At 40.7% G+C, this 121896-nt stretch overlaps 2 protein-coding genes and 1 pseudogene across 5 annotated transcripts; 2 read left to right on the top strand and 1 right to left on the bottom strand.

Annotated features, from left to right (window-relative positions):
• Positions 1-24371: 24371 nt before the first annotated feature.
• Uso1 (USO1 vesicle transport factor) lies at positions 24372-102331 on the top strand. Of its 4 annotated transcripts, none has more exons than XM_042678043.1 (25): positions 24372-24589; positions 37527-37613; positions 37698-37762; positions 41342-41418; positions 44879-44979; positions 45586-45688; positions 45838-45893; positions 49442-49562; positions 57148-57326; positions 64218-64358; positions 71660-71748; positions 72885-73039; positions 74736-74947; positions 76552-76572; positions 81999-82109; positions 82426-82544; positions 82885-83066; positions 83393-83514; positions 86472-86610; positions 89144-89307; positions 90916-90999; positions 95797-95895; positions 98368-98475; positions 100336-100554; positions 101379-102331. In XM_042678043.1, exons 1-25 carry the CDS (start codon positions 24524-24526, stop codon positions 101463-101465), a joined length of 2907 nt encoding a protein of 968 aa, XP_042533977.1. In that variant the 5' UTR covers positions 24372-24523; the 3' UTR covers positions 101466-102331. The 4 variants fall into 4 exon arrangements, with proteins under 4 accessions (XP_042533977.1, XP_042533978.1, XP_042533979.1 ...); XM_042678044.1 differs by having other exon boundaries at positions 100336-100551; XM_042678045.1 differs by lacking the exon at positions 76552-76572.
• LOC122106637 (60S ribosomal protein L19-like) lies at positions 40139-40800 on the bottom strand. Its single transcript, XM_042678048.1, has one exon. The coding sequence runs from the start codon at positions 40798-40800 to the stop codon at positions 40213-40215; it is 588 nt and encodes a 195-aa protein (XP_042533982.1). The 3' UTR covers positions 40139-40212.
• Positions 51254-55177, top strand: LOC122106806 (annotated as a pseudogene).
• Positions 102332-121896: the final 19565 nt, after the last annotated feature.

Here is a 121896-nt window from a genome sequence, read left to right on the forward strand (position 1 = left end):
TTGAGGATCATGAAGCCAACCTAGACAGGAAAGTCCAAGAGTGGTAGAGTGCTAGCCTTGAATGAAAAAGCTCAGGGACAGTACCTAGGCCCTTGAGTTCAAGCCCCACAATTGACCACCACCCCCTACCCCCAAAAATAGGAAGGAAGAAAGAAAAAGCCTGCCTAAACTGCCTTCTAACCACTATTCTCAGATCTCAGTCTCCTGAGTAGCTAGGATTACAGGTGTTGAGTCTCCAGTGCCCAACTTGCTGAACTTTAAATTTTCATATGAATCTTACAGATACCATATATGGTTAAGCTTATATCACTAGAACATAAGCTATACCAAGGCAATATCGGCCTAGATGCCCTTGTTTATTTCCTAACCCTGCAGTGTAGAAATGTCTGTATCAAAAATTAGAACTTTAGCAAAGGATCCAGAAGAAATTTCCAAGTACTCCCACAAGGTCAACATGAAGCACTACTAGATTAGAGATAAAACTGTCTACAAGAATTAGAACAACTGGTCAACCTTGAAAAGGTAAAAGTAGAGTCCAGGGTATCATTCTGTGATGATTCCTGCATTATCTAGTCATAAGGCCACTGGGCTACTAATCCTGGAACAGTATCCATAGAAGGAAAGAGGAGCATCTTTTTTTTTTTTCCTGTTGGTCATGAGGCCTGAACTCTGGGCCTGGGCTCTGTCCCTGAGCTCTTCAGCTCAGACTAGCCCTCTACTGCTTGAGCCACTGTGCTACTTCCAGCTTTTTTTCCTGCTTATGTGGTGCTGAGGAATCAAACCCAGAGCCTTGTGCATGCAAGGCAAACACTCTACCACTGAGCCACCTTCCCAGCCCACCCTCCCCCCCACCCCAGCCCCGCTTTTTTTTTTTTTTTTTGTCAGTTGTAGGGCTTGAACTCTGGGCCTGGGCACTGTCCCTGAGCTCTTCAGCTCAAGGTGAGTACTCTACCACTTAAGCCACAGTACTGGTGGTTCATTGGAGGTAAGAGTCTCATGGACTTTCCTGCCTGTGCTGGCTTTGAACTAAGATCTTCAGATCTTAGCCTCCTGTGTAGCTAGGATTATAGGCATAAGCCACAGCTGAGGAGCATCTTTCTAAGTTCCCTTAGCTGAAGAGATTCTGTAGACTGTGGACATTCTTTTGTTGACACACTGAGTAGGCCCTCAGTAAATGCTACTGAAAAAGGAAGGAAGCTTAATATCTGAGTTGCTATTCACTGGCAGATAGTTCCTCTTATTATCCGGTCTTAGTCCTTCCTGCTGTTGGAAATATACTCTCTACCCTGAGCCCCCTCCCTTTCCCTTGGAAAAGAAGGATAGCCATGAGAACTAAACGGTACAATCAGAAAACAGAACAAAATGATTGATAAAGGGCAAAACATCTTGGTAAAGGAAACACCCCAGACAAAGGCTGACCAGTAGTCAGCCTTTGCCTCTTTTCCATCCTTGCTAAAGAGCAAGAGAACATCTCTCCCTGACTCAAGTTTACCAAGCTGGCAGCTTTGCAGAAGGCTACTGACAACCTTGAGGCTTATCACCAGCTGCACTGAGTTGCTGTATTAGTCAGAAGCTAATAATAAAAATCACTTCTGTAGTAGTGTCAATAGCATTGATAGTATTGGTCATGCTGACCAAGTGAAGCTTCTGTTTTGCCTATGCTCCTGTGACTCAAGGCTATGTTTTTGCTATGTGTTGCTTTGTAGCCTTGCTTGCTTGCCTCAGTAACAGGTCCTTAAGCTCATCAATTAATTTAAAGGTCATATAACCACAACCAATGAAAATGTGCCAAACCTGCCTTGCATGGCTTGTCTATGCAACTCTATGTAACCTACCCCTATAAAAACCCATCCTATCCTGAGCTCAGGGCCATTCTACTTTCTTGGTAGTAGGAAGCGGACCTGTGCAGCTGTAATAACGTTCTTTTAACTGGATGTCTTGAAGTCTCTTTTGGATCCAGGATATAATAGAAGGAGGATCCCACAGGCAATCTTTTGATTGTAATCTGGCTCTCCTGTAACTTCCTGTGGGAAGAAAAAGTGCTAATAGGAGTCTCTTCTTCCAAGAGTTAATATTTCTTCTTTCATATTAACAAGAGAGTAAATTTGAGTGTGGTACAAAGTTTATTTGGCAGAAGCCAGCTTCACAGGGTTTTTAAAAAAATATAATTTATTGTTATTATTAAGATGTTGTACAGAGGGGTTATTACCATTTCTTTATTTTTTACATTTATTATTATCTTTAAATAGTTGTACAAAGAAGTTTCCATTCTACAAAACAGTATATGAGTACAAGGTGTCTGACAACATTATCACCCATCACTCCTAACCCATTCCTTTGCTCATTATTACCTTTTTTCTTTTTTGGGGGGGGGTCCGGTCATGGGGCCTGAACTCTGGGCCTGGGCGCTGTCCCTCAGCTCTTCAGCTCAAGGATAGTGCTCTACCACTTGAGCCACAGCGCCACTTCCGGCTTTTTTTCTTTTTGCTTATGTGGTGCTGAGGAATCGAACCCAGGATCTCATGCATGCAAGGCAAGTGCTCTACCACTGAGCCCCCTTCCCAGCCCCATTTTCGTTTTTTTTGTTTGTTTTTTTTTGTCGGTCGTGGGGCTTGAACTCTGGGCCTGGGCGCTGTCCCTCAGCTCTTCAGCTCAAGGTGAGCGCTCTACCACTTGAGCTACAGCACCACTTCTGGTTTTCTGGTGGTTTATTGGAGATAGGAGTCTCACGGTCTCTCCTGCCTGGGCTGGCTTTGAACCGCGATCCTCAGATCTCAGCCTCCTGAGTAGCTAGGATTACAGGCGTGAGCCACCAGCGCCCGGCTGTTCGTTTGTTTTTTGTGGGTCATGGGGCTTGCATTCTGGGTCTGGACACTGTTCCTCAGCTCTTTAGCTCAAGGCAAGCACTCTACCACTTGAGCCACAGTGCCACTTCAGGTTTTCTGGTGGTTAATTGGAGATAAGAGTCTAACAGACTTTCTTGCCCAGGCTGGCTTTAAACCTTGATCCTCAGATCTCAGTCTTTTGAGTAGCTAAGATTACAGGCATGAGCCACCAGTGCCTGGCACATAGTTCATTTTCTATATAGCATATACTGACTATCATGATTCATAGGGTTTTAAACAGTTCTGGACTAGTCTCTATCACCAAGCAGCACTCAGTGATGTGACAGGACATGGTTTGCGTCACCAGTGCCCACAGGCTTCCACTTTTCAGCCAAAAGCACTTTACACATGGCCCATTATGCAATGTCTGCTGATCTTCCTCCCCAAACCTTTCATTCAGTATTTGCAAAGTATCAGGTTAGGGCCAAGAACCAAACTACATGGGACTGAGAAATAGTGTTTTTAGCCTCATAAAGACAGAAAACTGAGGTGGGGTGCTGGTGGTTTATGCCTATAATCCTAGCATCTTTTTCCCACTCAGGAAATAGATCTGAGAATTTCCATTGGAAGCCCATTCAGCTTTGAGCTGAAAAAGCTAAGGAAAAGCATCTTGGCCCTCTCAGTTCAAGCCCAAGTACACACACAGACACACAGGTTTGCCTTTCTAGGAATAGGGATAGAAAATAGGCAGAGTTTAACAGAGTAAGTGAAAAGCGAAGATAGAGACATGGGGACATGCTATTCTGTTGGGGTGGAGAAGAAGATTCAGTCTTCTAAACTAAAGAAGGAATAGAACCAATTTTGAGGATGGAAATGGTCTGGGGGGAGGATACAGCAGAAGCAAATCTTGGACAACAGAACATTCAGAAACTGAAGACTGTTCAGTCAGGATGGAGTTTAAAATGTGCAGTACAAGTTCAGTCGCTAGTGGCTCATACCTATAACGTTAGCTACTCAGGATGCTGAGATCTAAGGATGGGATTCAAGCCAGCCTAGCCAGGAAAGCCCATGAGATTCTAACTACCAAAACAGCCCCAAGTGGAGCTGTGGCTCAAGTAGTAGAGCACTGGCCTTCAGCACAAAAGCTCAGGAACAGTGTCAGGCCCTGAGTTCAAATCTCAGGACCAGCACAAAAAACTGGGGTGGGGTGGGGGTGGGGAGGTGAGGGTAAGGTAGATAGGGAGGGATGCAGTAAGGAAAGTTAAGAAAGGTAAAAGATCATTGTAAGCGTAATTTTTTTTTCTCTTCTGTGAGCCACTTGAGATCAAACCCAGGTCCTCTTCCACTAAGCTACATCCCCAGTTTTAAGTCAAAAATCTTAAATTTGGCTTTGCAACGTGGCTCAGCGGTACAGTGCTTGCGAAGCATGCATGAAGCCCTGGGTTCGATTCCCCATCACCACATACACAGGAAAAGTCAGAAATGGCACTGTGGCTCAAGTGGTAGAGTGCTAGCCTTGAGCAAAAGAAGCTCAGGGTCAGTTCCCAGGCCCTGAGTTCAAGCTCCAGGACTGGCAACAACAACAAAATCTTGTTTTATCTTGCAGACAATGGGCACTACAGAGGCAGATAGCATAAGGTTTTCTTCTTCCTTTCCTGTGCTAATTGTTTGATTCATAAGAGCTTTCCAGTGAGGGCCATTTCATTTTTATTATTTTCTTGCTAGGTAAGTTCAATTAAAGGGTTCAAGTTAAATACAATTCTGTTTTGTGACAATAATTCTGTCTTTCAACATGTTTCTCTTGATGAATTTCAGATCTTCAGACAGTTGGGATAATTTTCTGTAAATATAGTAAAGATTTATTTACTTATTTGACCTTTGGGCCTGTCTTGATATTTACTCCCAGATCTGAGAGGGTATAGGGTGAAAATGCACATCTGATCTGGGTGTTGGTGGCTCATTTTATCTACTCAGGAGGGTGAGTTCTAAGGATAATGGTTCGAAGGCAACCTGGTAGGAAAGTCTGAGATTCTTATCTCTAATTAAGCACCCAAAAAAGCCAGAATTGTGACTTCTGTGGTACAATGCTAGCCTTGAACAAAAAAAGCCTAGGGAGAGTGCCCAGGCCCTTAGTTCAAGCCCCTTAACCACCACCACCACCAAAACAGCCATCTGGGACAAAGTTCGCTACAACTACCTGACACTCCTTTCCACTAGCGCTTCTTTAGAGATGCAAATTGCTCACTACCAGAAAGAGAATACCAACAAAAGCCCTAGTGGTGTCTTCCGACTCCCTGGGAGGTCAGGGCCAGGAAGAGAAACAAAATAGTAAATTCCTCTGTTTTTCCATTTCAACAGAAATCAAGAATATAGGCCAGAGCAAATTAAGTCCCCTTTGTACTTTCCCAGGGGATTTTCCGTTCTATTGTCTCCAGTCTGCTTTCAGCAGTGGTCAGAGCCCGATAGCTTATTTTTACAAATACAAATAGAAAGGGCTATTACAAGTGGAAGCAGTCAGGTTTGGATTTTGAGCAACAGCTGGGCAACTGAGGCCTGGGGAAGGGTGGGGGAGATTGGAAGTTCAGGCAGGGGGAGGGGGAGGCAGGTAGGGGAAATAGAGGGGGCTCAGGAGTGGTGGTTGGCTGGTGAGGGACAGTGGGGGGGGGGGGGTCAGAGAAGGCCTGAAATTAGAAATAGGAAGACCTTCCAGAAACCTTCCCATCCCAGTCCTTCTAAGGGAGCTGAGCAAGACCCTTAACATCAAGAGGCAGTAAAAAAGTTCTGAAAAAAGGGATAGGAAGAAGTTTAAACTTTTCTTGTATCTATAGACCAGGGATTTTAAACAGTGCTATTGTTCTTAAAACTCATGGATAATGGCAATAACAGCTATCAGCAATTGAGCATAGGCAGAGATTTGGAATAAAGATGACTCGCTATATGCCAGCAAGTAATCTGTATCTCTTTTAATTCTCACAACAATCCCACAGAGGTACAATCTACAATTATTTCCGTTATATTAGGATTATATTAGATAAAAGAGCCCTTAATCTTAGCTACATAGGAGGCTGAGATCTGAGGATCATGGTTCAAAGCCAGCCCAGGCAGGAAAGTCTGTGAGACTCTTATTTCCAATTAACAACCAAAAAACCTTAACTGGAGTTGTGGCTCAAGTTGTAGAGTACTAGTCTTGAGCATAAAAGCTCAGAGACAGCACCCAGGCCCCGAGTTCAAGCCCCAGGACCCTCACCAAGAAAAACAAAACAAAACAAAACCAAGTCTGGAACACAACTAAAGTTGTTGGCTATTGTTAAAGTTCCATATGACATCGCAATAATCGAATTGCAGTGGAAACGACTGAAGGGTCCCACACATCCATCCCAGGGGCAGGCAGGCACAGGAGAAATATTATTATAAGGTTTATTAGAGGAGCCATATTTCCCCCAAGAGGGAGCACATGGCCTCTTCACCATCCAGGTAGCAGGAGGGTCTGAAGGGAAAGGAAGTGAGGTGGATGGGATCCCAGGTGGATCTGGGCGGAGAGAGGGAGGGTCCAGCTGTCTGGCAGGAACTCCTGGGCAGGGAGGGGCTCAGGGTTGGGTGGAGCTGAGGACCAATGGTGGGCATAATGCTTAAAAGGACTATTAGGCATTATCACTGGGACTAAAAGCTAAGTATTTTAGTAGCAAGAAAATAATTATTAATGCATAATCAACTGCCAAAGTACAAATATGTTTAGTGCGATAAGAATAACTATAAGTCAGTGCTGGTGGCTCATGCCTGTAATTCTAGCTACTGAGGAGGCTGAGATCTGAGGATCATAGTTTGACGCACCCCAAGCAGGAAAAGAGACTCTTACATCCAACTAACCACCAAAAAGCTGGAAATGGAGGTATGGCTCAAGTGGTAGAGTGCTAGATTTGAGCACAAAAGCTCAGGAACAGCATCCAAGTCCTGAGTTCAAGCCACAGGATAGGCAGGCGCGCACGCACACACTCACACTCACACAAGAATGTAATGAGAGGCTGGAAAGGTGGCTCAGTGGTAGAGTGCTTGCCTTGCATGCATAAGGCCCTGGGTTCGATTTCTCAACACCACATAAACAGAAAAAGCTGAAAGTGGCGCTGTGGTTCAAGTGGTAGAGTGCTAGCCTTGAGCTGAAGAGCTGAGGGACAGCACCCAGGCGCAGAGTTCAAGCCTTACGATCGACAAAAAAAAAAAAAAGAGTGTAATGAAAGGTAGGTACAGCTATGGTGAAGAAGATAATTCTGAAGTTGATCAATGCAGATGTCTAACATTTTTTCAAAAAGGATAATTAAAAATTGGTTTAGTTATAACTGTATACTTTTTTTTTTTTTGGCCAGTTCTGAGGCTTGAACTCAAGGCCTGGGCACTGTCCCTGAGCTTCTTTTGCTCAAGGCTAGCCTAGCATTCTACCACTTGAGCTACACAACCAACCACTTCTGCCACTTCCAGCTTTCCTGTTTATGTGGTACTGAGGAATCGAATCCAGGATTTCGTGTATGCTAGGCAAGCACTCTACTACTAAGCCACATTCCCAGCCCCATAATTCTATACTTAATAAGTCAATTCTTTTTTTGGGTCCAGTCGTGGGGCCTAAACTCTGGGCCTGGGTGCAGTCCCTCAGCTCTTCAGCTCAAGGCTAGCCCCTACCACTTGAGCCACAGTGCCACTTCTGGCTTTTTTCTTTTTGCTTATGTGGTGCTGAGGAATCGAACCCAGGGCCTCAGGCATGCAAGGCAAGTGCTCTACCACTGAGCCACCTTCCCAGCCCAATAAGTCAATTCTTTAAAATTTATTAAATATTGTCTGTTAAATATGTTTATGAACTTGTATTTTTCATGTTCTTTTTTTTTGTTGGTTGTGGGGCTTGAACTCTGGGCCTGGGCGCTGTCCCTCAGCTCTTCAGCTCAAGGCCAGTGCTCTACCACTTAGGCCACAATGCCACTTCCAGTTTTCTAGTGGTTTATTGGAGTTAAGAGTCTCATGGAGGGCGGGGAAGGTGGCTCAGTGGTAGAGTGCTTGCTTTGCATGCATGAGGCCCTGGGTTCGATTCCTCAGCACCACATAAGCAGAAAAAGCCGTTAGTGGTGCTATGGCTCAAGTGATAGAGCGCTAGCCTTGAGCTGAATTGCTGAGGGCCAGTGCCCAGGCCCAGAGTTCAGGCCCCATGACCAACAACAACAACAAAAAGAGTCTCATGGACTTTCTTGCCCGAGCTGGCTTTGAACAGCGATCCTCAGATCTCAACTCCTGAGTAGCTAGGATTATAGGCGTGAGCCACCAGCACCCAGCTTCATGTTCTTTTATAGCATTTATTCAGAGCAGAATTAGGTTTAGTGAAATCAGAGTAAGTCAGTATTAAACTTGAGAATGAAAACAAACATTTTAACTTAATTATGTATATATATATTAATTTTAATTTTAATTTTTTATTTTTGGCCATTCCTGGGCACTGTTTCTGAGCTCTTTTGCTCAAGGCTAGCACTCTATTTTTTTTTTTTTTTTGGTCATGGGGCTTGAACTCTGGGCCTAGGCGCTGTTCCTGCGCTCTTCAGCTCAAGGCTAGCGCTCTACCACTTGAGCTACAGCGCCACTTCCAGGCTAGCACTCTATTACTTGAGCTACAGCGCCACTTCTGGCTTTTCCTTTTTATATGGTACTGAAGAATCAAATACAGGGCTTCATGTGTGCTAGGCAAGCGCTCTTCCACTAAGCCACATTCGCAGCCCGCTAATTTGTTTTTGCTGCCTACTGTTGTTGCTACCTACTGTCTGGGGAAACAGAAATTTATTTCACAGTAAATTCAAATGTGTGTATAACAAGCTATTATCAATCAGAGGATGCCTTTTGCTGAAATGCTGCCCCCGGCTGGTGGAGACGTACTGCCTGAAGGGAAGAATGCATCTTTCTCAATTTCAAACCTGAAAGTTTAGGGACTCTGTGAGTGTTGGGAATGCTATTATTAGTCTTTTTTTTTTTTTTTTGCCTTGTATTGAAGAGTTTAACTGATTACCTTCTCCCTCTCTAAACTTGGATCAAAGAAGAGATCTGCATGTTGTGTTTTACTGCAGTCCTTAAAACCAGGTCTGAATTTTATTTATGCATGCTGAGAGAAAAAAAGAGCCCAGTCAGCAGGCATAAAGTCCAAGATCAGGAAGATAGGATACTGAATGAGCCACAGCTGAAAGTAAATACACTCTGTACGAGCCAGATTATCTAGATTGGCATCACTGCGGTATACACCTCCTAGCAGCTAGAAGCCAGTGCAGCTGTTCACCAACCAACCAATCCACAGACTTACAAAGGAGGTGGTGCCTCCCAGAGGCCAAGGTGCTGCTACAGCACAACTTGTGAGAGACCTGAGAAGAGGATATATACAACATCCTGAGGGACAGAATTATTATGGCCTAGTTCATCATCTCTACTGGGAATTCTCTATATCTGAAGTGTCTGAGGTTAACTTTATTTTAAAAGTTCAGGTTTTATTTTTATATTTATTTATTTATTTTTGTCGGTCGTGGGGCTTGAACTCTGGGCCTGGGCACTGTCCCTCAGCTCTTCAGCTCAAGGTGAGCGCTCTACCACTTGAGCTACAGTGCCACTTCCTGTTTTCTGGTGGTTTTTATTGGAGATAGGAGTCTCACAGTCTTTCCTGTCCGGGCTGGCTTTGTACTGCGATCCTCAGATCTCAGCCTCCTGAGTAGCTAGGATTACAGGTGTGAGCCACCGGCGCCCGGCTAAAGTTCAGGTTTTAAAAATAATTTATTTATTTTTTGTGCTGGTCTTGGGGCTTGAACTTAGGGACTGGGTGCTGTCTCTAAGCTTTTTTTGCTCAAGGGTAGTGTTCTACCACTTGAGCCACCAGCTCCACTTCTGGCTTTTTTGGTGATTAATTGCACAGACTTCCTTGTCTGGGCTATTTAAATTTCAGCCTCCTGAGTAGCTCCATTATAGGTATGAGCCACTGTGCCTGGCTTCTAGCCCTTTTTGAGATGGGGCCTTTTGTTTGTTTGTTTGTTTGTCTTTCTTTCTTTCTTTCTTTTTGGTGCTGGTACTGGGATTTGAATTTAGGGCTCCTCATTCTTGCTTAGCTTTTTTTGCTCAAGCAATAGTCTTGAGCCACACTTCTATGTCCAACTTTTTGCTGGTAAATTGGAGATAAGAGTCTCAAGGACTTTTCTGCCTGGTCTGGCTTTGAACCAGGATCCTCAGATCTCAACCTCCTGAGTGACAGGACTTGCAGCATGAGCCACTAGATCTCAGCACTATGTAAATTTTTGCAGTTTTGAAATTAGTTCATATGAAAAGTTAAAAATGGGCTAAGAATGTGGTTTGATGGTTGAATGCTTGCCTAGCATGCATGAAGCCCTGGATTTGATTCCTTAGTACCACATAAACATAAGGCAGAAGTAGCGCTGTGGCTTCAGTAGTAGAGTGCTAGCCTTGAACAAAAGGAGCTCAGGGTCAGTGCGTAGGCCCTGAGTTCAAGCCCCAGGACTGGCAAACAAAACAAAACAAAAAGAAAGAAAGAAGGAAATGTTGAAAGAATGGTAGGCTGCTTCAGGTGGTAGATGCTTTTTTTGTCCTTCAAGGTTACCTTTCCTCCTGCCCATAGTAAGAATATAATGTTGGAGATGGAGGAGCTGCTTTATAACCACAAAGAAAGCTGAATGGCAAGCCTGGCTTGTGCAGATTGTATTTTAGAGCCTCTCAACTAGTCCTGTGCAGTTACCTCCTCATTTATTTATAGCAGTCTTTGGTTTTTTGTTGCAGTGCTTGGCAATCACAAGAGAGACAGCAAAATTAAGTAATTTGCTCAAAGCCATACAGTCCAAAACTGATGGGAGACTAAAATGAAAACCTAGGTCTAGGTTTATAAAGAAAATGTGACTTTCTGGCCTATGTTGTACTGAAGCCAGGCTTCCATTCTCTGTGAAACAAATGAGAATTTATAGCAGTTCTGAATGAGATACGTACAGGAGAGACCTATGGCAGAGGTTGGCACCAAGAACAGAGACTCAAATGTTGGCTGAATCAATAATTCAAGAAACTAAGCACATCTGTTTTCAGTATTCTGGTACACTGAGCTATTTTAAGTATTGAAAGAAAAAAACCCACCCCATATTTATGTGGGTGTAATACTCTAGCTGCAGATATTAGTCAGCAATTTCATTCAGTTTCTTGCATATCACTTACCACTGTATCCCTTTCCTTTACTCCTCTCTCTCTTTTTCCTTCTTCTCTTTATCAATCAGCCCCTGCCTGTAACTCCTCCTCTAGAGGAGAGAAAGGCTGCATAAGATCCAGTGGGAACAGTGGCTCAATCAAGGGTTTAGAGCACAGGACCATCCTTCCCAGGTTGGCAGAAAACGAAACTGCTGCAGCAGCTACCCAGAGGATGAGACTCAGAAAGCTGTAGGCAAAAGAGCTAAAGCTGCAGCAAGGCACTAATTTCTGGCCAGATGAATCCATCAGACATGTCCAGCTCTTTTAAAGTGGATAAAGTGGTTAGTATATGCGCACATGAAATGCACTCAATATGACATTGCAGAAATTTGTTTTAAATCTTTGTTTTTCTTTAAAACGAAAGTACTGATATTTATCAAGTAAAGACCAAAATACCCTTGTCATCCTTTTGCTCTGACCCAGATTCTAGAAGTAGACATAGATAGCAGCATCCTCACAGGAAGGAGACTGGTTACAGCAATGATTTAATGAACTCTTAGAATCTCAGCTACTTAGGAGTCAGTACACATGCTTGAGAAAGAGAGAGAACCTCTAGGAATTGAGTCTGGGTCATACCAGGTCTCACAGACTTTGTAGCCCTGCCCTGTGGAAAGGTCTTGTGTGGGTACTGTAGATGGGCTGGGCAATTGGAGATCTAGCTCTTTATACTATCCACAAGTATGGTACTTGTGAGGCTCTGGGCAAGGCAGCTTCCAAGGACAGAAGCTGCCAAGGGAAGAAGTCTCTTTGCTTTTCTCTGCTGCTGATCTTCTCACCTTCTTATCTTCCATTCCACTGTCACTGGATTCCTGAGCTGCAGGCAGACAAAAATGTCCACATTTAATTCTTCAATCCACCTGCCTCTGCAGGTTCTATGCCTTCTACCTTAGCATCTGCAAGTTACTCAGTTGAGCCTATCTAGGTGGTGTATTTGCTAATCACAGACCACTGACAACTCATAATCAACTTCATTAAAGAACTGGAATTAGGGGCACAGTAGAGGGCATGCTTAGCATGCTTGATTTTCAGTAATACACACACACACACACACACACACACACACACACACACACTAAATCAAAGTGGGGAAACCTTAAAGGTGTGAGATGGCACTTTGGTCTAGGTCAGCTACCATTTACTGGCCTGGAGGCCCAATCTACCTTGACAGATGGTATTCTCACCTCAAGTGATAAACATTTAGCTAATTAGGAGGCTGAAATTGGAACTGAAGGCACAGCTCAAATGGTATGGCGCCAGCCATGCTCAAAAAAGCCGAGAGAGAATATGAGACTCTGAGTTTAAACCCCAGTACCAGCATCAAACAAAACAAAACAAGAACAAAAGAACCATACACATAGGAGAATGAAACTCAGAGGATAGAAGTAGAAGTCCAGCCAGGACAAAAAAGTCTTGAAGACTCCAAAGAGACCTTCTGCTGGGTATCAGTGCCTTATATCTGTAATCCGGGCTATGCAAGAGGCTGAGATCCAGAGAACAGTGATTCAAGTCAGCCTGGGGAAAAAATGTCTAAGAGACTGCATTTCCAAAATAACCAGCAAAAATATCAGGGTTATTAGGGTTATCAGCTCAAGTTGTAGACTGCCAGCCAATCAACAAGCTGAGCAAGTCCAAGGCTCTGAGTTCAAAACTCAGTACTGAGAGGAAAAAAAAAAGAGACAGAGAGACAGAGAGAGACAGAGACAGAGAGACAGTCCTGCTAGCCAATCTCTTATATATCCTCACATAAAAGCCTCACATAAACTCTAGCTGGGTACCAGTGGCTCATGCCTATAATCCTAGCTACTCACGGCTGAGATCTGAGGATTGTGGTTCTAAGCCAGCCCAGGCAGGAAAGTCCCTAAGATTCTCTTATCTCTAATAAACTACTCAGAAAAAGCCGGAAGTGGAGCTGTGGCTCAAGTGGTAGAGCACTAGCCTTGAGCACAAAGAGGCTCAGGGACAGAGCCCAGACCCAGAGTTCAAGCTCCAGGACCAAAAAGAAAAAAAGCTACAGACTCAGGCAAATAAGATTGATCAGCTGTTCTGGGCTCATGGCTTGCTGGCGAAGGCAAAAGTGACTCCATCATAAATCATCTTGCACTTCCATGGAATTTTGGCATCAGTCAGTAATGTGAACTGCAAATGCTTTAGTCTAGCTGTAGAATGGGACAATTATCTCACTATTCAGGACCTGCCTGTACAGCTAGCTTAGAGAAAAGGAGAAGACTATAGATGTACACAGGGAAATGACAAATTCTCCACAGGAAGCAAGAGTGCCAACACTTGGCATTCCATAGTTTCATAAAAAATCTTTTGGACTGAAAATAGGATTTCCTAACTTGAATGTTTCATAAGCAAGTAATGTTTATTGATGTTTTAAAAAGGGAGCCAAGGGCTGAGGCTGTGGCTTAGTGGTAGAGTGCTTGCCTAGCATGCACGAAGTCCTGGGTTCGGTTTCACAGTACCACATACATAGAAAAAGCCAGAAGTGGTGCTGTGGCTCAAAGGGTAGAGTGCTAGCCTTGAGCAAAAGAAGCTCAGGGACAGTGCCTAGGACCTGAGTTCAAGTCCCAGGACTGGCAAAAAAAAAAAAAAAGTGGGGCTGGGAAGGTGGCTCAGTGGTAGAGCGCTTGCCTTGCATACCTGAGGCCCTGGGTTCGATTCCTCAGCACCACATAAGCAAAAAGAAAAAAGCCGGAAGTGGCGCTGTGGCTCAAATGGTAGAGCACTAATCTTGAGCTGAAGAGCTGAGGGACAGCGCCCAGCACAGAGTTCAGGCCCCACGACCGGACCCAAAAAAAACAAAAAAGTGGAGCCAAGTGCCAGTGGCTCACACCTGTAATCCTAGCTACTAAGGAGGCTGAGATCCGAGGATCAAGGTTCAAAGCCAGCTCAAGTAGTAAAGTCTATCAGACTCTTGGCTTCAATTAACCACTAAAAAGCCAGAAGTGGAGTGGTAGCTTAAATGGGAGAGTGCCAGACTTCCAAAAAAAAAAAAACCCAAAGGATAGTCTGAGTTCAAACAGGAGGAGGAGTGTGTGTGTGTGGGGGGGAATGATAGGGGAGAGGGGAGGGGTGGAGGGGAGGAGGAAGAGGCAACGGTGGCCAATGAGAAGAACAGGATCTAGAAAGAGTAAAAACCTAGATTTCACTACTAGGGTACTGGGGTATGAGCTGGGCCTTACTAAGCAAGCACTCAACACTCTTATCACCTGAGCCATGCATCCAGCCTAGGAAAATACCTTGCTGTTCCAGATTAAGCTACATTTATAGTAATGTATTTCTTGGTAACGTGAAGCAGCATGGTTGAGTTGGTCCTATGACAGGGTTATAGCTTTAAATGTTCAGTGTTAAGAAATTGATTATGCAAACCCCAGAGATGTCTTGGTTCTGCATTTTAACATTTATTGAGTACTTGTTGTATTTTCAGTACCAATCTTATAATAAAATCTAAAGGCAACCACATGTCATGATTACTGATCCTTTTAGAACAAGTGGACCTGGAAGCCTAGATTCAATAGCATGTACAGCATCTCAACTAGAGTAAGCCATTGCCTTGGTCATGGTTCACATCTCTAGGAACGGAGTCTGTGCATTTTGGCCTCCGGGACTTTTTGTTCAAATAAACAGGAAATATAAAAAAAATGAAATCAAACAGGTAGAGTAGGATGAGGGACCAGAACCTTCTTTGTGGGACCTTCCTCTCCCAAGGAATGTGCTTCGTAATGTATTTCGTAGACCACATTAAGAAAGGATGAAAGCCAGGTACCAGTGGCTCACGCCTGTAATTTTAGCTACCCAGGAGGCTGAGATCTGAGTTGATCAAGGTTTGAAGCCAGCTCGGGAAAGTCTGTGAGACTCTTATCTCTAATTAACCACCAGAAAACCATAACTGGTGTTGTGGCTCAAAGTGGTAGAGTCCTAGCCTAAGCCTAGTCCCTAAGCAAAAGGAGCTTAGGGACAAAGCCTACACCCTGAGTTCAAGCCCCACATCTGACAAAAAAGTAAAAAAATTAAAAGGAGGGCTGGAAAGGTGGCTCAGGGGTAGAGTGTTTGACTTGCATGCATGAGGCTGGGTTCGATTTCTCAGCACCACATAAGCAGAAAAAGCTAGAAGTGGTGATGTGGCTCAAGTGGTAGAGCGCTAGCTTTGAGCTGAAGAGCTCAGGGACAGCGCCCAGGCCCAGAGTTCAGGCCCCACAACCAACCAAAAAAAAAAAAAAAGGAAAGGATGAAGCCAGGTGTGGGTGGCTGATAATGCCTATAATCTAGCTACTTAGGAGGCTAAGCTCTGAGGATCACAGTTTGAACCAGCCCTGGGCAGAAAAGTCTGTGAGACCCTTTTTTTTTCTGGGGGGAGGGGGGTCAGTTTTGGGGCTTGAACTCTGGGTCTGGGTGCTGTTTCTGAGCTCTTCAGCTCAAGGCAAGCATTCTACCACTTGAACCAGAGCGACACTTATGGTTTTCTGGTGGCTAATTGGAGATAAGAATCTCATGCCATGAACTTTCCTTGCCCGGGCTGGCTTTCAACAATGATCCTCATATTTCAGCCTCCTGAGTAGCTAGGATATAGGGATGAGCCACTGGTATCCAGTTTGTGAGATTCTTAGCTCCAATTAACCACTAAAATGCCAGAAATGAAGCTATAGTTCAAGTGGTAAAACACCAGCAAGCTAAGACAGAGTTTAGGCCCTGAATTCAAGGCCATTAGGCACGCATACACACATGATAAAAAAAAAACCCACTTCTAAATATTGATATGGAACAATCTCCAAGATGTGCTAAGTAAAAAGGTAGAGCTGGTAGCTGGTGGCTCATAACTGTAATCCTAGCTACTCAGAAGGCTGATAGCTGAGGACTGAGGTGAGGTTCAAAGTCAGAGTGGGCAGAAGAGTCTGATTCTCCAATTAGCCAGCACAATTCCAGACTGGAGGTGTGGCTAAAGTGGGGTAGTACCAGCCATGATGGAAAAATCTAGGTAACAACATAAAGCCCCTACACACACAAAAGAAAAAAAGAAAAGAAAAAGGAGAACTGGGAAAAGAAGGGAATATTGGTAGAATAGCCCTTGGCTAGAACGTCCAGTTTGTTCCCTACCCCCTGAAAAAAAAAAGAAAAAAAGAAAAGGTACTGAGGCTCGAATGTGTAATACTACCTATTTTGAAGGAGGAGATCAGGAGATTATAGTTCAAGGCCAGCTCAAGTTAAAACAAAAATTGAGAGACTCTATCTCAACCAATGGACAGTTAAAATGGTCCATGCCTCTCATTCCAGAAACTTGGTGAAGCACAAAGAAGAATAGCAGTCCAGGCGAGCCCAGGCATAAAGTGAGACCCTATCTTAAAAAAAAGGAGGGGGAGGGGCTGGGAAGGTGGCTCAATGGTAGAGCGCTTGCCTTGCATGCCTGAGGCCCTGGGTTCGATTCCTCAGCACCACATAAGCAAAAAGAAAAAAGCCGGAAGTGGCGCTGTGGCTCAAGTGGTAGAGTGCTAGCCTTGAGCTGAAGAGCTGAGGGACAGCGCCCAGGCCCAGAGTTCAGGCCCCACAACCAGACCCAGAAAAAAAAAAAGTGGGGGGGGGGGGAGGTAATACAACACATTTGTGATTTGTTTATCTAAACAGATGTACAGAATTGTTCACCTAGGACAAGGTGAACAAGGAGTGGCAGGAAAGGTTTTCATACATATGGTTTTGCACTTTATAGTTCAGTTGTATGTGATGACTGGTGACAATGTATGTGATGTAATTTTGACTGTGAACTTGTTTGGATTGAGAAGTGCCTAGGAGATTAGTAAAGCACAGCTCTGGATGAGTCTGAGATGAATTTCTAGAGAGGGTTAGCTGGGGGGGTGGGTGGGCAGGAGGGGAGTAAGACTTGCCTTGAATTTTGGGTGTCATCATCCTCTGGGCTGGGGCCTAAACAAATAGAAGGAGCTAAAGGAGAAAGCCAGCAGAACACAGGCCTTCTCCCCACTCATATTCTGTCTGTGCTTCCCCCCTTCCCCACCTCCTCCTTCATGATGACAACTGTTCTACTCTGCAACGTACTACCCACCACAATGAACAGAAACCTTCAAAATGGCAAAATGAAACTTTTCCTCCCTTAAGCTGTTTCAGTTTTTGCCATAGCCATGGAAGTCTGACTAGATACCATATAGGTGTAGTGCCAGTTTTAAAGAAAAAAGCAGCCAGTAAAGAAAAAAGCTGCCACTACCTCATGCCTGTAAGCCTAGTTACTCAGGGGGCTGAGATCTGAGGATCATGTTTCAAAGCCAACCCAGGCAAGGAAAGTCCATGAGACTCATCTCCAATTAGCCACTCAGAAAATCGGAAGTGGTGCTGTGGCTCAAGTGATAGAGCACTAGCCTTGAGCTGAAAAACTTAGGGACAGCACCCAGGCCCAGAGTTCAAGCCCCACAACCAACAAAAAAAGGAAGAAAAGAAAAGAAAAAAGCCATTGCATTAGTGTGGTATTCTCAAAGCAAGCTGGCTAAGGGAAGAGGTATTTTTTTTTTTTTGGGGGGGGGGTCCAGTCGTGGGGTCTGAACTCTGGGCCTGGGTGCTGTTCCTCAGCTCTTCAGCTTCTACCACTTGAGCCACAGCGCCACTTCCAGCTTTTTTTCTTTTTGCTTATGTGGTGCTGGGGAATCGAACCCAGGGCCTCATGCATGCAAGGCAAGTGCTCGACCACTGAGCCACAGGAAGAGGTATTTTTTTCAATAGGTTGTGATGTGAACTTAAAAATGTAAGTCCTTTACTACACAGATGTTTATTTATAATGATGATAAAAGTCAAGTGTTGGTTATGAAAGGCCGCTAAAATATGTATAAGCTAAAATTAGTATGCTAATAACATTTTCTGATCTGACTTTCTGAGGAACTCTGGCCATCAGGCTTTGCTTAACAACACATGCAGAATTTCAACTCCTATGCACATAAAGCCCACAATGGGAATTTTCTCACTCAGGGAAACCACTCATCCATTAGTACCTATTCTATGTCAGATACTGTGCTACAGGAAGAAACCAAACAATTTACAAAAGAATTAAAATCTTTGCTCTCATGGTGTTAGAATTCTGGTGAGGGGAAACAGATAACAAGATAAACACATAAAACATATTGTATTTCATTAATCCTACAATTCACATCATTCTTTACTTTTTAAAATCTGAACATAGGATTTTTTGGGGGCCTGGGCTATGTTCTTTTCTTTTTTTCTTTTTCTTTTTGGGTCCGTCGTGGGGCCTGAACTCTGGGCCTGGGCACTGTCCCTCAGCTCTTCAGCTCAAAGCTAGTGCTCTACTACTTAAGCCACAGCACCACTTCTGGCTTTTTTTCTTTTTGCTTATGTGGTGCTGAGGAATCGAACCCAGGGCCTCATGCATTCAAGGCAAGCGCTCTACCACTGAGCCACCTTCCCAGCCCGTTGGCTATGTTCTTGAGCTTCTTTTTGCTCAAGGCTAGTGCTTTACTACTTGAGCCATAGCTTCACTTCTGGACTTTTTGGTAGTTTATTGGAGATAAGACTCACACCCGAATGATTACAAACAAGACCATACTAAAGCTACCAGCACAACTATGTTTATTGCAGCATTTTTTTTTTTTTTTTTTGGGTGTCCGGTCGTGGGGCCTGAACTCTGGGCCTGGGCGCTGTCCCTCAGCTCTTCAGCTCAAGGCTAGCACTCTACCACTTGAGCCACAGCACCACTTCCGGCTTTTTTCTTTTTGCTTATGTGGTACTGAGAAATCGAACCCAGGGCCTCAGGCATGCAAGGCAAATGCTCTACCACTGAGCCACCTTCCCAGCCCCTATTGCAGCATTATTTACCATAGCTAAGATATGGAACCAATCCAGATGCCCCTCAGTAGATGAATGGATCAAGAAAATGTCCTGTCCAGGCTGGCTTCAAATCATGATCCTCAGATCTCAGCCCAGTAGCTAGGATTACAGGCATGAGCCACCCAGTACTGGAATGATTTATCTTTAAAAAAAAAAAAATTTTTTTTTTTGGTCCTGTCGTGGGGCCTGAACACTGTGCCTAGGCGCTGTCCCTCAGCTCTTCAGCTCAAGGCTAGCGTTCTACCACTTGAGCCACAGCGCCACTTCCGGCTTTTTCTTTTTGCTTATGTGGTGTTGAGGAATCAAACCCAGGGCTTCAGGCAAGCAAGGCAAGCGCTCTACCACAGAGCCACCATCCCAGCCCATGATTTATCTTTTAATAGACTATACCTTACAATTGCCAGGATGTTGTTTTGTTGTACCTTTAAAAAAACAAAAAACAAAAAAACAACCCACCAATCCTGACTCAGGGCTTATCCCTGAGCTTTTTCTGCTCAAGGCTAGTGCTCTACTACTTGAACCAAGCTTTTTTTTTTTTTTTTTTTGTCAGTCATGGGGCTTGAACTCAGCCTGGATGCTGTCCCTCTGCTCTTCAGCTCAAGGAAAGTGCTCTACCATTTGAGCCACAGCGCCACTTCCTGTTTTCTGATGGTTAATTGGAGATAAGAGTCTCATAGACTTTCCTGCCTGGGCTGGCTCTGAACCTCAATCCTCAGATCTCAGCCTCCTGAGTAGCTAGGATTACAGGTGTGAGCCACCTCCCCCCATGATGTTTTTTATTTACTTTGTCTAAGGTACACTTTATAGTGTAGTAATTTCAGTTAAATATAGGATAAATTGTACATAGAATGATGTACCAGCCAGTGTGCCCACACTGGCTCATACACAAAAGAAAAAAAAAAAAGAAAAAAGAAAAAGGAGAACAGGGAAAATAAGGGAATAATAGTAGTATAGCCCTTGGCTAGAATAGGTCGTGTTTGTTCCCTAGCACCTGAAAAAAAGAAAAAAGAAAAATGAAAAGGTACTGTGGCTCAAATTTGTAATACTATTTCCAAGGAGGAGATCATCAGGAGGCTGAGATCTGAGGATCACGATTAGAAGCCAGCCTGGGCTGGAAAGAATACAAGACTCCTATGTCCAATTAATCACAGAAAAAGCCAGAAGTGGCACTGTGGCTCAAATGGTAGAGCACTTTCCTTGAGCTGAAGAGCTGAGGGACAGCATCTAACCTTGAGCAAAAAGTCGTTCAGAGACAGCAAGTACTCAACTCCCAACTCAGAGTTGGAACCCCAGGACAGGCAAAAAAAAAAAAAAAAGATGTACCAGTCTGATGGGAGTAACACATTATTTTATGTACTATTTTGTGATTATAAGGAAAAAAGAACAATCGGGAGAGACCTATCTAACATTTAAGCCAATTTAAAGCAGGTGAGGGCCTGATCCAAAGCTCTGTGTAGACAGAGTAGCAAGCACCCAAACTCAGGAAAGAACAAGTGCAAAAGCCCAAAGGCAGCAGGGCAAGATTATGCAGGGACTGCACAATATTGCAGAGTGGAAGGACAATGTGGTATTTGAGAACACAGACTCTGGACCCAGTCTACCAGTTCATGCTCAGCTCTGCCACTTCCTAGCAGTTCCTTCACTGACCAAGTTAACTCGACCCATTTCTCCATCTTCAAACAGATCTAATAACATTATCTCAATGAGTTGTGAGTATTAAATCAATTACTACTACTATTATTATTGTAGGACCTCACAAATCCTATCAAGCACTGTAGCATCAAGTGTCACCTCCATGTTTATGACATTGTTATTTTGATTAGTCAAAAATTTTGATTGCACCTTACCATTATCTATTTGTATGTTGTGTGGTTAATGGATAGTAATGCACAGATATATTAACAATGTTTTGGAATACTGATTTTTTTTCCCATTAACTTGTCTTTAAAACCCCTTACGTGCTGCATTTCAAATACAAATTATCATTTCTCCTCATTCCCTATGTGCCAACCACCACTTCCCAACTAAACAACAATTTTGTATGATGACATTTCATTGTTTTTGTTGAGTTTCCCCACTGGAAAGTAAGAAAGGATGGGAAGTGTGATACTGAAAGAAGCAACTTAATAAGCTGGATTTCAAACCAATCAATTTTGTTAGATGCTTTATTGTCAGATTTAGTTTAGGAAAAGAAAAAACATTTTTATTTACTCAAAATTTTAGATTATGTGTATTTTAAATGATTTACAGCACTCTTATCCTGATGCTTGGAATTATCCAAGTCAGAAGTATAACAAGTCAAGTAGTCACAAGTTTTTCCATGTTTCTTTCTTCCTTTATTTAGCAAATAATTTTTAAGCATTTCCCATGTTAAAGAATTATGCCAGATGATAAAATAGTACAACGAGGAATAAGATATACTGTAATCGCTAACTTTTTTGTTTTTTGCTAATCCTAGGACTTGAACTCTAGCCCTGGGTACTGTCCTTGAGCTTTGGTGCTTAAGGCTGACTCTCTACCATTTGAGCAACAGCTCCACTTCTGGCTTTTTTGAGGTTGACTGGAGATAAGAGCCTCAGGGGCTTTCCTGCCAGGGCTGACTGTGAACCTAGATCCTCAGATCTCAGTCCCCTATGTAGCTAGAATTACAGGTGTGAGCCACCACCCAGCTTTTCTTTCTTTTTGTTTTGGAGTTTTTTTTTTTGGTCTCTAAGTTTTCTCTAAATCACTATCAGTGGATTAATTTGTAACTATCTTCTTTCATAAGTAGGTCATGGTAAGACTGAAAGCTCAGGGAACTTGTGGCTCCACCCTTATTACCTAGGTACACAACAATCCATCCCTGCCCATAGTCCCTCCTTCCCAGGAAATTCTGTCACAGAAGAATGCAGCTAAAATGAGAAATTCTTCACCAGCTGTTATTATTATATGTGCTCCCCTCCCCGGGCTAAAACAGAAAAGAATATTTTGACACAGCTGGCACATTAAAGCATACTTGCTCAAATATCAAGGTACTGTCTCCTTACTGAATATTATGAAGACTCGAGCCCTTGTCAAACTCAGTACCTTACCACTGACAATGGGGTAGAAGGCTCAGGAAGGCTCTGAGTGAGGCTAAGTGACTGGGTGAGGCTCTTTACACAGACAAGCTGGTTTTAAAAATTCTGAATATTTATTGGCTACTTTTTTTAGACTGCAACAAAATGCCCCCATGGAAAATGTCTTATGCAAAATGTCAAGTGTCTAGTTTTTAAAGCACAGGACAATGTGAAGCTCATGGCACTCTTGGCAGTATTATCATCATTTTCTTACAACCTTGGTACTGAAAACATGAACTTTCACAAAAGCCTTTATGATATGTGTTCTCAATGATTTAACCTCACAAATGAAACAAGGTCCTTCTTCCTGAGTATAATATTTGCAAATCCTTTCAATGATTTATTCACTTATTCACAAATAACACTTTTTATAAGACAGTGGTAAACAGCAGAGATAGAAAAATGGACAACATGGTCCTGGTTGTTAAGTTTGGCTTAACTGTCTTAATTACATGCCCATCATACATGAATATCTTCAAAGTGTTAGCATGTAGATATGTACCTAGCTTTCAAGGAGGATTTCAGGAGGTGATGCCATTGTTGAAGCTTAAGGATCTAGCAGGAATTTATTGTGTGTGTGAGTCCTGGGAACTGAATTCAGGGCCTGAGTGCTGTCCCTAAGCTTTTCTGCTCAAGGCTAGCTCTCCACAACCTCATGCTTTTGGGGTAGTTAATTAGAGTTAATTAGAGACAACAGTCTCACAGGCTTTTCTGCCTGAGCTGGCTTTGAACCACAGTCCTCTGATCTCAATCTCCTGAGTAGTTAGAATTACAGGCATAAGTCATTGGCACCTAGCAGTAGGAATTTGCCCAATGAAGAAAAGGGAAGGGCAAACTTTGGGGCAAGAGAAAAATGCCAGAGTTATGTGGCAGAGGCAAAACCTGGTAAGTAGGCAAGAACCAGATCACAGCAAGCAAACTAAAGAATCTGGACTTTTATTAAGGGGAACCAGTGGATGATTTTAAGAAGGGAAATAACATGGACAGGTATTTTCTTATTGGGGAGGGGCTTATCCATGGGTGAACTGAGCAATGCATTGGAGGGAAGCCAGTGTTAAATGCAGAGAGACTAGTAAGGAGGCTATTCTTGTAATCTCAGTGAGAAATGATGAGAAGAATATAAGCCATGTCACAGGCAGAGAGGATGGAGAGCAAAGGAAATATCCTATAAATAGACATCATACATTGGACTTGCTTGTACATGAGGAGGTGGAACGTCACAGTCTTTCTTCCCAGATTCCTCCTTCTGGGCTTAGGCAAGTGGTATTATTGAGACAGGGCACACAGAAGATGCATATATATGTATATGTGCATCTTCTATGTGCCATATATATATATATATATATATGTGTATGTAAAGGAGGCTGGGGAAAATGATGAGCTCAATTTTAAACAGGGTATCTTGAGACCTACAGTGAATTAGATGGCAAGGTACATGAGTCATTTAGTTAGCTGTGCTTTTCAGGCTCAAGAAATTTATAAGACTCTTCCAGAAACATGTGGACCTGTCAGTCTCATTTCGAAAGCAATAGGCATCACTGACTGGGGAACATGACATTTTGCCTGTTTAAAAGAGAAACAATGAAAATGCAGGAGTTGAGAGTTAAAAACAAAACATTACGCTACTCACTACCAAATATGACACGTTGGAGCACATTATTTCTAATTTCGACTTGCTCACTGCAGTAAGCTAAAGGCAGGCATCCGTTTGATGGGTTTACTTCTTCAAAACACGTGAAAATTAGCAGTGTACCTGGTGGTGTTTGGATCTAGGAATTCCTCTGAGCAGGTTTGAAGAGCAAGAGCTGAGAAGCGCGCCCTCCAATGGCAGTGGAATGAAGGGTCTCTAGCACCCTTTTTTTTTTTAACCATCAAAGCCCTGTGAAGAAATACAATTTTCGGGGATCAGAAGGCCACAAAGATCGTCCTGCTAACCCAAAGAATCCCCCAGAGCCCGCCCTGGGGACACGACCCCCTTACCTGTCACGTTGTCCCAAAGCAAATTTCACTTTCGACACACAAAAAAAATAAGAACCCAGACTTGACAGCTTGCAGTAAGTGCCTCGGGGAGACTGTCATAACATCCTACAAGCCAAAATGCGTAGTCTACACCGATCCTCCCAGCCGGCTGGGCAGGGCTTCGACCACGTGGGTGTCTGCGGCCAGCTGGAGCGCACTGCGAAGGGAGGGAGGAGGCGTGTCCTTGCGGCGGGAGGCGGGGCCCAACCAGTGGGCGTGGCCCAGAGGATCCCGACTGTCCCCTCTCGCCTTTTGCCTTCGCCCTTCGAGCCGCCACGTAACGCCACGTCCTCGCGCATGCGCACGTCGGCCAGCGGCGGCGGCTGTTTCCGGGGTTGGGGGACTGGAGCGGCTGCGGCGGAGTCAGCAGCAGCGGCGGTGGCCGCGACCGGGCCGTGCAGAGTGCGGACTTGGGGGCGAGGCCCTGCCGGAGGGCCTGGGAAGTTCTCTTTTCTTTCCCGAAGAGGCTGATACAGCCGGTGACTGAGCTGCAAGATGAATTTCCTCCGCGGGGTGATGGGGGGTCAGAGTGCCGGACCCCAGCATACCGAAGCCGAGACGGTGAGAGGAGCAGCGGGGCCGGGGCTTGGGAAGGGGTCCGGAGGACGCAGGGGCCTGGCGGCCACCGCCCGAGCCTCACCGCAGGCCTGGGGGGGGGGGTCACTGGCCCTCTGTCCGCTTTTGCCTATTCTCCCCCTTCCTGGGTCCCCCGAGTTATTCTCCCATTGCGGCGGCTCGGCCCGGCCGGCTGCTGTCAGCCGCGCCCCACCGCTCCCCCGACCCCGCGAGGCCCGCCGTGGGACCTGGCCCCGGACCGATCCGATCCGGGGCAGAGGTGCTCGGGACCGGCATCCCACGCCCCCGGGACCGCGGGCCCCTCCCTCCTTCCCTTCAGCCCTGTGACTCCATTGGCCCGGGAATCCTCAAGTCCTGTTCTCATTCTCGCGGTCTTCAGATGTTGGCTTTGGGGAGGACTGGAAAGGGGGTTTTAAAGACCCAGCTGTTGATTGGTAGAGAGCTTGTGGCTAAGAATAAAACGATATTCTTTGGGGGCACCTGCTCCTGGCCCATCAACTGCAAGGACGGGCTTTTTGCCTACATTTCAGGTTCGCCCAAATGTATGTCATTTGGCAGATCACTCGCTTGGGTGGTTGTAGAAATCTTTTACGCCCAAGTCACTTTGGGGGACATATCTTAGTTTTTTTTTTTAAGGGCACCATAAAAATGTCCAGCCATCAAAAAGCAGTATTTGATGGTTGAAATTTGGTTAGTCTACTGGAAAAGATAATATATGACAGTTTCTACGATTAAGCCTTGAGAGTAGTAATTATTATTATTATTTAATGGTAAGAAAACTTGGCAGAGATTGATTGAGTAAATAGGAAGCAAGCAAGCAGACAAGCACAAAGGAAGGGGCACACTCTGGGTGCTCTTGAGGAGAGACAGAGATACTGAGAATAATAACCAGATCTACAGAAAAGTGCTGACATTGTGAACTTTGGATAGTTGCCATAGAAAAACTTGTACTGAGATCCTGAAAAGGTAATAATAATAGTTTTCATTTGTCAAGATCATACACCTGTGTTAGATATTATGCTGAATTCTTTATATTGCACATTCTCCTGTAATCTTTAACTACCCTGTATCTACATGATAATACCTTCACTTTACAAAGAAAGTAATGAGGCTTAGGGAGGTGATGGAACTTGAAGAAAATATTTTTTTTTTAATTTTATTTTTTGTCGGTCGTGGGGGCTGAACTCTGGGCCTGGGCGCTGGCCCTCAGCTCAAGGCTAGCACTCTACCACTTGAGCCACAGCACCACTTCCAGCTTTTTTCTGCTTATGGGGTGCTTGAGAAATCGAACTCAGGGCCTCATGCATGCAAGGCAAGCACTCTTACCACTTAGCCACCTTCCCAGCCAACTTGGGGAAAATTTTAGAGCTAGGATTCCAGGCTATACCTGCCTATATCTCAGTTTCTATCTGCGAACTTTTGGAAATTTATGTAGCAATGTTAAAATTAACTGTCTTAAGCCTGAGTTAGAAATTTATTTTGAGGAGGGGTGCACTGAGGATTGAACCAGAGGCCTTGCACATGGCCAGGCATTCTCTCTTATCTCTGAGCCAGACCCTCAATCCCCAGCACCAGGATAGAACTGTTGAAAACAGAAGCTGAAACGTGATGAATCTTTTTGCCTCATTTGAAAACCTGATCTCCCTCTTCTTTTTCTTAGTCCTCCTTGTCTGTCTCCTCCTCCTTCGTTATGTATATACACACATGACATTTGGCTTCACATACCATTCCCATTTGGTACTAGGACAGTAGGCTACTCTTAGTAGAAGACCACGTTTTCTCCAGGTTACCACATTTCACCTCTGCTTTGTTTTGTTTTTGTGTCTGAGACACATGCTTTGAATTGTATCTTTTAAAAAAATTATAGAGGTGATGTTCAGAGGGGTTGCAGTTACATAAAGGAGGGAATGAGTACATTTCTTTTTGAACGGTCTTTACCCCTCCCCCCCAATTCTGTGTTGCATCTTATTAGAGCTTGCAATTGAAATTGGACCTTGATTTGAGTCCTGACGCTCTACTTTTGATTGAAAAGGTGAGAGATGGCAAATACCTTTTTTTGGTGATCATGGGGCTTGAACTCTGGGCTTGGGCACTGTCCCTCAGCTCTTCAGCTCAAGGCTAGCCCTCTACCATTTGAGCCACAGTGCCACTTCTGGTTTTTTCTGCTTATGTGGTGCTGAGCAATCAAACCCAGGGCCCCATGCATGCAAGGCAAACATTCTACCACTGAGCCACCTTCCCAGCCCAGCAAATACCTTTCTAAGTAAAACTGTGACTCCTGCTTTTTTTTTTTTTTTCTGTCGATTGTGGGGCTTGAACTCTGAGCCTTGGTACTGTCCCTATACTCTCAGCTCAAGGCAAGCACTCTACCATTTGAGCCACAGAACCACTTCCAGTTTTCTGGTGGCTTTGAACCACGATCCTCAAATCTCAGCCTCCTGAGTAGCTAGGATTACAGCTACCAGTATCCAGCTTGCTTTTTTTTTTTTTTTTTGGTGTTGGTTCTGAGACCTGAACTCAATGTCTGGGTACTGTCCCTAAGCTTTTTTGCTCAAGACTGTAAGGCTCTATCACTTGAGCAACAGGCCTACTTTCTGTGTTTTGGTGGTTAGTTGGAGATAAGAGTCCTGCCCTGGCTGGTTTTGAACTGCTATCTTCACATCTCAGCCTCCTGAGTGCCTAAGATTACAGGTGTGAGCCACCAGTGTCGGGCTGGAGTACAGATTTTAAATCAAGAAGGCTCCCTACAGACCACCCAGATCAAGCCTCCTTTTACAGTCACCAAAGCAATTTGCAGCGTATTTTATAGCTAGTACTAGAACACTTTGAGCTTGTCACTAAACATAGTTTTTACATCATGATTTCAAAATGATGCTCAAGTGTCACTTTGTTTTTTTGGTTGATTGTGAGGCTTGAACTCAGGGCCTGGGCTTTGTCCTTGAGCCTCTTGGTGCTCAAGGCTAATGCTCAACCACTTTTGGCCTTTTCTGTTTAAGTGGTAATGAAGAATCAAACTCGGAGCTTCATGCATGCTAAGCAAACACTCTACCACTAAACCACATTCCCAGCCTCAAGTGTCACTTTTGTATATTGTATATATAAATTAAAAGGAAAGTGAGCCTGTTACTGTTTAACTTTTGAGTGTGTACACTTAAAATTTAAAAAAGCACTTTGACTTCTGAAGAGAATCAGTACACTCTGAGTTACAGTATAAATAAAATTTATTTTTCCATCACATTCTAACAGGAAGTACAATAAGGAGTCATAGGTCATTAATTTAGAATTTATAGAGCTTCAAAGATGATGCTTTGATCTGACCTGGGTATTTGACTTATCAAAGCTTGGGATCTTTTAATTTCTATATCATCCTTTAGTATACTAAAGAAGTAGGGTTTGAACTCAGGGCCTTAAGCATGCTCAACACACCTACAGTCTTGCTTTTTACTGGCTATTTGGAGATGGAGTCTCATGAACTTTTCTGTTTGGGTTGGCCTCAAATTGTGATCCTCCAGATTTTAGCCAATTATAGGCATGAGCTGTGGCACTTGGCTAGCATTCTACCATTTATATACCTAACCCTTATAATCTCCCCTCTTCCTAGTAGAGAGTGAACCCAGGGCCTTGGACATTCCAGGTGAGCATATTCAACTACTAGATGATCAGTAAGGTGGTTGTTTTAAAAATAAACTAGATCTGGTGTTTAAACCCTGGGCTTTGCACTTGCTAAGTAGGCATTCTAGCCTATTTTTCCTTTGGTTACTTTTGAGATGAGGTGTTACTTTTCCCACCAGGCTAGACTGGATTTTAGTCCTCCTATCTATACTTGCTACCATAGCTGGATGATAGATGCATAGGTTCCACCGTGCCCAGCTTATTTTATTGAGAAGAAGGTCTCAAACTTTAAATTGTTTTTTACTTGATTGTAAAGATGACGTACAGAAGGGTTATGGTTACATAAGTGAAGTAATGAATATATTTCTTTTCCAACATTGTTTCCCCCTCCTGTGTTTTTCTCCCAGTTTCCCAATCCTACTGGCCTCAAACTATGATCCTCCTGATTTCACCCTGCCAAGTAGCTAGGATTATAGGCATGAATCTCTGCAGTAATTTTTTTTTAAAGTTACAGTCTTAAAAGAAGTGACGGATCTATAATCATAGCAACTTACAAATACTAGTTTACTAAAATAGTACTTTTTTTTTCTGGTATGGGGTTTGAACTCTATGTCTTCAGCTGATACTTTTATTGAACTTAGGTATTGTTTGAGAAAGTTATATTGTTGTTATGATAGTAATAGTGTGGAAAGTTATATTGTTGTTGTTATTATTATTATTGTTTTTTGCCAATCCTGGGACTGGAACTCTGGGCCTGTGCACTATCACTGACCTTCTTTAGCTCAAGGTTAGCATTCTACCATTTGAGCCACAGCTCCACTTCCAGCTTTTTCTGGAGCTAAGAGTGTCACTGACTCTTCTACCTGGGCTGGCTTCAAATCATGATCCTCAGATCTCAGCCTTCTGAGTAGCTAGGATTACAGGTGTGAGTTACCAGCACCTAGTGAAAGTTACATTATTGATTGCACTGTACCTCTCTTTTCATAATCTTAGTTAAGAGTAACTGGGCTGGTATAAAGATGTTGTTTAGGCAATGACTCCTTTTTTTTTTTTTTTTGTGGGTCCAACAGCTTCAACTCTGGACCTGAGCAATGTCCCTGAGCTCCTTTGGCTCAAAGCTAGTGCTCTACCATTTGAACCACAGTTTCATTTCTGGCTTTTTCTGTGATTAATTCAGTATAAGACTATCATGGCTGGGTGCCGGTGGCTCATGCCTGTAATCCTAGATACTTAGGAGGCTGAAGTCTGAGGTTAGGAGGCTGAAGTCTGAGGTTCACAGCCAGCCCTGGCAGGAAAATCTGTGAGACTCTTATCTCCAATTTACTACCAGAAAACCAGAAGTGGCGCTGTGGCTCAAGTGGTAGAGTTCTTGCCTTGAGCTGAAGAGCTCAGGGATAGTGCCCAGGCCCAGAGTTCAAACCCCATGACAATAAATAAATAAGCTAAATTACTATATAGTCTAAAATTGGTTCTTCTTTCCCACCCCACTTTCCATCACCAGAATTTTTTTTTTTCTAATCGTGGGGTCTACCACTTAAGCCACAGCGCCACTTCCGGCTTTTTCTGCTTATGTGGTACTGAGGAATGGAACCCAGGGCCTCATGCATGCTAGGCAAGCACTCTACCACTGAGCCACCTTCCGAGCCCCAGAATTTTTTTAAAATGAAGTTTAGTATTTATCTTTCTAATGTTTTGTTTTTGTTTTTTGTTTTCTTTTGTGCTGGTCCTAGAGCTTGAATTCAGAGTTTTCACTCTTACTAGGCCTTATAACTCAGAGCTGATGCTCTACCACTTGAGTCACACACTCTAGTTTAACTATTTGATGGTGAATTGGAGATTTATTTTATTTTATTTTGAACTCAGGGCCTGGGCACTGTCCCTGAGCCACTCTGTGCTCAAAGCTAGCACTCTACCACTTGAGCCACAGCACCACTCTGGCTTTTTCTGTTTATGTGGTACTGAGGAATGGAATTCTGGGCTTCATACATGCTGGGCAAGCTGTCTACCACTAAGCCATGTTCCCAGCCTAATTGGAGATTTGTAAGCTTTATTGCCCCAGCTAGCTTCAAACCCTGATCCTCAGATCTCAACTTCCTAAGTAAATAGGCTTATAGGGATAAACCACCTAGCTAATTTTTTAAAATTCAGCTATATATATATATATATATATATATATATATATATATACATGTATATATATATATATACATATATATATATGTATATATATATATATACATGTATATATACACACACACACACATATACACACAAATATATTTCTTTTAAGTGAATATGTATCTGATACCAGCTTTTAAAAAATATAATTTATTGGTAACTGATTTTTTTTTTTGCGTTTAGAGTAAAGGTTTCAGTTTTATTTTCAAAATAATTTAAGAAAAGAAACAAACTTAAAATACCTCAATTTGCTGGGTGCCAGTGACTCAAGCCTGTAATCCTAGCTACTCAGGAGGTTGAGATGTGAGGATTGAGGTTTGAAGCCAATCCAGGCAGGAAAATCCATCTTCAATTAAGCACAAAAAACACAGAAGTGGAACTGTGGCTCAAGTGGTAGAGCACTAGCCTTGAGCAAAGCAGCGGTGGTACTCACTAGATACTGTGTTGAAAATAAACTGTACAACTTGTGGGTGGGGACAGAAGGGGAAACCAGAGCAAGGAAAAGGGTGACACTGTTCAAAAAGAAATACACTCTTTTTTTGGTGGGGCAGTCCTGGGGCTTGAACTCAGGGCCTGGGGTCTGTACTTGAGCCTCTCTGTGCTCTACCACTTGAGCTATGGCACGATTTCTGGCCTGTTCTGTTTATGTGGTTCTGAGGAGGCAAGTACTCCACCATGAAGCTGCATTCCCAGCCCAGAAAAGCACTTTTTATCTGACTTGTAATTCTTTGTATATCACCTTTATAATAACAATAAGAAATGGATAAAAAAGTTAAAAAAATAAAAAGCTCAGTCCCCAAGGCTTTGAGTTTAAGCCCCAGAACAGGCAAAAAACTAAAAAAGCAAAAAAAAAAAAAAAATCCCAAAAGACAAAACCCCTACATTTTTGCTCCTATGTTTAAAATTTTTTATTTAAGTTTAAATAGAGCTAAGCTATATATCCTATCAGAAAATTACAAGATAAAATCTCATCCCAGTTTTTTAAGTCATATATGAAAATAAATTCGAAAGGGAATAAGATATATCCTGTTACTAAAATATATTTATACAATTTGAATCAGATTGCTAGACCAGAAGGAAAGGCACACAATGGTCTATATTCAATTTATCTTATCATCTGAAGCTGACATTTTTGTACATTGAAAAAAAAGATAATCTTTAACAATTTGAAAATATTTAGGACCTTTTCTTTCCTGAAAACATCTTTTTTTTTTTTTTTTTTTGGTCGGTTGTGGGGCTTGAACTCTGGGCCTGGGTGCTCTCCCTCAGCTCTTCAGCTCAAGGCGAGCGCTCTACCACTTGAGCTACAGCACCACTTCCGGTTTTCTGGTGGTTTATTGGAGATAGGAGTCTGGGTCTCTCCTGCCTGGGCTGGCTTTGAACCGCGATCCTCAGATCTCAGCCTCCTGAGTAGCTAGGATTACAGGCGTGAGCCACCAGCGCCCGGCTCTTTTTTTTTTTTTTAAATTCTCCCCCCCCCCCCCCCCCCCTTCTAAGGCTTGAACTCTAGGCTTGGGAGCTATCCCTGAGCTTCTTTGGCTTAAGGCTAATGCTCTATCGCTTGAGCCACAACACCACTTCCAGCTTTTTCTGGGCAGAGCTAAGAGTCCCTTGGACTTTCCTGTCTGGGAGGCTTTCAAACACGATCTTCAGATCTCAGCCTCAGCAAAAGAAGATCAGGGACAAGTGCCCAGGCCCTCAGTTCAAATCCCAGAACTGGGAAAAGCAAAACAAAACAATATGCAAGGTTAACTTGTTAACCAAGTATCTTTCCTAGTAAGTTCAAAGTATCTTCAACAGACAGGGTTTTTTTTTTCCACAGTTGTAAAATGTGCTATAAAATTACTCGCTATTTTAACCAGGCACCAATGTTTCATGCCTATAATTCTGGCTACTCAGGAGGCTGAGGAACACAGTTTGAAGACAGCCAGTAGGGAGTTGAGTGGAGATGGACTCACAAACTTTGTGCCTGTTCTGGCTATAACCATCACCTTCCAGATCTCAGCCTGTTGATTAGCTAGGATTAAAAGCTTGAGCAATTGGCACCCAGCTTGGTGTGTGTGTGTGTGTGTTGTTTTGTTTTTTCCCTTGGTCCTGCGGCTTGAACTCAGGCCGTGTGTGTGTGTGTGTGTGTGTGTGTGTGTGTGTGTGTGTGTGTGTGTGTGTGTGTGTGTGTGTGTGTGTGTGTGTGTGTGTGTGTGTGTGTGTGTGTGTGTGTGTGTGTTGTTTTGTTTGTTTTTTCCCTTGGTCCTGCGGCTTGAACTCAGGCCTGGGCGCAGTCCCTGAGCTTATTTCAACATTAGCGCTCTAGCACTTGAGCCACAGCCCCGCTTCCAGTTCCTTTGGTAGTATCGGACTTAAGAGTCTCAGACTTTTCTTGGCTGACTTTGAACTGAGATAGGATTATAGGTGTGAGTCACCAGCCCCCAGCTTGTTGATGTGTTTTTCTGTATATTTTTTAAAATACAATTTTATTGTTATTACAGTGTTATACAGAGGAGATATATTTCATAAATCATGTAATGAGTACGTCATTTTTAGACAGTGTCACCCGTTCCTTTTCTTTCCCCCAGTTTCTTCCTCCAGACCCTGCCCACAAATTACTTAGTTCATTTTCCACATAATGTATATTAAATAGCATGGACTGCATTTGTTCAGCCTTCCTCCTTCCCTTTCAACATTCCCGATTTGTGTCCCCCCCCAACAAGAAGAAAAAAAAGCAAAAACTAACACCACCACCACAAAAACCCATTTCTACTTCCTAGAATTCCTTTCTGATAAATAATATTTTAGGTGTTCAGAGGATTTACACCTTTGGTTTCCTCCCCTAAGGGTGATGGATGTGTTTGTTGTTGTTGTTTTGAATGTTCTTTTTTTTTTTTTTTTTGTCGGTCGTGGGGCTTGAACTCTGGGCCTGGGTGCTGTCCCTGTGCTCTTCAGCTCAAGGCGAGCACTCTACCACTTGAGCCACAGCGCCACTTCCAGCTTTTTCTGCTTATGTGGTGCTGAGGAATTGAACCCAGAGCCTCACGCATGCAAGGCAAGCGCTCTACCACTGAGCCACTTCCCAGCCCCTGGATTTTTTTTTTTTATTGTAAAGATACTATACAGAGGGTTACAGTTACATGAGTAAGGTAATGAGTACACTTCCTATTGAGCATTGTTACCCCCTCCATTGTTTTCCCCCTACCATCCCTTCCCTCCCTGGATGTTGTTTTTAAAGGCTAAGTTGCTAAAGTAAATATACTTGGCCAAAATGGCCAAAGATTAACATTGCCAGATTGCTACCTGATTAAATTACTTCCCTCTGAAAATATAAGCAGCCTCTTTAATTTATTTTTATTTATTTATTTATTTATTTATTTATTTATTTATTTATGTTGGTCATGGGGCTTGCACTCTGGGCCTGAGCACTGTCCTTCAGCTCTTCAGCTCAAGGCTAGAGCTGTATCACTTGAGCCACAGCGCCACTTCCTAATTTATTTTTTATCTATCCTTTTAGTTTTTTTTTGTTTTATGGTGCTAGGAATCAGACTCTAGCCCTTATGTAAGCAGTGTTATGCCACTGAGCTACTATATCATCAGCCCTATAGAACTACTTGAATCTTTTTTGTTAAAGGATACAGGAGAGGTGGGCGCCAGTGGCTCATGCCTGTAATCCTAGCTACTCAAGAGGCTGAGATCTGAGGATTGTGGTTCAAAGCCAGCCCTGGCAGGAAAGACCATGAGACACTTACGTCCAATTACCCACCGAAGTGGCTTTATGACTCAAAGTGGTAGAGCACTATCATTGAGCTGGAGGGCTTAGGGACAACACCTAGACCCCAGAGTTCAAGCCCCACTACCAAAACCTCAGCATACTTTGTAACCCCTGGTTAATGAACTGGACATCACCTCAGAAGTCCTCTTTGTACCACATTGTCAGTTGTCTCCCACTACCAAGAATAACTATAACATTGGCTTCTATACATACAATTTGGTTTTGTCTATTTTTGTTTTATATTAAAATGGAACTACTTAGTGTGCCACTGTAATTCTTTTTTTCTTTTTTCCTTTTTTTAAATTTTTTTTTATTTTGTCAGTAGTGGGGCTTGAATTAGGGCTAGGGCACTGTCCCAAAATTCTGTTGCTCAAGGTTAGCATTCTACCACTCTGAGCCACAGCACCACTTCTGGTTTTCTGGTGACTAATTGGAGATAAGAGTCTCACAGATTTTCCTTCCCAGGCTGGCTTTGAACCACAATCCTCAGATCTCAGCCTCCTGAGTAGCTAGGAGTACAAGTGTGAACCACTGGCATCTGGTGTCCCTGTAATTCTTACTGTTAATTTTTTTTTTTTGGTCGGCCGTGGGGCTTGAACTCTGGGCCTGGGCCCTGTCCCTCAGCTCTTCAGCTCAAGGTGAGCGCTCTATCACGTGAGCCACAGCGCCACTTGCGGCTTTTTTTTTCTTTTTGCTTATGTGGTGCTGAGGAATCAAACCCAGGGCCTCATGCATGCAAGGCAAGTGCTCTACCACTGAGCCACCTTCCCAGCCCCTAACTTTTCTAATCATAAAGAACTTATTAAGGGACTGGAAGGTATGGTTCATTGGAGAATACCTTCCTACCAAGATTGAGTTCTTCAATTTAAGCCTCATTATTACCCAAAACAAAGCATAGAAGAATCAACCAATCTGGGTGCGGGTGTCTCAATGCCTGTAATCCTAGCTACTCAGGAGGCTGAGATCTGAGGATCGCAGTTCAAAGCCAGCCCGGGCAGGAAAGTCCATGAGACTCTTTTTTTTTTGTTTTTTTTTGGTCAGTCGTGGGTCTGAACTCTGGGCCTGGTCGCTGTCCCTCAGCTCTTCAGCTCAAGGCTGGCGCTCTACCACTTGAGCCACAGCGCCACTTCCGGCTTTTTCTGTGTATGTGGTCCTGAGGAATTGAACCCAGGGCCTCATGCATGGGAGGCAAGCACTCTACTGCTGAGCCACCTTCCCAGCACCCCATGAGACTCTTATCTCCAGTTAACCACCAGAAAACTGGAAATGGCTCTGTGGCTCAGGTGGTAGAGCGCTAGAAGAGCACAGGGACGGTGCCCAGGCCCAGAGTTCAAGCCCAACAACCGACAAAAAAAAAAAAAAAAATCAACCAGCTGCTTAACAGGGATAATTATATCTTTTCTATTTTTAAAACTCAGTACTATTATGAAGGTAAATGCAATTTAAGACAGGATTGATTTCTATGAAGTGAATAAGACAGTAAAGTTAGGTTTGGTTATCATTCTATAAAGCATAGTAGACCCTTAGAAGTCCGTTTCCTAGTCCACAATGCAGAAACCTGTTTAATTTTTCCCATTTGGTCTGTTACCATACAAAACCTATTACTATCTTCTGGAACATGTGAGATGCAAAATGCAATATGGAAATCACTGTATCTTTTTTTTTTTTTTTTCTGTCGGTCATGGGGCTTGAACTCTGGGCCTGGGTGCTGTCTCTCAGCTCTTCAGCTCAAGGTGAGCACTCTACCACTTGAGCTACAGGGTCATTTCCGGTTTTCTGGTGGCTTATTGGAGATAGGAGTCTCACAGTCTTTCCTGCCCGGGCTGCCTTTGAACCTCGAACCTCAGATCTCAGCCTCCTGAGTAGCTAGGATTATAGGCATGAGCCACCATCAGCTGGAAAACACTATAATCTTAAGACCATTAACGCAAGCTGACCGTTGATGGCTAATGCCTGTAATTCTTGCTGCTCAGAAGGATGAGTTCTGAGGATCCCAGTTCAAAGCCAGCCTGAGTAGCAAAGTCTGTGAGATTCTTATGTTCAGCTGCCAAAAAGCCAGAAGTAGAGCTGTAGTTCAAGCGATAGAGTGTTAGCTTTAAGTGAAAAATGCAAGAACAGTGCCCAGGCTTGAGTTCAAGCTCCTGTATGGGCGTCCACAAAAAAGTAAGAAAACATTAATTCAAATATATAAGGTGCAAACATTTGAGTGATATACTAAAATTTTATATCTACAGAATTTTTGTGAGAACTGTCATTAAAGAACATATAATAACATAAAATATTGAACTAAAAAGGACCTGAGCACTAGTTTCTGAAACTATGTTCCCATCAGATGTTTTCAGATACTTGTATCTACCTACTCGGTGCCTTATCACTTTAATCTCTCCAATATATTATTATTATTTTTTTGCCAGTCATGGGGCTTGAACTCAGGGCCTGGGCACTGTCTGTGGGCTTCTTTTGCTTAAGGCTAGCATTCAACCTCTTGAGCCACGGTTCCACTTCCGGCTTTTTCTGTTTTTGTGGTACTGAGGAATTGAACCCAGAGAGAGCTTCATGCATGCTAGGCAAGCATTCTATCACTAAACCACATTTCTAGCCCTTTCCAATAGCTTTGTTAATTTCTTTTTCTTTTATGGCACTGGGGTTTGAACTTAGGGCCTCCTACTTTCTCACCTGGCATTCTACTATTTGAACAATGCCTCCAGCCCTGCTTTTTGCTTGTCATTTTGGTGATGGAGTCTTGTGGACTTTTATACCAGGTTGGCTTCAGACATTAATTCTCTGGATCTCAGTCTCCTGAGTAGCTAGGATTACAGGTGTGAGCCATCAGTGCCCCAGCAGTGATTTCTTTCTTTTTTCTTTTTTTTGGTCGGTTGTGGGGCTTGAACTCTGGGCCTGGGCGCTGTCCCTCAGCTCTTCAGCTCAAGGGTGGCACTCTACCAATTGAGCCACAGCACCACTTCCAGTTTTCTGGTGGTTTATTGGAGATAAGAGTCTCACAGACTTTCCTGCCTGGGCTAGCTTTGAACCGAGATCCTCAGATCTCAGCCTCCTGAGTAGCTAGGATTACAGGTGTGAGCCACTGGTGCCCTGCGGTGATTCCTTTTTAATTTCTCAATTTGTATAACTTACTAGGCTTCTAAAACTTCACCCCCTCTCACTTTTCAAGACTCTGAAACAATTGATCTTGGTAATGAGATAACAAATATTATCAAAATAAATATTTTGATTTGTGAATGACTCCTTTCTCAGTGACTTTCTTTGCTGACTTTCTTTTTCTAAAATTATATAGTATAAGTTTGGGGTAAAACTTCACAGCTGCTTTTATTCTTTTTGTTCCCTTAATGCTGTTTTATTTTCCTATGATAGATTCAAAAGCTTTGTGACCGAGTAGCTTCATCTACTTTATTGGATGATCGAAGAAATGCTGTGCGTGCTCTCAAATCATTATCCAAGGTCTGTAATGCTTTACAAATTACTTCAGTTTCTTAAGCTTAACGTTACTTAACTTTAATAGCCTTTTTTTCCTTTAATGTGCAGAAGTACCGCTTGGAAGTGGGAATCCAGGCTATGGAACATCTTATCCATGTTTTACAAACAGATCGGTAAGTCTCTGTTAAATGTTTTTTCTCCTCTTATTTTTCTTGAAACTTTTATTTTGTTTTAAAATTAGCATCATTATTTTAGAAGATTAAATTATTAAAGCTATTGAAATATTAATACTTTAGTAAATATTAAATTTATGGTAAACAATGTTACTGATAAATATAGTTATTAAATATTAAAGCTATTGTCATTTCAGTAAATATTTATTCAACACTAGGTATAAGCCACTGTGCATTGTGATACACATAAAAACAAAATGAAGCAAAAGCTACTAAAAGCTTAAGATTTGGGGTTTGAATTGATCAAATGGGTGTTTTGATACTCACCTACAGTGTACAATAATATAATTTAGGATGGTATGTCAGTTATCCAGACTTACTTGTGTGTGTGTGTGTGTGTGTGTGTGTGTGTTTGTGTTTGTATTGCCCGTCATAGAGCTTGAACTCAGTCTAGATGCTGTCTCTGAACTCTACTTTATTTTTATTTTACTTCAATTTTTTAATTTATTATTTTTTAATTTTTTTATTGTGAAAATACTGTATTTTATTTTATTTTATTTTTTTTTGCTCAAGTCTAGTGTTCTACCACTTGACCTGCAGCTCCACTTTCAGCATCTATGTTGTTGTTATTGGTGTTTTATTGGAGATAAGAGTCTCATGGACTTTTTTGCCTGAGCTGCCTTTGAACTGTGATCCTCAGATCTTAGCCTCCTGAGTAGCTAGGATCAAAGGCATGGGCAGCCAGCACCCAGTTCAATTCTTAGGTTTTTTTTGTTTGTTATTTGTTTGTTTTTTAATTGGCATTAAATTAGTTGTACAAGGGGGCTTCACTTTTAGCAAGTCCTTTTATGTATACAATGCTCCTCCACCATTCTCCCCCCCCTTTTCCTCCCTTTACAAACCAAATTGCCTTGTTTCACCTTCACGCAAGTATATAAAATACTTTTGTCTATACTCATACTCCTTCCTTCTCCCCTCTCCCCTCTCCTTACTAATGATACACACAAAGAAGAAATGTTTCAACTTCCTAATATTCTTCTTTGTTAAAATGCATGTTCATTGTTCAAAAGGATATCACTGTGTTTTTACACATATGTATCATACTTTAGTCAGATTGATTACATGTTTAGACACACACACATACACACGCACGATCCTGTACATTCTCATGTGTATATGGTTTATATCCAATGTCCACATATGAGAGAAAATTTTTGTCCTTCTGACCCTGGCTTATTTTACTTCTACTTTATGGTTGAATAATATTTCATTGTGTTTATATATTACATCTTCTTGATCCATTCATCAGTTGTAGGGCATCTAGACTATTTCTTGGCTATTGTGGCTAGTGCTACAGTGAACATGGATGTGTAGGTGCCTATATATTTTTTTATATTCCTTGAAATAAGAATGATAGTGCCCAATTGTACAATAGTTCCTTCTGGCCTCCCTCTTCCTCTACAGTCCTGGAGCTTAAAATCAGGGCCTGGGTGCTGTCCCTGAGCTTCTTTTGCTCAAGGCCAGCACTCTACTACTTGAGTCACAGCACCATTTCTGGCTTTTTCTGTTTATGTGATACTGAGGAATCGAACCCAGGGCTTCATGCATGCTAGGCAAAGCACTCTGCCACTAAACTACAATCCCAGCCCTGTACAATAGTTCTATATTTGGTTCCATAGTGATAACACTAAGTTTATAGGCTTACCTGCAGTATATTAGGGTTCTTTTTTTTTTTTTCCAGAGATTTTGTCTAAATCTTTCATTTTATTAGTGTGAATTGATAATTTTAAAATCTTATTGGTTGAATATGCCTTTCAAACTTTAGTTGCTCACTTCTTTTTTTTTTTTTTTTTTTGGGTCTGGTCGTGGGGCCTGAACTCTGGGCCTGGGCACTCAGCTCTCCAGCTCAAGGCTAGCGCTCTACCACTTGAGCCACAGCACCACTTCTGGCTTTTTTTCTTTTTGCTTATGTGGTGCTGAGGAATTGAACCCAGGGCCTCATGCATGCAAGGCAAACGCTCTACCACTGAGCCACCTTCCCAGTCCCAGTAAAGATGTGATCAGGACTATAGTCATCTGAAACCTTGACTGGGACTGAAGGATCTGATTGCAGGTGACTCAATGACATCGCTATTGGCAAGAGGCCTCAGGTTCTCACCATGTAACACTCTGTGGGGCTCTTTTTTTTTTTTTTGGACAGTCATGGGACTTGAACTCAGGGACTGGGTGCTGTCCCTGAGCTTTTTTACTCATGGCTAACACTACCACTTTGAACCACTCTGCCACTTCCAGATTTCTTGGGGTTAATTGGAGATAAGCATTTTAAGGACTTTCCTGCCCGAGCTAATTTTGTTTTTGTTTTTGTTTATTTTTAAGATAAAGGCTTGTTTTATTTCAGTGATTTATCTGTGTAATCAGAGGCCACTATGTACAGATAAGAGAGGGAAGCTTCATTTCTTGGTCTCTTCCTCCTTAGATAGAGTCTTGATGATCTCTTCCTTCTTGGCCTGAAGATGCTCCTCACGCTTGCGAGCTTCCTTGGTCTTAGACCTGCGAGCCTCAACCTGGTCAGCCAGGAGTTTCTTGCAGGCCTTGTCTGCCTTCAGCTTGTGGATGTGTTCCATGAGAATGTGCTTGTTTTTGATCACGTTCCCCTTAACCTTCAGGTATAGGCTGTGATACCTGTGGCAGTCAATCTTCTTAGATTCACGGTATCTCCTCAGCAGCCTTTGCAGAATCCTCATCCTCCTCATCCAGGTCACCTTCTCTGGCATGTAAGCCTTGGCTGTACCCTTTCGCTTTCCTATACCCATATGTCTACCCTTTCGGTGAGCCAAGGTGTTTTTCTGGCATCGAGCCCGGGAATGGACAGTCACAGGCTTGTGAATAATCAACCCATCTTTGATCAGCTTCTGGATCTGCTGACGAGAGTTGGCATTGGCGATTTCATTGGTCTCATTGGGGTCCAACCAGACCTTCTTTTTGCCACAACGGAGGACACTAGAGTTAAGCCTCTTATGCAGCCTGAGCATACTCATGGCTGCGGCCACAGCAGCAAAAGGAAGGCCAGGCTGATTTTGAAGTGCAATCCTCAGATCTCAGCTTCCTGAATAGCCAAGATTATAGGGGTGAGCCATTGGTGCCCAGCTTAAATTTTTTTTTTTTTTTTTGTCGGTCGTGGGGCTTGAACTCTGGGCCTGGGCGCTGTCCCTCAGCTCTTCAGTTCAAGGCGAGCGCTCTACCACTTGAGCTACAGTGCCACTTCCGGTTTTGGGGTGGTTTATTGGAGATAGGAGTCTCACGGTCTCTCCTGCCTGGGCTGGCTTTGAACCGCGATCCTCAGATCTCAGCCTCCTGAGTAGCTAGGATTACAGGCGTGAGCCACCAGCGCCCGGCCCAGCTTAAATTTTTATAAGTAAACCATACACCTCATTTGTAGCTCTAACTTTGTCTACCTTAGAGTATGTTTTTAGAAATGGAATTAATGTTTATAGTTTTACTAAATAACTGTCTAAAACCAGTTATAATAATTTGTATTCTGGCTAGCAGTGTGTAAGTGTAATAATTTCTTTTTTCCAGTTCGGATTCTGAAATAATAGGTTATTCTTTGGATACACTATATAATATAATATCTAATGACGAAGAGGAAGAAGTAGGTAAGTTTCTAGTTATTTTTCTGTTTTTTAAATGTAAGAATTAGCTGAATTGTATCAATTTTGCTGATATTAAAGACAGTGCTATTTTAATACACTTATTCACAAGTGATTTTTTTCATTTTAAGTGATTTTTTAAAAAATCAATAAAGACATAAGCCAAGTCCTTGAAAAATTTAAAAAGTCCTTGAAAATTTCAAAGAAGATTGCTTTGTTGTGATTTAGAAAATTATGAGATAGAATAAGATACTTCTTTTTTTCAAGACAGAATCTTGCTGTGTTATTTAGGCTGACCTCAAAATTCAGATTCTTTTTTTTTTTTTGATTGGTTGTGGGAGCTGAACTTTGGGACTGGGCACTATCCCTCAGCTCTTCAGCTCAAGGCTAGCACCCTACCACTTGAGCTACAGTGCCACTTGTGGCTTTTTTCTGCTTACATGGTGCTGAGGAGTCAAACCCAGGGCCTCATGCATGCAGGCAAGCACTCTATCATTGAGCCACCTTCTCAGCCCCCAAATTCAGACTCTTTTAACCAGCCCCTAAGTGCCAGGATTACAGGCATGTACCATGACATCTATATTAGGTCTTTCTTTTCTTGTTTTAAATTCATGGCCTCCCACCTGCAAGATAGGTTCTCAACCATTGACCCACAGCCCCCAGCCCAGTTTTGATTTAGTTATTTTTCAGAAGCATCATACTTTTTGTATAGGGCTTATCTTACCACAGTCCTCTTACAAATGCCTCCAGGTAGTCCTAGCTTGTTGGTTGAGATAGTCTTGCTAACTGTTTTGCTCAGGCTGCCTCAAATCACAGTCTTCCTGATTTGTGCTTCCAAGTAGCTAGGAAATACTTTAAATGGACATTTTTTTGTTCGAATTATTTGGTTTTAATTAGACAGTATGGATATTAGTCACATCTGGAGTAATTATTTTGCTTATTGATTAAAAACTGAATTACTTTATATATACCTTTTTATATTTATGTATTTATGGTATATATATATGTATACATATACACTCATACAAATCCATACAAACACACACACACACACACACACGTATATTACCTGATGACTAGTATAAAGTTAGAGTATGTTTTTCCTAATAAATACTTAGCCTTTTAAAATAAGACTTATGTAAATGTATAAAGAACAACAATTTATTAACCTTAGAAAGTTTTTAGTTCATTTCCATTAAGTCTGTTTGGTTTGAAATGGCATAAATCACTTTAAAATCCACTCATATCCTTGGTACATTCTTTTTTGCTGGTCCTGGGGCTGGCATTTTGGTAGTTAATTAGAGATTAAGAGCCTGACAGACTTTCTTGTCCAGGCTGGTTTCAAATGGTATTTATCAGATCTCAGCCTCCTGAGGTTTACAGGCCACCAGAGCCTGGCCTTTTAAATGTTATTTCCATTCTAATTCATGTATTAGCCAGCCCAGAACTCTTCCCTGAAATGTATTTCTTGTATTTATTCTGTTTACTTGATAGCTCCATTTGGAGTTTCATAAGGTCTATCAATGATAATGTGTTCAAAAGTCAGCTTTTGGTTTCATATCTCAACTTGCTTCTCCCACAGTACTTGGCATCTCAGTAAATGGCATCTCCATCTTTCCTATTGTTTAGGTCCAAACCATGGATTATTATTTGTTTTTTATTTCTCATAAAATCTCTCTAAGTAGTATTTCACCAATTCTTTTTTTTTTTTTGTCGGTCCTGGGGCTTGAACTCTGGGCCTGGGCGCTGTCCCTCAGCTCTTCATCTCTAGGCGAGCACTAGAGCTACAGCGCCACTTCCGGTTTTCCGGTGGTTTATTGGAGATAGGAGTCTCACGGTCTCTCCTGCCCGGGCTGGCTTTGAACCTTGATCCTCAGATCTCAGCCTCCTGAGTAGCTAGGATTACAGGCGTGAGCCACCAGCGCCCGGCTCGTATTTCACCAATTCTTGTTCCCTCTATTTTTATAAAAATTATGATTGCTAAGGTCTAAGTCACGTTCACTTTTTGTTTTGCCTTTTGCCTCCAGACCTTCCTGATCCCTGAAAATACTCAGCATTGCAGGCAGAGTAATTATTTTAAAACTGAAATATTTTTTGCTTACGGCTGTAGTTTTAAGGCTCAGAAAACAGTAATTCTTTTGTTGATACAGAGATGATCAAAAGAAATGTTTCTTAGAATTTCTGAAGATTACCATATCTAAGTTCATAACCAGTATTGAAAAATATTTTCTTTCTATTTTGGTCTCTTTTTTCCCTCCTTCCTATACAAATAATTTGTATTATCATCATTACTTTTGATTGCTCTGCGTTTCTTGCCATAATCTGGGTTTTATTTTTTCCATTTCTACCCTGTATTAAATTTAAAAATTTTAAAAACAATTTTGTGAAGAATAGTAAACAGTGTGTTCCACTGCCTGGACAATATATGGAAAAGCGTTCTGTTACTCAGCACAGTATTCAGTGAATTAGCTTTGTGTAGTATGAGTGAAGGAAGGGGAGCATATTGAGCAAGTTCAAAGTGATTTTTATAATGGCAGTAGACATTAAATGATCATTTGCTTTGGCAGCTGTTGCTTAGATTTTTTTTTTGTGATTCTTAATATATTAACAACATTGAAATATCAACTAGTTTAAAGCATTTTAAGCATTATAGAAAACTAAGACTGAAGAAGGGATTTTAAGATATAATTTATATACAGTATATTGTATACTTTTTGAAATGGTATAATCTGTGTAGTTGGGGAGTAAAATACAATGCTGAGGGATAGAAGTAGCCCAGTGGTAGAATTAACTAATGTAAGGCTCTGTCAAGAAAAAAAATAACATTTGGGGCAAGGAATGTGGCTTAGTGGTAGAGTGCTTCCCTAGCATGCATGCAGCCCTGTGTTTAATTCCTTGGTACCACATAAACAAAAATAAATAAAGTTAAAAAAATAATAAAAAATAAAGTTAAAAAAGAAAATAACACTATGTTCAACATAGAATATTTTTTTATATCACCTCAAATAATTTTCGTAGCTTAATACAAATTTAACCTTATATGTTTAGAAAATGTGATATTTAAGTGGCATTGAAAGTTATTTTAAGCATTTGGCTTTCAGGTCAGGCAGAATGTTTTATACTCTCATCCCTACTACTCCAGGAAAATCATTTTCTCAAACAGCTAGGGCAAAAAGCCCAATACCCTATCTGAAAGATAACCAAACCAAAAAAGGCTGGAAGCATGGCTTCAGTGGTAGAGAGCTTGCCTAGCTAGCTAAGACCCTAAGTTTAAACTCAAATACCCAAATACTGGTCTCCCAAAGAGGAATGTAGCTTTCCATCATAATTGTAATACAGATGCTAGTCATTCATATTGTTGCAGTGTTAGATTTTTTAAATTATCATTTCTTCTAATTATTAATTGAAAGGATACTTTAAAATAATATATCATTATGTTGAAGTGTTTTATTTTTTAATATTACAGAAGAAAATGCCACAAGACAGAGTGAGGATTTGGGAAGCCAGTTTACAGAAATTTTCATTAAACAGCCAGAAAATGTCACTCTCCTATTATCTTTATTGGAGGTAAATAAGGAACCTTGATATTTTTGTCATCTGAATGAGCTTTTGTTGCCTTTTTGGGTGTTACTGAGGAAGTATGTATATACCATTAAAGATACTGATGTTTATTTTGTTATACTTTCTACGTGCACGTTTCAATTGTATGACCTCTTAAAGTTATTATCTGCATATTTTATTTCTATTTTTATAAATACTGTCTTGTCTCATTACTAATACTTTAGTCAGTTTAATATATTTACATGACCACTTTTCTGTTTATTGCTATTTATGTATTTATTTATTGTCGGTCCTGGGGCTTGAACTCTGGGCCTGAGTGTGTCCCTCAGCTCTTCAGCTGAGGATAATGCTCTACCACTTGAGCCACAGCACCACTTCCGGCTTTTTCTGTTTATGTGGTGCTGAGGAATTGAACCCAGGACTTCATGCATGCGAGGCAAGCACTCTACCACTAAGCCACCTTCCCAGTCCCCTGCTTTTTTATTGCTTAAATTACTTTTCATAAGTTTGTTCAACTTCCATCTTTTCACAGTTTCCATGCCACTATTAGTTGAAAATGTTTTTGTTGAGAATGTCAATTGCAGATTTTAATACTTTAATTCTGTATTTCAGGAGTTTGATTTCCACGTTCGCTGGCCTGGTGTAAAGCTTCTGACTTCTCTTTTAAAACAATTAGGGCCTCAGGTGCAGCAAATTATTTTAGTCAGTCCCATGGGTAAGTGACTTAACTTCCTTATATAATATTGGTTAAAAATGAGGAGCATTTCCTAGAGAAAGCAACTGAAATTTGCTATAAATTTTTTAGTTTAATCAGTATTTGTATTTCTGGTCTGCCAGTATTTTTCTCATGGTTGTGTGTTCTAGGTGTTTCAAGATTGATGGATTTATTAGCAGATTCCAGGGAAGTAATTCGTAATGATGTAAGTTAAATTTGGGGAAAAAAAATCCAAGAACATGCAGTGTTTTTTTTTTTTTTCCTCTGCAATAAACCTGTGTTATAAGATGTTAGACTTGGAAAAGTTGGAGTAATAGTTAATCTTTTAGATTTTTTTTTTTTTGACAGTCAATGGGACTTGAACCTAGGGCCTGGGCACTGTCCCTGAGCTCATTCACTCAACGCTAGCATTCTACCACTTTGAGCAATAGATCCAAATCTGGGTTTTAGTGATTAGTTGGAGATAAGAGTCTCACAGTCTTTCTTGCCTGGGCTGACTTTGAACTGCGATCCTCAGGTCTCAGCTTCCGAGTAGCAGATTACAGGTATGAGCCACCAGCACCCAGCTTCTTTTTTTTTTTTTTTTTGGGTCCGGTTGTGGGTCCTGAACTCTGGGCCTGGGCACTGTCCCTCAGCTCTTCAGCTCAAGGCTAGCACTCTACCACTTGAGCCACAGTGCCACTTCCGGCTTTTTTCCTTTTGCTTATGTGGTGTTGAGGAATCGAACCCAGGGCCTCTGGCATGCAAGGCAAGCGCTTTACCACTGAGCCACTTTCCCAGCCCACATTCAGCTTCTTTTAGACCTTTTAAAGTTATTTACATGGTCGCACAATTTTTGTTGTTTGTTTGCCTGGGCCTGGGCTTGAACTTGCCCTAGGCGCAGTCCATGAGCTCCTTTTGCTCAAAGCTAGCACTCTATCACTTGAGCCATAGCACCACTTAAGGCTTTTTCTGAGTAGTTTATTAGAGATAAGAGTCTCATGGACTTTGCTGCCCAGGCTGACTTCAAACCTCCATCCTCAGATCTCCATCTCCTGAGTTGCTTGGATTACATGCGTGAGCCACCAGCGCCCAGCTAAAGCATTTTTAAATTTTCTGTCTATGTATTTTGAACTAAACAAATCATTTTGCTATTCAATTTTTTTTTTTTTTTTTGCACAGCTTAGGCTTTCTTCCATCCTTTTCTGAAAGGCTGTATTTAATACAGAGCTTTACCTTTGGGGTTCTCTTTTTCTCCTAAAAGTAGAAGAAACATTCTCAGACGTGGAACTATGTAAACCCAGTAAAATAGTGCATTTGGCTTGCTCACTCTGGTTTGATTATGTAGTTCACAAGGTTGTTCTTGGTTATCTGTAACTGTAGAGCATGATATGTTCTTGTTTTATTTTCCATTCTGATCTTATTTTAATATCTGCATACAAGTATTTTATATTAATGCTATATTGTTCTTTGTTCATTGAGCATTTTTCTATATTTTTATGTAAACTTTATCAAAAGTCTATAATTCAAGCTGGACAGCTGGACACTGGTGGTTCATGCCTTTAATCCTAACTACTCAGGAGGCTGAGATTTGAGAATTGTGTTAGAAGCCAGCCTAGGTAGGAAAGTCCATGAGAATCTTTTTTTTGGGTCTGGTCGTGGGGCCTGAACTCTGGGCCTGGGCGCTGTCCCTCAGCTCTTCAGCTCAAGGCTAGCGCTCTACCACTTGAGCCACAGCGCCACTTCCGGCTTTTTTCTTTTTGCTTATATGGTGCTGAGGAATCAAACCCAGGGCCTCAGGCTTGCTAGGCAAGCGCTCTACCACTGAGCCACCTTCTCAGCCCCTCCATGAGAATCTTAATCTCAAATTAACTACCAAAAAGTGAGAAGTAGAGCTCTGGTTCAAATGTTAAAGTGTTAGCCTTAAGAAAAACAGCTCAGGGATAGTGCCCAAGCCCTAAGTTTAAGACCCAGGACTGGTCCCCTCCTCACCCCATACACACACAAAAGATTCTAAAAAAGTAATTTTATCTCCTTCAGTTTTATTTTATTTTATTTTTTTTTGGTCGGTTGTGGGGCTTGAACTCTGGGCTTGGGCCGGGCGCTGGTGGCTCACGCCTGTAATCCTAGCTACTCAGGAGGCTGAGATCTGAGGATCGCGGTTCAAAGCCAGCCCGGGCAGGAGAGACCGTGAGACTCCTATCTCCAGAAAACAGGAAGTGGTGCTGTAGCTCAAGTGGTAGAGCGCTTGCCTTGAGCTGAAGAGCTAGGGACAGCGCCCAGGCCCAGAGTTCAAGCCCCAGGACCGACAAAAAAAAACAAAAAAAAAAAAACTCTGGGCTTGGACACTGTCCTCGCACTCTTCAGCACAAGGCAAGTGCTCTACCCCTTGAGCCACAGCATCACTTCTGGTTTTCTAGTGGTTTATTGGAGATAAGAGTTTCATAGACTTTACTGCCCAGGCTGGCTTTGAATCGAGATTCTCAGATCTCAGCCTCCTGAGTAACTAGGATTACAGGCGTGAGCCACCAGCACCCAGCTCTCCTTCAGTTTTTATTTAAAATATTATTTTTTCTATTTTACACATGAGTATACTGAGACAATTTATGTAATTTGATTAAAGTTGCACAACTAGTATGTAGGACATTTAGGGTTTAAAATTTTTTTTAATTGTTATTATAAAGGTGTTTTACTAAGGATCATCCAGTTTTTGGTTTTGTTTTTCCCTAGACCTGGGGCTTGAACTCAGGGCCTGGGCACTATCCTTAAGCTTCTTTTGCTCAAGAATAGCATTCTACTACTTGAGCCACAGCACCACTTCTGACATTTTCTGTTCATGTGGTTCTGGGGAATTGAACCCAGGGCTTCATGCATGGTAGGCAAGCACTCTACCACTAAGCCACCTTCCTAGCAAGGGCATCCAGTTTTTAAACATACTTTTCAAGCTCAGAGTCCTTGAATTGTTTTTACTGTATTTTTTTTTCATTAGTAGCTAAATTTAGGTTGACAGCATTAAACAGAATTTTATATCTAAAAGTAAGTCCTCTTACCCTTCTCAAGATTTGAGTGGAAGAAGCCCAATTAGACTGAGGGCATTTTGGTTTTGGGTAAACAGGTACCTGCCCAATACTGATAGGACTTTTGGTCTACCAATTTGCTATTACTCTTCTCAGTTGTGCTTTTATATATAATGTGTTTTCTGTCTCTTTAAGCATTATGATCACTTTAGGGGCTCAGAAATTGTTTCTGTTTAATAAAATAAGCAAAAATGAATAAAAAGCAGAAAATAAGAAGCAACTTTAGGGAATTTGGGGCCCAGATTTCTAAGTTTCTAAACTTTTTAGAAGTTCTGCCATAGTATGATAGAATTATTGAGAATCATTTACAATAGGATTCTTGAGAAATATATAATCACACATAACTCCTTAAAACTGTAAGGAAAACTATATAATGATTGATGAATGTGAAAGAATTGTATATTTCATTTATATATGATGAAAAGAGAGCTGAATTAGGAATTGTGAAACGTCGATTCTAGTCAATGCTCTGTCCCTTTGAGACCTGAGGGAGGGCAAATGACTTAACTTCTCTGTACTTAATTCTGTATACATAAAGTGAAGGAGTTGAACTGGTGCTAATCCTGCCTGTTCTAAAATTGTTGTTTTTGAAATTTTTTTTCTACTGGCTAAAGTAATTTAAAATATAATTTTCAAGTAAATTAAATATTTTATAAATGTTGTACTCCATTGAACATTTTCTTTTTTTCTCTATAAGGGTGTCTTACTACTACAAGCACTAACAAGAAGCAATGGAGCAATCCAGAAAATTGTGGCTTTTGAAAATGCTTTTGAGAGACTGCTTGACATTATTACAGAAGAGGGGAACAGTGATGGAGGTATACTATGGAGATATTATTAAAAGAGAGTCCTTGGGACTCACTGACTTGTTAGCTTTTTTTTTTTTTGGCCGTCCTGGGGCTTGAACTCAGGGTCTGGGCACTGTCCCTGAGCTTCTTTTGCTCAAGGCTAGCACTCTACAACATGAACCACAACACTACTTCTGGCTTTTTCTGTTCATGTAGTACTGAGGAATGGAACCCAAGATTTCATGCATGCTAGGCAAGCATTCTACCACTAAGCCACATTCCCAGCCCTAGACTTGTTAGCATTTAGGGAATACATTTGGAAGTAGAAATGGAAACTCATATGTCATGCTTTTTTTTTTTCTGCTGCTCTGTTGAATATGAATTGCTTTTTCTTTATCATGTTTGATATCTCAAAAGGAAAAAAAAATTGGGTTTCTAAAAAGAAAGACATCTATACAATGGGCTTAAAGACTCAGGGAAACCATAGAAAACAGATAAGTTGAGAATACTTGAGTTGGAAAGAGAAGGTTTTAATAAGAGAGTGAAGATTGTTATTGAAGAGAGACCATATACTTGAACTTGCTTTTTTTTTTTTTTTTTTTGCCAGTCGTGGGGTCTGAACTCTGGGCCTGGGTGCTGTCCCTCAGCTCTTCAGCTCAAGGCCCTACCACTTTAGCCACAGTGCCACTTGTGGCTTTTTCTGCTTATGTGGGGCTGAGGAATTGAACCCAGGGCCTCATGCAGGCAAAGCAAGCGCTCTACCACTGAGCCACCTTCCCAGCCCGAAGAGAGACCATATAAACTGAGAGGTCCATGTGTTGATTGAGTTGTCATTGACATTAAAAATCAACAGTAGCCACGCACTGGTGGCTTATGCCTGTAACCCTACCTGAGTAGAAGACTGGGGTCTGAAGAATTGCCATTCAAAACCAATCTAAGCAGAAAAGTCCACAAGGCTCTTATCTCCAAAGTAACTAGCAAAAAGCTAGAGGTATGACTCAAATGGTAGAGCACGAACCCAGCATATATGAAGCTGTGAGTTCAACTCCAAATGCCACCAAAAACTAAATACTTACTTGTAACAAGAATGACATCAAACTGCCACAGAGATTTTCATTCAGCAAAGAGAAGCAACCAGAAATTTGTCACTTAACTGAATTAGGAAGAGTTGGAACAGGCAAATAGCTTTAGCCTCAAGGGAGCAGAAGTTAATTTTATTTATTTAATTTTATTTTTTTGGTCAGTCTTGGGGCTTGAACTCTGGGCTTGGGGGCTGTCCCTGAGCTTTTCAGCTCAAGGCTAGTACTCTACCGCTTGAGCCTCACCACTTCTTGTTTTTGAGTGGTTTATTGGAGATAAGAGTCTCACGGACTTTCCTGCCCTGGACTTTCCTGCCCTGCCCAGGCTGGCTTTGAATCGATCCTCGATCCTCCTCGGTAGAGGATAGCCAGTTGTCAGTGATTCATGCCTGTAATCCTAGCTCATGAGGCTAAGATCTGAGGATCACATTTGAAGCTAGTCCAGGCAACAAGGCCTGTGTGATTCTTTATCTCCAGTTAGAACACCAAAAACTCAGAAGTGGAGCTATAGCTCAAATGGTAAAATGATAACCTTGAGCACAAAAAGCTCAGGGACAGTGGCCAGGCCCTGAGTTCAAGCCCCAGGGCTGACACCTCCCCCCCCCCCCCAAAAAAAAAAAAAAAAGAGAGAGTAGAGGAACCATGGCCTCTGGAAAAGAGATTGGGCTGGAAGGATCAAAGGTTCAGTATTCTTGCAACTGAGAAAGTAAACTGCTTTTACTTGAGAAGTAAGGTTAAGTTTATTAGAGAAAAGGAGCATTTCAAGAAGTAATCAAGGAAGATATAACAGATTTTATTAACTAATACTGAGATTTTTTTTTTTCTGTCGGTCATGGGGCTTAAACTGTGGTCCTGGGCACTGTCCCTAAGCTCTTCAATTCAAGGCCAGTGCTCTATCACTTGAGCCACATTGCCACCTCTGGTTTTCTGGTAGTTAATTGGAGATAAGTGTCTCATGGAATTTCTGCCCAGGCTGGATTTGAACCGTGATCCTCAGATCTCAGCTTCCTGAGTAGCTAGGATTACAGGCATGAGCCCCCAGTGCCTGGCTTGATATTTGAGATTTTGATAAGCATTATGAACAGTGCCTGGCTTGATATTTGAGATTTTGATAAGCATTATGAAAGGTTTTGAAAATATCATTAAATGAGGTACAGAAAATGTTAAGCTTGATACTCTTAAACTAAAACCAAATACTAAAATCACAGTGAACACTCATGAGAACTTGGAAGGTGTTTCAGGTCCACACCCTAATAATCATGATGTAGTCAATGAGTTTTGGTATTGAAGATGAAATAGTTGACATTCAATAAAGAAGAAACCTACTGAAAACTTCTTACAGAGTAAAAGATTACTAAATGGAAATACTGAATCCTCCTCCCAGAAAAGGAAGAAAGCTTTTAGTACTAGATGTTACTTATACGTTATCGGGCTTTAATGCAAAAATATGGGTAGAATTAACAAGGCTGTATCTTCATAAATTTCTACTGCACATGAAGATTATGGCATTGTTATTTGGTCAACAACAAATAAGTGGATTGAAGCTAAAATGAAAGCTCAGGGAGTGATCACAAATGCAGAGTACAAGATTACCTACATGTTAGGACAGTGTTGTTATGATAACAGTACATACACCAAGGAGAGAGTAAATAGATGTAAAGCCTCTTTGTGTGATATGGGGATGTTTTCTGACGCTATTATGTTTAATGAGATATGAAGAAATTTTCTTTTTTTTCCCTTTTTATCCCAGTCCTTTGGCTTTGAACTTAGGGCCTGGGAGCTAACCCTGAGTTTTTATGCTTAAGGTTAGTAGTATGTCAGTGTTCTTGAAGGAAAACTAGGGTACAGCTATCTCATGGTATAAAGAATGGAAAATGTGAGATTGAAGAATACAACTAAAAGCCGGGCGCTGGTGGCTCACACCTGTAATCCTAGCTACTCAGGAAGCTGAGATCTGAGGATCATGGTTCAAATCCAGCCCAGTCAAAGAAAGTCTGAGAGATTCTCATCTCCAATAGACCACTAAAAAACAGAAAGTGGTGCTGTGGCTCAAGCGGTAGAGCGCTTACCTTGAGCTGAAGAGCTGAGGGACAGCGCCCAAGCCCAGAGATCAAGCCCCAGGACCAACCAAAAAAAAAAAAAAAAGAATACAACTAAACAACAAGATATGTTTCTTTTGGTGAATAAATAGAAGCCCAAAACTATTGTCATAAGTAAGTTAAAGGCAATAAATTGGGACATCTGGCTAGTTCAACTCTAAAAACCATGAACAGAGTCTTTATTCTATTTCAGCTATTTTAAATGATGACAGTGTGTATTAGTGAAAATACCTAGCCATAGATTATACATATAAGTGTGCATATATTATATCTATATATGTCTAGAGAGAGAGAGTACATAAATATACTTTGCAATACTTGAGCTTAAAGATATGTAAGGTGATCACTGTTTTGTGTGGACACTATTGCTTTATGCAGTTCTTGTATTTGAAAGGAATGAATCCTATTAAATAAGCATGGTGTATATTGTTTTTATGGAGCTATTTTATGACAAATATTTTCTCTTCATAAAAAATTGAAAACTTGTACTGTGCAGAAAAGGCCAAACTGGTAGAAAATAAGTTGCAAAACTAATATATCTGTAAAAGGATTTATATATGAAAAATGCCAAAAACTCTTAAAACTTAATAAGAAAGCAAGCCAGTTAAAAAATGGGCAAGGGGTGGGCTGGGAAGGTGGTTCAGTGATATAGTGCTTGCCTTGCATGCATAAGGCCCTGGGTTCAATTCTTAAGTACCACATAAGCAGAAAAAGCCAGAAGTGATGTTGTGGCTCAAGTGGTAGAGCGCTAGCCTTGAGGTGAAGAGCTGAGGGACAGCACCCAGGCCCAGAGTTCAGGCCCCAGGACAGACAAAAACAAAAAAAAAAACAAAAAAAAAGGGCAAGGGATCTCAACAGTCTCCTTTCCAAAGAAGTGTGCAAATTTGCTGTTCCCCAATAAGAACAGTAGATTGTTTTATGTATATATTTTTATTGTAAAAATATTGTACAGATGGGTTACAGTTACATGAGTAAGGTAATGAGTATATTTCTTTTTTTTTTTTTTTTGTCGGTCGTGGGGCTTGAACTCTGGGTCTGGGCGCTGTCCCTCAGCTCTTCAGCTCAAGGCGAGCGCTCTACCACTTGAGCTACAGCGCCACTTCCGGTTTTCTGGTGGTTTATTGGAGATAGGAGTCTCACGGTCTCTCCTGCCCGGGCTGGCTTTGAACCGCGATCCTCAGATCTCAGCCTCCTGAGTAGCTAGGATTACAGGCGTGAGCCACCAGCGCCCGGCCGATGAGTATATTTCTTATTGAGCGTTGTTATTTACTTCTTTGTTTTTTCCCCTACCATCCCTCCCTCTCTACCACTACAACTCTACAACTCCTCCCTTGTCCCCCCCCCACCCCTCCCCCAGGAAGAGCAAATTAAAACAGTAAAATAGCACTACATACCTATTAAAATGGTAAATATCCAAAACATTGACAGCACCAAATACTGGATAAGATGTGGGGAACAAAAACCTCACTCATTGCTAGTGGGAATGCAAAATAATATAAGGACTTTGAAAGACATTTTGGAACTTAAAAAAAAAACAAACTAGGTGTATCTTGCCATATGATCATTGGCATTTACCCAAAAGAACTTAAGATTCTTATTTGCACAAAAACCTACCTGTGCTGGGCCCTAGTGTCTCCCGCCTGTAATTCTAGCTACTTAGGAGACTGAGACCTGAGGATTGAGGTTCAGAGCCAGGACTGACAGGAAAATCTATGAGATTTTTGTCTGCTGTTAACTATGGAAAAAGCCAAAAGTGGAGCTGTTATTCACGTGGTAGAGCTTTAGCCTTGACCAAAGCTCAGGGACGGCACCCAGATCCTGAGTTCAAGGCCCCAGGACTGGCACAGAAGAAAACAAACAAAAAAACCTACCTGCACATGAATGTTTATAGTAGCTTTATTCACAATTGCCAGAAACTTGGAAGCAATCACAATGTCTATCAGTTTGTAAGTGATAAACAATCTCTAGTACATCTATAAAATGGGATATTACTTAGCAATGAAAAGACTTAATTCACAAAGAGGCATGTACGATCTGTAAATGTGTATTGCTAGCAATTTCAAATATATGACAGTCTGGGAGGGAAAACCTAAAGAGACATAAGATGTCGCCAGTTAATGGATGATTTGGAGATGAGAAAGTATGAGATAGATAGATGAATTGCAGAGTATTTTCAAGGCAGTAGAACTATTTGTAGTGGTAGATATATGAGCCTATTTGTTTATCAAAACCCATAGAATTTCATAGTACAAAAGGTGAACCCTAATATAAATTATGGACTTAAATAATAGCGTATAACAATTGTGTCACACTAATGAAAGATGTTATTAATGGGAAATTGAGAGGGGAAAAAAATGTGGATCTTTGTCTCAATTTTTCTGTAAACTTGCCTGTTGTGACTATCCAGTATCAGTCAGTCTGCTTTATTGAGAAATTGGGAACCACTGATTGGTCTAGTCCTTGGTAAAGAAAGATTAGTTGGAAAGTTTTACTGTGTTACTAATGGAAGCTATAGTGTGGATGACACTTATCCTGGAGAGGGGCAAGTAGTAAGAAGAGAAGTAAAAAATGGATGAAACATTGGAGGACAGAAAATATGAAAACTAGTCTGAGGAGTGGCCAGAGATCTATCTGTAAGGTAAGAGCAGTGTTTTGGATACAAAAGGACATTTTAGAGACAGAGATAACACTGTCAAATGTTTCCTAGAGATCAATGAAGATATGATTAATTTGCTCAATAAATAACTACTGTGTATATACTTGATGTCTTATTTGTATTTCTTGGAGGAATGTGTTTATGAATTATAACTAGTAGAGAAGAGATACTACCTAATATTAAAAGTAACCACCTAATGTAAAAGCATGTAGATGGTGATCTTAATCTAGTCATTGGATTTTTACCATCATCATTCCTAAAGAAATGATGTTTAGCCGGGCGCTGGTGGCTCACGCCTGTAATCCTAGCTACTCAGGAGGCTGAGATCTGAGGATCACGGTTCAAAGCCAGCCCAGGCAGGAGAGACCGTGAGACTCCTATCTCCAATAAACCACCAGAAAACCGGAAGTGGCACTGTGGCTCAAGTGGTAGAGCGCTCGCCTTGAGCTGAAGAGCTGAGGGACAGCGCCCAGGCCCAGAGTTCAAGTCCCACGACCGACAAAAAAAAAAAAAGAAATGATGTTTAATCTTGATTGTGGATGAAAGATTCGGCACTGTGGTGAATGGATAGGTGGACAGATGTCAAGAGATCACAACTGGTTTGTACCATGTGTGTATCAAGAGTCAGAACAGGGCTCTGGGAAGGTAGCTCAGCGGCAGAGTGCATGTCTTGCAAGCATGAGGCCCTGGGTTCGATTCCTCAGCACCAAATAAACAGAAAAAGCCGGAAGTGGCGCTGTGGCTCCAGTGGTAGAGCACTAGCCTTGAGCTGAAGAGCAGCTGAGGGACAGCGCCCAGACCCAGAGTTCAGGCCTCATGACTGGCAAAAAAAAAAAAAGAGTCAGAACAGGCAGATTGTTTTACTGAATTAAAGAGATGCTGATAATGTATTTATAAGGTACCACGTGATTTTTTTTGTTGCTTTGTATGTCCCTCCTCTACGGTATAACCTCTTGTTTTCACTGTATTTAATGTTGGTATAATTTGGGGAGCGGAAGGGAAAAAACATATTGTTTAAATAGGCATACAGGTTGGCTTATTGCAACAATGAGATGTACAAGATGCTATGTCAAAAAATGAACTTTACAATTTAGGCAGGGGGGCGGAGTGTAGTTATGGAGATGGGAGGGAAGGGATGGTAGGGGAAAAACAAAGGGAGAGGCAACAATTGCTTGGTAAGAAATGTGCTCATTACCTTGCTCGTGTAATTGTAACCCCTCTGTATAGTATTTTCACAATAAAAAACTTACTAAAAAAGAGATGCTGAACATAGAGATTTGTGTTAAAAATGTTTTGTGGGAGACAGCCTAACAACAGCCTAACAAGCCACAAGGCCCTGATTTCAAACACCAGTACCATTAAAAAAAAGTAATAATTTTGGATTGGAATATATCTCAGTGGTAGATCATTTGCCTACCATGTATAAGCCTTAGTTTCAATCCCCAGTTCCAAAACAGAAGAGACAAAAACAAAACAACAACAAAATGTTAGGGGATTGATTTTCTTTCTTTTTTTTTTTTTTGGGTCCGGTCGTGGGGTCTGAACTCTGGGCCTGGGCGCTGTCCCTCAGCTCTTCAGCTCAAGGCTAGTGCTCTACCACTTGAGTCACAGCGCCACTTCCGGGTTTTTTCTTTTTTTGCTTATGTGGTGCTGAGGAATCGAACCCAGGGCCTCAGGCATGCAAGCACTCTACCACTGAGCCACCTTCCCAGCCCAGGGGATTGATTTTCTAAAAAAATTTTTATCAGCCTTAACATTTCTATTTTATGCTCTCTCCTCAGGTATAGTTGTGGAAGATTGTTTGATTTTGCTCCAAAACTTGCTAAAAAACAACAATTCCAATCAAAATTTTTTCAAAGAAGGCTCATATATTCAACGTATGAAACCTTGGTTTGAAGTTGGAGATGAAAATTCAGGCTGGTCTGCACAAAAAGTGACTAATTTACATCTAATGCTACAGGTATGCTATCATTACATGTAAACATGGTAAGAATGTTGTCAGCAATTCCTTCAAAGGAAATGAAGTTGCTTAAATCTAAGATCATCAATTTGTTTCAGATGAGCATTAAAAAATCTTTTTTATTTTGGTGCCAATCTTAGGGCTTGAACTCAGGGCTTGGGCACTGTTCCTGCGTGTTCTTTTTTTTTTCCTTTGGTTCGTAGTGGGGCTTGAATTCTGGGCCTGGGTGCTGTCCCTCAGCTTTTCAGCTCAAGGCTAGCGCTCTAACCACTTGAGCCCAGGATGGCTTTGAATCTCGATCCTCAGATCTCAGCCTCCTGAGAGGTGTGAGCCACCAGTGCCAGGCTTCCCTGAGCTTTTTTGCTCAAGGCTGGCACTCTCCCACATGAGCCACAGCTCCATTTCTGGCTTTTTGGAGGCACTAATTGGAGATTGAGTCTTACAGACTTTCCTTCCAGTGCCAGCTTTGAACTTTGATCCTTAGAATTAGCCTCCTTAGTAACTAAGATTACAGGTGTGAGCTGACTGGCACCAGGATAAAATCTTTTCTTTTCTTTTTTCTGTTGGTCATGGGGCTTGAACTCTGGGCTTGGGTACTGTCCCTCAGCTCTTCAGCTCAAGACGAGCCCTCTACTGTTTGAGCCACAGCTCCACTTCTGGTTTTCAAGTGGTTTATTGGAGATAAGAGTCTTATGGACTTTCCTGCCCGGGGCTGGCTTTGAACCGTGATCCTCAGATCTCAGCTTCCTGAGTAGCTAGGATTACAAGCATGAGCCACTGGCACCCGTCTAAAATCTTTTTTAATGGAAATTTCAAGTCATATTTATTTATTTATTTTGTCGGTCTTGGGGCTTGAACTCTGGGCTTGGGCACTGTCCCTGCACTCTCAGCTCAAGGTGAGTGCTCTACCACTTGAGCCACAGTGCCACTTCCAGTTTTCAAGTGGTTTATTGGAGATAAGAGTGTCATGGACTTTCCTGCCCGGGCTGGCTTTGAACCACAATCCTCAGATCTTAGTCTCCTGTGTAGCAAGAATTACACTGGCTCCCGGCTTCAAGTCATATTTAAAAATAGGCATTCCCTCATCCATCATTCAACTTTGATAATTATTAGATTCTCAGTTTCCTTATTGTATTCTTATTGCTTGCTTTGCTGTATTACTTTAAAATACATTCAGATGTAGTTTCCTGATTGATTTTACATTAGGAAATGCAAGTTTACTTGTTGATTTATATTATTTAATTAGGCTCTAATGGGGTTGGAAGTATGGCTCAAGGTGGTAGGGCTCCTGCCAGTGAGTGTAAGCATCATATACCTACTTTGAGTTCTGGTCTTGAATGAAAAGAAAAAAAAGATATTTAAACAAACAAGTATAAGTAATCTCCAAAATAAAATAAAAAAAGATACAGTATAAGTAAGGCTCTAATACAAATTAAAGTATTCAAAATATGAAGTTCAAATTAATTTGTTCAATAAATATTTTACTCAAAGCCAAGTACTAGAGTGTAGGAAATGAATGATAATGGCCCTGTTTCCCAAGATTTTTTTTTGGGTCCGGTCGTGCGGTCTGAACTCTGGGCCTGGGCGCTGTCCCTCAGCTCTTCAGCACAAGGCTAGCACTCTACCACTTGAGCCACAGCGCCATTTCCGGCTTTTTTCTGCTTATGTGGTGCTGAGGAATCGAACCCAGGGCCTCATGCATACGAGGCAAGCACTCTACCACTGAGCCAACTTCCCAGCCCTCCCAAGATTTTTAATTTGAATCATTAAAGGCACAATGTCTCTGTCCCTTTCATCATATAAAATAATATTTATCTAAATGACCTCCAGGAAATGGAAGCAAGAGGGTTTTTTGTTTGTTTTTATTTCTTTTTGTCTTGCTTATCTGTCTTGGTTTATCTATAACCCCTTTGTACATCACATTTTAATAACAATAAAAATATGTTTAAAAAAATCAAGCTGACAAATCAACTGTTAGTTGATTTTAGTTGGTGTTAGTAAAGTTAAGGAGTAAAAATGACAAAGTAGTATTTTAAATGATTTCTACATCTGAGAAAAAAAATTTTTTTTTTTGAGTCTGGTCATGGGGCCTGAACTCTGGGTCTGGGCGCTGTCCCTCAACTCTTCAGCTCAAGGCTAGTGCTCTACCACTTGAGCCACAGTGCCACTTCCGGCTTTTTTCTTTTTGCTTATGTGGTGCTGAGGAATCGAACCCAGGGCCTCTGGCATGCAAGTCAAGCACTCTACCACTGAGCCACCTTCCCCATCTGAGAAAATTTTGGACTTTTTAAACTTATTTTACTTCATAGCGGAATTTCTCTTCTGTTTTACATAAGTTTATACCGGTTCCTTAATTATGGACTTTAGTGATTCTTGCGGGTCTTTGAATGTTTCTGAGTATACCTGCATTTCTGAAGTTATGGATCTCAGGCTAGATGGTTATACTGTAAGTAGAGTCTGAGTATTATTCATACCCAGAGAGTTGCTTGCATAGGATTGATAATTAGGTTGACCCTATGCCCCAGTTTTGCTAGGACAGGATTCATTATTATAATTACTACTGTTGTCCTCTGTCACTTTAAAAGTGCCCTGGTTTGGGTATAAATAATATCATTACCATTTTTAGGTTATACCTAAAAACAGTTATGAAAGAATTTTACCTGGGAACGTGCTTACAGTGTCAGTTCTCTTTATACTTCCAACTTCTTCATTGTTTTCACATGTCAGTATTACAGATATATTAGTTTTAGAAACCACTTTACCTGCCAGGTGCTGGTAGCTCATGCTGTAATTTTAGCTACTTAGGAGGCTGAGATCCGAGGATCACGGTTCAAAACCAGCTCAGGCAGAAAAAGTCCCTGTGAGACAGTTATCTCCAATTAATCACTCCCAAACTAGAAGTGAAGTTGTGATTCAAAGTGGTAGAGTGCTGTTCTTGAGCAAAAGAGCTCAGGGACAGTGCCCAGGCCCTTAGTATAAGCTCCACAACTGTTAAAAAAAAACAACAACATTTCACCAACTGGTAAATTTGGTAATTTTTGCTTAGAGTGGTAAGCTTGTTATTTCCTCTAGAAAAATAAGTTTGAAGGACTGTTAGTATAACTTAGTGCTAGGCCTTGAGTTCAAGACCCAAGACTGGGTGATTAAAAAAAAAAAGAATTACTGGGACTGGGACAGTACCTCAGTGGTAGAGCGCTTGTCTTGTATGCATGAGGCCCTGGGTTTAATTCCTCAGCACCACATAATCAGAAAAGGCCAGAAGTGGCACTGTGGCTCAAGTGGTAGAGCACTAGCCTTGAGCTGAAGAGCTGAGGGACAGTACCCAGGCCCAGAGTTTAGGCTCCAGGACCGACAAAAAAAAAAAAAATTGTACAAAGCATCACTTTCCAAAAAGTAAAAAAATTCTTTTACAAAAAAGCTAATAAAATACAGCACATAATCAGAAAAATAAAGTATTCTAGATTTTGTTGGTTGTAGGGCTGCAGAGCCTCGACAGTTCCTGAGCCTCTTTGTGCTCAAGGCTAGCACTCTACCACTTGAGCTACAACTGCACTTCCAGGTTTTGAGTGATTAATTGGAGATAAGATTCTCCTGGGGACTTTTCAGCCCAGGCTGGCTTTCAACAGAGATTCTCTAATCTTAGCCTCCTGAGTAGCTAGGATTATAGGTATGAGCCACACACACCTGGCTATTTTAGTTATATAATGAATGGTTCTTTAGGGATTTTTTTTACTTTATCAGAGTGAATAAGCTAACTTGCTTTGCTGAGATTGGTGAAGCCATAAAATGCAAACCAAAGGAGCTAGATTAATCCATTTTGATATAGCCTTCTCTAAGATTGAAGAGCTTATAATTTACATGATCTCACAGACCACAGATCATCTTGTTACTGGCTGTTCTTTATAGCTTTACTTAGAGTTCTCTGTTGTATCCCAAATGAAAATGTAGCATTGTGTTCCTCCTGGAATACATACATTTTAGTTGGAATTATTCATCATCTAACTTATAATTGTAATTGGGTTCTAAGCCACCGAAAACTAAAACTAATCTTAGATTTTTTTTTCCCTTTTGGGACATTGAGTCTCACGTCTTTGCCCAGGTTGACCTTAAACTTTTGGAATCAAGTGATTCTCCTGCCTTAGTCTCTTGAGTAGCTAGGGCTGTAGACATATTTAGGGATTTTTAATTCCTATTTCTCAGATAAAAAATCAGGAAAATAGGGCTGGGAAGGTGGCTCAGTGGTAGAGCACTCGACTTGCATGCATGAGGCCCTGGGTTCGATTCTTTAGCACCACATAAGCAAAAAGAAAAAAGGCCGGAAGTGGCATTGTGTCTCAAGTGGTAGAGCGCTAGCCTTGAGCTGAAGAGCTGAGGGACAGCACCCATGCCCAGAGTTCAGGCCCCACGACCAGACCCAAAAAAAAAAAAAAAAAAATCAGGAAAATATTTCTTGAAATAATTGTTAATCTATAAAGGCAAACTTTTCTTGGTATAACTTCTTTTAGTTTTGCCCTCTGAAGTAATACAAGTCAATTCCTTGTGGGGATAGTTTATATATTTGAATATTATTAGCCCTCTTTCTTCAACCATGCTTTCTATTTCTCTGCCATCTAAGAATTGATCATTACTTTTTCCATCAGTAAAGATACTCAACTGCCATTAAATAACAATAATTATTGTTGATTTTGATTTTGTTATATATAAAAATAGTATGATGATAATGATTTTTAAAAAATCATTATTAGAAAATAATTTGGAGATACATACAAAAATATTTTTGAGAAAAATGCTAACCTCTCACTGGTGGCTTACATCTATAATCTCAGCTACTTAGGAGGATGAACCTGGAGAATTGTGGTTTGAAGCCAGCCTGGGCAGCAGATTAACCAATTAACCAACAAAATGCTTACTCGAAGGTGTGGCTCAAGTAGTAGAGTGCCATTTTCTGTTTTTTGGGGGTTTTTTCCTGGCTGGTTTTGCAGGTAAGCGTCTTGGAAGCCAATCTGCCTGGCCTGGCTTCAAACTTATCAGCTCTTAACTTCCTAAGTAGCTAAGAAAGTATAAGTTACCGGTGCCTAGTTTTATTATTATTATTATTAGCATTATTTTTGCCAGTCCTGGGGCTTGAACTCAGGGCCTGGGTACTGTGCCTGAGCTGCTTTTGCTCAAGGCCAGCACTCTACCACTTGAGCCACAGCGCCACTTCTGGCCTTTTCTGTTTATGTGGTACTGAGGAATCAAACCCAGTGCTTCATGCATGCTAGGCAAGCACTCTTCCACTAAGCCACATTCCTAGACCCATCATTATTTTTTTTTCATCTAAAAAAATTCCTTCTAGGGCTGGGAAGGTGGCTCAGTGGTAGAGCGCTTGCCTTGCATGCCTGAGGCCCTGGGTTTGATTCCTCAGCACCACATAAGCAAAAAGAAAAAAGCTGGAAGTGGCGCTATGGCTCAAGTGGTAGAGCGCTAGCCTTGAGCTGAAGAGCTGAGGGACAGTGCCCAGGCCCAGAGTTCAGGCCCCACGACCGGACCCAAAAAAAAAATTTGCTTCTAATGAAAACATAATTCATTTGCTATATACTGTCTGTGGTAATAAAATTATCTGCTTTGCTATATTATTGTTTACTTTTGTGTAGCTACCTTAAAGTAACAAGTAACATTTGTCTGACACTTCATCATTAAGGAGAATCATAAATATCCTCCTTAGTCTCAATATACAAGAGTTTGTGCATGTATATGCATGCAATTCTAGTTTTTGAATGCATGGTATATTTAAGATTTTGTAAATACGCCTGAGTAGCTGTTTGGGTGACTTTCCTCATGTTTCTAAAATTTCATGTTCAGGGGGTGGGGGTAAAAAAAAAATAAAATTTCATGTTCAAGTTCAGAGTAATTATTGAATCATACAAATTTAAATAGCATTAACAGTTAACAAGCTAGCATCTTAGCTAAGATGCAAATCTTTTACTAAGGTGTTAGAGTTTTTTTGTTTTTTTGTTTGTTTTTTCTGGTCATGAAGCTTGAACTTGGGGCCTGTACATTGTCCCTGAGCTTTTTTTTTGCTCAAGGCTAGCATTCTGCCACTTGAGCACAGCTCAACTTCTGGCTTTTTTGGTAATTTATTGGAGACAAGATACTGGACATCAGTGGCTCATACCTGTAATCCTAGCTATTCAGGTGAGTGAGATGTGAGGATTTCAGTTCAAAGCCAGCCTAGGCAGGAAAGACCATAAGATTCTTATCTCCAATTAACCACCAGAAAATCCAGAAGTGGTGCTGTGGTTCAAGTGGTCGAGTACTAGCTTTGAGCAGGAAAGCTCAGGGACAGCATCCAGACCCTGAATTCAGTCCCCACAACCAACAACAAGAAAAAAAGAGTTTCATAGCATTTCCTGCTGACTCTAAACCATGTTCCTTAGATCTCAGCCTCCAGAGTAATTAGGATTATAGACATGAGCCACTGGCACTTAGTCAGTTGTTAGTTTTAACACCTCTTCAACTATTTCCAGTTTAAGGAAAATTTATCATACCATTTGTTTTTCAGACCTGCTTTTTTACTAAGTAGTTCATCTTTCTTTATCTAAATAACTTAATTTTATTCATCATTGAATATGTATGTTCTAAATGCTGTGCGTGTTGTTTGGGATATAAAAATGGCCAAGGCAGTTGCTATTCTCAGAGTTCACAATCATCTGGAAGAGATAAACTTAAGCAAATAGCATAATGTAATAATGTAGCATAATGTAATAAGTGATGTTACTGTGAATATCCCCTCAATCTAGCTGAACAGGTAAGGAGACTTCATATATATTCTCCTATTTGCATAGATCAGATTTGCCTTAAGCCTTTACAAATCTTTAAAAGCATATTTTCTTTTCTCATATTTCACAGCTTGTTCGAGTACTGGTGTCTCCCACCAACCCTCCTGGTGCTACCAGTAGCTGCCAGAAGGCTATGTTCCAGTGTGGATTATTGCAGCAGCTTTGCACTATCCTAATGGCTACTGGAATTCCTGCTGACATCCTGACTGAGGTATATGAACAAAGGCAAAAACCGTTCTGTGGAAGTCAAAATCAAGAATCCTCAGAGGAATTAGATATTCGCTGAAGGAAAGAGAATAATTAGTCTGGGCGCTGGTGGCTTACTCCTGTAATCCTAGCTACTCAGAAGGCTGAGATTTGAGGATCGTGGTTCAAAGCCAGCCCAGGCAGGAAAGTTGGTGAGACTCTTATCTCTAATTAATCACAGAAAAAGCTGGAAGTGGTTCTGTGGCTTAAGTGGTAGAGTGCTAGCCTTGAGCAAAAGGAGCTCAGGGATAACACCCAGGCCCAGAGTTCAAATCCTAGGACTAGCCAAAAAAAAAAGTGTTTTCATGTGTTAAGTTCCTAACTGACTTTAGTAAATGATAATTATGACATTATTCTAAAAGCTATACTTATTCTTAAAGTTTTGCAATATATAAATAATAATAAAGCTTAACAGGGGCTGGGAAGGTGGCTCAGTGGTAGAGCGCTCGCCTTGCATGCATGAGGCCCTGGGTTTGATTCCTCAGCACCACATAAGCAAAAAGAAAAAAGCCGGAAGTGGCGCTGTAGCTCAAGTGGTAGAGTGCTAGCCTTGAGCTGAAGAGCTGAGGGACAGCGCCCAGGCCCAGAGTTCAGGCCCCATGACTGGACCCCCCCCCCCCCCCCAAAAAAAAAAAAAGCTTAACAGATCCATCCCAGAAACATTTTTTGTTAACTTTATTAATGAAATTTTAGTCATGAAAATTAATTTTTCATTAATTTAATAATGAAGTATTCTGAAAAAAAGTATCCATTATGATTCATAGTTTCACTTGAGGCTGGGAAGGTGGCTCAGTGGTAGTGTTTGTCTTGTACGCATGAGGCCCTAGTTTTGATTCCTTATCACCACATAAGCAGAAAAAGCCAAAAATGGCACTGTGGCTCAAGTGGTAGAGTGCTAGCCTTGAGGCCTTGAGCTGAAGATCTGAAGGACAGCACCCAGGCCCAGAGTTCAGGCCCCACGAACAAAACAAAAAACAACAACAACAAAAAAAACATAGTTTCACTTGAAATAGTTTCACTTTGAAATCAAAATGATTGTCTTACCAAGTTGATTCATAGAATATTAAATTCTTGTACTTTGATTCATGGCATGTTTTGTTCCTTTTTTCTTCTTTTGTGGTGACAGTACTGTGATTTTAAACCAGACTATGTGCTTTCTGTCAGTTTTCCTACTCATACCTAATGTTCAACTATTTGAGCCACACTTACAGTTCCATATTTTGTTTCTTTTTTTGGTGCCTGTGCTGGGGCTAGCACTTAGGCCTGGGCCCTGTCCCTGAGCTCTTTCGCTCAAGGCTAGCACTCCACCACTTGAGCCATATCTCCACTTTTTTTTTCTCCCCATCTTCTTCCTTCCTTCCTTCCTTGCTTCCTTGCTTCCTTCCTTCCTTCCCCCCCTCTCTCTTTTGGTGGTTAATTAGATATTAGAGCCTGGGATGGCTTTGAACTGAGAACCTCAGATCTCAACCTCCTGAGTAGCTAGGATTATAGGCAGGAGCCACTGGCACTTGGCTCTCTGTTTCTTATCTATAAGAAAAAGAAATTAAGTTGGGAGGCTGAGAATAGTAGGGTATTGTTTTGAGACCAACATAGTCGAAAAAGTTCATGAGACCCCTACCCAACAATTCCTGGGCACAGTAACACATGCCTGTCATCCCTGTCATCTCAAGGTATGTCATAGGAGACTAAAAAGTGGGAGTATTACAGTTCCAGGCCAGTTGGACAGAAAAAGTCTCAGACTTTTCCAATTCCACAGAGTGAAGCTGGAGCTTCCCTCCAGCCAGGGAGCCTAAGAGGAGGAGGACCACTGCTCAGATGTGTGCCAGTTGGGAGGTGGAAATACATTCTAAACATAACCAGTGAAAAATAGGGCTAGAGGTATGGCTCAGTCATATTATGTCATACTTGCAATGGAGTGGCCCTGAATCCAAACTTCAATACTGTTATCCCCCATACACCCAAAATCAAAGTTTTTGAAAAGTTTAATATATTTAAATTAGTTTTATTTGTCCCAAATTAGCATGCGCATAGTAAAAGTGCCAACAAAATGTTTTATTACAAAAGCAACCCTCTGACAGGCATTGATGGCCTATACCTGTGATCTCATCTGCTTCAGAGGCTGAGAGCAGAAGATTGCAGTTTGAAGCCAGCCCAGGCAGAAGAGTTTTTAATGAAACTCTTATCTCCAAAATAACCAACAAAAAGTAGGGTTGGAGGCATCACTAGATTGTAGACTACCAGCTGAGAAAGCAGACCCAAAAGAAGTATAAAGACTTGTAATGCAGAAAGGGATGGTAGGGGAAAAACAAAGGAGGGGTTAATAATATTCAATGGGAAATGTACTCATTACCTTATTCATGTAACTGTAACCCCTCTGTACAGTACCTTTACAATAAAAATATATTAAAAAACCAAAATAAAAAATGCAGCTATCATTGGCCTCACTCATTCCTACTTTAAATTCCACTATCTTTTTAATTACAACCCATAATATGTTGTAGAATACACTTATCTATTTATTGCTGGTCTAGGGGCTTGAATTCAGGGCCTGGGCTCTGTCCCTGGGCCTCTGTGATCAAGTCTGTAGTGCTCTACCACTTTGAGCCACAGTGCCAATTCTGGTTTTCTGGTGGTTAATTGGAGGTAAGAGTCTCATGGGGACTTTTCTGCCAGGCTTGCTGTGAACCACGGTCCTCAGATCTCACCCTCTTGAGTAGCTAGCATTATAGGTGTGAGCCACTGACCAGTTTAAGTTCCTCTCTTGCATACACACCTCCAATAAACTTTACTTTTTCTTGTTGCCCAAGTTCTTTAATGGAATTTATACTTAAATCAGTAGGAAATATTAGATGTTTGTGGAATTTATATATAAATCAGTTTTTATTTAGATCATTAAGTGCTTAAAAAAATCGTTTGTTCGGCAGTACTGGAGTTTGAGTTCAGGGCTTTTGTACCACTTGAACCACTTCTCTAGCCTTTTTTTTTTTGTCGGTCATGGGGCCTGAACTCTGGGCCTGGACACTGTCCCTGAGCTCTTCAGCTCAAGGCTAGTGCTCTACGACTTGAGCCACAGTGCCATTTCTGGCTTTTTCTGTTCATGTGGTGCTGAGGAATGGAACCCAGAGCCTCAGGCATGCAAGACAAGCACTCTACCACTGAGCCACTTTCCCAGCCCTGTAGCCTTTTTTTAACTTTGGTTATTTTTTTAGATACGGTCTTACTTATTGCTCAGAGCCAGTCTGCCTTGGACTGCAATTTTCCTACCTATACCTCTGAATAGGTGGGATTGCAGACATTTGCCACCAAACTCAGCCTCGTTCATTTAGATTAGGGTTTCACTAACTTTTTACCTAGCTGGCCTCAAACAGTTCCTGATCTCTGCCTCCCAAGCAATAGGTATTAAAATCATGAATTCTATGCCTAGTCTTAATGACTGTACTAACAGTATGACACTTGCTGCTAAGCCAAATAGAGAATAGAGATTTATATCTTTTTTTTTTCCTTTCGGTTGTGGGGCTTGAACTCTAAGCCTGGGCACTATCCCTCAACTCTTCAGCTCAAGGCTTGTGCTCTACCACTTGAGCCACAGTGCCACTTCTGGTTTTCTGGTGGTTTATTGGAGATCAGTGTCTCATGGATTTTCCTGCCTGGGCTGACTGAGATCCTCAGATCTCAGCCTCCAGAGTAGCTAGGATTATAGGCGTGAGCCACCAACACCCAGCTTTTTATCTTTTTTTTTTTTTTTTGAGTACTGTTTTCTCTTTTGTAAGTTATAGGTGTATTCCTTTTCATTTTACTTTATTTTCAATATGTTTATACACACTAAAACTCTCTTAAATTCATTATTCCCCACCTCAGCCTCTCCCGTAGATTTGATGCTGAGCTTTTCTACTTTCAGAGTTAGTAACAGGCTAGTTATAGAATTTAGCATTGGAAACCACCATTAGTCAACTTTTACAACAGCATTCCAGTGTTATAGTTAAGAAGTATAGCCATTAATTAGATGGTTAAACAATAGAACATGAATCAAGCCAAGAGACTTAGAAAGAGGAGAGGGAAAAGGGAAGGTGAATAACTGTGTAACACATCACAAGTATATATGAGAACAGCACAGAGAAGCTCAATAAAAGTTGATCAATAAAGGAGAGGGAAGAGAAATAGACTGGGGGTTGGTGAGAATAGTGGGAGGGGGGAGAGCCTGGGAAGAGGATAAATAATATTGAAGCTAGGTCCTGACACCACATGCTTGTAATCCTAGCTCCTCAGAATACTGAGTGATGAGGATCAAGGTTCAAAGCCAGCCCAGACAAGAAAATGTGTAAGACTCTTACCTTCAGTTAAGCACCAAAAAGCCCAAGTGGAGCTGTGGTTTAATTGGTAGTGTACTAGCCTTGAGTCAAAAACCTAAGGAACAGTGCCTAGTGCCCTGGGTTCAAGACTCAGTACTGGCACAGAAAAAAGAAAAAGACCAAAAACATTGATTGCACTGTCAAAATAGACTATTCCTATCTATGAAAACAGAACAAGGAGATCTGTTGGGGACACTATTTCTTGGTGGGAATGGTATAGGGAGTGTGATGAAGAGTACGAAATTGATTAGAATACAGTATTAACATGTGTGGATATATAACAGTAAAACCCCACTACCAGAAAAGGGATATAAGCTAATTTAAAAAAAGCTGGGCTGGCCTAGGAGTGTGGCTTAGTGGTAGAGTGCTTGCCTAGCATGCATGAAGCCCTGGGTTCGATTCCTCAGCACCACATTAAAAAACTGAAGAAAATTTAAAAAAAAAAAAAAAGCTGGGCATGATGGCATTCCCTGCTGTGTAGGAAGAAGAAATAGTAAGATTATAATTCTGGGCTGATTCCAGGCAGAAGTACAACACACTATCTGAAGAATAAAGCAGAAAGGGCTACTAGGAGTATGGCTCAAGAGCACTTTTCCCCTAGTTCAAATCCTAGTACCACCAAAATAGTAATAATAATAATAATGAGGAAACTAATGAGAAGGAAGAAGAGGAAATACACATAGGAAGCAGAATGAGAACTCAAACTTCCAGCCTAGGCCTGTATAAAACAATGTCTCAAGGCATTATTTACTTTGAATAACCTTTACACAAAATAGCTACATTCCTATCCTCAGATTACTTGTTTTTGGCATAGCAACTGATTTTTACTGTTTTTTTTTTTTTTATCACCTGTCAGTTCTTGTTACTCTTAAGCATTTATATTTCTCTCAGTCTGTTGGCCACTGCAAATTCCATTCTGTGAAAATTACAACATAAAAAGCCTTTTAAGTAAAAAGAAGACTGTAGCCATTCTGAATTCTTTTTCCTTCCTTCCTTCCTTCCTTCCTTCCTTCCTTCCTTCCTTCCTTCCTTCCTTCCTTCCTTCCTTCCTTCCTTCCTTCCTTCCTTCTTTCCTTCCTTCCTTTCTCTTTCTTTCTTTCTTCCTTTCCTTTCCTTTCCTTTCCTTTTCTTTTCTTTTCAACTTTAGGGATTGAATTCAGGGCATAGAGCTTGCTAGATAGGCTCTACAATTTGAAACATTCACTCAACCCTTTTTGCTTTAGTTATTTTTGGAATAGGATCTCACTTTTATGCCTGGCCTGGCCTGGGCCTCAATCCCCTGTTAAGGCTTCTGGTGTAGCTGTAATGCTTCTGGTGTAGCTGTAATGACTCTGCCTAGCTGATGGTTGAGATGGGGTCTGCCTAACTTAAGCTCTGGCTGGCCTTAAACTACAAGCCTCCATATCATTCCTTCGGAGTAGCTGGAATTATAGGTGTGAGCCACTGCATGTATGGCTCCTATTCCTTATTTAATGTAATCTGTTTTTTCACTTTATTTATTTATTTATTTTTTGGGTCTGGTGGTGGGGCCTGAACTCTGGGCCTGGGCGCTGTCCCTCAGCTCTTCAGCTCAAGGCGAGCGCTCTACCACTTGAGCCACAGCACCACTTCCGGCTTTTTTCTTTTTTGCTTATGTGGTGCTGAGGAATCGAACCCAGGGCCTCAGGCATGCAAGGCAAGCGCTCTACCACTGAGCCAACTTCCCAGCCCTGTTTTTTCACTTTAGAGCTTTTGAGATCTTTTATTTCTGGTGTCCTAGAATTTACTGATGACAATGCTATGTTATAGACCTTTTTCCCATCCCCAATTATTTTGCTACTCACTCTGGGCCCTTTCTGTAATTTTCTGAATAGATTGCTAGACTTTATGGACCTAGTTGTTTCTGGTTTGTTTTGTTTTTAATTATCTTCGAATAGTTGTACAAAGAAGTTTCAATCCCATTCTCTCGTTTCAAGTTCCATCTTCACTTACATGCATTGAATATTATGACTATTTGCCTTCCATTCCTCTGTCTATTTGTTTGTTCCCCTCCACTTAGATCCTACCCTTTCTTTTCTCTTTCTGCAACTCTATTAATAGATTATTAGACTTTTTGGACCTAGTTTTTTTTTTAATTATTTGGTTTGTTTATTTCTAGTTGGTAAAATAGGATATACTTATAAGTAATACAGTATTTGAAATATTTTGTCTCATTCTGTTTTCTTTAAGGTTTTTCAAATTAATTGTGTGTGTATGTGTGTGTGTGCGTGTGCATGTGTGTGTGTGTGCACACATGTGCTGGTACTGGAGTTTGAACTCAGGGCCTGGGTGCTGTCTCAAGACAGGTGCTCTACCACTGGAGTCACAGCTATACTTCCAGCATCTCTTCGACTTTCCTGCCCTGGCTGGCTTCGAACTGCGATCCTCAGATCTCAGCTTCCTGAGTAGCTACAATTACAGTCATGAGCCACTGGTGCTTGAATTTAATTAATTGTTAGATAGAATTTTTAATGCATAACTTTTTTTTCATCACTGGGGCTTATATTGGGATCTCATGACTAGTAGGCAGGTGCTCTACCACTTGAGCCATGTTTCTATACCCATTGTATTGTATTTGAAATCTGTTATTCCATTTTAAGTCATTTTTTTCTATCTATTTGTAAAAATGCTTTTGGTCTCTTAGAGTATATTATTAGTTTCTGTTTTTGAGATTTTAAATGCATGTGGTCAAGTTATTTGTAATTGTAGGCCCATAGTTAATATTTTAAAACTTTAGCTTGGAAAAGTATCACAAGATTATAGTGCTTTAACTAACTTGGAGGCAGGGTCCTCTGAACTTCGGCATTTATAATCAAAAAGTAGGATATAAGATTTTCTTCTTTTGAAAGCAGGTTTTCTTGACTTACTTTCTCTACATGTTCTTTTCCTCTCTTACCAGACCATAAATACAGTATCAGAAGTTATTCGAGGCTGCCAAGTAAACCAAGACTATTTTGCTTCTGTAAATGCACCTTCCAACCCACCAAGGTAGGAAAAGGAGAATACTAGATTGCTCTAAACCCAACTAAGTTAAACACTTAATTGAGTTGTTAAAATATCTCATATAATCATACATCTTACTTTTTTCTTTTGGTGCCGTTACTAGGCTTAGAATTCAGGGCCTAACCATTGTCCCTTAGCTTTTCATTCAAGGCTAGTGCTCTGACACTTGAGCTACAGCTTCAGTTTCAGCTTTTTGGTGGTTAATTGGAAATCAATCTCATGGACTTTCCTGCCCAAGCCATCTTTGATAGCTATCTTGGTCCTTAGATATCAGACTCCTGAGTAGCTAGATTTATAGGTATGAGCCACAAGCATCCAACTACACCTTTAGTTATACATTATAAATCTAGAATTGTTTGGCAATATAAACATATTGATACTTTAAGAGTGCATGTTCTAGTTGAGTGTCAGTGGTAGTTTCATGCGTATAGTCCTAGCTACTCTCAGAAGGCTGAGATCTGAGAATCTTAGTTCAAAGCTGCCCAGGCAGAAAAGTCCATGAGGCTCTTATTTCTAATTAATCTGTAGAAAAGTAGAACTGGAAGTGTGGTTCAGATGGTAGAGCACCAGCCTTGAGCTAAAAAAAACAAGAGCATAAGGCCCTGACTTCAAGTCCCAGAGTGTCTTGGACCTTAGATATTTAGGTTCAGATGGCTCCTTCCCACTTCTCAGATAAGGTAAACAAGTCTCTTTTCTTTTTCTTTTTCTTTTTTTTTTTTTGCCAGTCCTGGGGCTTGAACTCAGGGCCTGGGCACTGTCCCAGAACTCCTTTTGCTCAAGGCTAACACTGTACCACTTGAGCCACAGCACCACTTCTGGCTTTTTCTGTTTTTGTGGTATTGAGGAGTTGAACCCAGAGCTTCATACATACTACGCACACACTTTACCACTAAGCCACATTCCCAGCCCTACAAATCACTTTTCTTAGCTGCATTTTTCCAGATAGATAATGTAAACAAATAACTTTTATAAACTATACTTTCCTTATCTTCAGCTATGGAATTAGAAGCCCTTTACTTGATGGTGTCCTATTCCTCTTCAGTTAACAAAATGACTAGTAATTGATCAATGTATTTGGGTTGTAATGCTTCATTTCATTCTTTTCTTTTTAAATTCCACAGGCCAGCAATTGTAGTACTTCTTATGTCCATGGTTAATGAAAGGCAGCCATTTGTACTGCGATGTGCTGTTCTCTATTGTTTCCAGTGTTTCTTATATAAAAACCAAAAAGGACAAGGAGAAATTGTGGCAACACTTCTACCTTCCACTATTGATGGTAAATAATTTGGTCCTAATGCCTAATACCTATTTTAAAAAGTAAATCATTGCTTTTCAAGCTTTTATTTAAATCTCCGACTCATGCTTTACTTTAAAATATCTTTGTATATTTAGAAAAAAACCCTAAAGATAAATTTATAGAGAGAACATTTGGAGCCATGGCAGAGTTGCATCTTACAATTTCTTTTTCTCTTGCTTTATCAAGTTGTGAAGTGATAATGGTACACATCTATATGTGGGATTCTATTTCATTAGAAATATTTTAAGAATTGGTACAATTATGTATGTTAAGCATTTACACCAATAGCTGACATATAACAGATACCAGTAAACAGAAACTCCATTAATCATGATTGCCATTTTAAAGACTATTAAATTATGCTTAACATTTTGGTTCATTGTCCGATATAGATTAGAGCCATTACCTTTTTTATATATTCTTTTAATACTTCAACTCACCTCAAATGAGTTTATTTATGTCTGCTAACTTTTTAAACTTGGTGCGAGCAGTTTGACATGGATGATTGGAAATATTAGTAGAATTCATTTTAATTACATAAGGTATGAAATATTTTTTTGTCTGTTTAATAATGTTTTAGCCCAGCGCCGTTGGCTCATGCCTGTAATCCTAGCTACTCAGGAGGCTGAGATCTGAGGATTGTGGTTCAAAGCCAGCCTGGGCAAGAAAGTCTGTGAGACTCTGATCTCTAATTAACCACCAGAAAACCAGAAGTGGCACTGTGGCTCAAGTGATAGAGGGCTTGCCTGGAGCTGAATTACTGAGGGACAGCACCCAGGCCCAGAGTTCAAGCCCCAAGACCAACAAAAAAATAAATACACACACACACACACACACAACAAGTTGGTAAAATACTTTACCATAATGAAAATAAGGTTTGGGAGATAATAAAATAACTAAAATATGGCATTATTTTTAGAAAAGTTGTTTTCAATTAAGGTGATGATTTTCTGGACTTAGCCATCATCACTTGTTTTGTTTGTTCTTATTTTTTGTGCCTGTCCTGGGTCTTGAACTCAAAGCCTAAACTTACAGTCCCTGAACTTTTTGCTCAAGGCTTGTACTCTTATCACTTGAGCAACAGCTCCATTTCTGGCTTTTTTGATGGTTAATTGGAGATCAGAGTCTGAAGGGTTTTCCTGCCTGGGCTGGCTTCAGACTGCCTTTCTTGGACCTCAGCCTCATGAGTAGCTAAGATTCCAAGTATGATCCACCACCAGCCTGGCTCATTCATTTGTTTCAAAAAGTAGATTTACTGTTTTGGAAACTGTTTCTTAATATTACTAACAATCATTTAGATCATACTTAGTAGCCAGGTGCCAGTGTCTCACGCCTGTAATCCTAGCTACTCAGGAGGCTGAGATCTGAGATCCCAGTTCAAAGCTAGCCCTGGAAGGAAAGTCTGTGAGATCTTATCGCCAATTAACCACCAGAAAACCAGAAGTGGCACTGTGGCTCAAGTGGTAGAGCTCTCACTTTGAGCTGAAGAGTTCAAGGACAGTGCCCAGGCCCAGAGTTCAAGCCCAAACACAGGCTTTATTTTAAAACAAATGTTTAGATACTATTTGATACTATTTTTGTATGTGTAGAAAACAATTTAAAAATTGTCTTTAAATTTTATTTCCATATAGTCAGTGTCTAATAAACTATCACCTTCTGCTTGTCCTCTTTATAGCAACAGGTAATTCAGTCTCAGCTGGTCAGTTGTTATGTGGAGGTTTGTTTTCTACCGATTCACTTTCAAATTGGTGTGCTGCGGTGGCCCTTGCCCATGCTTTGCAAGAAAATGCTACTCAGAAAGAACAGTTGCTCAGGGTTCAACTTGCTACAAGTATCGGCAACCCTCCAGTTTCTTTACTGCAACAGTGTACCAACATCCTGTCACAGGTAAAACATTCTCTGAGAAGAAGCTTCAGCTATCTATTTTGATGTCAGTGATACAGGACTTAAGGATGTTCTTTGAAGATTCAAATGAAAAGAAAAAAAAAGCACTTATATACTTACTGTTTTATTGTAACTAGAAACGATTTTGTAGAAAGGAACTAATAAAAATTTTTAAATTTATTTTTGCCAGTCCTGGGGCTTGAAATCAGGGCCTGAGCACTGTCCCTGAGCCCCTTTGTGCTCAGTGGCTAGCACTGTACTACTTGAGCCACAGCTCCACTGCGGGCTTCTTCTGGCTATGTGATACTGAGGTATTGCACTCAGGGCTTCATCCATGCTATCACTTCGTGGCTACCACTAAGCCCAGGAATAGTTTTCAAAATAGGTTCAAGATCTACATCATAATGAAAATTCAAGTTATAGATATAAAGATATTTGTTTTATTTTGGTTTCTTTTTTTCATCTTTTAAATCATCCACAGTGCATGCAGTTCTCTCTTCTCAGTAGCTGAATTGAGATCAGTTTATAAGAGTAGAATAAAACAGTTATGAACTGCTTTATCTTCCAGGAATCATAATCTAGAAAGAAAAATGGAATAGCAGTACATTGCATATGTATCATACAGTATAATCCTTAGATGTTTGTGAATTCTCAATCCTAATGCATAAAATTTATTGAGCAAATTGTGGAAAAACAAGAATTTTTTTTTAAAAAACAAGAATTTTTGTGTTCCTTCAGACACGTAAGCAAGAACAATAAAGCTTTATTGAAGTATGGCTGCTAAGGCATTTATGAATGTCACTTCACTATATGACTTGCCTACATGTACTAGCCTTGCTGCTGAACAGTTGAAGAACATACTTTAGCAAAACCATAAAGTCATTGACATTCAAGTACTTGGGGAAGGTTAATGTGTTGGAAAAATCTAAAATTGTTCATTTGTCCTAGCAGTGGAATTATCCTACCCACTCCCTATTATAGTGGGCTATGTCCTTCTTAATTTTAATTTGGTCACACATTGCATTTTTCCTTGTCTTGAACTGCTTTTCCTTTTTGGTACTGGGGATGTTATGCATACCCTCTGCCACTTAGGTACAGCCCCAGTTCTCAGGCCTTATTTGAGCTTCTAGAGAAACATTACTGCCAGCTACAAAGGATACAAATGAAAGCTTTAAGATTAATTACAGTGAAAAGAGTGATATGTGTTTATTCTGGTTTTCCTAGTAATAAAAAAAACTGCATAGTTTTCAAAAATATCTTTATTTATTTAATACTTGGCATTTTCTTGGCGCTAACTGTTCAAAATACTTTTTTTTAAGCCAACAATAACTGAATGCTTTTAACTTTGTTATTGAAGTATGCATAATAGGAAATACTAAAGATAATGGTGTGGTATCCTCCTTCCACTCCAAGTAACACAGTACTATTAAATTAGCCTTTTTTCTCTGAAAAATATATTACCTTTACATGCTAAAAGATTAGACTATTGTCCCAAATTATGGGCTTAAATTATAGAGGAACTTTAAAAAGGATTTAAGGGACTTGTCTAGATTGAGATTTTTCTACAGTAGCAATACTATGAATAATTTTTAATGTATAATTTACAGGGTGATAAGATCGACCGACGGGTATGTATCACTTGATTAAGCCTAGGCATTTTCTTACAACAAGGCTTTTTCTTTGTCTTGGGTTTTGCTGATTGGTTTTTATAACTGCTTGTTTGAAGTTATATTCTACTCACACTTTTACCTGTTAGCAAATTTATCTCTATCACAAGTGGCTCTCCATGTTTTTCTTTGGGACCTCTACTGGTATTACTAAGAACTGTGGTAATGAGAATCTAAACCTGTGTACCTATGCCTCCTCCGGGGATGCTTGCACTTCTGGAATTTCTTGGTTTGGGTTTTTGTGTGTTTTCCCCAAGCTTGCTTCTTTATTTTCCCTAAAACCATTTTATTGGAAGTAAAATTTAGGGTTAAGAATGTTATCTTTAGTAATCAGCATGTGAAGGAATATGTGAGTTTGCTATTCTTTTATTTATGAAGTATAGTAGTAAGTATAATTTTTATAATTTGAGTGGTCTTTAATATTAGGGATTATTCTGCATATAATCCATATGCTACACCCATCATTGGAGATTAGTTTTTGATGTGTTGGGAGAGCATGTTATTTGTATTTGTTTGGTTTGGTTTTCTTTTGAATGTTTAGCACAAAGTGTATATAGCTTAATGTCTATATTTAGGAATCTATCTTTAATTGTACAATGTGGGTAGTAATAACTAAGATCTTGTCAGGAATATTATTTATGATCATAGTTTAACATGTCGTTAAAACATATACACACACATACATACACACACACACAATTTGTAGCTTTAAGCTACAGTTGTGTTGTTTTTTTTTCCCATTGTACTAGGAATTAAATCCCGGGCCTTGTGCATGTTAGGCAAGTACTGTACATATCCAGCCTCAGAATTTTTGCTGTTAAGAAAAATGTCTTATAAGTAACATATCAGTTACTTAAAATGGAATCTTGAGAGGATATTACTTTTTTTCTCTTATTAGTACAAAAGGTTTTTTGTTTTGTTTGTTTTGTTGTTGTTGTTTCTGTTAGTCATGGGGCTTGAACTCAGGGCTTGGGCACTATCCTTGAGATTTGGTTCTCAAGCCCCATGCTCTACTACTTTTGAGCCATAGCTCCACTTCTGGTTTTTGTGGTTAATTGGAGAAGAGTCTCACAGACTTTTCTGCCTGGACTGGCTTCACACCGCGACCCTCAGATCTCAGCCTCCTTAATGCTAGGATTACAGCCATGAGACACCAACACCCAGCTGATTTTATTGTGATATTCCATACATGCATATAATGTGCTTGGGAGGAGATATTAATTTATATAAAGTAAAATACAAAAATGTTGTCAATTGATTTTTGGTATTTGAGTAGACCTTCTAATTTACCACCCATAATATGTTGTAGAATATACCAAATATAGACTAGAATGTACTAAACAAATACATCTATTTGTTTATTGCTGGTCCTGGGGCTTGAACTCAGGAACTGGGTGCTGTCCCTGAGCCACACCTTTACTTCCCAGATGTGGCATGAAGCCATAGCTTCACTTCCCAGCTTTTTCTGTTAATGTACTGAGGAATTGAACCCAGGGCTTCATGCATGCTAGGCGAGCACTTTGTCTACCACTAAGCCACATTCCTAGCCCATTTCCAGCTTTTTCTGAGTAGTTTAATGGAGATAAGAGTCTCACAGACAGGGCTGGGAAGGTGGCTCAGTGGTAGAGCACTTGCCTTGCATGCATGAGGCCCTGGGTTTGATTCCTCAGCACCACATAAGCAAAAAGAAAAAAGCCGGAAGTAGTACTGTGGCTCAAGTGGTAGAGCGCTAGCCTTGAGCTGAAGAGCTGAGGGACAGCGCCCAGGCCCAGAGTTCAGGCCCCATGACCGGACCGCCCCCCCCCCCCCAAAAAAAAAAAAAAAAAAAGAGTCTCACAGACTTTCTGCCTATGCTGGATTTGAACTGCGATCCTTAGATCTCAGCCTGAATAGCTAGAATTACAAGTATGGACCACCAACACTCAGCTATGAAGAATATTTTTACAATCAAAGATATATATATATATATATATATATATATATATATATTTTTTTTTTTTTTTTTTTGGGTGGGTCATGGGGCCTGAACTCTGGGTCTGGGCTCTGTCCTTCAGCTCTTCAGCTCAAGGCTGAAAAAAGTAGAAAAAAACTACACTTGAAATAAATATATAGAGGTATTTTTGTGTGGAAAATTAAATAAACATAATAGCTTATGCTAAAGATTAGATGGGTCAATTTGAAATATTTAGTTTGAAGTTTTCTTTCATCCTGTAAAATCTGATTCTAATAACTAGGCCTTCAGAATATGCTGAAATTACAATTTTAGTCTCTTTATTTTTCTAAATCTCAATAGATCATATACACACATTGCCCATTTTATATAAGAAGTTCAACTTTTTTTTGGTCGGTCATGGAGCTTCACCTCTGGGCCTGGGTGCTGTCCCTCAGCTCTTCAGCTCAAGGTGAGCACTCTACCACCTGAGCCACAGTGCCACTTCTGGTTTTCTGGTGGTTAATTGGAGATAAGAATCTATGAACTTTCCTACCCAAACTGGTTTTGAAGCATGATCCTCAGATCTTAGTCTCTAGAGTAGCTAGGATCATAGGTGTGGGCCACTGGTGCTCAGCCAACTTTTGTTTTTTGAAATCAATTATAGGTATTTTTCCTACAATGTCATTTTTGTTTTGACTTGGTATTTTGTTGGGGATTTGCTTTCCACTCAGTTTTTACTTTTATGGCTTCTATATTTTAAGTCACACTTACCAAGGCACTTAAGACTAAGGAATTTACTCCTATGTTCATCTCATAATTTCTGTGTGTTTTTTTAAATTTAGTCCTTTGTTCCATTTTTCCCAACAAACCATATAAGACATAGATCCACTAACATATTTCTAGATATTCATCTAATTATAACATTATTTATCTTCAGCTTTTAAATTTGGATCATTATAGTATACACAAAAGTTTTTTATGTGATGTGGATATATTTGGTACCCGAAAATGGTTATTCTAAGAATAAATTTATACATAACCATAACATTTAAGTTTGTTACGGGAGTAGTTATAAGTTTTCAATAGCATATGGTTAACGGAGAATGACTGTAATTTTCAACTTTCCAATTTATGTAGTAACATAAAGATATATTGTAAGCACAGTAATGACATATAGGCAAAGAAAACAGAAAAATAATGTATCATATGGAAACCAAATACACATTGGTGTTTACTTGGCAAGTATTTGAAGAAGTCTAATTTGAACTAATTCAACTCAGTGTCAATTATACCTGAGAATAGATTATAGGAAGACCAAGCTACTCACATCAAAGTTTACGATACTAGAATAGTTTGGGCAGGAGGAATTTTTCAGAACATAGTGATTATTTTAAATTTATTCTTTGCTACTATCTTTGAATATTTAGTGATCTATTACTATGATGGTTTTCATTATTTCAGATGTTTTCCTTCTAAAAATACTGCTTATATAGTAATGTAAATATGGGAAGTTGCAATGTCATAAACTAGGAATAATGCACATAGAAGACATAAACATATTGTATTCAAATTTAGAAACCTTTAATTTTCTGGACATGCTAATTTTCAATATTACTTAACTGTATTTGGCAACAGTATAGTACTTAGTGATTCAGGGCACTTAGATAATTTAAATAAACTTTTTCAACCCTTAATTATGTTGTGATTTCTCATGTGACATGTCACTTGTTTGTGTCATTGTCATTGTTACTATTTTCTTATTTGGAAATATGTTCTCATAGAATGTAACTATAAATGGCTCAGATTTTAAAATTAGATTTTTATTATCATTAAGTAGTTGTACAAATGAGCAAATATTTCATCATATTCCCTCAACTCTCCTCACCCCTCCCTCAATTTTCTTTTTTTTCCTTTTGGCAAATCCTGGGGCTTGAACTCGGGGCCTGGGCACTGTCTCAGAGCTTCTTTTGCTCCAGTCTAGTGCTCTACCACTTGAGCCACAGTGCCACTTCTGGCTTTTTCTGTTTATGTGGTACTGAGGAGTAGAACCCAGGGCTTCATGCATGCTAGGCAAGCACTCTATCACTAAGCCACATTCCCAGATTCCCCCTCCCTTCAATTTTCTTATGACTTCATTCTAACCTCCCCCAGAAGATTATTTTGTATTTTTCCTGATTTTAAGAAGGTAGAAATTTTTCCTTTATCGAGAGCTTGTTTTTCACACCTGTAATCTTAGCTAGAGGTTTTAGGATTGGAGGCTAAGATCTGAGGATCGCAGTTTGAAGCCAGCCCATGTAAGAAAGTCTGTGGGGCTCTTATCTCCAATAAACTACTCAAAAAAGTCAGAAATGATGCTATAGCTCAAGTGGCAGAGTAGTAGCCTTGAGCAAAGTTCAAGACCAAGTTTGAGACCCAGACTAGCCAAAAAGAAGGAACTTGTTTATGAAACTGATTGAAGGGGCTGGGAAGGTGGCTCAGTGGTAGAGTGCTTGCCTTGCATGCATGAGACCCTGGGTTGTATTCCTCAGCACCACATAAGCAGAAAAAGCTGGAAGTGGCGCTGTGGCTCAAGTGGTAGAGTGCTAGCCTTGAGCTGAAGAGCTGAGGGACAGCGTCCAGGCCCAGAGTTCAGGCCCACAACCAACCAAAAAAAAAAAAAAAAAAAGAAAGAAACTGATTGAAATACCATTAATTTGTCTGGAAAATTTAGTTTTAGTAGCATGTCTTCACATCAAAATATTTTTTCTCTTTTTTCCTTTTATTGTAAAGATGCTGTACAGAGGGGTTATAGTTACATGAGTAAGGTAATGAATACATTTCTTGTCAAACATTGTTACACACTCCTTTGTTGTCCTTTTCTGCACATAGTATTTAAAATACCCAGTTTGGGGCTGGGAAGGTGGCTCAGTGGTAGAGTACTTGCCTCACATGCATGAGGCCCTGGGTTCGATTCCTCAGCACCACATAAGCAGAAAAAGCCAGAAGTGTGCTGTGGCTCAAGTGGTAGAGCGCTAGCCTTGAGCTGAAGAGCTGAGGGACAGCACTCAGGCCCAGTTCAGGCTCCATGACTGACAAAAATAAAAAATAAAATAACCAGTTTCTGTGTAGGCACATGAATCAATCCAAATTTCTGCACTCTTGTTTATTTTTATTTATTTTTTATCTTTTTAACAATTCTTTTTATTTTTTTTATTGTAAAGATGATGTACAGAAGGGTTGCAGTTACATAAATGAGTGGATTTCTTTTTGAACATGCACTTGTTTATTTTGGAACTTGCGGGCTGTGGTAGACACAGAATTTGTTCTCTTGTTGAATGTTTTCAATGTAGCTTTCTTACAGATCTTTTATATAATGTTTACATTTTTTTATATAAATAGGACCAGATTTTAGGGAAACTTTGCTTGAAAAAAGAAAATGAATGGAAAGAGATTTCTGCTAATTTATCTATTTCAGGGAAGCAAAATACAGACAAGAGTTGGATTACTAATGTTGCTTTGTACCTGGCTAAGCAACTGTCCCATTGCAGTAACACATTTTCTTCACAATTCAGCCAATGTTCCATTTGTATCCTTTATATCTTAGCATCATACATGTAAGTAACTAACTTACATCTTTTAAACTTCTTCTTGATTAGAAGCAGCCCTACACCCAAAATGTTTGAGTCCATTACCCTTTTATTTGTGTTACTACTTTTGAAACTATTATGGCTGTAATGATACACTTGTAAGTTGTGTGTATGTATATCACTGTTTTATAGTGTCTTGAAATACATACAGAATTTCTTGTAGGAAATCTTACATGAAATATATGGTCAATTCAAATTATACAATGAAGTATTCTAGTTATTATAAATCACTAAACTCCTTAACAAAGATTTCAGCTTACAGGACAGATTGCAGAAAATCTTGGAGAAGAAGAGCAGTTGGTCCAAGGCTTATGTGCCCTTCTGTTGGGCATTTCAATTTACTTCAATGATAACTCACTTGAGAACTATGTGAAGTAAGTAAGAATAAAATGACCTTCCTAGGGGCTGGGAAGGTAGCTCAGTGGTAAGAGTGTTTGCACTGTATGCATGAGGTCCTGGGTTTGATTCCTCAGCACCATATAAACAGAAAAAGCCAGAAGTGGCACTGTGGCTCAAGTGGTAGAGCGCTAGCCTTGAGCTGAAGAGCTGAGGGACAACACCCAGGCCCAGAGTTCAGGCCCATGACCCCCCCCCCCCCCCCAAAAAAAAAAGACCTTCTAATGGCAATGAGAAATAAGGAAATAAGGATATATTTTTCACCTAAAGTATAATTGGACCCATTTTTTTAAGCATCTCAATATTTTATCTCTTAAGGGAGAAACTAAAACAACTAATAGAGAAGAGGATTGGCAAAGAGAATTTCATAGAGAAACTAGGATTTATTAGCAAACATGAATTGTACTCCAGAGCATCACAGAAACCTCAGCCAAACTTTCCCAGTCCAGAATACATGATATTTGATCATGAGTTTACAAAGCTGGTAAAAGAACTTGAAGGTAAGGTTTATACTGATATTTAGTAGAAGGTAATGTTGATTATGTTGTGTATGTATTTTCTAGATATATACAGACTATATGATAAATCCCAAAGTTGATCTGTAGCCCATTGAAAGACTTCAGCTTCTGTAATAATGGAAAGATACTACATTTATATCATGAGTTAGGTTTTTTTTTTTAATTGGTAAAGTCATAATAGTACTTATGATGTTTAAAACAGGACTGGTGGCAGAGCATGTGTTTAGCATGTGTGAGGCCCTAGATTTGATACTACCACAAAAGCAAACAAAAGTTTTAACAAATTTTAAATAAGCTCTCTTTTATAGGTGTTATAACTAAAGCTATTTATAAGTCCAGTGAAGAAGATAAAAAAGAAGAAGAGGTAAAGAAAACATTAGAACAGCATGACAACATTGTGACTCACTATAAAAATATGATTCGAGAGCAAGTAAGTACTAACTAGTGAATTGTCCTCTCATTATTGATTAGTACTTTCTTTTTTTTTTTTTTTGGGTCCGGTCATGGGGCCTGAACTCTAGGCCTTGGCGCTGTCCCTCAGCTCTTCAGCTCAAGGCTAGCGCTCTACCACTTGAGCCACAGCGCCACTTCCGGCTTTTTTCTTTTTTCTTATGTGGTGCTGAGGAATCGAACCCAGGGCCTCACACATGCAAGGCAAGTGCTCTACCACTGAGCCACCTTCCCAGCCCTTGATTAGTACTTTCTACTGTAGAGAAGAATTTTCCTGCATTTCAAATGAAAGAGGCTGCAGAAAGTAAAACTCATTATTTTCAAAAGCATCTGAATATTGAACAAATTGAGCCCTTGAATGTGTACTAAGCACACAATGTTGTATATTAAAAATGTGAATCATGGCTGGGAATGTGGCTTAGTGGTAGAGTGCTTGCTTGCTTAGCATGCATGAAACTCTGGGTTTAATTCCTCAGTACCACATAAACAGAAAAAGCCAGCAGTGGCACTGTGGCTCTAGTGGTAGAGTACTAGCCTTGAGTAAAAAGAAGCTCTGGGACAGTGCCCAGGCCCTGAGCTCAAACTCTAGGATGGCAAACAAACAAAAAAATCCCATGAATCAGACATATTCTCATATCAGTCCCAGAGGGATTTGTAAATTAATTACTGTATTGTCTAGTAATAAACCTAGTCTTCGTAATGACAGCAGCAAGAGATACCTAATTTAGTGAAGTAGGAGCAAAGGCTTGCAGAAAATAGAAGTAGAGCTCTAAAAGGATGCACACGGATGAACTACACAAAAAGATAAAGAAGAAAGGCAGAATATGGCAAACAACGTTAAGTTTAACTGTAGTGTTGTTGGCATGTACATAAACATTCTTCCAGCCATGTGAAGAAGAAATTTAAGGGTCAAGGCTAGTGGAAAAGAGCCCACAAGAAGTTTACTGTGGAGGCTGGAAATGTGGCTTAGTGGTAGAGTGCTTGCCTAGTGTGTATGAAGTCCTGAGTTCAATTCCTCAGTACCACATGAACAGAAAAAGCCAGAAGTGGTGCTGTGGCTCAAGTAGTAGAGTGCTAGCTTTGAGCAAAAGATGCTCAGGGACAGTGTCCAGGCCCTGACTTCAAGCCCAGGACTGGCCAAAAAAAAAAAAAAAAGTTTACTTTGGGAGTAGGTTACCCTTTTTGTTAACTGTATTTTACAGACTCATTCAGCATGGTTTTGAGATCTTTTGTTTTCAGTAGTAGTTACTGAACTCAAGGCCTCCTACCTCCAGTGAGGCAGGTTTATCCCCTTCCCTGTCATTTTCTGTCCTATAGTAACATTGAAATTGAAATTGAAATTTTAAGGAAGTGGTAATACTGTAATACAGTTAATATTCAATCTAAGCCTGTCAGTTCAAAGCAAACCAAAAACTAGAATTATCTGATCAAAATTTAAGTCATCACACTACTTTAGCATTAGTAGGATTTTTCATTTACGTGTTGGTACAAATACAGTCATTTCCAGTTGGTAAAGTAATACTTTGGCATAATGAAAACTACTCAGAGGGGCTGGGAAGGTGGCTCAGTGGTAGAGTGCTTGCATTGCATACATGGGGCCCTGGGTTTGATTCCTCAGCACCACATAAGCAGAAAAAGCCAGAAGTAGTGCTGTTGCTCAAGTGGCAGAGCCCTAGTCCTGAGCTGAAGAGCTGTGGGACAGCTCTCAGGCCCAGAGTTCAGGCCCCACGACCGACCAAAAAAAAGAAGAAACTACTTGGAACGTGATGTATAGCCTACATTTGGAAGAAAAAAAGTGATTTGACACAATTACTGTAGTGACTCATTTTAAAATATTTTTTATATTCCACTTACATACACCACTCAGTACTGTTTGGCACTAAATATAGCATATAGAGCTATAAAATGTTTATAGCCTTTGAATCCTAAAGAAATTCTTCAAAATTCAGGAAAATATCAAGAGTAAAGATAGTATTGTAATGTTATTGAGTATTTAAAAAATGGAAAGCAACCTGTCTTAAATGTCTAATATAATTTATATCTTCCAAGTAACCACCAAAAGCCACATGTGGAGTTGTGGCTCAGATAGTTGGGCAAAGCTCAGGGACTGCATCCAGGCTCTGAGTTTAAGCCACAGGACCAGCACACACAAAAAATATGACTGAGAAACTGTGTGGCAATGTGGTAAAATTATGGGACAAATAGTAAGTTAACTAAATATGTATGAACTGATTATAAGAAATTTAAAAACATGCACTGGAAATCAAAAGAAAATAAAGAAATTATCAAATTCCCACTGTAGTAAAATTATGATGGCAAGAGTTGAAAGCTCTTTTTTTCCCCACCTTTAAATGGTCTATGAGTAATATAGATTTACATGTATATCTGAATTAACTAAGTTTAATAGGTATATAGTTCTGAAATGGCTTGATGAACCATAAAATGGAGTTTTTCATTTGAATTTTCTCCATAATTGCAGCAAGACTGCATGTTGTGCCATAGTGTTTGTTAATGAGGCCCTGCTTGAAATCTTGGATTTCTGTTGCATGCTAATTGACTTTGCCTTGGGGCATATATTCATGTATTAATGTTTAATTATTAAATGACTTTGACAGTGTTGGTACTTTGAACTGTTGACCACAAAAACCCTCTACTTTTTTTTTTTTTTTTTTCTGTGAGTCCTGGAGCTTCAACTCAGGGCCTGGGCACTGTCCCTGAGCTTCTTTTGCTCAAGGCTAGCACTCTGTCATTTGAGCCAAAGTGCTACTTCTGGCTTTTCTGTTTATGTGGTACTGAAGAATCTTAACCCAGGGCTTCCTGCACGCTAGGCAAGCACTCTATCACTAAGCCACATTCCCAGCCCCTTCTATATTTTTTAATTGTTCATTTGCTTAATACTATTAAGTTAAAACACTTGAATTACATTTTGTTTTATAGGATCTACAGCTAGAGGATTTAAAACAGCAGGTTTCTACATTAAAATGTCAAAATGAACAGCTCCAGACAGCAGTCACACAGCAAGTATCTCAAATTCAGCAGCATAAAGATCAGTATAATCTTCTTAAAATACAGCTAGGTAAGTAGAGCTAGTCATCAGCACTGTAGTGTCCAGGTAACATTCTTTTTTTTTTCCTGTCTCTTTAGTCATTGTGGCTAACATATGTCAAAAACAGTTTAAAGCAAAATGGCTTGGTAATTTTTTTTTTTTTTTAAGCTGCCTTTAATCCTAGCTACACAGGAGGCTGAGTTCTGAGGCTTATGGTTCAAAGTCAGCCTGGGCAGGAAAGTCCATGAGACTCATTTTCAGTTAACCACCAAAAAACCAGAAGTGAGGTATGGCTAAAGTGGCTGAGTGCTAGCTTTAAGCAAAAAAAAAAAAAAACTCAGGAGTAGTATCCAGGCCCTCAGTTCAAGCCCTGGGATCAGCATACACACACAAAATAATAATTAAGATTGAATCTTTAAAAATGAAGTTTAAGCTCCTGGCTGCTTTATTGATCATGTGACCCAGTCATTTTTGTTAATCCTGGCTTGGCTACACATTAGACTCTTGTGATATACTTTGTAAAAATATACCAATACAAAGCTAGATCTGAAGTATACTGGGACATGATAAATTATGCAAGGCTAGCCATTCACACATTGGGAAACTAAAGGAGGATACTCTTAGGATACTCATAGGGTACTAAAGGAGTATACTCTTAAGAACCCAAAGGCATAACACTTCTGAACATTTAAAATACTGTTTATTGAAACAAGTTGTGGGAAATGAAGCATATTTTTGTTGTTGGGGGTGATGGTGGTGGTGTGGTGTGTGTTTTTTCTGTTGGAGGGGTCAAGAGGGAACACAGAATTGGAGGGAGGAAGAACAAACAGTGGCAGTTCACAGCAGACACTGTGGAAAAAGAACTGTGCAACTTGTAGGCAAAGATGAGAGGGGGAAACTGGGGGAAGGCAAAGGAAGGATTGACAGCATCCAAAATAGAAACGTACTCATTACCCAACTTATAAAATGGCAACCTCAGCCGGGTGCCAGTGGCTCATGCCTGTAATCCTAGCTACTCAGGAGACTGAGATCTGAGGATTGCGGTTCAAAGCCAGCCCAGTCCATGAGACTCTTATTGCCAGTAAACCACTCGGAAAACCAGAAGTGGCGCAGTGGCTCAAGTGGTTGAGTGCTAGCCTTGAGCTGAAGAGCTGAGGGACAGAGTTCAGGCCCAGAGTTCAAGCCTCATGAACGATTAAATAAATAAATAAATAGTCTCTCTTAATAATAACATTAAAGTTTTATTTTAAAAAATACCAGTGCTGTGGGAACCCATTGGAATTTAAGATTTATTTAATCTGTTATAGGGTCTAGTATCAATTATTAGTTTCCCCAGATGATTTAATAGTTGAGAATGAATGATCTAGTCTTTCAATTTCCTCATCTCTAAAATGGAGATAATAGGGGCTGGGAAGGTGGCTCAGTGGTAGAGCGCTTGCCCTTGCATGCCTGAGGCCCTGAGTTCGATTCCTCAGCACCATATAAGCAAAAAGAAAGAAGGCAGAAGTGGCCCTGTGGCTCAAGTGGTAGATCGCTAGCCTTGAGCTGAAGAGCTGAGGGACAGCGCCTAGGCCCAGAGTTCAGGCTCCACGACCGGACCCCCCCAAAAAAATAAATAAAATAAAATAATATGGAGATAATAGTGTTTGTGTCATCTGAGAATACTTAAAAACTCTAATTGATTTTCTGAGAAATGGTCAGAGCTCAAATGTTTGTAACTTTTTTCTTATGTCTTTCTTCCTTTTTTTGTGTGGTGATACTGAGGATGAGGCTTAGAGCCTAGCACATGCCAGTTAAGCCCTGTTTTACTGAGATACATTTATGGAACTCAAATGCATGCAAATAATATCATCTCATAGCATTTTATGATTCAAATACTCCTTTACTTAGAAATACAAAGTTTGTTTTATTTGTAAGAGGATAACTAAAGTGTCCAGGAATTTTTTTCTTCCTTTATTATGACAGTATAGCTCATATAGATAGCTAGCTAGAGTTTCTTAAAGAATTTTACTTTCTCCCACAATGATTAACAGAATTGGAATTAAAATGGCTATAATTTTTCATCATAGGTCACCAAACCATATACGTTAGTACGATTAGGCTTGTTTTCCTCCTACAAGCCCTGAAAATATTATCAGTTCAACATTCGTATCAATATGCTGTTTTGCAAGTAGAAAATAAAAAATGCTCCCAAATTAATTTAGCTAAGAAAGTTGTATATTTGAGTCTTACAGCTATAGTAATATAATATGCTAGCCATCTAGATAAAACAAAATGATGCCAGCCACCAGTGGCTCACACCTGTAATCCTATCTACTCAGGAGGCTGAGATCTGAGGATCACAGTTCAAAGCCAGTCCAGGCAGGAAAGTCTGTGAGACTCTTTATTCACCAGAAAACCAGAAGTGATGCTTTGGCTCAAGTGGTAGAGCACTCACTCCCCTTGTGCTGAAGAGCTCAGGGACAGAGCCCAGGCCCAGAGTTCAAGCCCCATGACCGATTAAAAAAAGAAAGAAAAACTTACATTCCATTCTGGCTTTTCCAATTTTATTCCTGTTTAATAGGAAAAGACAATCATCATCAGGGTTCTTACAATGATGGAGCTCAGATGAATGGCATTCAGCCAGAAGAAATTAGTAGGTTGCGAGAAGAAATAGAAGAATTAAAAAGTAACCAGGAACTTTTGCAAAGCCAGTTGGCTGAGAAGGACTCTTTGATTGAAAATCTGGTAAGTAGATATTAAATTTAAATAAAAGATCAAGAATGATTTTTATCATCTTGTTTGATTGTATTGCTAGCTCCCATAAACTACAAAATCATTAAGGTATGAGCTTTGGAATTAGACTAAGCTTCACTGCTCCTTAGACAATTGATTTTTTTTTTTTTTTTTTTTGGTCGTGGGCCTTGAACTCAGGGCCTAGGCGCTCTTTTTGCTCAAGGCTAGCACTCTACCACTTTGAGCCGCAGCTCCACTTCTGGTTTTTCTAGTGGCCAGTTAGAGAGAGGTAAGAGTCTCATGGACTTTTCTGCCCAGGAGGACTTGGAACCTCAGTCCTTAGATCTCAGCCTACTAGGATTAGAGGCAGGAGCCACCAGTACCAGGCTGATAATTGATTTTTTTTTTTTTTTTTGGCCATTCCTGGGGCTTGAACTCAAGCCTGGGTGCCCTCCCTGACCATCATTGTCCTCATCGTCCTCCTCCTCCTTTTTCCTCCTCCTTCCCCCCTCCTTCCTGTTCCTCCTCCTTCTCTTCCTCTTCCTCCTCCTTCTTCCTCCTCCTCCTCCCTCCTTCCTCCTCCTCCTCCTCCTCCTTCTTCTTCTTCTTTCTTTTTCTTTCTTCTTTTTGTGCTAGTAATGGAGTTGAATTCCAGGCCCCAGTGCTGTCCCTGAGCATTTTTTGCTCAAGGCTAGTACTCTACCACTTTAAGCCACAGCTCCTCTTCCAGCTTTTTGTGGTTAATTGGAAATGAGTCTCATAGACTGTTCCTAGCTTCAAACTGGGACTCTCAGATCTCAGCCTCCCGAGTAGGTAGGATTACAGGCATGAGCCACTAGCACCCAGTTTAGATAATTGAATTTAAAGCAACTTAGGAAGTCTGTTTAAACTTGTTTCTTCATTTTGTTTTTTCAATGCTAGGAACTGAACATTTTTTTTAAGGGGAAAAACATTTTTTATTCTGGGTTGTAGACATTAAGGGATGTGTACATGAGTTATAGTCATTGGATTTTTTTTATTGTGAAATTACATGTACAATTACATGAGCAAGATAATGAGTACATTTCTTGTCAAGCATTGTAACCTCCCCTTCTCATCCCATCCTCCCTCTGCCCTCCCCCCAAAGTTGTAAAGTTCGCTTTCGACATAACGACTTGTACATCTCATTGTTGCAATGGGTCCACCTGTATCCCTATTTAAACAATTTGTTTTTTCCCTTCCCCTCCACAAATTATACCAACACCAAATACAGTGAAAGCAGGGGTTATACCGTGGGGAACTGAACGTTTTGATTCTTGACCTACCAGTAGGTAATGATGATGGCAATGACTATTTCAGAGATTTAAGTGAAATAATATTTTAATTCAAAGAAGTAGTTCAGTACATGATTGTTTGTATGTTTTTTCTCCTTAACTTCAGATATAATAAACTACTTGTTACAATTTTATTAGCTATAGAAAAGCAGTAGTAATATATGCTATACTGAAATATAAAAACTAGAATGTTGATAAAAAATTTTGGGGAAGCATCTATAAGATGTAATTTATATGTACAGTACTGTTTCAACTTTTTTCTTGCTGTTTAGACCGAATTTACTTCACTGTTTGTTTCTCTTCTCAGAAATCTCGAACATCTGGTATGAATGAGCAGTCTTCAGCAACAGCCTCAGCTAGAGATTCTGAACAAGTTGCAGAATTAAAACAGGTAGTTTTCCAGATTGACTTGGATTCTGTTTTGTTTTAATTATAATACAGTACCAGTCCTATTAGTTTCATAATGTAAAACTACTTTGATTGTAGTTGATAGACAGTAATTGACAGGTGATGCTAGACATTTGAAAGTCTAAAAGTGGGCTTTAACTATGGTAGTGGTATTTTGCTTTTCATTGTGTTTTGTTTTTCTTTTTCTTTTTTTCCTTTGGTCGGTTGTGGGGCTTGAACGCTAGGCCTGTCCCTGAGTTCTTCAGCTCAAGGCTAGCACTCTACCACTTGAGCCACAGTGCCACTTCTGGCCTTTTCTGTTTATGTGGTGCTGAGGAATAGAACTCAGGGCCTCATGCATGCAAGGCAAGCACTCTCTTGCTGAGCCACCTTCCTAGCCCCCATGTTTTTTTCATTGATGTTTTACCAGTTTTCAGCATTTCACCAAGATTATTTGTAGATTATCAATAAGAAGCTTAAAAGAATATTTGTAATATAAATATAAATATATTAAGATATATTTATAAATTGCAAATATGAAATCTAATTTTTATTACTGTTAAGAATTGCTTGCTGGGTGCCAGTGGCTCATGCCTGTAATCCTAGCTATTCAGGAGGCTGAGATCATAGTTCAAAGGAAAGTCCATGAGACTCTTATCTCCAGTTAACCATCAGAAAACCAGAAATGGCTCTGTAGCTTAAGTGGTAGAGTGCTAGCCTTGAGCTGAAGAGCTAAGGGACAGTGCCCAGGCCCAGAGTTCAGACCCACGACTGATTAAAAAAAAAATGTATGCTATAACACAAAAATAACAACAAAAATGGCCAGGCATTGGTAGCTCACACCTGTAATCCTAGCTATTCAGGAGGCTGAGATCTGAGGATCATGGTTCAAAGCCAGCCTGGGCAGGAAAGTCCTGGAGACTCTTATCTCCAATAAATCACTCAGAAAACCAGAAGTGGTGCTGTGGCTCAAGTGCCTGGAGCTGAAGAGCTGAGGGATAACACCCAGGCCCAGAGTTTAAGCCCCACAACAGACAAAAGAAAAAAAATAACAAAAATGTGAATTAAGTAAATACAAGTGACAAAACATCAACAACCTGAAGCTATACTTGATGTAATAAATAGTCCTGAGATACTAAGTGTCTGCCAAGACACAAAGTCCACTGACCATTAACTGACTAGTTCCAAGTTTGAGGCACAGGTGTACTGTAAGAATGTACACTAAGGGGCTGGGAAGGTGGCTCAGCGGTAGAGCGCTTGCCTTGCATGCATGAGGCCCTGGGTTTGATTCCTCAGCACCACATAAGCAAAAAGAAAAAAGCTGGAAGTGGCACTGTGGCTCAAGTGGTAGGGTACTAGCCTTGAGCTGAAGAGCTGAGGGACAGTGCCCAGGCCCAGAGTTCAGAGCCCACAACCGGACCCCCCCCCCAAAAAAAAAAGAATGTACACTAAAAGTGTACAAGGATTTCTGTAAGACTCAGGATAACTAACTTCAATGTCATAATACATTTCAAATTTGTGACATGTTTGTTCCCTCTCAAACCACTGAAGTTTCCTATAGTCTTCTTAAGGGACTTTAGGGAAACACAGTTCTTTGACTTTGCGTTTTGAGATAATTTTAGACTTATAGAATTATTACAAAAATAGTTCAAAGAGCTACTTGTCTTTTATCATCGTCTCCTAAGGCTGAAAACCCACAGAAACTTAGTGTAATTACCAAGAGATGTAATGCTTTAAACCAAACTGCTTTAGTTCATTGGCTTTATTATTACTCACCAGCATTTTTTTAATTAATACTCTGTTTCAATCACAATCTAGCCTTCTTAGTTATTCTGTATATTTAGCTTACCTAATCTGTAACACTTCCTCTTGTCTTTCTTTGTCTTTTATTAACTCTGACCTGGAGGCTTTCAAATACTGACTATTCAAGTGAAAGGCTAGAACAAAGTCTTCTAAGCAAAAGGCCCTCCTAAACAGGTTGGGGTAGTAATGCTAATATCAGATAAAACATATTTCAAGTTACAATTAGAAAAAACAAGGACAGGGGCTGGGAAGGTGGCTCAGTGGTAGAGCGCTTGCCTTGCATGCTCGAGGCCCTGGGTTCGATTCCTCAGCCCCACATAAGCAAAAAGAAAAAGCCGGAAGTGGCACTGTGGCTCAAGTGGTAGAGTGCTAGCCTTGAGCTGAAGAGCTGAGGGACAGCGCCCAGGCCCAGAGTTCAGGCCCCACGACCGGACCAAAAAAAAAAAAAAAAAAAGAAAAAACAAGGACATTTCATATTAATAAAGTGAACTCTCCATTAGGTTTCTGTCTGATGTGGTTCCCTGGTTTTGATTATTTTCTTTGGGTTATAGTTCTCCTTTTAGTATTTTTGGTAATGCTGGCTTCTTGTTCATGAATTTCTTTAATTTCTCTTTATTATTAAAGAGTTTGGTTTCTCTGTTGAATGTAAATGCTAGTTTCACTGGATATACCAGTCTGGGTTGGCAGTTACTGGTTTTCAGAGCTTGGATGGTATTTTTCCAGGCTCTCCTTGCATTGAGGGTTTGTATGGAGAGATCTGCAGTGATTCTAATTTTCTTTCCATTGTAGTATAGCTCCTAATTTTACAGTATTTAAAATCAGATCTTTGCAATTCAGGTCTAATGTCTTTACTACAGTGTGTCTAGAAGTGTTTTTTCTAGGATCCTGTCTTCTAGGTGTTCTATATGCTTCTGTTATGTGGGTAAGGTTTTCTCTTTTGAGATTGGGGAAATTTTCTATAATAATCTTACTGAATAAATGTTACATCTCTCTATTCTGGTATTCCTCTCCACTGATCCCAATTATAGGAAGATTAGATTTCTTGGCATTGTCTGTCAGTTCTTGGACTTTCCTTCTGAGTGTTCCCCCCCCCACCCCATATCTAATACTTTCTTCTCCAGCTCCTCTTTTTTATCTTCAACTCAAGATATTCTATTTCCTAAGGCTTTCATTGTGGTTTGCATTGTGGTTTGTATTGCAGAAATTGATCTATTTATGATTTCTATATTGGTTCTCAAAGTGTTAATTTCATCTTTTTAACAAGGTATGTTCTGTGTCTATTCTTGACTGCATCTCTTTTTTTAGGTCTTGGAATTCCTTTGATATTTCTTCTCTATACTCTTGAAATTGCTGTTGTATCTCTATTTTTATTTCTTTGGCCAATTCTGCCATCATCTCTTTAATATTTTGTTTTCCATTTCTTTGCTCTCACTGGAGTTCTTTCGTGGGTTGCTGCTGGCTTTTGGGTTTGGTTTGTTGTCTTGATTGTTCATGAATCTTGAAATCTTCCTTTGTGTTTTACCCATTTGGGTTCAGGATTTGTGAGGTCTGGGGTCCAAGCTCTGCCTGTTGGTGTTCAACAGGTAGGAGCCTTCACTTAGGGCCACTGTGGGTACTCTCTTGGCAGTTGCCAGCAGCAGGAGCCTGTGCATGTTTTGTGGTACTGGTCAGGGTCCAGTGGCCTAGGCGGCTTAGGATTCCGGTTGGGGTACCCGTGCTTGTCAGTTCCCAGCAGGCTGGGGGCACTCCTGCAGCAGTTAGAGCTCAAGCACAATTCCCAGCTCCGCTCAGCCAGCTGCTCCATCTCCGCCAGGGCACGCAGAAGGGGCTGCTGGAGCTCGTGCACAGTTCCTGTGGTGGGGGCATGGAGGGGGTCCCTGGTGGGGTACTCACTGATCCTGGAACTGGTTAAGGGCTGTCCAGCAGTGCTATGATCCACTCCCCCCCTCCGCCCCTTGTGGGCTGAGCAGTGGCGGTGGGAGCCCCTGGTCTGGTTTCAGGTACCTTGCCTGGGGTCTTTGTTTACACTCTCAGGATGGCGCTGTGGGCCCTGTGGGAGTTTTCTGCAATTGGGTTCTAAGGTCAGCTTGCCGCTTTTGAGGCTTGGGGTTGTGGAACGGCCCTGCCAGCAATGGCTCTTTGCACTTTTCTTTGTGCAAGTTCTGAGGGTTATTTTTCCTTTTCTTTTTTCAGTTCCTGTATTTCTCTGATTGTTCACCTTTTTGCTGTTGTCCATCTCTTGGGGGAACTATGTATTGGAACCCAAATTCTCTATTTAGTTGGAGAGGGCTCTGGTATTTCCCTACTGTTTTCTCCTTAATTTTTATTCTTGAACACAGAGTTCAAAAATAGTTATTTAGAGGGCTGGGAAGGTGGCTCAGTGGTAGAGCACTTGCCTTGCATGCCTGAGGCCCTGGGTTCGATTCCTCAGCACCACATAAGCAAAAAGAAAAAAGCCGGAGGTGGCACTGTGGCTTAAGTGGTAGAGCGCTAGCCTTGAGCTGAAGAGCTGAGGGACAGTGCCCAGGCTCAGAGTTCAGGCCCCACGACCAGACCCAAAAAAAAAAAAAAAAAGTCAAAACAAAAAATAGTTATTTAGAATTAGATTTTAAAACTTGAAAGTTATGGTTTTAGAGAGTGAGTACAGTCAAGAAAGGATATAATTTTTTAAAATTTAATCATGTAAATAGACAATTTTTTTGTTTTTTTTAGGGGGTCAGTATGGGGTTTGAACTCAACCTGGGCACTGTCTCTGAGCTTTTTGGCTTAGAGTTCTACCACTTTGATCCACAACTGCACTCCCGATTTGGGGGTAGTTAATTGGAAAATCGAATTTCAAGGACTTTCCTGCCCAAGCTCCCTTCAAAGCACAATCCTCAGATCTCAGCCTCCCTGAGTATCTAGAATTATAAGCATGAGTCACCAGGTCCCAGCTAATAGACATCTTAATGAAATTGAAACTATTTGATGTTACAACTCAATTCTTTCTGTCTCTTAGGAGGTAGCAGCATTGAAGGCTCAGTTGAATTCGAAGTCTGTAGAGATTACAAGACTACAGACAGAAAAGCATGACCTACTACAGAAAACAGAAGCATTTGTAAGTTAATTCTCTTCTGCAAAGTAGTAAACATGAGATTGGTATATTATTTCTCAGTGGCAATGAAAAGAAATGGATTTATCTGTTAGTTTTCTCTGATTGCTCACTGCCAGAGTCCTAGTGAGACACTTTCTGGTCGCTGTGACAGCCATTTTGTACCTAGACTCCAAGGTCAGTTTATTCAGTTATTTAGTGGTTTATTTATTCACTTATTTATTTTTGTTCTGGTCCTGGGGCTTGAACTCGGGGGCCTGGGCACTGTCTATGAGCTTTATCACTCAAGGTTAGCTCTCTACCCACAGTTCCACTTCTAACCTTTTGGTGGTTAATTGGAGGTTAGAGTCTCACAGACTATCCTGCATGGACTGGCTTCAAACTGTAATCCTCAGATCTCAGCCTCCTCAGTAGCTAGGATTACAGATGAGACACACTGGTACGTGACTCCTTAATGATAGATTTTGCTGCCCATGTTTATCCCCTTTGGTCCAAGCTGACAACTTTTCTGCTGGTATAAAATCACTAGGAACCTTATTGGTGTCCCATCCAACTCATACAAGTCTAAGCCATCAGATAAGATCCTCTGCAAATGCTTCCTGGCTAACTTCATCTCTGATTCTGACCTCTGCTGTGCTGGACCCATGAATCATACACATAAAATCACTATAAATGGTTATTTATATCCTTGATATTTTTGTCCAGAACACAATATAACTAGGCTGAGAATTTTCAAAATCTTTAAGTTCTGATTTCTTTTTCTTTTTTGCCAGTCCTGGGGCTTGAACTCAGGGCCTGGGCACTGTCCTTGAGTTTCTTTTGCTCACGGCTAGCACTCTACCATTTGAGCCACAGCGCCACTTCCATCATTTTCTGTGTTTGTGGTTCTGAGTAATCGAACCCAGTGCTAGGCAAGTACTCTACCACTGAACCACATCCCCAGCCCCCCTGATTTCTTTTTGTTTAATCATTCTTTTGACAGTTTATCTCCTGTTATATTTTACTCCAAACACTAAAGAGAAATAAGACTGTACATCATACTTTGCTTTAAAATATTCTCTGCTAGGGGCTGGGAAGGTGGCTCAGTGGTAGAGTGCTTGCCTTGCATGCCTGAGGCCCTGGGTTCGATTCCTCAGCACCACATAAGCAAAAAGAAAAAAGCCGGAAGTGGCGCTGGGGCTCAAGTGGTAGAGCGCTAGCCTTGAGCTGAAGAGCTGAGGGACAGCGCCCAGGCCCAGAGTTCAGTCCCCATGACCAGACCCCCCCAAAATAAAATAAAATAAAATATTCCTTGCTAAATATCTGAGTTTAACAATTCAGAATTTTACATTTAATCTATGTAGCAATTATGATCTTGAAGACACCATATCAAACCCAGTCCCTGCCAGAAATATAAATGAAGTTCTATCAAACAATGGAACATGGTTTCACTAAGTTCTTTGCATCTTATAACAGGATTGCCTATTCTTAAATTGCAATAATACTTTTCATTTCCTTCTGAGACCTCACCAGAAGCACCATAGCATTCATAGTTCTGTCCTTGTTTTTTCCATGATTGTGTGTGTCTCTGAGAACATGGAGACTTTCTCTGCAACTCTTTTCTTTTTGTATCCTCACCAGAATTGCTTTCAATGTTTATATTTCTGCCAGTAGTCTTTTTTTTTTTTTTTTGGGGTCCGATCGTGGGGCCTGAACTCTGGGCCTGGGCGCTGTCCCTCAGCTCTTCAGCTCAAGGCTAGCGCTCTACCACTTGAGCCACAGCGCCATTTCCGGCTTTTTTCTTTTTGCTTATGTGGTGCTGAGGAATCGAACCCAGGGCCTCAAGCATGCAAGGCAAGCGCTCTACCACTGAGCCACCTTCCCAGCCCCTCTGCCAGTAGTCTTGTTGAAATAACTTAGGCTTTGTCTAACATGTACCTTAAATCTCTACTTGTAATTACCCATTTCTAAAGCCACTTCCACATTTTTAGCTATTTGTTGCATTTGCACCCACTTTCTGTTATTTTGTAGAGAAAAGGTGGGGGAAAACAGTAAAACTTTGATTTATGAGTATCTCCTATAGCATTTAAGAAAATACTTGTGTTTCATGAATTAATGGCATATTTGGCTCAAGTTATTTATCTATCTGACATGGTAATGTGGACTTATAGGAAGTTTATGAGGGAAAGACTGAAAAATAATCCCTGCTTCTTAGAAGCAGTGGTAGAGTACTAGAGTGGCCTTATTGATTACTTTTCTGGGTTGACCTTGAGGCTCCGCCCAGACCTCACCATACTCAAGATTATTGAATGCTGCTCTGCTGTGGCCACAGCTCATCTGTCATCAGAGAGCACTTTGTTGCACATAGTTACTTAAAGGTTATGTTTTTTTTTAAATTGGAAATGAAACTTCAAAACAGCAAGAAGATTAAAATGACTGCTTTGAAAGTTCATATTATTTGTAACTTTAAAGAATTTTAAAACCTTTTTCTACTTTCAGTCAAAATCAGTTCCTGTACAAGGAGAAAGCGAGAATGTAATAGCTGCTAAAACTACTGATGTAGAAGGAAGACTGTCCGCATTACAACAAGAGACTAAAGAATTGAAGGTTGGTTATTAGTGAACCTTTTATTGTACATAATATGAAATGAATTTCAAGAACCTTGATTTTATTTTGTTTACTCTCAGATCTTTAGGTTTATTTTTTTAAAAAAGCTGATAGAGGGGATATAGTTGGATTTCACATTTCTGTCCTTATTTTGATTACTAAAGATGACACAAAGACAGTTTTTAAATGCCATTTCAAACAATGGTATTGAATATAATGTAAGAATTTCTAGAAGTAAGGGTACCGATTCATGGTAGAACACTTTACTAGTATGGGAGGACCTACGTTCAATCTCTGTCACCACACACACAAAAAAGTATTATATGCATATTGTGAAAGTAAGTTCATTGAAAATATTTGTTCCCTTATCAACATTAGTATCTAGTCACAGTAGCAATAAGAACTAGAAATAAGCCGGGCGCTGGTGGCTCACGCCTGTAATCCTAGCTACTCAGGAGGCTGAGATCTGAGGCTCGCGGTTCAAAGCCAGCCCGGGCAGGAAAGACCGTGAGACTCTTATCTCCAATAAACCACCAGAAAACCGGAAGTGGCGCTATAGCTCAAGTGGTAGAGCGCTCGCCTTGAGCTGAAGAGCTGAGGGACAGCGCCCAGGCCCAGAGTTCAAGCCCCAGGACCGACAAAAAAAAAAAAAAAAAGAACTGGAAATATACAAGCCATGTGTAGATTTCCCATAAGACTGAAGAAAATAGGAATATTAAGTTTTGCCAGCCTATTGTGTTACATAGACTTGAGGATAAATAACAAAGAAAAGGATAAAGTGAGTTTTTTTTAAAGTTATCATTGTGAAGATTAAAATGTGTGTGTGACTTTAGCTAAGTATAACTATGCTACAGTACTATAAATGTATGTAATCACTTAATCTCAATAGAGAAAAAAAAAGAAATTGAGAACTGAATGGAGGAGCAAAGGTTAACAAATGGAGCAATAATACTAGACCTTATGTTGAAGATGACTATACAACCTGTGGGTGGTATGGGAGGGAAAAGCTGGGAGAGAGCAAGGGAAGGGGTAACATTGTCCAAAAAGAAATGTACTCTTTACCCCTCTGTGCTGTAACCCTCTGTGTATCACTTTTATAATAACACATCTTTTAAAAAAAGAAAGGAGTTCTAAAACTTGGAAAAATAAAGATGATACATAATTGCACTTTTTGGTCTATGGTCAAAACATTTTTAAGCAATGATTTTTATTTGAAACTGTTCTGTGTGTAAAGTTGAGTTTTTTTTCAGTTGAGTTTTGAGTTCTAATTCTGATATAAACCAGTCTTTTTTTTTGGGGGGGGGGGGGGGGGTGTCCAGTCGTGGGGCCTGAACTCTGGGCCTGGGCGCTGTCCCTCAGCTCTTCAGCTCAAGGCTAGTACTCTACCACTGGAGCCACAGCACCACTTCCAGCTTTTTTCTTTTTGCTTATGTGGTGCTGAGGAATCGAACCCAGGACCTCATGCATTCAAGGCAAGCGCTCTACTATGGAGCCACTTTCCCAGCCCCTATAAGCCAGTCTTGTATAGTGTTTTGTATCTCTATTTCCTCCTGATTATTTGAAATGAATTGTTTTTGCCTTGTAAGATATATAATATCCAAACACCAAATTCTGGACATTCTATTCTATTTTCACAATAACCATATTTGCTGAATAATCTAACAGATTTTCATGTTATTGGATGTGTGTTTTAAAACTATATCAACAACTTCCACTCCTAAATACTTCAGATTGAATTTAAAAAAGCAGTTTCTCATAAACTCTAGGAGAGTAACTACTAATTTTAGATTACTAGACTGGTGTGTATAGTGCAGTACTGCCCCCAAACAGAAGGAAAAACCTTTCACTCTCTTTTCCTAGAATGAAATTAAAGCTCTGTCTGAGGAAAGAACTGCCATTAAAGAGCAGCTGGATTCATCTAACAGCACAATTGCCATTTTACAAAATGAGAAAGACAAGCTGGAGTCGGAAATTATAGATTCTAAGAAAGAACAAGATGACCTCCTGGTGCTGTTGGCCGATCAAGATCAGAAAATATTGTCATTGAAGAGTAAACTCAAGGATCTTGGTCATCCAGTAAGATTGAAATGTTCCAAAAGTATTTCTACTGTGTTTTGTTTGTAAGGCATATCTTTAAATTTAATATAGCGTGGGGAAGCTGTGACTATTAGAGATGGCTATGTGGGGTCATGAATATGGTACTATGTATATTTCTTTCACTGTTCAGTGAATTTATTGGAGACTCACATTAAATTCATTTTCACCATTTGTAAGTAAACTGCTCTCTTTTGGACTCAGAGCCTAGAAAGTGAATTGGCTTCATGACTCTTGTGATAACCAGACTTTGAACACCCAACCATGTCTGATTCAGATTCAGGTACAGCCATTCATCAGCAAAATTAACTGATTAATATACCTTATTCACATTAAAACTTCACAGAAAGCTAGGCACAGAGGCTCAAACCTGTAATCCTAGCTACTTGGAAGGCAGAGGTGAGGGAATCAGAGTCTGAGGCCATCCTGGGTAAAAAGAGGTTTGCAAAACTCTTCATCTCAACCAGTGACTGGGAAGAATGGTGTGTGCCTATCATCCAGTGACACAGGGAAGCATTATTGGAGGGTTGTAGTCCAGGCAGGCCTGGGCATAAAGTGAGACTCTTTTTCAAAAAAATAACAACATAAAATGAAACTGGGAGCATGGTGCAAGTGGTAGAACACCTGGAAATATAAGGCTCTGAGTTTTCAAACGTTAGTACTGACAAAAGAAATGAAAGAAAAGATGAGCCTTGAGCATTAATCAGGAAATTAGATTCTACTATAATTACTAGACTACAAATTTATATGATGTATATACATTTATCATGTATATTGGTCCATATGTTAAACTTCTATTTTCCCTTTAGGTTGAAGAAGAGGATGAACTTGAATCTGGAGACCAAGAAGATGAGGATGAAGAAAATGAAGAGGTCAAGGACCAGGATAGTACCTAGTTAAACTCTAGGAATGGTAGAGGTTGTCTTGTTACTTTGAAGACAGTTTGAAACAGTGCTTTGTTTCCCTCCACAGAAAATAAAGATTTAGAAAACAAGTGGAAACATTCACTAATAAGACTTTTGATGTATTTTTTTTAATGTTGCCACCCATGTTGAAAATGCTAAAACCCTTAACTTTATGTGGAACACATGTTTTATTTAAATTCATGTGAAATGTCACAAACGCAATATGCAAGGATCATCAGACACCAAAAATATACCATTTTAAGGCATGTGGTGGCAATGCTGTTTGCCTTCTTAGTTTGTTGGTTTACTTTTCGGAATTTGTGACTTTTAGTACTAACACATTTGATTGAATTGGAATCATTGTTTCTAAATTCAGTATTTGAGTTCTTGCTCATGATTTCCTTTTAAAGGGAGGAGTTTCCTTAAAGGCAAGATAGCCCTGACTTTGTGTCTTCAGCCTTCCATCTGATGTGACTCCCAAGATGAGCAAGATGGGGCAGTGTAGAGCAAGTGCCTTACCACTTGGTAGGGCTGCGTTGTGTACCTGTGAAGACAAGGAACACTGACATGGTGGAGAGGAGGATGGATATGAGAAACTGGAATTGTTGTTGGTTTTCTCTTTTCTTTAAGCTCAATAAATAGTTAACAAATTATAAGTTGTCAGCTCATGCAACTCAGATTTATCATTGTTAGATGACAATAAAACGTTCCTAGTTTTAAAAAGACCCAAACTATGATTTATATAATTTATTGGCATTTTTTGCTGAATAGGTTTAAGATAATAGATTTTTTAAAAGCAGATGAAGTGTCAAAAGTTTAATGTTTTCATAATAAAAATAGATATTATGTTCACTTAATCCCTGGTCCTGGTCATGGTTCTCTTTATGTTTGGACAAAGTATTTTGTTCTTTTTTTTGTCTTGTCTTTTTTTTTTTTTCAGAGAGCTGATTGTTAACCTTTTTTTTTTTTTTGCTTTTTTTTTTTATTGTGAAAATACTGTACAGAGATGTTACAATTACATGGGCAAGATAACGAGTACATTTCTTATCAAGCATTGTAGCCTCCTCCTTTGTTTCTCCTTCCCATCCTACTCTCGCCCCCCACCCAACCTCCCCGCCCCTCCCACACCAAAGTTGTAAAGTTCGTTTTCGACATAACGACTTGTACATCTCATTGTTGCAATGGGTCCACCTGTATCCCTATTTAAACGATTTGTTTTTCCCCTTCTCTTCCACAAATTATACCGACATCAAATACAGTGAAAGCAGGGGTTATACTGTGAGGGAGGGACATACAAAGCAATGTCTTGTCTTTTTTATTTTTTTAATTCTTTATTTTTTATTAAGTGGTTGTTCAAAGAGGTTACAGTTTGGTAAGTCAAGTTGTAAGTATAATGAATCTTCATTAATTCATCCTCATTATCCCTCTCTCTTCCCTACTCTCAAGTCACATAGATCAGTTTTTACATAATGTACATTGAATATAATAATTGCATTTGTTCACCCTCCCTCCCTCCATTTGTTCAATGTGTTCCTCACTGCCCTTCCCCACAAACATGTTTCTACTTCCTGGTACTCATTTTGTTAAACAGTTCATTACTTGTTCAGAAGACTTACACTATTGGACTCCTTCCCTAAGTATGCCATCCTTTATTGTTTGTGTATAGATGCATAAAATGCTGTATATATTATAATATATGTTTTATTTGAGATCTAGCTTTCACATATGAAAGAAAATGTGCTGATTGTCTCTGTGAGCCTGACTTACTTCACTTACCATAATTTTTTCTAGGTCCATCCATTTCCCTTGATTCATTTATCTGTTGTATGGCATCTAGGCTGTTTCCATAACTTGGCTACTGTGAGTAGTGCAGTAATGAACTTGGATTTGCAGGTGTCTTTACTGTATCCTGACTCGTAATATTCTGGGTAGATGCCTGGAAGTAGTTCTATGTTTAGAGTAGTTCTGTGTTTAGTTTTTTGAGGAATCTACCTACCAGAGTAGTTGCACTGATTTACATTTCTACCAACAGTATAATAGAGTTTCTTTTTTCCCTGTGTTCCTGCCAGCATTTCCTATTGTATGTGTTCTCAATAATGGCCAATTTTACTGAAGTGGAATTTCAATGTTGTTTTGATTTGCATTTGCATTATGGCTAGAGATGTTGAGCATTTTTCCATGTGTGTTTATTAGCCATTCTTCTAAGAAGTCTCTCTTTAGATCCTTTGCCCGTTAATTGGGTTACGGTTATGAGGGGGGATTCGTTTTTTGACTCCTAATATATTCTGGGTATGAGGCTCTTGTCAGATGTGAAGCTGGTAATTATCTTCTCCCAATCTGTAGGGGTTTTTTCCCCCTCTTGTTTCATTTTGTTTTGTTTTCTTTTAGCTTAGTAACTGTCTTTTGCTGTGTCTTTGCTTTAGTTTGATGTAATCCCATTTGTCCAATCTCCCAATTTCCTAAGCCCCGGGAACTCTACTCAGAAATCTCCTGTCTGTGCCAATAAGTTCTAATGTTTTTCCATTTTTCTGACTCTATCCTGTAATAGTTCAATGTTTCATGTTTGACATTGAGGTCTTTGATCCATTTTGAGTTGATATCAGTGCAAGAAGATAGACATGAATACAATTGGTCTTCAACATATGAATGTCCCATTTTCCCAACACCATTTGTTGAAGAGATTTATTTCCAACATATATTTTTAGCTCTTTTTTCAAATATCAAATGACTTAAGTAAATGAGTTTATTTTTGAGCCTTCCAGTCTATGCCAATTGTCTTCAACTCTGATGATTGAAAGTCAACTTGGAGTCAGGAGAGCAGTTGTCAAGAGTCCAAGGTGGCTGGGTTCCAGTGGGTCACACCTATAATTCTAACTGTCAGAAGGCTGATATCTGAGGGTAGCTGTTTGAAGCTAGCCTGGACAGGAATGCCCGTGAGACTCTTACCTACAATAAACTACTCAAAAAAGCCAGAAATGTTGCTGTGGCTCAAGTGGTAGAGTGTGCTAGCCTTGAGTACAAAGAGTCTCATGGAACCTGAGTTCAAGCCCCAGGACTGGCAAAAAAAAAAAAAATCAGTACAACTGTGCCAGTCAACTTGAGACCTATAAAAACAGTGTTCATCAATACATCAGTACAATTCGACTTGAGACCCAGAAAAGCTGCTAAACCTCAAGCTGCCAGGGGTAAGCCAATAGCAGAGGATGCTAAACTGTGGTAGGCCACCTCAAACACCAAGAAGGGGCCTAAAGAAATGAGCTGGACAACTATGCTGAATTAAAGTGAGGTTTCATTCTACAGCCAAAGGAAAAACCAGTACAAGGCCACCTTGCTCAACAAGAATGTGCAAGAAACTGAGAGCCCCCAATTAGTTGATGCCACAGCTGTTGAAATCCAGGCTGCTGGAACCAATTCAACAACAGAAGACACTAAGTTAGACAAGCCACCTCAAGCACCAAGGACATGAATCAAATTCTAGGTCTTCCCTCCACCCCACACAAAGTAGTAGGCCAACTCACTAGACTCCTAAGTGTCAGGAGCAATTTAATCTATAGGCCCTCAATAGTTACTGATGATGTGTATGTCATCACAAGTCCTCTAGGAGTCACTGGACTTCTGGCTGCCAGGGGTAATTTGATGACCAAACAGGCTAAACCACTCAAGGATGGTTCAATCACAGTAATAATGTTTGCCAGAGCTAACTGAAAAGCACCTAAAATTTAAATGGCAGCCAATCTTGATGCCAATATCCCTAATTTTTAATCCCTCAGGGAAAAATTCTCAAGTATTCCCAAACTTGGATGCAGTAAGGATGAATGTCCATTGTCTGTCTCCAGTCCTCACACCTTAGCAGTCCTCTCAGGTGAGTGAGATACACCCAGGTGAACATGTGGATTCTAAGAACATACTTAGAATCTGTCCCAGATGTCATCCATAGGCACCAAATATTAGAGACCAAATAAAGAGTTTGCTCTAAAACAGCAAAAACAAAAATGCTAAAATTGGAATATAACTTAAAAGGGTAGACAGTGGAAGCACTAACAAAGCTAGGCATTTGATAAACAGAAATTAAAGTCCATCAAAAACAGCTGCAACACAACTATGTTCATTACAGCATTATTTACCATAGCTAAGATGGGGAAACAACCCAGATGCCCCTCAGTAGATGAATGGATCAAGAAAATTATATGTGTGTGTGTGTGTATAAACTGGAATACTATGTTTCCATCAGAAAGAATGACATTGCCCAATCTTAAAGGAATGGAAGCCAGCGGCTGGTGGCTCATGCCTGTAATCCTAGCTACTCAGGAGGCTGAGATTGGAAGATCACAGTTCAAAGCCAACCCCGGGCAGGAAAGTCTGTGAGACTCTTATCTCCAGTAAACCACCAGAAAACCGGAAGTGGAGCTGTGGCTCAAACTGTAGAGTGCTCACCTTTGAGTTGAAGAGGGCAGGAACAGCGCCCAGGCCCAGAGTTCAAGGCCCACAACCGACAAAAAAAAAAGGAAAGAAAGAAGAAATGGAAAGAGTAAGCAACAATCATATTAATTAAGCCAGACCCAAAGAAACACAGGCTCTGTGGTTTCCCTTATTTGTAATAATTGGTATATGTCTAGGATAGTCCTAGCAGAGGCTCACAATAGCTCAATAGGCATGTACATATGATCATATAAAATGATGTTAATTGAAATGAACTCCAAGATTTGGAAACAAGGTTTTTCTCTGTTGTTGTTTTTTTTTTTTGGGTCCGGTTGTGGGGCCTGAACTCTGGGCCTGGGCACTGTCCCTCAGCTCTTCAGCTCAAGGCTAGCACTCTACAACTTGAGTCACAGCGCCACTTCCGGCTTTTTTTTTTTTTTTTTTTTTTTGCTTATGTGGTGCTGAGGAATCGAACCCAGGGCCTAATGCATTGCAAGGCAAGCACTCTACCACTGAGCCACCTTCCCAGCCCCTCTATTGTTGTTTTTAATGCACTATGTAAAGTTCTTTCTTTCATCCCGCTCCCCCCGCCCCCTGCCCTTTTTTTACTTTGGTATATCCCCTGTTTTCACTGTATTTGATTTTGGTGCCCTGTGTCTTGTATAAACATGTATCTGACTTGGGAAAGAGAAGGGGAACAACAAAATGGTGAGACAGGACCAAAATGGGAACCAAGGGGCTGGGAAGGTGGCTCAGTGGTAGAGCACTTGCCTTGCATGCATGAGGCCCTGGGTTCGGTTCCCTAGCACCACATAAGCAAAAAGAAAAAAGCCAGAAGTGGAGCTATGGCTCAAGTGGTAGAGTGCTAGCCTTGAGCTGAAGAGCTGAGGGACAGCACCTAGGCCCAGAGTTCAGGCCCCAGGACCAAACCCCCCTCCAAAAAAATGGGAACCAATACAACAGTGATACTCACTAGACAATATGTTGGAAATGAACTTTACAACTTGGGGGGATGGGTAAGTTAGGGGAATGGGAAAGTGGGAGGAAAACAAGGGAAGGGGTAACAATGTTTGATAAGAAATGTGCTCATTACCTTACATATGCAACTGTAACCCCTCTGTACATCACTTTGACAATAAAATTAAATTTTAAAAAACAGCTGCAATAAAAGAGGTAGCAGCTACATGAACACAATTTGTTTTTAAGAACTGGACACACGGGGCTGGGAAGTTGGCTTAGTGGTAGAGTGCTTGCCTCGCATGCATGAGGCCCTGGGTTCGATTCCTCAGCACCACATAAGCAGAAAAAAGCTGGAAGTGGCGCTGTGGCTCAAGTGGTAGAGCGCTAGTCTTGAGCTGAAGAGCTGAGGGACAGTGCCCAGACCCAGAGTTCAGCCCCCAACCGGATCCAAAAAAAAAGAACTGGACACACATCCTTTCTGGAATATTTAATCATTTGTACTGACAAGACACCAAAGAAAGTCTTTTCCCCCAAGATTATGGAGCAATAGAGAGGAGAAAGGACTCTATATTAAAATGTATGAAATCAACTACGGACCTTAAAGAAAGATTAATCATTTGTTAATGGCTCCCACTGGAAGTGACGATCCAGTTACCCACAACTAGTCACACTTTTTTTTTTTATTGTGAAAATACTATACAGAGGGGTTACAATTACATGGGCAAGATAATGAGTACATTTCTTATCAAGCATTGTAGCCTCCTCCTTTGTTTCCCCTTCCCATCCCTTCCCCTTCCCAGCCTCCCCCCCACCCCCAGTCACACTTTTCAACCATAGGCAGTATTGCATACAAATTGTATAGGTGTCACAGGATGACAAAACCCACAATGATAGACTTGTCAGAAGTGAACCTCAAAGTGATAGACTGCTAGCTTTGAGCAAAAGAGCTCAGGGCAGCACCCAGGCCCTAGTTAAGTTCAAGCCCCACAACTGACAAAAGAAAGAAAAGGGGGTAGGAGAGTAAGCTGAGAGTAATTCCCATGCAAATTCCAGATACCCATCCTAGACACAAAGCACCTGGGAACCTAGGAACACAGAACTCTACACTTAGGGTGGGAGGGAAAAAAAAACTTTTTTATGCTATAGAGAAGAAGAGAGAGAGAAACTCACCTTTTGATCTTTTAAACATTCAACATTTCTTTGTAGGGGAAACTTAAAACTTGCCTTTTTTTTTTTTTCCAGTTGTGAGGCTTGAACTCAGGACCTGAGTAGTGTTCCTTAAGCTTTTTTGCTCAAGGCTAGTGCTCTACCATTTTGAACTACAATGCCACTTCCAGTTTTCTGGTGGCTAAATGTCAAGAACTTTCCTGCCTGGGCTGGTTTTGAACCATGGTCCTCAGATCTCAGCCTCCTGAGTTGCTAGGATTACAGGTGTGAGCCACCAGAGCCTGGTTGTCTTCTAATTTAAACAGAGTCTGGGGCAAGCCCAGGACCAACAAAATAAAAATTAAAAATATGCAGCCTGCCTCAATTTATGCATGAATTTAGAAACTTACATTATCTTTTTGCTTGCAATGAAGAGGCAGCTAAACATATGATATACATTGAGTAAGGCATGGTCACCTAGAGGGGGTAACCTGGGACTTCTGTAGCCCTAGGAGGGGGCTGACATACACAAGACTATAGAATTGCCACCTGTTCCACTCCTACTATTTCCTGTGCTTTTCAGGCTTTATCTTGGAGAAAATCCAACTACTTGATGTTCTTGAAAATTTGAAAATGTCAAATAACTTTCTTCCTCAGTCCTATCTTCTTAGGGAACAGTAAACATTGTTTAGGTAGGTTCTTAAGTAGGTACTTAGGAGGGAGAGGGAAAGAGAGAGTGAGACAGACAGAGACAGACAGAGAGGCAGAGAGAGAATATTACTTTCCTGTAGGAGAAAGGGTAATAATGGATTCTTGGATAGAATCCTTGGACCTGTGAAAATGGAGAGGCAGAAATGTTGGGGACTTGCCATAGACAATTACAATAATGTACTAGGCAATCTCATTTCTGAGTCTCTGGAAGACAGATCTGTGTTTGGCTATATATGCAGTCTTAGCACCCAGCATGATTGCCTGTCTCTAGCAAGATAAAAATTTATTTACGGAATAAGTAACTATCTCTTACATATGTAGTCTCAGTCCTTGATTGTAAGACCAAGATCTTTGAAAATAAACCTCCAAGCAACACTTACTCTCCCTTTATAGTAACTGTAGTCTTGCTTAAACTACTGCTCTGAAATATGGGTTACCTCCAAATTCAGCCACTCCAAAGCAATCCCAGCTCCCCTCCCCACACAGGAGAATGCCAGGCCTTCCCTCTTCCCCCAATCCCCACCTCCCATTGGAGGGATCCGCTGGAAAGCTTAGACACCTCCAACACCTCCATCCAAGCTTTTGGGAGTGGCTCTCAGGCATCGGGTCTTCAAAATTTTCCAAGTGATTCCAAGGGGTAGACTGAGACTCTTCCCTGTAGTGTTCTGAGACCAAACTAGATTCCCTTTCCCACTTCCCTTGACTCAAGCTGCTTTTAAAATAGGTTGAAAGAGTTGCTTTCAAGTTCAAAGGAACTCTTAACATGGAATTGTGGCTTTGGTCATCATTCTGACTTTTCCTTTCTTTCTTTTTTTTTTAGGATTGAGTTTACAAATTCAAAATGTATGAACCAAGACTAATTTGCAGAAATAGACACTGACAGGTTACTTACTGGAGTGCAGTGAGCCATGAGCACAAAGAAAGCAACAAGAAGCACTGCTTTCGAGGGCTGGGAAGGTGGCTTAGTGGTAGAGAGCTTGTCTTGCATGCATGAGGCCCTGGGGTCGATTCCTCAGTACCACATAAGCAAAAAGAAAAAAAGCCAGAAAGTGGTAGAACGCTAGCCTTGAGTTAAAGAGCTAAGGGACAGCACCCAGGCCCAGAGTTTAGGCCTCAGGACTGGACCCAAAAACAAATCAGTTAAAGAACAAGGCTTCAGATAGTGCTGTTTGTAACCAAAATGAGAATTGGGGATTCTGGAGGATAATAATCAATTGGAATGCAGGTTTTGATTCAAATGCCTTAAGAATAATGTTGGCATCCAAGCAATGACTGGAAGCCAAACAGGTGGATAGTAGTCCAAGTGCAAATCATAGTCTAGGTGTGTGCTGGCAGGAGGCAAGCAAGACCCCGTCTCAAAAAGTAGACTAGTGATAGAGTGCCTGTCTAGCAAGCTTGAAGCCTTGAGTTCAAACCCCAGTGCTGCCACAAGGAATGATAATGATGATGGTGCTCAGTGGTAGAATATATGCCTGACATTCATGTTGTCAAGGCCCTGGATTCTATCCCCAAAGTAATAACAATTCTGCCACTTGAAATGACTTTACAAAGAGGCTGTAACTGTAATCAAAGCACAAAGACAGGGCTGGGAAGGTGGCTCAGTGGTAGAGCGCTTGTCTTGCATGCATGAGGCCCTGGGTTCAATTCCTCAGCACCACATAAGCAAAAAGAAAACAGCCAGAAGTGGCGCTGTGGCTCAAGTGGTAGAGCGCTAGCCTTGAGCTGAACAGCTGAGGGCCAGTGCCCAGGCCCAGAGTTCAGGCCCCACGACCGGACCTCCCTCCCTCCAGCCCCCCTCTCCCTCTCCCACCCTGCAAAAAAAAAAAAAAGCACAAAGACAAAAATAAGAGCATGTAACCAGATCTCTCATGGCTGCAAAATGCCATGAGAATATATCCTGAACCCAAACTGCTGCCAGCTGACAAAAATCATGTTAAACAATAAATGAGCAATTCCTTATAACTACAATTAGAAAGTATAAAATACTGGCTTCATAAGTATGCAGTGTAAATTGTTATGTATTTTTAAATTTTTAAGAAAAATGGCTGACACCTGTGGCTCACATCTATAATGCTAGTGACTCAGGAGCCTGAGATCTAAGGAATGAGATTTGAAGTCAGTCCAGGAAAGACCATGAGACTTTTATCACCAATTACCTACCAAAACCAAGCAGAAATGTGGAGCCGTGACTCATGCAATAGTGCATTAGTCTTGAGCAAAAAAGCTCAAGACAGCACCCAGGACCTAACTTCAAGCCCCATGACCAACACACACACACACACACACACACACACACACACACACACACACACACACACACACACACACACACACACACACACACACACACGAGAAAAGAAACATTTTTGTATATTCTTTAAACTTTTTTAAAACTCAGATTCTGGACATTGTTCCTTAAGTTTTTTTTCTCAGTATTGGTGCTCTGCCACTTGAGCCACTGCTCTGCTCCACTACCAGTTTTTTGATATTAATTGGAGATAAGAGTTTCATAAAAAAAAAAAAAAAAAAAAAAAGAGTCTCATGGACTTTCTTGCTTAGGCTGGCCCTGACCTGTGATTCTCAGATCACAGACTCCTGAGTAGCTAGGACTGAGCCACTAGTACCTGGCTATGTCTTAAGATTTTTTTTTTTCCCTCACAGTTTTTATCTTCATTGTATTACTGTGGAACTTAACCCTTACCTCAAAAATAAGTTAGCAAAAATAGCCTTCTAGCACACTTGTAAAAATGAATAATGGTCAATTAAAATATTTTATAAAGTATTATACTATTGTTTTGTGGATTATTGGAACATTAGTTGAATGCAAAAAATGCTAAACAGTATTTGAACTGGAGAGACTTGAAGAGGGTTTCAGATCAGGTGCTGGTGGCTCACATCTTTTGTCCTAGCTACTTGGGAGGCTGAAATTGGGAAGAGTCCAGTTGAAGGTCAGCTTGGGTTAAAATATAGTGGAGACTCCTTAACCTATTTCTGGATGAGGAAGTGTGGGAGGCTGAGGATGGGAGGATTCCAGTTCCAGGCTAGCCTGGACAGAAAAGCTTATGAGACTCCATGTCAATGAAAGAAGCATGGCAAGTATAGTATATACTTGCCTTCCCAGCTACATTAGGAAACAAAAATATAGGAGCATACTGTCTAGACTTGTACCTGAGTAGGAAGTGAAACCTTATCTGAAAAAAGAACTGGGGAGGCTGGAGGTGTGGCCCAGTGATAAAGTGCCTTCCTAGCAAGGAGAGAGAGAGAGAGAGAGAAAAATGAAATAAAAATTTATGTAAATATATTAACTACCACAAAGACCCACATCTTCATGTTCCTTCTTACCCCTGTTAAAACTATATTGAAGGAGAAGCAGAATGTACATTTATTTAGAGAAACTAAGAATTCCACACCTGTAGAATTCTTGTGTCTGTTCTTCTACAGTTGATTATTAGTCATGAGCTATAAGTCCATAATATAACCTAAAACTATCTGAGCAACAGTAAACTATATATTCATGTATATATACATGTCAGCGCATAAGATAGTATTGAAACAATCAAACATATAAGTGAATTAAAATTTTATTGTCAATATATTGAGATAAATTAACTTGCAACCTAATTCTTCACAGCTTTTATAAGATAAAATTATTTACAAATGAAAAAAATATTACCTTATACCACCAGCAAGAATGAATAGCTTTAAGATTTTCTCTGAAACAGAACAACACACAACCAGGGGGCCTATCAGCTGCCCTGGACATAGAAGAAAAGAACTAAGCAAGCCAAAGACAGCCATGGGAAGGGAGGAATGAGAGGGAAAGAGGGAACAGCCTACACTAAGCAAAAGGAAAGAAATATACACATCACCTGATATGGAAGAAATAATTGTACTGTCAAAGCTCACAGAATTCACAAACTTTATTGACCATGATAATGATAATTTGCCTCGTGAAGACTAAAATGTGTTTGTGACTCTAACTAAGAATCACTATTCCACAATACTGTGAAATATGTGAAGTTTATGTAATCACCTAATCTCAATTAAAAAAAAGTGGGCGTAGGGAAGGCATAGGAGGGATGGGTGACAATGTTGTTAGACACCTTGTATTCATATATGGTTTCGTAGAATGGGAACTTCTTTGTACAACTACTTAAAGATAATAATAAAAAATGGTATAACAAACTAAACTATGTTACACATAAGATGTATGACAGAGAAAATATTTGCTTTAATTTGGATAGAAAAGGATGTAGACAAATACTGAATCCACCAGACTTAGTGGAGAATCCTGGGTATTGGATCTCAATTACTATTCTCATTATTATAAAAAAGGAAGAGTTCCATTACAGAAAGGGGATGAATGGAAGAGGATGAATGAGACAGTAAAGTATTTAGGAGGATACTGTACTTTTCTCTTGTTGTGTCTTGGAAAAATTACTTTTCTAATCATGAAGAATAATCATGGACTCTTTTACAGTACTTACTGAAGGTAGCTATTTGTAGTCCTACCATTTTTCTAAATCTGTATTAATAAATGATAATTGCTAAAAAAAATATTTGTTCTGAAACCTGATTTGGAGGTGATTTGGATAATGGAAAGCATTTATATATGTAGATACTGACATGTAGTGCCAGCACATTTTTATAAAATGAGTCTGATGACCCTCATTTGCATAATAGAAGTCAGGAGTTCCCTGGCAGGTCAACGCTTCATTCTTTGTGGCCTAAGACCCTTTTTCCTGTTTGTTTGTAATATATTTTTATGGTTATTCATGAGGCAAGAATACTTCTTTTTTTTTTTTTTTTGCTTATGTGGTGCTGGGGAATCAAACCCAGGGCCTCATGCATGCAAGGCAAGCGCTCTACCACTGAGCCACCTTCCCAGCCCCACAAGAATACTTCTTTTAGGAGACTTTAGGATTTGCTGGTAAAGAATGACAATTGCAACAACTAGAAAATTGCCATAAGTATTAGAAGTTGGGGGAGGTGATACAACCTCAGAATTGCACATTAAAAAGATTGAAACCCACAAGTGGTGTGTGGCCCACGTGGTAGAGTGCTAGCCTTGAAAAAAAAAAGATTTAAACCTATAGACATCTATTCACATCAGACATTTATAGAGGAGGCCTGGCCCCGATGCTATGTCATTCTGTGGGGAGTCAGAGACGATGGTGCATGTAGGTAAGGAGAGGCAGAACTAGACTGAGGGTGGCCCAGACATTGTACTGTCCATGCTCAGTGCTGTCCTCACTGCCTGCAGCTGGGGAAGGGTGGTCTTCTCCCTGCAAAGGAAATTGCCAGGCCTTCCTAGAAGTCCAGGCCCCAACTGACTTATGCCACAAAAATCAGAAATCTATTCCTCTTCCAACAAAAATCCAGTTATTTAGCTGGACGCTGGTGGCACATGCCTGTAATCCTAACTACTCAGGAGGCTGAGATCCGAGGTTCAATGTTTGAAGCCAGCCCAGGGTAAAAAGTCTATGAGACTCTTACGTCCAATCAACCATAAAAAGCTGCGTCTCAGGTGGTAGAACACTAGCCTTGAGCACATGTGCTCAGACACGGTACCCAAGGCCAGAATTAAACAAAATAAGACAAAACACAAAACCATTCATTTGCAGTAAGTACGATGGGAGAAACATTCATTTCCTTTAGAGAAGTTCTCAATTCTCCTCCTCAGAAAGTTTCCCTTCTAAGGTCCAGACAGATCAGTTCAGTATCTGTAGCTTTTTTTTTTTTTTTTCCAACCAAAATGTAGGCATCAATAGTTCAGCTAGGTCAGCCAAGCCCACTTCTTTCTGGATTTTTCTTCAGAGGAAGCTAAAGCATATGCACCTACGGGGGAAACTATAAAGCACAGTTCTACTCCTATGACGGGTTCTATGGTGGGACAGTGGGGACCCTGGTCACACAGGTGAAGTCCACGAGTGGTATAAACTGCTCAGACCACGGCTGTGCTGCTTCTGTGTGTGTTAATGGATTTACATACTGGAAGCCTATTGTCCAGGACTAGAAGAAAGCTTGTTTTCCCTTCCTTCCTTCCTTCCTTCCTTCCTTCCTTCCTTCCTTCCTTCCTTCCTTCCTTCCTTCCTTCCTTCCTTCCTTCCTTTTCTTTCTTTCTTTCTTTCCTTTCTTCTTTCTTTCCTTCCTTCTTTCTTTCTTTCTTTCTTTCCTTCTTTCTTTTTTTTTTTGCTGGTTGTGGAGCCTGAACTCTGGGCCTGGGCGCTGTCCCTCAGCTCTTCAGCTCAAGACTAGCACTCTACCACTAGAACCACAGCACCACTTCAGCTTTTCTGCTTTATGTGGTGCTGAGGAATCGAACCCAGGGCCTCATGCATGCAAGGCAAGCACTCTACCACTGAGCCACCTTCCCAGCCCAAGCTTGCTTTTCTTGATGCTGGAAGATATGATTAAACCCAGAAGCTGACCTAATTGTGAATCTACATTCCCTTCCAAAGAAAAGGAAGACACACTTAACTTCATATATTTTAAAAATACCTATTTTTTATCTAGTGGTTGTATAAAGGAGTTTTAATTCAACGTATCAGTTTATAAGTACGATGTATCTTTTGTTTTGTTTTGTTTTGTTTTTGTTGGTCGTGGGGCCTGGGCACTGTCCCTCAGCTCTTCAGCTCAAGGCTTTACCATTTGAGCCACAGCCACTTCCAGTTTTCTAGTGGTTTATTGGAGATAAGAGTCTCACAGACTTTCCTGACAGGCTGGTTTTGAACTGTGATCCTCAGATCTCAGCCTCCTGAGTAGCTAGGATCACAGGTGTGTGCCACCACCAGGGCCTGGCACAAGAATCACATTTTTGGGGGGGAGGGGGTCTGGTCATGAGGCCTGAACTCTGGGCCTGGGCGCTGTCCCTCAGCTCTTCAGCTCAAGGCTAGCACTCTACCACTTGAGCCATAGCACCACTTCTGGCTTTTTTTTTTCTGCTTATGTGGTGCTGAGGAATGGAACCCAGGGCCTCGTGTATGCAAGGCAAGCTCTCTACCATTAAGCCAACTTCTCAGCCCAAGAATCACATTTTTATGGTTCTATTTACATTAAATACTCAGAACACACTAATCCATACAAACAGAAAGTGATAACAGTAGTCTGATGCTGGAGTTCATACAGGACCTGTTACTGTAGTGTGGTCTTTTCAGCAGTATCATCATCAGTCTTCCCTAAGAGTTTAATAGAAATGCTACTGAATGTGTATTACATTTGTTATTATGGAAAAAATATGTATGTATAGGATATAGTTTACCATATTATAGCATGAAGTTCAGTGGTATTAAGAACATTCACATCAGATGCCGTGGCTCACACCTATAATCCTAGCTACTCAGGAGGCTGAGAGCTGAGGATCCCAGTTCAAAGACAGCCCAGGTAGGAAAAGTACATTAGTCTTTTATCTCCAATTAACCATCAAAAGCCACAAGGGGAGCTGCAGCTCAAGAGGTAGAGTACCAGTCTAGAGTAAACAGCTAAAGGACACACACACACACACACACACACACACACACACACACACACACACACAGAGTTTATTAGACTTGGTCAGAAAACCACTCAGACATCCAGGTACAAAGAACAAAGAAAAGGTTTGTTGCTAGTAAAGGGACCAGCAAGACCCCTTCTCACAAGACAGGAGTGAGAAGCAGTGCCGGCTATTGTCTGAGGTGACCTATATAACCTACTGAGGCTAGGAGGGGCTAGAAGGGAATAGGAGGTGGAGACCCCAGTGTGGACGTGTGGGCCAGGGGCTTCATCATGGCAGACTAGGATTTATGGCAGCTGCCCAGACCTGAAGGTCACTCAAAGGGGCTCTTGCTGCCTTATAAGGTGGTAGCTGCCCCAGAGGCTGATTATTTACTGTCTTTACTAAATGGGCCTAGTGTTGTCCAGGAAAGGAGCATGGTAAGCTATGGGAAGGTAGCTTAGTGGGCTCACACACACACACACACACACACACACACACACACACACAATGTTCACATTACAGTGCAATCACTTTACTTCATCTCCATAACATTTTAATTTCCTACTGAAATCCTAAACTCTTAATTGACTTGCAAAGCAAATCTCTGGGTGTGGTAAAGATACCCATGGTTTACAGTATGGTCAGACTCTATGCTAAGTATGTACTATGTCTCATCCTACTTAATCTCTCAGCAAAGGAAGCATAGCCCACAGAGACTACTGTACAGGGAAACAGGTGTTTTCCTCAGAGTAGCACAGGGTAGACTGGAGGTTATGTGGGGTCTGCCATTCTAGATTGCATCCTTTACCCCTATGCACTTCCTCTCTGCACAGCAACATCCCATTCACCTGTCTTGGATCTGATAATAATAATAATAATCTGATAATAATAATAATCTGAGGAAGAAAGATGGCTGGAGAGATGAAGCAAAATAAGATTCCCACTGCAAACAGATCTTTCTTCCTGTGGCTTTAATAAAGCTGATGTGTCTAGTAAAAAGACTTGAGGAAACTGGGACTCTACTTTTGAAACTGGAATTTTAGACCTAGGCCCAACTTCTAAATTCCGTGTGTCAGGTTCAGCCACTAGAGCCTATGTGCCAAATAAAGAGATATGATGAGAGGCAGACAATGGAGATTTATTACATGATAGCTGTTGTGAACACAGGACCTTCGGGTGTCCAAAAATGAATAGACATACACAAGATATAGGAGATTTTGCCAATGCGTCTTAGTTTTGCACAAAACAGTTGTACTCCCAACCCTTTCCCCAGTTCTAGGCACGCACCCCAAGTGGAATGGTCCACTTGGTTTTTCTCCCAATCCAAGTTGTGATGCTGTTCTTTATCCTTGTTACTAAGGAATCAGTCTTCCTCCTCTTCCCCCTCCTCTTCCTCCTCCTCCTCCTTTTCTTCCTCTTCCCCTCCCTCCTCCTCTTCTTCCTCCTCTTCCTCTTTCTTCTCCCTCCTCCTCCTTCTTTTTGTAATTACTTGTGGGGCTTGAACTCAGGGCCTGGGTGCTGTTCTTGAGCACTTTCACTCAAGGCTAGCACTCTACCACTTTGAACCACACTTCCTGTTTTCTGGTGATTCATTGGAGATAAGAGTCTCATGAACTTTCTTGCCCAGACTAGCTTTGAACTTCGATCCTCAGATCTCAGCCTCTTGAGTAGCTAGATTACAGGTGTGAGCCACCAGCCCTGGCCTAGACTTACAATTTCTTTACCATTGGTTAACAGGGTGATGAAGGAAGTTAGACCCCCTACCCATCAGTGGAAGGCTGTTATCTTTGGAGGCAAAGGTACACATTTTTCCTGTCAAGATGATGGGGGAATTGGACTGGGAATGGGGCTGCTAATGGAGGAGGTTGGTAAAGTCAATACAAAGTTTCCACTCAAGGAGGAGATATGGGGTTCTAGTTTTTAACTCCTTCGGTAAGGACTCATATACTTGACATGGCTGGCCAATCACAAACAACACAGATGATAGTTATGATTGAAGTCAAGAAGCACAACATTCCAGATAATATCAGTATAGAATGAGAATGGTGATTTGTTTCAAGATTGCGTTTTCTCATCCAGCCATGGAAGACAACACATCTTTGGCCATCTCCATTTAGCTGTCACTAGCCTTAGGTTATATAGGGAGGATTAAGAAGACATGCAGTTTGAACAGTCCCAAGTCACAGTGTGTTCAGAGGTGGTCAGAGGTGTCTCCAGTGATCTAACAGTCCACCCAGGACTCGTCAGGTTGGCATTGGTTGGGGCCTGTTAAAATAGGAAGAGTCATTGAGCTGGGTGCTGGCTCACATCTAAAACTCTAGCAGCTCAGGAGACTGAGAGCTGAGGATCGAGGCAGCTCAGGCAGAAAAAGTCTGTGAGACTCTTTTTTATTATATTTTTTAAATTGTAAAAATACTGTACAGAGGGGGTATCTGTGAGACTGTTTATCCCCAATTAACCAGCATAAAGCTGGAGGTGGAAGTATGGCATAAGGGGTAGAGCAAAAAAGTCCAGTAAAAGTTCAAGTCCCAGTGCCAGCACCTGGATTCCAAGATGACTGTAGGAGAGAATAGCTTGGGACAAAGGACATAGATACAACACGGAGGAATCTGAGGTGCCTAGCCTTTATTGAGCTCCCAGTTTGTAGGCTGGAATAAGGAGTCAATGTCTCCCATTAACAACAACAACAACAACTCTTAAACTTTGACAGTATTGTTTATTGTTTTGTCTCACTAGAAACTTCATTCTCTTAAACAACTTTCTTTCCTTCTTTATATGCATTTCAACTGAACCTTTTTCTCTATTTTCAGACAGGGAGTGTCAGCCCAATGAGTCCCTTCCCATAGCTTAGTCCATTCCTTCCCCTTCCACAGCTTGGCATGCTCCCTTCCTAGGCAGCACTAGGCCATGTGGTAAAGACAGTAAATAATCAGCCTCAACCCACCTTTACCTTGGGATGGCACTTCTCTGGGGCAGCTACCACCATACAAGGCAACAAGAACCCCTTAGAGTGACCTTCAGGTCTGGGCAGTTGCAGGACCCTTATCTACTTTTTGGGCAGCAGCCATAAATCCTAGTCCGCCATGATGAAGCCCCTGGTCCACACGTCCACACCGGGGTCTCCACCTCTATACCTTTCTAGCCCATCCTAGCCTCAGTAGGTTATATAGGTCACCTCAGGCAATAGCCGGCACTGCTTCTCACTCCTGTCTTGTGAGAAAGGGTCTTGCTGGTCCCTTTACCAGAAATAAACCTTTCCTTTGTTCTTTGTACCTGGATGTCTGAGTGGTTTTCTGGCCAAGTCTAACAAACTCTAACAGGGAGATCAAACAGGAAGCTGCTGCACAGGGGGTCAGACCTGAGTGGAATGGCCTGGCCTAACTCTTGGCTCTCCCAGAGCTCAAGCCCCAGGGCTGAGCATGACTCAGAGGTCAAGCTCCAGAAACTCTGACTGGAATGTGACTCCCGAAGCCTGGCTGAACTCCCTGATTCGCATCTGAAACTGGGAAGTTTACAAAGCCTTGTATAATCACAAAGATAAATCCCCTAGAAGGAAGAACAAATACACTGGAAAATTCCACTGGAGGTCTCTGGGCTTTCCTCAGTCAAGTCAATAAATGAGGAGTCTGCTGTGAAAAGCAGGCTGCTTAGAGCATGTGGAGCCTGTCCTTCCAGAATCAAACACCCACAGGAGACCCTGGGCATTAAGAGTTGTTTAAGAAGTACATAAACCAAGGTACATAAACTAATGACCTTAGGATCAAAGGCTCTGAGTTTTGAGGTGTGTGTGTGTGTGTGCGCGCATGCTCCAGTCTGTCTGCCAATAAAGAGACTTTAACTCAAGGCCTGGTACTGTTCCGTAGTGCTGTCCCTTTTTTGCTCAAGGCTGGTGCTCTACCATTTGAGATACACCTCCACTTCTGGCTTTTTGGTAGCTAATGAGTGATAAGAGTCTCACCTTCTTTCCTGCCCAGGCTGGTTTCAAATTACACTGGCTTTGAACCACAATCTTCAGATCTCAGCCTGAAGTAGCTAGGATTATAGATGTGAGCCACTAGTTTCTGATAGGCTCAGGTATTTTTAATTGTGCCTATGATTATGAACCACTGAATTAGGCGATGTGGGGCAAATTTATTTCTTTTTTTCTTTTCTTTCTTTTTGCTGGTTGTAGGGCCTGAACTCTGGGCCTGGGCACTATCCCTCACCTCTTCAGCTCAAGGCTAGCGCTCTACCACTTGAGCCACTTCTGGCTTTTTCTGCTTATGTGGTACTGAGGAATCGAACCCAGGGCCTCATGCATGCAAGGCAAGCACTCTACCATTGAGCCACCTTCCCAGCCCCTTTATTTTTCTCTTGAAACCAGATCTCTTATATTGACAATGCTGGCCTTGAACTCTTGGACTCAAACAATCCTCTTGCCAGCTCCACTCCCACCCCCCACCTCCCACTCCTGGCTACAAGTTTTTTTAAAGACTTACATTGAGCAAACAGTAATTGGTGAATTGTGCAGTTCCAAGCCAGAAGAAATCTGGAGGCTCCATTGCAGAAGCACAAAGACAGGCTTTTGTAAGGTGAATATTTTAGTAATAAAAAAGTATTTGTTTATAATTATAAAATTGCCATATTTGGAATATCCTACTAGGAAATCTCTTGTTGCATAATTATGTGTTAGAACTTAAATTCTATTTTTCTTTTTTCTTCTTCTTCTTTCTTAAACTTTTTTGTGTCTGTCCTGGGGCTTTGGACACAGGGCCTGGGCACTGACTCTGAGCTTTTTCTGCTCAAGGCAGGCCCTAAATCGCTTGAGCCACACCTCTGGTTCTGGCTTTTGGTGACTCACTGTAGTTAACAGTCTTATGGACTTTCCTGCCCAGACTAACTTTGCACCACAATCCTCAGATCTCAGCCTCTCAAATAGCTAAGATTACAAGCTTGAGCTTAATGTAGATATATGCAGGGAAGAGCTCAAGTTAAGTTTTTTTTTTTTGGGTCTGGTCGTGGGGCCCAAACTCTGGGCCTGTGCCCTGTCCCTCAGCTCTTCACCTCAAGGCTAGTGCTCTACCACTTAAGCCACAGGGCCACTTCCGGCTTTTTTTTTCTTTCTGCTTATGTGGTGTTGAGGAATCGAACCCAGGGCCTCAGGCATGCAAGGCAAGCACTCTACCACTGAGCCACCTTCCCAGCCCTCAAGTTAAGTTTTATTTTAAGCAAGGTTAAGGTCACTCCAAAGGTCACTCCATCTGTTCTGGGATTCCTGAGGCCTCTTTTCCATTTTACTTTACCTTAATAGGTCTTATGACATCCCTGGCAAATGTTATCCCATTTTACAGATAAGGAAAGTCAGGCTCAAGGAGAAGAGGTGCTTTTCCACTCAAATCCAGCAAAACCAATGCATGACTGTCTCATACCAGTCTACTTACAAATCTGTCAACAGGAGGGTTCTCACCTGGCTCCAGGTGTGACACGAGAAAGCTGCCTGACTGCTTGCTTTGGCAGGCATAGTACTTATTCCTCCCCCTTTACACTGACATATAATTAAATAAAAATGTTTATTACAGGATAATTCAAGTAGAAAAATTAATTAATCCTTCTGGAAGCATCACCAAGCTTCAAGAATGATCACCTCAGGGCCAGCTTGGATTTGTTCCTACCTACCCACTGGACCCTATTTTGAAAGAAATCCCAGTAAATATTTCAGTATTTATCTAG

This window comes from Dipodomys spectabilis, unplaced genomic scaffold (genome assembly GCF_019054845.1).
Source record: "Dipodomys spectabilis isolate Male_0828 unplaced genomic scaffold, ASM1905484v1 ptg000043l, whole genome shotgun sequence".
NCBI lineage: Eukaryota > Metazoa > Chordata > Mammalia > Rodentia > Heteromyidae > Dipodomys > Dipodomys spectabilis.

Coding starts and splice junctions, on each gene's coding strand:
- LOC122106637 (XM_042678048.1), bottom strand. CDS start 40,800: ATGAGTATGCTCAGGCTGCATAAGAGGCTTAACTCTAGTGTCCTCCGT.
- Uso1 (XM_042678043.1), top strand. CDS start 24,524: ATGAATTTCCTCCGCGGGGTGATGGGGGGTCAGAGTGCCGGACCCCAG. Junction 71,749..72,884: donor GCACCTTCCAACCCACCAAG/GTAGGAAAAGGA, acceptor TAAATTCCACAG/GCCAGCAATTGTAGTACTTC. Junction 95,896..98,367: donor TACAGAAAACAGAAGCATTT/GTAAGTTAATTC, acceptor TTCTACTTTCAG/TCAAAATCAGTTCCTGTACA.